This window comes from Vanellus vanellus, assembly GCF_965231255.1.
Source record: "Vanellus vanellus genome assembly, chromosome: 12".
Lineage (NCBI taxonomy): Eukaryota > Metazoa > Chordata > Aves > Charadriiformes > Charadriidae > Vanellus > Vanellus vanellus.
In genome coordinates this window covers 20001658-20114556 of record NC_138917.1, presented here as the reverse complement: position 1 = coordinate 20114556, position 112899 = coordinate 20001658, and the positions used below count along the sequence as shown (strand labels likewise).

The 112899-nt window shown below is 38.4% G+C and overlaps 1 protein-coding gene across 2 annotated transcripts; it reads right to left on the bottom strand.

The window, feature by feature from the left end:
- Positions 1–24211: 24211 nt before the first annotated feature.
- NFATC3 (nuclear factor of activated T cells 3) lies at positions 24212–101688 on the bottom strand. 2 transcript variants are annotated; one of them, XM_082489662.1, is made up of 11 exons: positions 101356–101688; positions 83531–84662; positions 70486–70648; positions 54644–54843; positions 53294–53466; positions 52403–52543; positions 49963–50018; positions 48959–49085; positions 46114–47166; positions 37163–37264; positions 24212–27756 (listed from the first exon to the last, which is right to left on the bottom strand). In XM_082489662.1, the coding sequence occupies exons 1-11, from the start codon at positions 101453–101455 to the stop codon at positions 27632–27634; spliced, it is 3372 nt and encodes a 1123-aa protein (XP_082345788.1). In that variant the 5' UTR covers positions 101456–101688; the 3' UTR covers positions 24212–27631. The 2 variants fall into 2 exon arrangements, with proteins under 2 accessions (XP_082345788.1, XP_082345789.1); XM_082489663.1 differs by lacking the exon at positions 37163–37264.
- Positions 101689–112899: the final 11211 nt, after the last annotated feature.

Below are 112899 nucleotides of genomic sequence, written 5' to 3'. Positions count from 1 at the left end.
TCAAATTAGATGGTTTCTCCTGATACTGTTAGATTTGCTAAGGAGAAGGTAGATTAGAGGCTGCATGGTCTGGGGGTGTACAGAAGAACACCCACTATTATTCTGAGCTTTTCCATATTAGGTGACCTTGGACAGTCTGTTTGGCTCTCTTGTTTTACCCAGATTAACTGGAAAACCAGATCAGCAGTAGGGTTCTACTATGTATGAGATGGAAACAGTCTTTGATGAGAAAATAATTCAAGAAGTAGCTCATCCTGAATTCTAAGCAGTTCAAAGTGGTATCACACAGATACCACTCTTTTTAGAATAAAACACCCAGAAAAAGTTTTGTACGGATTTGAATCTATATTTTAAAAAATGTATGTACCTATAGAAAACCTATTTCTATCTAGAAATCTATATAAATAAGAACCTAAACCTAATGTGTCTTAAAATGAAACTGAAGGGTTTTATTTAACCCTTTTAATTATCTTGCATGCAGAATGTGTAGACTTGTCTGCTAACTTTCTATGCAGCTCTTAGAATGTGAATTTCCAGATCCTTACCTTGGTATTACACCAAGGCTGCAATTTAAACTACTTTTTAAAGCTCTCCTCTGTGCTCAGAGGCCTAACCGTGCTCCATGTGTGTTTTCAGCTGACTCTGAACTTCAATATTGAATTTACATTCAGGACTGATGTGTTAAATGACTTGATCCCATAAGGATTAACAGCAAAGAGCTGGTTTGGAGCCGACCATCTTTTGGCTCAGATTTGCAGCTCAACCCAAACTGTGTGCCACTTTCTCTTTGAGCACAGTGTTATTTTGAAATAAATCAAGATTACTTCCAAACCTGAACTGGGCTTCATATGTGATGTTTTATTTGTCTTTGAATTTCTTTCTGCATGCTATTTCTTGACTAACTTTAGTTCTGTGAAAAGAAATGATATGAAGTTTGTACTGTCTTACATATGCTTTTAGTTTCTAAAGCGTGCTGTTGTTCATATCTTAAGAATACTTTTATTGCATGCTAAGTGTATGGGTGAGTGAAACTCTGGCATGTACTTGCTTTATTTTCATATGTTTGATTGTAAAGCTGATCAGAAACTGCTGCTGGTAATAAGTGAGAAGTCTGATATTTCTTGCAGTATATCAGGCACACACAAATTCTACAAAAAGTGAAACAAATATTGTAACCTTTTATAAACTCATGAGCATGTGTGTCACACGAACTTAACTTGAATTGGGTTAATACTCATAAAACTGGTTGGTTTTCCAGCATAGATGATATGCTTTTTCTGGCACCAATTTCTCCAACAAACTAATCTTGTATGCTGAGCTTTTGATTCTTCAACCTTTTGTTTTGAAACTTCACTGAGATCCATTTCTACCCAACAAATAGGGCTTCTGAACTTAGCTTGGCAGGACTTCCAGCATGTCGTGAGAAATGGTTGAGGTGCCACAGGGCAGACAGAGATGTCTGCTTTAAACTCAGCGTTTTGAAGCTGCCTTTTAAGAATTCACAAGGGCAAATGCACTCCAAAGTAAATCAGCTCCAATGACTAAATAATCTTATTTTCTATCTTGCTTTTTTCTAAGCCTTGTCAAAAAACAATAAGGGTTTGTTGAATTTAGTTGGACTGCACCAAATTTTGCTTCATTTTACTGAACAATCTGTCTTGTGCTGTATACCTGTGTTAAGTTCAGCTCATCCTCCCAACACAGAACTCTCATACAGCTATATAACTTTATCTTTTTTTAAACTTTGTGTGTGAGTATTCACATGCCTTATAGCCTTTGTCACTTGGCCAGTAGTCCACATAGTACAGGAATTATTCACTGAATGCCTGGACTTTCTTGCCTCATTTACCCTTTATTAACATCTAAGTCTTTCTTTTCTTGTCAACCAACCTTTAACCTGAATTACCTCTTTAGCAAAATCTTTGTGTGGAATTATGTCTACTTCATTCTGTTCAACACAACAGCAGAATAAGAGCTGCTGCTGTTCTCCAAGACAAGCTTTTAATCTTTGGTCCCTTCTCCTCCTTCCTGTTCTCGCATCCAGAATCTTTTCGCCAGACACAGGAGGGGAGTGAACCAGATGCACAGCATTAAAAACTGCATTTCCAGGTGTGGTCTCTGGTCTTAACAGGTTTTTTTCTTTTGTCATCTTGTACCATTGCAGCTCCACGCAGATTCCATCCTCGTGCTTTACAACTTTAGTGGCCAGCCCAGTGGAGAGGCATTGGTGACTTTTCCAAGCCTGGATCTAGCTAAGAAAGCAGTGGCTGAGAAAAACGGACAGCTCCTGGGAAGCCGCTACGTAGAACTGTACCTGGTCTAACTAAACACTCTTTGGGGGATGGGGAAAGAATGTTGCACTAAACACCGTGCCTTTTGCAAAATAAGAAGTCTTCCCTTGCCACCCAGGCAGCAGCAAATGTGCCTTTTCAGCGTAGTATGTTGGAATGTAGAGTGGTACGTGTCCTGTACTTAATTTGAAAAATGGCGTATCCTATGCCAAAGATAAAGTGAAACCAAAATTTATGCAGTTAATTTACTTAATTTCTAATGTACTTGTTTAAAAATAAGCAAACCCACTCCTGGCATCTGGCTAATTCTGAAGACAATCTAATAGCACTTCAGCTATCGCAGCCATGGGAGAAACCTGTTCAGTAGCATTTGAAGTGGAAAGTGAAGCTTGAGTCATTCAGATTCTTCTATGTTTAGTTTTTAAGAGTTTACACTTGGCAAAGTGTCTGTTTTTTGTAGAGTTTAAACGTCTTTAGAAAGGTCTTTTGGAATGCATAGCTTTCCCAGTTCAAAGCTTAGATCATATTGATTTTTTTGTTTTGTTCTTGACTGGAAAATACCAGGATGCTGGACCCCAAATGCAATTGTGCTTTCTCATGTTTTCATTATACATTGTTTTGCAAAAGCCATATTTGTCTGTCTTACCAATGTACTGCTGCCAATGTGTAAAGCAAAAAAATAAAAATGATGGTAAAACCAGGAAAATCCTCCCTGCCCACCCATAACTCCCTGTCCCCAGCCCCAAACTTCTAATCTCTACAGGACAAAAATGGCACATAAACCTGAGTACTACTAAGTTATATTTTTTTATTTAAGCATAATAGCTTTCAGATACTGTATTAAAGATTTTGCTCTAGTTTATGTGCATGCAATTTGTTTACATCTTTAAACTACTTTATTTGTATATTATGAAACAACAAGATATGTTGAAATCTAAATCCTCTAGTGCATGCTCTTTTCTTTTTCCCCTGTGTGTATATACATAAGCTAGAAGAAGTACTTTTACGTCATGTAGCATGTGTTTAAAAGAAGACATCTGCTGTAGAAGCACTAAAATGACTTTGTTTTTATTGTGCCTTACTTCAAAACCATTCCAAGTGCAATACCAGCAGAGCAAACCATAATGAATCCTGTTGTGACACGTTCATGGATGTCTGAATTGATCTTTTTCGTTAGTGTACAATTTGAGTTGTACTTAAAAGAACTGAATGATGTATGCTTCTTTATATTACAACAAATAAAAGAGATGCTTACGATGTGTGTTGGCATTTGAAAGTAACATGGGTTTTTTTAATGTATTTTCAGGGGGCATAATTTTCTGATAAATAACCTTTTACTCATTTTTCTCTTTCTCCTAGATTTAGGTAGGCATTTAGGTAAACCTTGTGAGAGTTGTGTGATTTTTTTTTTTTTTTATTATTTTATTTATATGTTTTTCCTTTTTTTTTTTTTCTTTTTGCATGTGCTGGTAAAGCCAGAAATATGTATGATGTATATTTCTGTATATAGCAGAACACCTTTTGGGCAATGGATGTAACTATTTACATGCTTAGTTCCCTCCTCCTGGTCCCAAAGGAAACAAAGTATTGAACTTGAAATTGTATTCATGTTCGCATTTAATTGGCTTAATAGGTGCAAGGCAAAATGCTATGTTTATGTCACGATGGAGCCAGGCAATCTCTCTGCAGGAAAAATGGGGGAGGGGGGAGAGTAAGTTTGTTTCTCTCTAGCCAGAAGCATCCCATACCGGGTGCCATTTCATTGTTAAAACCTCCCGTCTGAAGTTTTATCACAATCAGGTGTGACTGGAGCAAAAGCTTTTGCATTATTTTAAAGCGGGACTGTTAAAATTAATCTGTTTCCAAGATTTGTCTTGGCAAAGTCTACCAAAAACCTTATTTTGAAAGTAATGCTAGAGACGACCGAACCATTATAATTAACATTCTCATTGTGCCTTTGAGGAGAATGCTTCTGCCATTTAAAATCCTGGGGAGTCTCTTCTGAGCAGTACCATACGGCCCATCCGTGCTGCTGCTTCCCGCCAGAGTCCGCCTGGTCACCTCTTTGCAATCACCTGAAACATCTTATTTTTCGCTTAATAGCCTATGGGGAACTTGTGGGTTTCTGTTAGCCAAAACCATGCTTAATCTACTAAAAGCATATACGGTCTTCTAACAGCTCCTTCCCTCGTTTGTACTTGATTTGCACCTTCCTTGGTGGGATGGGGAAGCTGAGCGGGGCTGGGGTGTAACACCTCAGCCATGTTTTAGGTGTACACCCTCCCCGTGCTCTGTATCACCTTTATGGCACCTTATGAAGCTTAAAACCCTTCCGGGTGGCCCCGCGCTGATGCCAACGGGCCGTGCGCGGCGGCTGTCCCTGTTGCAGATGAAGGCTCGGAGCAGCACTGCTGCTGGCCGTGTTTCGGGGTGAGGGGAAGGCAGGTCCTTCTGCACCGCCCGGCTCTCCCCGGGCCCCTCTCGCCCCGCTGCCCGCTCGGCTCGCGCTTCCCGCCGGCCGCTCCCCTCAGCCGCGCCCGGCCCCAGCTTGAGGTGAAAAGCGAAGGAGGCCTTCATCCGCCGCCCGGTGTATTACTCTTCCCCGCGGTAAAAAGGAGACGGGCCCGGGGCAGAGCGATTGCCCGGAGGGGGTCGGCGGGGGCGGAGCAGCCTCCGCAGGTGGCTGCGGCCCTGGAGGGCCCGTCCCCCACCGGCTCAGGGCGCCTCGGCCTCCTGCCGCCATGTCCCAACACCCCACACCTGGTGGTAAACAGCTTTTTTTCCCCCCTTTTTTTCTGGCACAAGCAGACTGTGTTTGCAGCTGGCGGTTGAAGTTTTCTTGCAACAGGCTAGTAAGGAGCAAATCCCGCGTAATTAAGACCTCCTTTCCCGGGCTGGTGGTGTGACCCAGCAGGTGGGCCGCCCCTGAGGGTTTATATGGCTCAGCTGTGAGGGGGGGGAGTCTGCTCTGAGGGCAGGAGGAGGGGGTGTGCCGAGGCAGACATCTTCTAAATGCTGGAAGAGCTCAGGTATGGCACATAGCTGCTAGAAGTTAAGGTGTGCTCATGTTTATTCTTTAGCTGGGCTTCTGGAAGCAGCGTGTACCAGAAATAACGTCTGTTTGGAGCTGCTTACCTGCAGTTTGGCACTAGAGGCTTTATAGCTGATGAGCTACGTTTCAAATCCAAGAGGTCTCCTTTACAAATAGAACAGAAATACTTGCATGACGCATCTTTGAATGATGGCTTACATCACGGGAGAAGGCTGGGAACTTGGGGTAAGGCCTGAATGTTTAGATTTTTTGTTGATGTATGCATTTATTCCTTGCAATTGCATTTTTAGACCATGCTGTGTTGTGGAAGCCTTATTAAAGGGGTTGCTGCCTTTACATGCATGTGGTTTTAGTGGAATAAGAAAAATAGATACAGGAAGTGTTAAGTTTCAACTGTTTCATCAAAGAAGTGAAGTTTGGGAAAGAACTGTGATTTGACTGTTACTGTTGTTAAAGAAAGGGTCCCCATGCTCTGATGATACTCTTAGTCATGTATTTCTGCTGCCATTCTCCTGATACTGATGGTTTTACCTGGAAATTGTTTATATTTTGGTCATCCAATGGTGTGTTCCTCCCCAGTGTAGAAAGAAGATGGCTTTTTCTTATTACTTTTGTTTGAGATGAGGTGGGACTGAAGAGTTTGAAATGGCTGTTCTCTTAATAGTTGCAGCTGTGTTTCCAGATCAGGTGTTTTGTATTGGAATTGCTTCATCTGCAGAGCACACACACACTAGACAGACTTATAAGTTTTGCTTGTTTATGTCAACTTAGTTATTTTCAACAAACTTTTATTAGTGAAACTCAATTTCTGACTTTTTTAAAAGAAAAAAAAAGCCTTTCAACACTTTCATTTTTGAAATAGTATTTGTTTCATTTCAGTAAGTTAAAATTAATCACAAGACTTGCTGTTTAGCCAGTTGCATCCTGTTTTGTATAGATCTGTATTTCACAAATTCCATTAATTTTGGGTTTACTACTTCCAGTATCTTTCAAAAGCTGATTGCATCTGAAGATAGCCTGAAATATTCAAAAGCAGAAAACTCCTGATATGTCCCAAGGTTTACCAGTAGTCAGTTTAAAACTTTGCCTTTTTAGATCTACTTGTTATATGGGTTTTTAAAAAGCAACCCCAAAATAAAACAGAGGCCTGTTGGTTTTTTTTTTTTTTCTTTCTTTCTTTTTATATAATCAGATGAGGGCCACTATTATTTAGCTGGATATGCGGTTGGACAACATAAATATTCAACTAAAGGTGATAGTGTGTTTATCTGGACTTGCCAACTGTTGTTTCTTATATTGGTGTGTTATTATGTTCCTTTTTCATTTTACTTTATATACTTAATGGTTTAAAAAACAAGTCTAGCTATTTGATGTTGGTTTCTGTGTGCTTGCTGATAACAAAAAGTAGAGTTTAAATAAAATGCCTTCCCTTCTGTAAAGGTTACTAAGGTACTGTTAGAATTGTGTCTACTTAATGTTAGCTGTGTGTTTGAGACAATATCTTTTGCTGTGGGTTTGGGGGTTTTATTTTTAGTAATCTTTGTTTAGTGGCACAAGTAAGAGATTTTAGATTTGTCAGGAGCATCAGTGGATTTTTAGTTTGGTATTGTAATTTTATTAAACTGTCGGTTTGGTGTTTACTGCCTACACTAATCTTTGCTACCAGTAGGTGTCCCCTTTTGATCGGAGTTTGCAAGTAGTGTACTTGAAATATAAATGCTTGGGGGCCTGTGGTTTTCCTTGTTTGCAACTGCAGTAGAAGTTCGCGTGTGCAAACGTCAGTAACTAATCTGATGTCCGTTAGTGTTCAAATCGGAGGTCATTATGTTTCCCATGAAACAGCTGACTTTTAAAATAGAAAAACATGAACAAAATAATAATAAAAAAATGTTTTCCATGTAGAGTGGTATGTTCATTCATATTTGATAAGGTTGTTTTGAAATGTACAAATTTATTTCAAATTGTGAAAATTACAGGAGTATCTGACTATTTAGTTGAAAAAATAAACTTTTAAAAATTGCTCTACAGAAAGAAATCATGAAAATATCTAACAGAAATCCAGTGGAAATGGTTGGACAAAAGGGGTGCTTTAAACGTGACTCAAATGTCAGCATATTATTTTAGAGCTTAAGAAACTATGGGACCAAGAAATGAAAGCAAAATGACTCTTTAATCTTCTGGCTTTAAGAAAGAAAAAAATGTATACCAATAGCATAAAGTTGAAGGGTTTACAACCAGTTAAATTTGGTAGCAAAAAACATGATTGCAGCCTAAGTTCAACATGCATTTGATTGTGGTGGCTCTCTACTCCCAACTGGTAGATCTGAGCGTGGTGTTTATGTTTTGCTGATTGATTTACTTACTGTTGGCCTTGTGGTTGGTTCTTGGTTTCCTTGTGCGGTACAATGGCCTCTATTGGCAGGGTTTCTCTTTGAGAGGTGGTGACTTTCTCAAGCTGTTTGTTCAGGAACTCATTGCTGGGGGTTGTAAACTGCTGTTGGCAGAGAGCAATTTTGCTGTTCTTGTTATTTTGGATGCTGTTTCCAGCCTCCTCCAGATCCACAGTTGCTGTATATCCTGGCACGGTGGCCACTGTATACTGGGACGCCATTACTTGCCCGCCTCCTGACACTGCCTTTGCAGAGCAGGCTGTGCATATGGCTCAGAGGGAGCTGGAGCTCAGCATGAGGAGAACCGGACTTGACATTTATTTTGCCCCTCCATCTAAGGCCTGTGTGCGATGTTCTGAATCATCCCGTATGCGTTAATTTCCTCTTGTCAAGAAAAAGCCAAATTGATGATGTAAGCTTGTTTTCATTTTCAGCCTTTTCCCAATCTCTCGGGTCACATCCTTTGGTCATGTTGAGTACCACGAACTGACGGTCTTCAGAAATTCTCTTTGTAGATGATCTCATGCATGTTAATTGCTCGGACTATATTGTGTACATAGTATAGAAAGAGGTATCATAAAAATGGGGAGGGTTTTTTAACATTTAGTATTAGATTTTCTTGTGTTGCTCTAGCACTTGCCATGGTTTTTGACTGCCTCATTTGTTCAAGAGAGAATTCTGTGAAGTTAGGAGTGGCTGGGGGGTAAAGGGGATTTGTGTATCAATAGTTCCGCTATTAAAAAAAAAAAAAAAAAAAAAAAAAAAAAAAAAAAACAAAAACCAACAAACCAACACTCTCTCCCACAACCCTTAACCTTCAAACAAGTGAGTTGTCTTTGTTGATTTTCATTGCTTTTAAGCATTCCCTGTATTGAGTGTCATGGTATTTCCCACACAGTTCAAGTGAGTGAGATACTTTTAACTCATTTAAAATGTGAATGTAGCAAAAGAACTATAAGTCAAAAATCATTAGCTCTTGAAGTGAGCTGTTTACAAGACAAACTTGGGTTTCCTTAAAAAAAAAAAAACAAACCCACACAGTAAGCTCATTTGCAAGGTATGTTTTTAAGTGAAAACATAAACCCTTAATTTTTGACGTTAGAAATTCTAGTTTTAAAATTCTGGTGTGTTTTCTTTTTCTCCCCCCCTCCTGTAAGTGTAATGAGTATTTATTTTACTCAGACTTCTGACCCTGCACTATGAATGTTGAGGCAGCAGAAAGTACAAAGGAATGGTTAGAAACACAGGAGAGTTTAGAGAAAAGTTAGCAAAGATGAGCGAATACCAATAGAATAAAGAATTTAGACTTAGGAGAATGAAATCCACCTTGTGTCAAAAACCTGGGAGTGTTCAGTGCCTTTTACTGCTTTTAGACCTTCAAGGAGTTTCTTCCCTTGTTGAGCAGTAAGTAAAAATGTGAACAACATGTTGCAGTGCTTTTATTTTGGGAGAGCTGCTCTTACAATAGACCTGATGAATGTGCAATTGTTCTGGTTTGTATCAATTTTTTGTACTGGTGCCTACCTTCTAGCTTGGCTGTTACAACATTGTAACTTTAGAAAGTGTTGATGTTGCTGGGTTTTTTGTTTTTAATCACCTGTTATCAGCACTTAATTTTCTGCTTGCTGGGGGTTTGGGGGAAGCTAGTGTGCTACTGCCTTGAGTCACTTGTATATTCCCTTTTAAAATAACTTAGGATAGTTGAAATTCATACAAATGTAGCTTTTAAAAATATGTATTTATGTGCAATAAGCTTCAACATCTTTACTCTTGGTGCTTTTAAAAGAATGATATTAAAAAGTATGCAAGAGCAAAATGAAGGGAACATTGTTATATTTCCATCCACAAGAATGGACCAGAGGTGGAAGGAACCCCCATCAGAATAACTGAGGAGAGGAAGAGTGAAATGTATGATGGTATTTTGGGGAGGGGGGAACTTACAGGAATTTTCTTCCAGAAGCTCTGAAAAACTGTTGATAGGTTTGTTGGAAAAACCTCTCTGAGGTGTGCAAAGGAGTAGCAGCAGAGTTTAGCTGTCTTTGCTGCATTGAAAGCTAGCACTTGTGGGCTTGTCAGGAAGAGTAAGATCTTTTCCTGATGTTTTCTGTACTATTTTGCTGTTAGGGATCTGTCTTCCTAGGTTCAGGTGTTTACTGCCTTCATCATGAACGGCAGATACACAAAGACCTGCGTTGGAAGAAAAGTAGAGGTGTGCTGTAACTGAACAGCAGAAAAGCAGGCAAGGCATAGGTGTTTCCTCGTCTCTAGTCATGGCCTGAGAGATTAAGTGAGGGAAGGACAGTCTGAGTCTCATCTTGAGTGTAGCATTTGTTGCTACACTTTAATCCAATTCTTATTTAAACATCCTCTGAAAACGTGGGTCTTGTTCCCATTGTGTGTGTGTCTTTTGCCGCAATGCAGCCCTTGCGCAATTATGAATTTTACTGTGAAAATCCATGCAAACTACATTGAATGTTAATTGTAGTAATAGCATTAATTTTAAATATCTTTGAAAAGTTAAGGACTACTTTTTTTTGAAAAGCAATGCAGAAACTTAGAAACACAATCAGTTTTGCTTGATCTTTACTGACACTGAAGTAATTTATGCCTGATGAATATAAGTTGTAAGATCGTATTTCGTGTGTGATATTTGCCTCTTAAATCCTTCTAAAATGACATATCAGAAGTCAAGTACATTGTATTCATAGAATCCTAGAATGGTTAGAGTTGGAAGGGACCTTAAAGATCATCTAGTTCCAACCCCCTGCCCTGGGCAGGGACACCTCCCACCAGCCCAGGTTGCTCCAAGCCCCATCCAAACTGGCCTTGAACACCTCCGGGGATGGGGCAGCCACAGCTTCTCTGGGCAACCTGGGCCAGGGGCTCAGCACCGTCACAGGAAAGAATTTCTTCCTAATATCCAATCTAAATCTCCCCTCTTTCAGTTTAAAACCATTACCCCTCATCTTATTGCTATACTCCCTGATCAAGAGTCCTTCCCTATCTTTCCTGTAGCCCCTTTAGGGACTGGAAGGGGCTACAAGGTCTCCCTGGAGCCTTCTTTTCCCCGGGCTGAACAACCCCAACTCTCTCAGTCTGTACTCTTAGGAGGGGTGTTCCAGCCCTCAGACTATCTTTGTGTTCTTCCTCGCTCCAACAGGTCCATGTTATTCTTATGTTGGTGTTCCCAGAGCTGGACACAATACTCCAGGTGGGGTCTCACCAGAGCGAAGTAGAGGGGCACAATCCCCTTCTTAGCCCTGCTGGCCACACTGCTTTTGATGCAGCCCAGGGTGAGGTTGCCTTTCTGGGCTGCGATTGCACATTGGTGGCTCATGTTGAGCTTTTCATCCACCAACACCTCCAAGTCCTTCTCAGGGCTGTTCTCAGTCCATTCTCTGCCCAGCCTGTATTTGTGCTTGGGATTGTCCTGACCTACGTGCAGGACCTTGCATGGGCCTACCTCTCAAGCCTGCCCAGGCCCCTCTGGATGGTATCCCTTCCTTCCAGTATGTTGACCGCACCACACAGCTTGGTGTTGTTGGCAAACTTGGTGAGGGTGCACTCAACCCTACTGTCTGTGTCACCAGCAAAGATGTTAAACAGTGCTGGTCCCAATACTGACCCCTGAGGAACACCACTCATCATTGCCACCTGGACATCGAGCTGTTGACTGCAACTCTCTGAGTGTGGCCATCCAGCCAGGTCCTTGTCCGTCCGTCAAATCCGTGTCTCTCCAATTTAGAGACAAGGATGTCATGCGCAACAGTGTCAAATGCTTCCTGATGGGATCTGGAGCGCAGGTTAGATGATGATCTGCAGGCTGTAAGTGGTTATATCCTAAACAAGCAGTGAAAAGTTGGACTTAAACCTGTTAGTGCTCATGTGAATAATAGACAATTTCTCTTGCTTGTGAGGAGGAAAAGGCTTATAAGGATGGCAGCTTCTGTTTTCAATAAAATATGACTTCTGCTTCTCTCCTCAATTTAGTGGTTTTGCTCAGCCAAAAGATATTGGTGACTGAGAGATGACAGCATGTCAGTGTTTTTACTAAAGTAACCTGATCTTACTCTGTAAAAGTAAGGCCCTAGAAAATAGAAGATTCTGAATTTCAGAAGTCTCAGGTTGCGGGGACAGTTTTGGAGCTGGTTTGGAAAAAAAAAAAAAGTAAATTATAGTGCCATGGGCCTAGATGCTGATGATGGCATCACAGAGAGTCAATGTGCCAACAACGGGGGAAATTGTGAGTGCAGTGAAGGCAATATTGAGGATTTTCTGGTTTGGTGTCTTTTTTTTTTCCCGTTCTGGTCACTGGCACCAGGAGATCATCCAATTGTGCTTTTTTTAAATGTAGCCACTCTGAGGAAATAGCAGGGTGATATTGTAGTGTAGTAACTTGCAAATGAAGTGGGCCTGAAGACCTTCCAACTACAGGGCAAGTTTAATTTTGGATACCATGGCCTTCAGAGAATTTGGAATGACTAGACTTTTCACTAGTGGCATAGAGATTAACACCACTCTTCTAAGGATTTCTTCTAAGGTGGTATGATTTTCTGACCTGTTTTGAACAGGAAAAGCAGGTTGGAAATGCACTCAGGAGGCATTCTGTATTATTAGCCAACACTGGATAGGATGGGATGAGCAGGAGGCAAAGGGCAGACTATTCTTGGGATAGTTCTGGATAGGTCAGAAATGGAGCAGTGAAGGTGAGGCGAAAAATCAGTTAAAGCACTTTGTAGATTTAACTAAACCAGCTGTGAACTGGGTAGCTGCCAGCAACGCAGCCTCAGCTGCACTGAGGGAGCTTACATCAAAAAGCTGGACGAGTTGGGGTGCGGTTAACAGCACAGAGGTCATTCTGCTCACGTTGCTATTCTCGTGAGCTGCAGTCACAACTGATTATACAATGATGGACTAGATTTTTTTGAGACAATTAAGATAAATGAAAGCGCGGAAAAGGTTGCTGGATACAATTGCAGTTTGTTCATTGCATGTCTGTCATTGAGTATAAATGAAGGTTTAGCCTCTAGATAGAGAATAGGAAGTTGGATTTGAAATCAGAAGGAAGAGCCAAGGAACAGCTGTTCTTATGCCAGACCTCAGTTTTCATTCCTGTAAAACAAGGCTTCTTTAGCAAGGGGGAACATGTAATATTTGTATTGATGTCACTGTAAAAAGCACATAACTTTGTGAGATACAATTATGGAGCTGGTGATGAAGCAGCAGCCTTGGATCTTAGAACCCTTGAATTTGTAACTGTGGCATTTCAGTCAGATATTCTTCAGAAAAGCTATTACAGAATTAATGAGTAACTTTTGAATTCTATTTAGCAAGCACAGCATGTCTCTTAAGAAATTCTTCTCATTCCTATGTATTGTTACCGATTTCAGAAACACTCGGTTTCATATAAGCTATATCTATAAAATTTGTGAAGTACACAGGAAAAATATGGTTGCTGTTTAACACACTATGCCACTAAAAATTGAACTCTACAAACTCTTTGTGCAAGAGGACTTGCATTTTTTCCTGAATGCTCAAAACCACTGCCCTCCCTGCCCCCACTTGAATGTTTTTCTCTATTGTTCAGTGTACCCAGGAAAAATAAGACTCTGTGGTTTATAATTCATTTTTATTTTTTACCCACATAAGCCATAGGGTGTTTTTTGAATTTTCTTATTAAAAACACTCCATCCTTAGTCCCCCAGATCAACAGTGGGACAGTGATACCTAAGAGATTAGGTTTTCAGTACCTTTCTTGATGCAAGTAACACACAGTGCTTTGCAGATCTATGTTGTTCAGATAATATTGTGGGTGAATAGCCGTGCTACACAGAATGGTAACTAGTATGACAGTCTACTTCACTGGAAGATACGATGTTGGAGAGACTACCAGTTATCCCCTCTTGTCTCTTACATGGGTTCTGCTGATATGCTTTAGAAGTTATATGAAGTTTCATGCTTGCTGCCCTTCAATAACTCCAAACTTGTTAGATTTGCAACAAGACGTTTTTCATGAGCAACAAAATCTAAGATCTGAAACCTGGCCTTGCTGCTGCTTCACCAATGGTAAGGTTTACAAATAGATGACCATGAATAATATAGAAAACAATCCAAAATACTCCCTGTGACTGTGGTGGCTTTTCTGTGGTAAAAGAGTAAAGCATGGTAGGTTAGGGTTTTGTTTTTTTAAATATGAAAATGGAAGAGGCAATTTATAGCAAGGATGATGTAACAAAATTAGTGTGAAAGGAAAGCTTTTGTCCTGCCTTTTGATGCTCGTGAGTAGCTCCTCAGATTGTGTTTCCAGAATGCCTTTGTGACACAGCCTAGACTGTCTCTCAGATGTAAGGAAGGGTCTTGCATTTTCCTGGCCTGTTCTTTGCATATTCCCTTTTCAAAACATATCCCACTTCTGTGCGGTGGACACTTTCTAACCTCTGCATCGCAATCATTCTATATTGAGTTATCTATCGTGTGATTTTCTTGACCCTTTCTCTGAATGGATTGCGCAAGTAGTGTAGGCCAGCAATCTGCCCAAAGCAACAGCCATCGCTGCCCAGGTGTCCTCTGATATTCCCTAAATCTAGACTTTGTTTGTGAAAGGAGCTCATCTAGTTTTGGCTACATTTGGGTACATTTGAAGCATGAAGTTAGCATTAAGTTTCACACTATCTTTGTTTACATGCTCTATTTTCACGTAGTATCTCAACACTGAAGAAGAGCAGTAAATTGTGATTTATGTTTTTTTAATCCCCTTCTTCCCCGCAGTTGTTCAGATTTTCATTTGGAAGCACAAAGAAATAACTTTTTTAAAATAAAAAAAATATATTTTTTCTAGGTGAATACAGTAAATGCAGTCCATTTCAGACCAATAGTCAAACCGCACATGTAGCCCTTTTGACTGAAATGTATTAAAGTATTGAAGATAATGTTCTCTTGATAATGCTTCATGATGGGAAAGCATTCCTCCCTTTCAAAAAGTGCCTCTGCATTTATCTTACTGTGGTGTTTCCAAAAGATTGCTAATGTGGAGCTTTATAAATAATCCTTTCTGCACTGCTGTAAGAGTAATTTAATGGCCATTTCTGGGAGGACATGGTGATGGGAAGATATTTATAGGAAGTATCGAGGGGTGTCTGACAAACTGAGGTGCATGGTTTGGCTTTTAAGTCAGAGCTGAGAGCGGAGAGGAGGGTGTTGATGTTGGTGAATATAGAGTTTGCTGCTGTGCAGTGTGAGCACACTTTGTGCCTACTGTTCCCAGCCCACCCACCATGTTCTGAGAAGAGCTCAGCCCTCCGACTGTTGTAAACATTGCTCCAGCTGTGTGAAGCCAGTGGACTTGCTACAGTAGTTGCTGGAAGGCCAACCAAGGCCAGCCTTAATTATGCAGACTTTTTAGAGAAAATATTTTACACGTTCCCAACACTGAACAAAGAAAGATTTCCTCTTAACCCTATATAGCAGGAAGCCCTTTTCCCAAGTTTTTTTTTTTCCTTTTGGAATGGTTTCTTTTCCTGAAAGCCCTCACTGAAGCATCAGTCCTCCCTGGCTGTGCCTCAGAATCCAGCCCCTTTTGTCAAGTATCTTGTTTCTTACAAAGGGAGGTTTCTCCATGCAAAATTCTGAAATACTTTTTAGACAAATAAGACTGTAGAGGTTTGGGGTTTTTTTCATTACTTTTTTTTGTTTGTTTTTGAGACATGCACTGTGGTAAATTTTGGGATACCAGGAATCTGTTCTGTAAGATTTAATGCTGTCTTTCATAAATACACCTTCACATGTCCTTTTCTTTAGTTTGCATTTGTTTTGTGGAAACAACCAATTGTGTAATACTGTCTTTCAGGTAGTACCTTTTGTGGCAGGGGGAGACTGAAGACTTTCTGAGCAGTTGTTTAGCATGGCTAGTGTTCAAGGCAATTGGCTCATGTGGTTTGGATGGTTCTGTACTGTTGTAGGAACAAGAGAGGGACACTGAATTAATTGTTTATATGTAAATTATTGATTACTTTTAAAATAATGAAACTGAGAAGAGGAGCACATGTTAAAAATTTCTAGCGTTCATCAACCGCCATCTGTTACTTAAGTGAAATTGATGTTGCGGCATAAATAAGACATTAGGTGAACCTGAGTATCTTTCAGTAACAGCAGAATTTTGGAGCCAAAAAGGGAGAGTGTAAATATGAAATAATGGGAACAGAATGAAGTGAGATAACACAAACAGCTCTAACCAAGAGCTGGTAGGAGGCAATACTGCCATTGCAGATGTATATTGCAGATAATATAAGCACTTGAATAGCACTATCCTCCCCCCTCCCCACACATTTGTTGCTTAGCAGCGTTCTTCTCTCATGAGTACAGTGAGAGCTGGGGACCTGTTGTGAGTGCATCATCTGAACCTGCCTAATGTTGGTTTTTGAATTAGAGTTTCTAACTGGGAGGATCTGTATCACTGGTCCTTCTCTTCTCGCAAGTGGAATCTGATATAGATTGACTAAGTGGCATGGAGGGGGAAAGAAGCAATTATCCTTCTATCAGCACCTTAAATGTTCTCTGGTTAGGGACTGACTTTACATGGTGAATCATCTGGGGGTAGGGAGGGAAGTAATTGATAAAAGTGTGAATGATTGAAAGTTTGAGTTATGAGAAAGATTGGTGGTAGAACAACTCATCATCAATATGTGGTGTGTTGACAAATACTGAGACTAAAAGGTGCCCATCATAACCGATAAAGCTCTAAAATGCTTTGTATATGACCTGAAATGTTAACCAAAACATATATTGAATTCTGGGAACTGGGGATCATGGTACTTAACAGAGATTTTATGTTATCTCTGTGGGCCATAGTGGAAAATAACTTTATGGAATTCAGGTGATGATAGCTTAAGAAAACATTTACCTTAGTGGCCTGCAAAAACTCAGATAATTATGTAATAGCTACTTGAAAGCCATGTGTATTTCAGCTAGCTATGATATTTCTTAATTTCTTGACTTTCTATGATTAATATTAAACACTTTCTGCGTTCCAGCTGAGTGGTGGTTGTCTCCTTGGTGGCTAACATAGGGTTTTTTGCATTTATTTGAAATACCTCATAGTGGAAAGTGGGTTAAAACCAAAATTATAGCACAAATTGTCTATAATACAGTGATACTGAAAAATTAGTACATCCTAAGACATCTTTGTCCATTTTACCAAAACTTATTTGATACTGTGACGTTCTGCCCCCTGTGAGCCTTGGGGTTCAAGTATGTACCCCGAAATTGATTGCCCAGCAGAGAGCCTCCAGTACGGCCAGCAGTTACTGGAAGTTGTTTTTGCCTCTGGCACATGTGCTGTCAGCTCTTCCCTGAGCTGTGCCTTTTGAATTGGGAATCTGCTCTGTTCTATTTCAACTGAGTGGGTGAAGTACTGGGTAGTGGGTCACTTGCTAAAGTGTCCTGAAGTCTCAGTTTATAGATTCATCATGCGTTAGGATAAGGAATGCCTTGCTGTTACCAAAATTACTTTAGCCTGAGTTAGATTGTGATATAGCGTTTAATCATAATGCTCAGAGCAAGCAGGATTTTGTGGGTTTTTTTGTTTGTTTGTTTGTTTGTTTTTTTTTTTAATAAAAGACATAGGTGTAGAAATAAGGAAGGTGTCCCTGCCCAGGAGGTTTGGAGCTAGATGATCTTTAAGGTTTCTTCCAACCTAAACCATTCTATGAAATAAATAAACAACCCACCCCATGTTTAGTCTAGTTGTATTTATACCATGTGAGAAAGCTCTTCTTTTGTGGAGTAAACGGCTTTGTTCTTTCCCCTTCTGATAAGAGCTATTTAAGGGTTCAGCCTTTGTGTCTTCCACCTTTTTGGTGGGGGATTTTTAGCTTTTACAGCCATTATGCCCTTTGAAGTCTTCTAGAGGATTTATACCACTTTAATCTCTCCTGCTGCCCTCCTTCTTCCAGATTCTATCCTTTTCTTGAGCAGGAGACAGTTGGGCCACCCTCTTAGTTAGAATAAAGGCTGTTTCCCTTCCTATGTAAAATGTTTCCATATATTAAACATCAGTTCTTTTACTAAACTTAGTTTTTGCCTTAATGAGGTGTTAAATTCTCTCCTCTCCTCTCCCTTTGATGGATACTGCTCCTTGCTGCAGAGCAGTTTCACTGAGGCCCTGTATTCTGTCAGTGGGTGTGCTGAGAACAGCATGCGGTGGTTATATGGAGCTTATTACTGGCTCTTGATAGAGACCAGACACCACCCACCCTGCAGGGGTAACATATTTCCAATCTTTTCCTCTTTGTAGGCTTCCTAGCATTTTCTCCTTTTAAAAGCAAGTCTCCACTGAACTCTTCTGCTTGTTTCTCCTGAGCCCTATGATTGAGTACGTGTGACTGCCATATTAGCAGTGGTATCAGAAATTCAGACTTCGCTTTCAGTTGGAGGCATTGTGTCTTGGCTAGCTGTCATTCCATTAGCCTTTTCTGGGAAAGGCTATTTTCTATCACTGTTTATGGTCAGAAAAAGGTATAATATAGTCCACTCCTTAGTTAATTAGCAGCAGAAACAGCAGTGGCTTCACCAGAGGTTGGTACAGAGGGACACTGTAGAAGTTGTGAACCTCCTGATTAGCTCTGTGTTGTTCAGTGCATGTAGGCCAAAGCTGTTTTCCTCAGTGACCTTTCTGCATATGAGGTTTCATCTCCTGTTCTTGCTTGCTTGTGTTTATTTTGTGGGAGTCTTACTGATAATAAAGTAACTCAAAAAATACAAATGGGGAGAAATAATTCAAACTGCATGTGATCCTAAACCTCTTTCTCAGTTGCATATAGAAAGCTAAAGCTGATGTGCTATTAACTTCTCACTTTATGCCCAATATCTGTGCTTTTGGGAAGTTCACAAATTATAAGAAGGATCCAGGTTTGTTTTGTGAGCGCTCGCGCCTCACTTGCTTAGACAAAAGAGACTCTAGAGACGTGTCCTGAAAACTCTGAAAAGCTGAGTTGTGTCTAATCGTGTTTTTTTTTCTTACCCCTGACTCTTGGGGTGAATTGGAACAGCAGGCACAAAGATGGGATCTCTAAATTGATTAAATGTTGTAGCAACCCTCCTCTTGTCCCCAAGCTACTGTTTACCGTCTTAAAAAAAAGTAATCCTAAAAGTCAGTATGCTGTTGAGAGTAGAAAACTTGATTGTATCTATCTAACTCAGTAGAGCGCCAGCAATACCAAATGAAGATTAGAAGTGCTTTGCTTGTTTTAAACACATTTGAGAGCTTGAGAAACGCTTCCAGAACAGCTCAAGGAGTGTGCTCACGTACCTCAATAATGTGATTTCTCTTTTTCTTCTTATTTTTAACATTGCCACTGAGCTTTTTTATGCTGTGTGATACCCAGTTCTGATTTTGCTTGCTTGGGCCCATCCACAGCAGATCTCTACTGTCTGCAAAGTGGCCTTTAGTGATGCATAAGCTATCCACGTGTATTTTGGATGAAAGAAACACAGTGTAGCTTTAAAAACTATCTTACAAGCTGAGTGGAAAGATAGAATTTAATTGGCTTTTTCATTTTTGCTACTTTGTTTATGAAAGATTTAGTCACTGTTTGAATATTTAATGTCGCTCAGTATTGTACTGTATTTAGGCTGTGTTTTTCCAACCAAACGGGATTTTTTGTTACAATTGATAGAATTCCTTTTTAGTCAGGTAAGTCCAATGTTTGAACTGTTAAAAGTTCATGTACTGCTGGAAAAAATCTTAAGCATAGTGTAATATGTGTGCAAGTGATATAAAGCAATGAAGGCCCAGTCCCTCTAGGGGGGGATCCAGGAGGAAGGGTGAAAATGGCACAGAAATAAACAATAAACATTAGAACATGCCCTGCTTAGTCAGTGATAAGTTTAACTCTTGCTTATCTAAAAGGGCATTTTATACAGCTTAAGTGCTGTCTAAAAAGTATTGCTAAGAGCTTTGTGAGAGACTTCTGCTGTGAAGTCGGAGTTGAGGTTAACCTTTTGTAGTAGTGGAAGACTGCAATTGGAGAGACCTGCTCAGTAACCAATTTTTTTTTTCTTTTGTATGTTTTTTAATCCTCTTTCTAGCTAAGGAAACCTTATTGGTCTCTAGTGTTGTTTTAGCAGCTGGATTAGTTCCAAAGGGTTTAGGCTCAGACAATCAGCATTTTAGATCCTCAGTGAAACTCTGCTGACAGACACAAAATATATGTCTCTCTCTCTGTCTCTCCAAACCACGATGTCATTCAGCCCAGTACTTGGCCAGTGTTGGATTGCTTGTTTCCCTCATTGTTTGTGCAACTTTTCCATTATAACTTCTGTCAGTGGTGAGGTCAGATGGCAATGATGACATTCTTGGCATAGCTTCTTTTTTTCATATCCTTAGAAAAAATAATCCCATAGTAGCACTTAATTCAGTTTCAGTATTGCCTTATTTGTCCTATTGGCTTGATGACTTGTACTCCTCATCCAGCTACTGTGACTACAGCCAGGCAAATGTCACAGGGTGGTATTTGCTGTTACTTGAATAAAGTTATCCTTGACCTTTGATATTTGCTTTCTTTTAAAGATTTGATAAGCAAATTTTTATTCCCGGTGAGGGAAGAAGTGGTGGGAACATGGAATTGCACAAATGCAGGTATTGGCAAAACAGTAAATGTGCCAATCAGTGCAGCTAGGGACAGGAACAATTACTACAAGAACTTAGAACAGTTGCTTTTCACGTCCGTGCTGTGTGATCATCTAAAGTAGCAGGCAGTTGTAAGGATTAATGTCTTATGAGCAACCAGTACACACGGAGACACTGCCTAAAATGCACATAGTGTATGTGTTGAATTAACAGCAGTTAAGCTGGAAATCTCCACATCTGCTGTTTCTGATTTCTAAATGGTTGCACCTTTATCATGATGCATTTCTTTCAATGCCAGATCTTAAAACTGAAACATAATTCACTAAATCATAGAAAAGCAGTGCTTTGAAGGCACTTGTTTAAATGACCGAAGACTGGAAAAATCTGTTCTTACATCATACTCTCAGAATTTCCTACTTGAAAATAGTGACATACTGACTTCTAAAAGTTTGTCTTGTCCTTTTCCAGCACATTGTGAGAAGGACTTGGCTAGTGGATACACCAGGGAGTTCATGGAATGTTTACAAACAAGTCCTTCTATTGCAATGAGGAAAAATTTATGATGCATGTAAAAGAACTGGGAGAATGCTCAGCGATTTCTGTGTAGTGTATATTTTTTACGGTCTGGCTGCCACCTTGGCGGGCAGAATCCATCACACCTTTTGTACCAAGCTATATTAAACTTAGGAAGGCAACCCTGACCTCTTGTGCCTTGTCCAAAAAAAAAAATTGCTCACTACCAGATTAAATCCCAAAAGCTGATGTTAGTGTTAAAGCTGGCACTATGCTAGCTTTATTCTTGCTACTTGTAGAAGATTTAGGACGTTAAGAAGTTTGGCTTAGGGACTTCTATGTCTGGTACTAGATGCTATAGTTGTTAAGGTGTAGAGATGCTTATTGTATTTTAAAACTGTTTTCTTAGAAACACTCACTTTCCCAACTGATAAGATTTTCAACAGTCTGCTTCCTTGTCTTCTCTGCTTTTTATTAAAAGCAGGACCTTTCCAAGTCATCCGTCATTTCTCATTCCACTGACACAAGAACTTCTAAAAGAAGTTGCTCCCTTTTCTCTCCAACTTATTTCTTGTGATACCACTGATTATCCAACACTGCATTCCCAAGCAATATTTTCATAAATGTCTGAGTCCTCTTTAGGTGCATAACTTTTCTTTGAAAATTATGACACAGAGAACAGACTGACAGTAGCTTTTCTTGTATACTAGAGGTCAGGTGGAGAGGAAGGAGTATGAGTGCATGTGAGGATGAAACTGCATTGATGCTAGAAACGAAAAGTGGAGTCTCATTATTAAGATTGGTGGGGGGAAAAAAAAGCCCAAAAAGCAAATGTCCAACAAACATCATCTGGGGTTCAAATACTCACTGTCAGTTATTTGCAATATAAACTATCAGAGAGTTATCTGTTGGCATTGAACTTCTTGATGCAAGGAGCAGGACCTCTCTGATCAGAACTGCTCTTTATTATTTTTAGACTGTCTGGCTTATACAATTTTCAGGCCCCTTACCCTGTGCTTCCCACCCTCTTAGCTAGAGAATCAGTCTGTCCAACCTTCAGGAATTTTTCTGTGCTGTACATCTTTTGATTTCTTCCAGACCCAACTTTTTATACTTTCATTGGTTCTCTTTTGTCCTTATAGGTAACACAGCTCCTACCTGTACAAGTGTTTATCAATATATTTGTCTTTTTTATTTGCTTTGTCACGGTGAATCTTTCTGTAAGGACAGTTGAATGACAACATTGTCTTTTGTAGGTATTTTTTATGAATAAAGGTGTCAAACGAGAAATATCATAGAATTACTTTTTTTTTTTTTTTTTTTTTGAGGGAGGGAGAGCCCTTGTAATGGGAGCAAGCACAGACTCCAAACTCTTCCAGCTCTTACCAGCAGATGTCACAACGACAGTAAGGAGGAGAATTTTTTCTTTATCGGTCTCCAGACAATATTTAAAGATAATAAACCTAAATAACAATAAACCAACAAAAAAAATCACTCCAAGTTTGCAGAAACAGCTCAGAGAATTTGTATCGCTTGACTTTTCTAGCAGATCAATCTTTTCTAAAACAAAACTCATGGCACATGGAAGCCTTTGCAAAGCGAGTATCCCATTTTTGCTGCTTCTTCATCTTAGTCTGGTTAACTTTTTTCATTCTGTTATCTTGTACGTGTAGCAGATACTACTGGTAACAAAGGTAACAGTAGGTTATGTAAAATAATTAGTTTCCAAGAGAATTTCAGCAAATGTCAATGCTTTTTGTGTGTTAAGAATGACTGATAAATGTTATCCTTCTCAGTAAGCACAATAAAGTTCAGTGTAAACTTACATTAGCAGAGAAGTTTGTATGCATATCTATGCATGAATTTAAATATATTAGAAATCCTTTTTCTTTTCCACGTTGGACTGAGTACACTCTTAATGACCTTTCCCATACCTTAATGCTTTAATCACTACAGCAGTGGCTAGTTCCTGCATATTGTTATAAATTAATTAAAACTAAGGGCTGGGGGGGAAAGGTGGGGGGACCATTTGGAAAAGATCTCAATCGTCCCCTAATTCACTACAGTGGCGTAAGCGTTGGATTCAAAGCATACAGTGGGAGAGATGGCAAGGGAGGGATCAAAGTCTGGAACCAAGAAGAGGGAAGCAGATAGCACAAGTAATGCTGTGGACATGTTGTAAGGAAATCCTAGCTACAATAGGAGAATTAAAAGGCCTTGATTTCTATCAGCACTTCCTTTGGTTTTGGGTCGTAAATGCACAGAAAATTCTGATTACTCTTCTAAAGGAAATGACTTTTAACAAGACATTCCTCCTCTCTTATTACCTGAAATTACAAAACGGTGTTTTGCAAGGTAGAAGTGATGTTTTCACAATACCTGGAATAAAGTCTCCTCTCTGAAATACAACAGATATGGGTGTCAGTATGCGTGCTCAGGGTTAGCCACGCTTAGCTATAAATGCCCTGGCGTGACTGCATATCCTCTCATCTCTCCTATCCCATCAATCTTAGTGAATCAGCCTTTAGCCTATTTGCATCTGAAAGAAGACTTGAATTGACGGTGAAGTATACGCAGTCAATCCATGGGTTATTACTAGTCTTGGTATATGCTAATAATATACTGGGTAATCATACTAGAAAACATGTGGAACAGCTTTCAAACTGCTTGTGCTATTTTTAGTAAAACTCCGATATAATTACTTTGCATTCAGTTACTGGCACTGTAGCTGCCCCTTTCTGCTATATTTATAGATAAAAAACATTGGTGAAGGTAATCAGGCAGGACACGCTCTGAATAAGAGGCTAATCCTAAACTGGCCCATGTTCTCTCTGTGCAATGTGAGTAGGAGATCACTGTGCGATTGCTGCTCCTCTTCTCTCTCGGGCAGGTGTGCATTGCTAACCAAAGGCCACAGCTTTTTCTTCAACGTTGAGTTTGGAACATGTGCATACCTTAATATGTCTAGGGATTCCACAGATAAGTAAAAGACCCTGTAACAAAACTGCAAGGGAGATAAAAATCTTTTCAGTAGCAATAATATCACTGAGATGAGACGTAGGTTTTAAGACCTGAATCTACTGTACCATTCCCAAAGGCATTTCCCTCAGTACTGCTTGATCAGCCAAGAGCTGGCAAATAATTTAGACTGTAGGAATTTTATATCTATTTCTGAAACAGATTCTCTGCATCTTGCCTATGATAATATCCTTTCAGGAATGGAAATCCTTGTTTACGATGCGCTCCCTGAATAATTATTTCTGGAATAATTTCTCAAAATAATCTTGTGATGATTGTCTAATTGAAACAATGATACTTGCACATAGGAAATGACAACGCATTTGCATTATTTTTATTTATTTGAACACTATGATTTAAGAGCCTAAATGCAAGTTTTTCCCTTTATTTCTGCAAGTAGCACTGCAATCATAACTTACAAAAATGTTTAAAATACAAAATGTACATGAAATTACAATACAAGGCTCTGTAAACATCTAGAACTTAATCTTTATTGTCCCACATTTTTAAATATAAAACTTCAATTTGAATGATTTCCAAACCTCAAGGAATGACATCCATTATGAGTATCAAAAATAGAGTTTCAAAGCTTTGTTTGTATCAGAACAAACTCACGTCATTTTCATTCTTTGGTTTAAAAAGGATGGCAGTTCCCCTGATAACATGAAAGTTTTACTACAGAAATTCAGATTGCTAGTTTATGGTAATTTCAGAAATAACAAACCTTTCCCCCCTGGATTAATATACTACCCCTTAATTTTTTGTTTTTAACATTGATCTTTGACCCTCCTAATAGAAAATCTACCTCATCATTAAGGCTTTCCTTCAGGATAATCTAAATTAGTACAGAGTTCTGGAAAAGTACTCGGGGAGAAGAAAAGACTTGGGGGCAAGGAAGTGGATGCCAACAAAATATCAACAGTTGCTGGGTTCTGTTGTTAATTAAATTTGCATAGTCCAATACAGATTGTGTGCTTTTATATCACTAAAATTATACAAGATTAACAGTCTTTACCTACATTATCACACAAGCTAAAATAAAATTAAGACCCTTGTATTGAAGCTTTTACAAGGCAAATACAAAACTGCTTTAGTATCCAAAGCTATATATTTTTTTTTTTAAATTTCATTTTTAAATAGGAAAGCATCTCTATGTCTACAGGCATCAAGGTATTTAAAGGCATCAGAAAATTTAGTGCATAGCAACTCCGGATTGTTTGGGCTCCTATATTTTAGGTACAGTGTGAATTCCAGCTACTTGGAGAACTTGCAAGGAGAGTCTGTACCAGTAGGATAAAGGAGCATAAATCCCATACAGTATGAAAAGCTTTTAAGTTAGAATTCTCCTACAAACAACGGTTAATGCAAAAGACCCAATACATGAATGAAAACTGGAACATGCCTTGCCACCAGCACACAGTCTGAAGACAATTACATAGTTTACAGTGCTGTGTGTGTTTTGTTTGTTTGGTTTGGTTTATAAGGTGTTAAAAACGTAAGTAGATGTATTTCTTAGCATATGAATCCTTTTCTAGGATCTTTAAGGTAAATGAGTAGAGGACAGAGTAAAGCACCATTGCTGAGTGACAATTACAATATCACACATTTCAGATTACAGCCCTGCCAAGTTTTTTTTTTTTTCTGCAAATTTGAAGATTTGCACCATTGAACAATACATTCACAAAAAGGATGCTTAAGATTCCCAGCACGCACATAGAGGCCTTGCATTAAGTTGTTTGAAATAACTATGAAACATGAAGATAGTAGCCTTAGGATGCACTCTTAAAAGGAAGTACATTGATAAAGAGTTATAATTTCACCTGCTTAATATACGGTCTTTTTAAATGTTCATGATTCAGCCATTACAAAGATGCAATTATAGTTACTTTAATAGCATTGCTTGGGCACTGACTTAAATTTAGGTGTAACGTTTTGCCTGTAAAAAGGCTCAATGGAAAGTTTTCCCCCCTGACTGTCTGCCAAAGGGCAACATCAGTAGAATACATGTTTATTCTTACAGGTATTACAATTCAGTAATGGTATCCGCTTTAAGACCATTTTACTGTTAATTTTAAGAGTCTATAGTAATTTTCTACAGAAAGAGGCATGTGCTCCACATGTGTTAAATCACTAAATGTCCACAACTGGCTGAACTAGTTCCAATGCAAATACACTTTCTGTATTTCAAATTTCTTGAGTGTATTCACTCTTAATTTTCGTTAGAGCATCATGGCTCACTCAAATGAGGAACTAAAACTAACATCTTAAATGTTTTGAGGTTCAGTGTAGTTCTGATCTTACTTTGCTGTGATTGTTGTACCCTGTATGTCCCATATCAGAAAGCTTTGTAAACGACAGTGTCTTCTGGGGGAGGGAAATGTTCGTGGCCTAAGCAGGCAGTTTCAGATCCTCTCCTAGATTTCTATTCATAGAGGCCTGAGATTTTTAATAACTATGTAAACTGGTTGTTTCAAATGCATCAGTTTATGTGGGTAAGGGAAACGCATCCTTTGAGCACAGCATAAAGTTTGCTGCTGCTATGAATCTCATATTGCTTTGGTAGCTCTGCTTCGCGTGTTTACAATTAAACATGGGCAAATTATACTACCTAATCACTAATTCACAGTAAATGCCTTTTTAGAAAACTGACATTTATAAACAGGTTAAATTTAAGGAACTGTAATTGTCATCTCCTTAGGACTTCCAAGTGGCATGGTCAGGTGTACAGCACATAAAAGATACGGATGTGATCAAATGATTTATTGCATGGAAAATTTGAATGCCACTGAATTAGAGATTTCAAAACCATATTCTGTAGGGATAACAGGAACACTTAGATCCTCAGCAAATATTAAAATTTCTCCTATTTCTGACATGGCTTTGATGTTGCTGTTCTTTAATCTAAAATCCTACCGCTCAAATTTGATTACAAATGTCGTTTTCTAAGAAAAAGCTATTTCAAGAAGGAGCCTGTGCTAATAAAGGACAGGAAGATTATCCACAAAGTTATAAAAGGTAAATTTTGGAATGTCATTTCTATCCCAACACTTTCATGATGGAATGGTCTTTTTGCAGCCTATTAAGTAACATTTTCAGTTTATAAACAAGTGCAGATCTACATTTGGCTTTGCTTCCTATGAATCTAAGAAAGAAAAAACTACAGTATTTGTATACACAATGGCTTCCATGGCATTGGCTTCAGATGACAGTTATGATTTGCCACTGGAAGATCGTATTAAAAAAAATTTAAACAATAGAAGCTTTTAAAGGCTTTCCAAAATGACCAAAAGGTGTTACAAATCATCAGTTACAAACTATACTATCTCTAAGGGAAAGCAGCACACTGAAGATGTGTATTAAATCTTTTTCCACATTCAGTATTGTGAATATTATAAGAGCAAACTAACATCTCCACACATCTGAAGCACTTACAATATAAAAGTATTCTATTTAAATGCAAAAAGCAAAGCTTGTTTGTAACTTTAAAACAGTTAAAATATCTGGTGTAGATTCTGTGTGTCCGTTTTAAGAAGTCTCTTTACAGCATCTGAGGAACTATAATTAAAATGCTCTGTCTCTACATCAAAAATGTAACCCACTAAAAGGGCTTTGCAAGGATCCACTGTTCCAGTTCATAAAGGCCACAGAGTTGGAAGCACAGTAAGTCTAAAGAGGAAGAGGACGAAGAAATATTCAGAGAAACTGTTAAGTTTTCATGGATGATTAGTTGTAAGCTTATCCTTTACTGGATTCCATCAGATAGTCTTGTCTCCAGAGATCCAGGACATGTACCTGCAGACTGGCTGGCCACTGTTGTTCCATGTGACACTGAGATCTGTGACATATCTCTTCCTATGATCTCATTCACTAAAAAAAAAAAAAAAAAAAAAAAAAATTAAAACATGACTGGTTTTATGCTTTCCAAAAGGAAGAACTCATCAGTGTATCCCTTTAAAAAAGAGATATTTCAGTGCTAAGCCTTGATGCAGTTAAGTAACAGAGGATGAATGAGGAACCTAACTTCAGTAACAGTTAAGCGGGGAAGTAGTGGGGGTGGGGGTCCCAGTTTCTCTTAGTATTACACTTTGTACTTACCATAACCCATATTGAAGAATCCCTAAAACACTTGAATAACTGAAAGGCATAGGTCAGTTTAGTACAGAATTCCCCACAGAACTCTTCCTGTTTAAGAGTGTTACAGGCACAACAAATAACTCTAAACTATTGGCTCTTCCAAGCTACTTACAGAACTTCCTCAGAACTTGGATTTTGGTTAACAATATTCTTTTTAATACTATGTAACTATTTGGCCAGTTTTCTGAATACTTGCATTTCTGAAACTGCAGTAACGAAATCTTCCGTAGTTATCAGTCAACTTTTCTATAGTGAAGATTGACTAAAATGCAACTCACATCAGTTTGCATATTGGGGTGTGTGTCAAATTCAGCAGAGTAGTCAACCATTAATATTTATAAATGTGGGACACCACTGTGAATATGACAAAGTAGGACTTAAGTATCAAGAAATGACAATTTCGGAGTGTTACTCTAAAGCCTAAATAATTGATTGCAATACAATTGAGTTTGGAAGATGACAAAATTTTAATGGATAAGCATAAATGCAGTGATATAAATGTCCATTTTACAAAATGGGCAATGGTAAGTAACTAAGAAAACAGAATAATATTTTAAGTGGAGATGAAAAAAAATCATGTTAAAAAGTAATGACAAATTTAAAATAAATATTAGATGATAACCAAAATATAAATTATTATTTAATAGTTAGAAGAGGCAGTCAATTGTTTTCCATGACTGAGTGGCAGTAGCTATACAGTATCTCTTAGTCAACAAGATTTTGAATACGCTGAATTATAATAATAAAGGAAAAGCATCTGACATGAGTTTGTTTGGACCTTCTATAAATAGGCATTTAATGGGATCTTTTTGTTGAGTAAGGACCATTCTTAGTAAAAATAAGAACTTTTTTTGTTTTGGTAGTAAGCTGCTTCTATTGAAAATCTGAAGATTTGGAACCTAGGCTTTTGCTCTGCTGTTCTCCATTGGTAACTTTACAGAACAATATTGATATCCTTCACCACCCTTCTTAATACTTCCTTAATTTTCCATAGCAGGATTAGCTTCCTACTAACCATTCCTGACTGGCAGAAGCACACCAAAACCTACAGGTCGTTTAAATCGCTCTTTATGTTTATAGAGTGTTCAACAGTCTGAGCATTGCCTTTTACTACAGCGGTAGCATAAGTGGGTCTGAAAGAAAATGTTGTAATATTGTGAATGGTCTGAAGTATGTATAATGTATATAAAATCCAACTATGAAAACAAGTTGTGTCTATATTCTTGTAGTTTACTTAGGAAAGCTTTAAAATCACCATCCGTATACCCACACGTAACCATGGAGGAGGTATTTGTTATCTAAAGGTCAATCAATGGCAATGGTATTCTCTTGCATGAATGCAAGGATAGCTTGTTAAAAATACACATTATTGCAGCCCAAAGGTTAAAACAGTTCAGATGAGCTATGTAATAACCAATTCCCTCGAGCATTACAAGACTTGAAATTTATTGGGCTTAAAAATAAATCTTTCATTCAATGAACTTAACTGGCATTATGACACTGAAAATTGTGTGAATGCAGGTAGGATACTTTTTCAAGTATTATTATGCCAACACAATGCATAAGTAAACAGCTGTTAAAAACCACAACTTTTTTTAAACAAAATGTAGGTGTTTGCTTATAGGAACTATGCTCCACCAGTTTCTGTTGGGGCACTCGCTACAGGACCTCTAACAGTTGCTCTGTGCAAATCAAATATTGCAGCTGTTCCATACTACTGAAACTTTGATGAGCGGTACACTAAAAAGCAACACAGCTAAATACCTCTTATATTTTGAAATTACTAGGCGGTTACTTCCTTTAAGTTTTGACAGCTGATACGTATCTGTACTGGCAGCAACAGAATAAACTGGTCTATACTGTTGCACGGTTTTGTGGTTCCCACAGGCAAAGGTGTTAACCTGAACAGCATGTAGCCATGTAGCATTAATTTTTCCTTAAATCACATTACACTGTGTATACAATAGCTGGTCATGTGATGTTTTATTTGCCGAAGTTCTGCATAATTCATTATGTAGTGTATTAAATTAAAGTTATGGGTTAGTTTGTGTTGGTTTGGGTTTTTTAAATAATCATCAATTTGTTTACAATAAGCTGTTTCATACCTCAGTGCAACAGCTCTGTCATACACTTAATTTTGCTGTTGGAGAACTTTTTTGGCAGTATTTTTAGCATGTGGCCAATACAGATTTATCTGGTTTATATGGATTTACATCTGAGGGAAATGCAGTACCTTGTCTAGTGGAGTAGTTTTACTTGCCACAGTGATTTTGTTAGGATTGCTAATTTTTAAACCCAACTAGTATTCAAGTGCGCTGCTTTTTTTTAAATAAGAAGGATCTAAATTGGTGTTCTGTCAGAGTGCCATGCAGGCCTAAATAAAAGGTCAGAATCCTTTTTCTGCTGTGTCTGGCAAAGGTGGTTGTTCACAGACCGTAGCCTCCTTTCCAACAGGGCCCATTTCAGCTGTCTGGAAATCTGTAAGCAACAAATGAATGGGGGAAGCCTGCAAACTCTGGAATACTGTGTGTTGATTTAGATTATGTATGGATGATGGTAAAAATGCTTCAAAGACAGCATGGTCTGCAGAAGCCAATAGCTGAGATCAAAGTGCTCTAACCTTCTGGCTGCCAGGTTTGAGACAGCCAGGCAGGGCGGTACTGGGAGGGATGTGGGAAGGGGGTAGGAGAGGCATGGGCCTGTTGCCTGGAAGTCCTTGCAACAGCTCACTGAAGAGATGCACAACTCAGCTTTAAGGCAGCAAATAGTGAGATGTCTGCATATATCTAAATTGGGAAGTGTTTGGCTTTATATGAAGGACATCCTGGTGTGTGTTTGTTTTTGGTTTGTTTTTTTTTTTTTTTACCAGCATTATCACAATTAACTTGTTTTTCTGACAGTGGAGTGGTATAAATTAAAGTTTAAAATGTAAATCATGTAGTCAGTAAGAAGAGTTAAAATCCTGCATAGAAATACACAAGACTGAAGGTGAAATACTACAGTGTTTTCCTTTTTGAATTAATTTGAGAGAGAGAAAATTGTGTTAGTTTAAAGACTAAAATAGAAGTCCAAAGGTCAGTATTTGAATGTGTGACACATGACCTTCTTCTAAACAGGGTCAATCACAGAACATTTAGTGGTTGTGATTACAACTGAAAACTTAATTTGTGAGCATAAAGACAGGTTTTCTATAATGTTGTCCAGCAAAATCCAAGTTCTTGGGTGACAAATTGGGACAGAAAGTCCCAAGGACAGAGCTCAGGCTATACTAATGATGCTTTACAAACAAAAGAAAACTTCTCTTCTATACTTCCAGAAGAACACATTACCCCAGCTTTCCTGTTTTCAGCTATGGGGTGCATGGGCTATGCTGTCCTAGAAATGCAGCTAGAAAGATTTCACATGCCCTTTTGCATAACCTTAAAAGCCATCCAGTTAGCAGCTAGATAGCGGGAAGCCAAGATGCATGGTGCTTTTTAATACGTGCACTTATAAAATTTTATAATTTTTATAAAACTTCCTTTATAAAACTTCTAGGGGAAGGTTGCAGAGCTGGTTCAGGATTTAGTAATACAGACCTCAAGTATGTTGGCAAGGTTCCCTGTGGTCTGTTTGCCAGGTTCACTTGTTTGTGTAGTCTGCTGCATCTTTGAGGACAGCCAATCTCATGAGACTTAAGATGGAGGTGAGCAGTTATGTGAGTAGGACCTCAACTCTTTCAGTCTACTACCTTTTTCTTTCCACCCCAAATTAAATCGCTGCCTGTTTGGTATGTTTCGTGCCAGGTGTTCTGACTGCTAATTCCATACCTTGGACCTCTACTGTCAAGAAATAGGAACCAGTAATATTTTACATTCTAAATAAGTACAGAGGTGTTGCTAACATTTAGTACCTACTGATTACCTAAAATTGTTTTGGATGATCAGTGCCAATGGAGTAGATAACATCAAAAGCGTTATCAAATGTTTTATGTGCTAGACTGAAGACTGAAGGTTACTAATGTCGAAATAATGACTGGATCAGATCAAAAGAGAGAGGGGTGGCACAGACTATACTGTATAGAAATGTGGCAGATTCTTCCACTACAAAGTGGTAACTGCATTGGGAAAATTTTTTTGTCAGATATGGCATGGGTCAAAATGCAATGCAGCATTTTTAATTTTTTTTTTTTTTTTTATAATCGAGCTGTGAATTGGAAACTATTTTAACAACTTTCCTATGTCTATTTAATTGACCTCTTTGGCAGTCATCCCAGATTTCAGAATTTCAGCTGTTACTTTATTTGCAGTAGTTTCACCTTTTTCTTCTCTTGTATTTATACACAGTGTAAGCTGGCTGGTAAATTTATACTAATCGTTAAAAATAGATTGTGCAGAACAGAATTTAACGTGGTGGGGAGAAAACCTTCTGCTACAGACAGATTAGATTGGACCTGTCAATACTGGTGATACTGTAGTATTGTATTGCAAAGTTTTTTGTAGTTTGTTTTTGTTTTGTTCTTTCCTCTGTGCTGCTTTGAAAAAGCATGAACATAATGCACTGAAAAAGCACTGAAAGTCATCTGGCACCCCCTATAATGTTTCAAAAATATTAAGCCACATAGTAACATCAATACCAGCAGAACAGAGTAGAAGATAACTGGCTCTGACTTCTGGATCTGCTATCAAGCTTGTAAAACGAGCAACCACATATTCTGTTTTACTGGGTTGTTCCCACTGTTTTGATTTCACATCGTGTTCTGTTTGCTTTTTTAAGTCCCTACTGACTGCACATATGAAAGACACCCGAGCCACTCAGATTGACAGAAAACTGGGCCACAGCTCCTTAGCCTCTTCCCCTCTCCCTCTACCCTTATCTTTTAGGCCAAGGGCTTTGCCTCTTGATCACTGAAGCCTTCCACTGGGACAGCTGATAGACTTACTGCTCCAGCTGTTTGCTGTGTGAACAGCCAAACTGTTCATGAAGATCTCTTAAAACTCTAGCAATTTGCAACCCAGAGTTTTAAGATAAACTAAAATTAGGCTGAACAGCTCAGCCATTTGTGCAGTGAGTGGCACATACAGCTAGGGGTAGTAATCTTATCAGCTGTTCCAACTGAGATCCGTCCTGTGAGCAGCGCTGACCAACCTCTCGAGAAATTCTCACATACAAAAAGTTATCCATGTTAGCTGGTTTGAACAGAACAAAGCTTTTGTGTTATGAAGCATGACAACATCATGAAAGCTGGTGCTATTAATAATAAGTCATCAAGTGTTTTGGATAAATTAAGAACTTGTTACTCTAAATTTGTAATTTTTTTTTTAAAAAAGAGGAACTGGTGCTTTGATACGTTTATATGTTTCCTCCCCTGGTTTGTTTAATCAATTCAACAATGCCTCCTTCATTTATTCTCTCAGTGTGAGACCAATTCATAATTTGTCAGTCAACTCATATACCTGTACCATCATAGTGAATATTTTCTATTAGAATAAAAACATGTTTAGATGTAGCATGATCTCAAAGATAGGTGTTTGAAGTTTGAATGTCAGAAGTAAAGGCATTATTTTTTTTTTAATCAAATGCCAACCAAATACTAGCATGCTTCTAAATTGCTTTGTACTTAATTCCCTGTCTCTGTGAATGCTAAGAGACTTTTGTAGTGGAGCGCAAAGGAAAATATAAGCAATTCCTGGACCTAAAGGCCCTTCTGGGAACTGTCTTAAGTGACCTCTTTTCCCTTGCAGGAAGCTGATAATCTATAATCAGCATCTATACTTTCTACAGGACAAGAGAATCTCCCTAATAAGCAGTTACCAAGCATTTTAGGTTTTTCTATGTCAAAAATACAGCCAGAAAACCTCCATGGAGAACTACAAGCAAACCAGTTCAGATTACAAACCGTTAGGTACGTAATGGGCAATAGTAGAGATTCAGGGAAAAACACATCCATATGCTTCCCCAGGATGTCCCACCAGCCTCCAAAATATTTGTCCTAGGGAATTCCCAAGCCAGAGACAGTATCTTTTGTGCTGAATGGTCCTATTTGGATTTTCCTGCAAATTAGAGGTCTTTAAGGTCTGTGCAAAATTCTATCATCTGCAACATTCTGAGACAGTAAGTTCCAAACCTTAACTACGTATAGCTGTAGCAATGCTTTTTATATGTGTTGAAGTTGCTGCATGATTACTTGGCAGACGCTTTTATTATTTTCTCTCCCAAAAAGTACTTTTCATTACATTTTCTGTGCCATGCATTCTTTGCATTGTACTTAGCATGTTCTCCTCATTCATTTTTCTGGCTGGAGAGTCCTAGCTGACTCAACCTAACTGCTGTTCCAAATCTTTGGTGGTGCTAGTTGTCCTTAACCAAAACAACCTGTATGCATCTAATTCTTTTGTGACATCAGGGACAAGATGTGGGCACGTAACAGATCTATGTAGTAGCATTTGTTCATTCTCTGCTGGTTTCCTAAATAATCCTAGCATTTACTTACCCTTTTACGATGACTGAGCAAGTTTTCATAGAATTGTCCATTTTAAATTCAAGATGGCTTTAAATGAGAATAGTTCATAGACCTTGTCACTGTATGTATAGAACCGTTGTATGGGCAAGTTTTTTCCTTCCCTTACCCTAATTTCCACTTCTTTAACTAACTGATTTTCTTTAATCACAAGGTCTTCCTGTGGAGGTTTCTAGACAGTTCTTGTTTTTTCACTTCTCTGAATAGCTGAGCAGCAGCACTGTCACATTTACCAACTTCCAGTCCCCGGCTCCAAATCGGACTTAAGCAAGAGGTTATACATTACAGTTAATAGTTCAGTTGTTGCTTACTCTTTCAGAGCTGTTGTCTGGCATGTCATCTAGCTGAGGTAAATTGTCACTGTCTATATATCTGTTTGTTCTGGAACCTTTTTACTGATACTTCAACTTGAGACAGGTCCTGCAACATGTCCCTTTTTCAGAGGACTTTGGCACGAGTATCTCTAGTTTCTTAGCTGTGAACATCAATACAAAAACCTTTAGAAGTTAATTTATCTAATTTTAACTGAATTCCTGATTTGTTATCTGTTGGCCAGGTTTCATGTTTTAACCTATAATTTCCATGTTCTTTTCTGTTTTCTGCATTTGCAAGCAGCTTGTAGTCTCTCTCACTGCAAAGTACTTGTACATATGAACCTTCATAAATAGTTCGCAGACCGTTTGCAACTATTTTACCCTTCTGACCACATTTTTTTAAGTAAGTTTTATTGTTTTCCTATAGTTCCCCTTTTGGCGTTTGTCACAGCCTGTAATGCTGGAACTGCTACAAAATGAAAGATTTTTTGATTTTTTTATTTTATTTTTTTTAAGTAGCTCCTGTATGCTTCTTTGGACTAAATAAAGAGATGTTTCCCCTTGTGGGTTCTTTTCATGACTTAGTGCTCCACAAAGCAGTCATCGTAATTACCCATTCTATAAAGGATGACTCAAGTATTCCATTAGTGTATTTCCTGCCTTTGCAGATTGTCTGATCTCTGCAGCAGCTATAGTTACGGTTGCTCTCCTGTTCAGTAGTATAATTTAGAAGCTATACTCTACCTAATTTAAGCCTGAAAGTTAAATCTGTAATAATTCTGTACTACTAGTTGATACAGTTAGCTTGTCTGATTTGACACTAAGCATTCTTCAAGGTACAGAACCATTCTATTAACTTTCCTGTGTAAACATCTCTTGCATTAGTACCACACTGACTATCTTTCTTACACCAAATACTTACAATACCCATTCCTTTAATTTTTACAAATGCCATGTTTTTCAGATGCAAGCATTTGTGTGTAAGCATAGTTCTCTCTGGGTCCGTTTTTCTGTTTGTGTGCCCTTTTAAAAAGGGACCTGTCAGCATACATTTCATAATTCTAAGCTTGGGGTTTGCCAACCTGTGTGTCACTCTTTAGTTGATGATACTGGTATTTGGGGGGTTATTTGAGTTTTCATTTTTCAAGAACTCCTGCTCTTCAACAATTATTCTGTACCTACCAGATTCTGAGTTGCACAGGATATAGTCTAGAACACAGAAATAATCTAAGCCATAACAGGTATTTTACTAATCAATTTGCTGTTTCAAGGTATAGAAATGTGAACTTAGTGTACAGGGTCCTTTCCCTAGTTTTGCCATTCTGAATAGTAGCTACTTACCTTATTAATACCATTTTGATATGTAAGGAAAGCAGAACTAAGTGATTTTTGAAAGATGGTAAAAGACCAACATAGTGATTTATTTTAGTTTCATGGGCAAACTTAATATCAATTTACACACTAACTGTGTGAGAATTTTATTAAGGCTATACACAGAGCTTGGTTACATTACTGTTAACAATCCCAAATCTACCGTACACTTACAGGTATGCCCCTTTAAAAATCTATGGGGAAAGTAAAACGTGTTTGTGTGTGTGTGTGTGTGTGTATATATATATATACACTGGGGGAAAAAAATAGACAGTATAGTTCTTTAATATTTTAGGCGTGTTTGTAATAAAGTGAAAAACACTTAAGAAGAATGAGTATAAAAACAAACCATGCTACCACCACTATACCATGCATCAATTTCTAATACCGTTACTATTTAGAAGAGTCATATTGCATAATTATCTTGTTTATATGTGAAATAAAGCAGCTGAAAGCATCTTAAAATAAATCCAGATAGTCTTTCCCAATTACATTCAACTAGAAATCTATTTATGAATGTGTATTCCTCATACTTAGATTAGTAGTGCACGCCACTGTATTCCATCTATTTAAATTGACATGGCTTCATCTTTTTAAAAAAGTAGAAACGTTCTAAATTTCTCATAGTTAACTGATCTGGCCACTCTACAACCTTGCCTATATTTGGCTTAATATTTTCATATCCTCTTCTGCCATTTTACTAGATCCTACAGCACTCAGGAAGTTCTGTGGCAGCTATATATACTTTCAGTGGAGGTTTTTACTGAAAGAGCGTACACCTGGTTCACAACTTCTGAATTTCCAACTATTTCAGAATACGCAGGTGTCCAGTTATAGCAATACTTAAGTATTACATAGCGCTTTTCACTTGTAGATGTTAAAACTATTAAAACACTTTCCCCTTTCCTTCGTGCTCCAATTTCAAACATTGAAGCATTTCAGTAAGCAGACTCACCCTCTAGATTTTCCACATAGGAGTTGGACATGAGTGCTGAATGTTGAGTCCATTTCTCTGTTGAACCTGATGGCTGGTATTCCAGGTCAGAGATAAAACTGTCTGTGTCAGAGAAGAAGACAGACATAACTACTGACTGGACTAAACCAAGAAGTTACAGTTCACTCAACCAGGAAGTGACTTTCAGTTTTCTTTTAATAGCACTAACTTTAAATACCCAGTTTCATTTACAACTACTACATACGTTGACATAATAACTATTTATAAATTATCAGAGTGCCTATCGGAACCAATGATTGCTTATCTCGTATATTTAGTTACTTTTCAGTTAGCAGCCAGAGCCATAAAGGTAATGGTTAATATTTTTGGATGTCTGCCTAGTTGTATCATCATTAATTTTACACTAAATAAATTTCATTTTAATATTTGTGTTAGTTTAGAACAGTCCTCCAGCAATTTTCTCAATCTGCTTTACTTACTGTGATCAAATTAAAAGTGCTTACGCCCCTTGACAGCACCTCCACTGAACAAGGTAGGAAAGACAGTACTAGTATATAAAACTTTTTATTTTTCCTGTCCTTTAAACAAAGGAAACTGTTGCTGTAAACAGCTGTTAGCTTCCCCTTTACTTGTCAGACTATCTGTACACTTTGCCCAAGTTGCTGATCGCAGTCAGTCAGGCCACACACAGGCTGAAGTGTTGGAAAATTACATATTATCTTGGTGTAGTTGGCTCTATCAGACCAAGGCAATGTGAAAAACCAAGGGGGAAGTGGAGAACCGTATTCCACTGAACTGTCTTTCCTGCAGGAAATATGAATGTAGAATACTGTATTTATTACTTGAACCAACAAGTGTGTGTTTATTCAGTTGTGATTAGTGACTATGCAGAGCTTACTGTGGTATACTAGGTTGGGTTTGGTTTTCTTTTTTCCTGCCCAAGACAGGACAGAGATGCAAGTTTAGTAAATTAGGCTTTAACACGATTAACAAAATCACTCTGGAAAGTGGCTAATTTGTGCCTTCTGGATAGAGCCACACATTTGCTTTACCAGCATGATTTCTAAGTCCTGCTTAGGGATGACTCCTGGGAGAATGGAAGAATATTCTTACTTCCTCCTGAAATTCAAAGCAGTTCAAATTACTTCTTTGGATGACTTCTTATGTTAAGTTGTTTAAGTGTAAAGTTACATGTATTTAAACAGGAAGTGGAAAGCATTATCTGGGTTTCAATGAAAATGTCCACTGCCATTTTGAAACAAAGGAGTAGATGATGGACAAATTCTTGTCAAATAACAGATTAAGAAAATAACATTTTTCCCACCAACTATGGTACAACCAGCAAGAAAGTGATAGTTAAATAAAGATCTAATGAATCCAGGGATATGGGCAGAGAACTACCTTTGGATGAAACAAACTTACTTTTACTGGCAATCCTCTTTAAAGCTCAGGCTTTCAAAGGAGCAGACAACAAACACTGACAAAAAGCCTCCAGAGAGAAGTGGAGTTAATTAGCTCTTTTAAGCAATAGTCTCTGCACTGTAAAGTCTGCATAGCCTATACAGTAAGGATTATCTGTCCCTTTAGCAGAGAAACATGATTCTGAGCAATTTATCTAATTAATTTCATACATAGAGGGATTCTGAAGTTCTTGCATGTCCCAACAAAGCTGCTGACAGTATTGAGCTTTTGCTCTTAGAAATCCCTGACAAAATGTCTAACGTGTAGCACATGTAACGTCTCCAGCACCTTCTGGAATAAAGCATGACTTGTCTCTGGCACACAAAATTTGTTGTTTGTGAAATGTGGTAAATAAAGCAACAGCCTTTTAAAGTGCATAACATAGCATAAAGATTTCGTTCAACACACACTGAAGTTAGACAGAACTCAAGGTGCCACATAAACATAAATTAAAAATACCTTTCTACCTCATAATTTCATAAACATTTGAGAAATGTTTTTACTTCCTTAAGCAATACTAAAATGTGCCTCATACACAAAGAATATAACACTAAAATTAAAATTATTACACTGAAATAGAAATCAAGAAGCATCCCGTAGATCTATTTAACTGATCTAAAATTCCTATTTTTATGAACCACCTCTTTGTCTTTGTTCTTCCCTTAAGTAAAGAAAGGTTAAGAAAAACTTAAAACCCTCCATTATCTGCACCAGATTTGGGTCAAAGCAGTAAGTCAACTTAAAATCAGAGTTCTAGTATGGATACAGGTAGACAAAAAAAAAATATCTACTGGAGTTACATCATTTGGTTGTCAGGATCTCTTCCTACAGGAGTCGAGCAACTTCATTTTTTGTAGTGCTATCTGATTAGAAGTTTAGCCTGTGTATCCTGTACTGTCACTGAACTGAAGTAGGATGTGTGGGCAACAGGACTTAAACTAGAAGATGTACTGGTTTTAGAAAAGTAGATTCCCCAAAATATTCTAGAATGCATGATTGTTTGCAGTGTTGCTAAAGTAGCAGAGTGGTGTTTTTTCAATATGCTTTGCAAAAGGAAGATTGATGTAATTGCATGGGAGATTGTAACAAGTGTTCAGGTTTGGTAGTACTGCTGCATCCACCTAGGAGTTAATGGGTTTTAGAGGACAGATGAGTGAATTGCTGTGTTTACAGAGGTAATGATGATCAGTAAACCTCAGAGAACATTATAGATAGGCTGCAGCATACGCTTCCTTGGATAGAGGCCTTCTTTTGTCAACTCCAGATAGAACTCTATCATCAGCTGCATTTACGTAAAGAATCCCTATGGTATATTTAGCCTGGTTTTGACTCCACATGACCAGCAAGTAGTACAGTGTCAACTTTCCCTCCAAAAAAAAAAAAAAAAAAAAGTTGCTTGGCTATAATTAATGCTCTCCACTGTGGAGCAGCCAGCTGATTCTGTTGGTTTGTGATCAAACCCAGTCATATGGCAGGCTGTGTTTGCAATGGCAAACTATCAAGGACATGGTGGGTTGCCCTGTAAGTTACCATTTCAAGCCATAAGACAGGCTTACTTTTAGCAATTTCCGGTTCAATGCTGATTTTACTAAAAAGTACTTTTGTTTTTAAATAACTGATAAAATAAAGCTGTATGAAATGTTAGGAGGAGTTCAGTTTTCCTGTGCACATCATGTTTATAGCTATGCAGACAGACTGAATGTGCCTGCAGAGTCACAGCCCAAGCTATGCAGCTATTTGGTACGGTAACAAATATCCCTGTTCATGTCATGTCACACTCTGCATTTGTATATCGTAGCAAAACCAACTCATATATTTACCCCTTTCTCTTGTGCAAGAAGATAGATGAGTCTAACATAGTAAGTATTAAGCGTGAACCTTGGAGCTGGAGGATACATGCTGCACAGTGGAAAGCAGAGCAAAAGTGTCTAAGCATATTTTTGCCAGCGTCACAAGGGCACACGCAACTCCTTCCAGTTCTGCTGCTATTGTGAGCATCTGCATCATGATGGAGACATGCCACTTACATTCACAGAGTAAGTTTCTAAACTCTTCTAGTTCTTAAATGGGAATCTTCTTGTGGTGGTGCAACTAGTTGAGCTTACCTTGAACTAGTTACAAGGTGTTCTGTGGCTCAGAGGCAAATAGGAAGTTTCATACATAAGCTGGCAAAAGACACCCAAGGACTTATCTGAGCTATCTGAAGTCCTTTACACATCAGCTGTCTATAACCAGTCTTCTCAATAGATGCCTTGCTGGCACAGATTTTATGAACACAGTGAATGAATCCACTAGAAGATATGGTCATAGCATCCTTTAACTGTTGAGAACCCCGGATGGATAATGTTCTCTTCACCTTTCCTCACTGTTCCAACCTATTCCTTTTAATCTGCTGCTGTCTGGATCTTTCTCTGTTTCATTCATAACACTTACCTATTTCTAAAAGTAGATTCCCATTCTTTTCCAATACTTTTCAGGTTCTGCCTTACCACCTTACTCCACCTCAACATCTCACTGCAGGAGCCCATAAGCTTTATGACAAGAATTAGAATTGTAAACTGCTTTTTACTGCTATCTCCATACTGCTTGACAATATATATTTAATATGCAGAATACTAAGGAAAGGAGGAGTTTGAACACAACCTTACTAAATTTATACTAGTAATGATTTTTGGAATGCCTTTTATCAACAGGAATATTCTGGGAGCTGTGTAGGCTAGAGTTCTTGTCACACAAATCCACGTCAGGCACGCTACAAGATGCAACATTTTGTACTGTGCTTAGGTGACAGTAAAAAAGACTTTTGAGTTTGAGATGAACATCTCAAGTTTCAGTTGTACTGGCAAGAAGACAGGTTTTTGAGCTGCTCTGCTCCACACTAAGCTAGACTCTAGCATTTGGTATTTTTTGCATTTCTGTAGGCCTTCAATGCTCTGTTTGGCAGGATGCTGCCTTAATTCTCCAATACTTTATTAGTCACTACTGTGATTCTCCAGAAATTATGCTGAAGCTACAGTAAAAAGCTACCTGTAAAGACTTACAAATTTTCTAGCAAAGATCACAATAATTTCTGAGCTTCCCAGCAAGAGAATTTATCCACCAGAGAGTTATCGCAGAACTATTAAAATGAATGAATGCAAAATGGCTTAGAATTCTACATGGAATGTGTCTGACAAAGCAGACTTACTGCTTTACGTACACAAAACGGTTAGAGGATTTCTAGTTCTGATTTATTGTAAATGCACATACTGGATTTTCTAATCTCCAGCTTTATGTAATGGATATGCAATGAGTAACAAAATCTAAGAGGATTAGTAGAAGGTCATCCTGATTTGCTTGAATACAGCCTAACATACCTTAAAAATGGTTAAATACATTTGTACATGTTAGAAGTCTCATCACTCTAGAAAGCCATGAAACCCAAGGTAAACTCACTCCCTAAACTGCAAACAGCCAGATTAAATTTTAGATCAACAGTGTTAGAATAGATTTAAATCTATGATTTGACAGTGGGATAGGTAAACCACCACACTAGGAGCACTTTTTAAATTAGAGTGGGGAAAAAAAAAAAAAAACCAAGGCATCATCATGTAACTAGACTGAATCTGACTTTGACAAGCTTTTTTTTTTGTTTTTTTGGTTTTTTTTATTCAAGTGGGGAAGAAATGGGACCTTTATTAGATAAGTATACAACAGAGCATAGTATGGATGATGGATATAGGAAAGCCAGAAATGACCAACTGCCTGTTTCTTGTCATTTCAGCTGCCTTGTTTACACCGATTTGCAGCCCTAAATATTCCGCTGTCTATAGAGGGAAATGTCAGCCTGGGGAGTTGAGCAGAGGGCAGACTTGCTGAAAGATGTGAAGGGAAAAAGAAGGCCCAACATAGCAGGGCAGGGGAGGAAAAGCAGAGGGGACAAAGAAAGAGCAAGAAGCTGCCTTTTGTGTAGGTCCAGTCCAAAAGTTTACCAGCTTGTGCAAATGTGACTATTGCAACGGCCTAAGCAGAAGAGAGTACTGTTTTTCAGAACACCTTTTAAGTAGTAGCATACAGGACAAGTTGATTAGAAATTGCATTACGTTTGAAATGTTTTCTGTAATATTTGAATTTCCCATTTCTGTGTCCTCATGCATTTTCATTCCTTGTTTCAAGTGAATTAGAAAGATTTTCCTGTAGGAAGCCAGGATGGGAAGAGAGGAAGGCAAAAAATGAACAAATTCAAGGTGGATATTAGAAAAGCCTGACCACATCAATCGGATCCTGTTGAAAAACAAGAAAACAAAGAGCCACATAAACTTCAGCAGGAAAAAAAAGAAAAGGGTGGGTGGGGCAGGGGAAGAAGTGTACTTTAAGAAGACACTTCTTCACTCATAGTCTGAACAGAGCCCAGCTTGCTCAAACTGGTAAGGGACAAAGGAATACAGCGACATTTAAAAAGATACTCCATTCTGGTCATTCAGAGAAGCTATGAATGGTGAATCCAGATGCGTTACGCCTTCCAGGAGGTGCTGGATCAAGACCATCCAGATGCTCTTGGTTGAGCACCCATGGATGAAGCAGCTTTGTAGTTCTGTATTAAGGAGTGGATTTGGGGGTTTTCTGTGTGTGTTGAAGAAAAGCCTGAATGTTGACTGAAGAGGCAGTAACATTTGCTTTTAGGAGTCTTGCTTAAAGGAATTTATGTAACTACTATCCAGACTGCCACTCCTGTAGGTGGGGTGGGGTTTTTTGGTTGTTTTTTGTTTGCTTGCTTTTTAAAGACTTTTAAATCATATTCTGTCAAACTGAACAGCTTAGTAATTCCGGGAGTAATTTTATCATGAGGTAGCACTTCCATATTACACTCAATTTTTGTTAAAATTACTTAAAATATTTTATTTTCCTGGCAAAGAACATATCTACTATGCTAATTTTGAAATAGTGCACATTACTTAAAAGAAATGATTATGCTGTCAGGTTGGTTTTGCTTTTTTTTGTTTAGTGTTTTTTTTTAAGACTACTGACTTAAATATTTAAGGTCAGTAATCCAAACATGATTAATAAAATTTTCAATTGGCTTTACCTTAGTGTTTTATTTTGAGAGGTTTATTTGCCTTAATTGGCAACCCTTAAAAACCTATTTTCCAACTAAATATAGCTTTCAGGTTTGATATATTAGCTGGGAGTACATACTGTATCAACATTCATTTATGTCTGCAATTATGTTTGGATTTTTTCCTTAATTGTTATAACATTAATGTAGAGGAACTGATTTGCTATTTGAATCTAGCTTTATTTGTATGGAAAATAAAATTCAAATGTAGATTAAAGAAACTTTTTAAAGCACAGTAATATGTTAGATACATTATAAAAAAAACAGTGTTCCTGTCTAAACATGTTTTTTTATTTAAAGCTGATTAAGCAGAGGAAGTATTTACTCATGTTGAGAGAATTGAGCAGCTTGTTTCTTGTCACTATGCCCTTCAAGATTTTTGGAACAGCAGGTTTCAGGCCAGACATCTGATTTGTATTTGCAGACTGGAAATGAAAAAACAAAAACCAACCCAAACCCACCCCTCAAGCAATCACCGAATGGCGGTAATATGAAACTGAAATGAAGGTAATCTCTATATGTTTGCAAACGTATTGTTACTGCCAAGTGCTAGTTTGGCATTTAAAAACATGTTCAATTTTCTATATAGGAAGTGTATAGTTTTATCACCATTTATCAGACTTTTTTTAAACTTCTATAGCAAGCTTTATTTAAAAAAAGAAATTAATAAAGCTGTGCCCATTTGATTCATATGTATATTGATACATATATGTGTGTATGTATATATAGATATACATATACTTCTCTATTAGCAAGTGGCTACTCCAAGTGTGGCTTTTGCAGCTTTTTTTGTGGTTCGATGTCTTTGTCAGCACAGAAACAACTCAGTAATTTCAATGTCTTAAACAACTTTCTAAAAGCAGCTAATTAATTTGTGACATAGGGGGAAAAACTGGCTTTCTTTTTACTGTGTGTTCATTGTAATTTCTGGACAAGTATAAACAAACTGCCAAGATGCTCCTAAATGTTAAACACTTCTGCTTATGAAAGATTAACTATAGTATTTAGCTGTATTTTATTCATTTCTACATCTTTTTTGTGGGTGTGGAGGGAAGAAGGATGAGAAAAACGTAGGTTCTAACATGACACTTCTTGAAATATTAGATTTGTTTCTCACTCCTCTAGTACCAAAGTAGAAAATGCCTTTTTTTTTTTTGTTGCATTGTTTCATAAAGCCTTGTTCTTCTCCCCTCAGCCAGTCCTTGATAGAATCAGTCTCTTCCTTCCTTTCTAAATAGCTTTAAGTTGATTGATAAACAGTGTTTCTAAAAAGAGAGCTTTGTTTAATTAGGGTGGCCATTTAACCAAAAGCCTGCTTTATAGCCTCAGTTTCTCTCATTTTCTTCTTAGTATACTGTGTCTTTAAAGGCATTTCTTACTAAATTTTCTTACTACTGACTGGAGGTAACAAAGCTCCATTTATGCAAGGAACTGGGACTTACTTGTATTTAACAGATGGCCTAAACTTAAATCTTTACATTGCTGCTGATATGAATAAGTAATTACTAGGGATGATTAAAAAAAACTCCCCAAAAACCACAACAGTAGAAAAGCGATACTAGTAAGATTCCCATCATCAATATCAAACACCTTTACACACCTTTTCAGGCCAGGCCTTCTGTTCTTCCAGTCTTATTAACATGACATTCTTTAAATTGCTTTGCATCTATGCCTCCAATAGTTGTTTAGGATCTTTCTTTTCACTTCCTTGGACCAGCTTTGTGAATTAACACTGTCCAGGTATTTAAAGTAGAGGACTTTATAGCCTGGCCTTTAGCAGGAGAATGTCCTTGTTCTGTTTATGTTAAACAAGCGAATTTCTCAAACAGGTAGCCAGAGTGATAAGAGGAGAGCAAACAGCTACTGTGAGCAGAGGTGCTGAATGATGACAGCATATCTACAGAATGTCTGTGAAGAGACTAAGACAGTGCTAAAATGCATGTGATATATCTTCAGAAAACTAGCCTGCCCTTCAAAACTGGGACAACTCCAAAAAACAAGACTCCAAACTACATTTATGCAACTTAGATATATTATTATGACTTTCAGTGAAACATAAAAACAAGACAATCAGAAAAGGCTTCAAATTAATTCCTTGTATATAAGGTGTCAGTGTGTAGGAGTTAATCCTCAAGCCCTGTTTTAGGACAAAAGCAAAGTCTATGGGCAAATTAGACTAAGGTAGCTGAACTGTGGAACTACAAATTTACCGCTGATATCATTAGTGTTAAATAAGTCGTTGCTTTGGACACAAAAATATGAGTCCATTTTGATGATGCAAGTTTACTTTTGTGAAGAGAAGAGTGTTCTAAACAAAACAACATAACCCTCCCACACCCACACTGTAGTTTAATGTAGATTATATCCTAGTATTAAAAATATTATATCCACTTACCGTCATCTAGTGTGATGTCTTGTAGTCCTATTGTTTGAAAATTCAATTCTCGGTCTTCAGGTTCTGGTTTAATGTTAATAGCTGCCCCATCTGGTGAAAATGGAGATGAATCGCATACAGGATGGTGTACTAGGGATGACGCCGCATTAAGACCTCCCAATGCTGGACTATGTGCTTGAGGGGAGTGCTGTCCCGAGTGACTTGCAGTGGTTGGTGGAGGAGATGAGGCAGGTCCTGAGCTAGGAGATTGATAAGGCATAGATTGGAGCTGGGGGGAAGAAGGTCCAGACAGCGGTGAATGGACCAAAGCGTGGGAAGCTGTTGGGGATGGGGATGAAGCGGATGCTGGATTTGTAGAATGGTATGGGACTTGCTGCAGCTGAGAAGACGACTGCCCAAGGGACCGACCCATTGCAGAAGGGATGGAGCCCTGCCCAGCACTTGGGCAGTGGTATCCCATCGACGGTAGGTGAGAAGACGACTGTCCTGAATGAGCTGGGTGTGCTAGCGGGTGCCCTGCTGTACTCGGTGTTGACACAGAACCTGGATTTGAAGAATGAAACTGCATTGGTGGTAGAGCTTGGCAGCTAAGATTTATCATATGAGGTACAGCCGTGTCTTGCTGAAATGAAATAGTATCAAATCCTTGGCTGGAGGCAGAGTTCATAGGAAGACCAGACTGTCCGTTGTATACATCATTAGACTGCATAGGCTGGTAAGAAGGTCTCACAGGAGGTGCTGATGTTACCTGAAAAGACTGAACCACAGCAGGAGGCAAAACATGACACTCTTCGCTTGGACTAAGGTTTCTACCTTGCATATGTGGCAGGTGGGATACCGCTGAGGTCACCATTGCTGTGTATGGAGGTTGAACTGGACACACAAGGCTCCTGGGTGATGTAGACAGTAAGTTGTCATGTGGATGCCCTTGCTCTGGTGAAGGCAATTGAGTTCGGATGGAATGCAGGCCCTGGATGCTGCCTGTGTGAGGCAGGGCCAAAGATGGAACAGCAGACAAATCCACCTCATCTCTGTGCTCTTGCTTCATTATAACTAGAAGAAGTAAAACACTATTACAATTCCAACGCATTTGTAGACTGTGATAAATACACACTAACCGCTGTTTAACAGCCACAACTGTACTGTTGATGTCCTTGCTCTAATATCCCTCCTTTTGCTCTGCTTTCATTTTTTAATATACTTTATGCCTGCTATATTAACCCTTAAAAGCCAGAAGAACTCTCCTGGCATTTATTCAAAGCCAGGTATCTTCCCTTCTAAAATACTCTCCTATGCAATGTATGTTTTTAAAGGCATTTGCAGCCCCGCCAGAGGGAAGTGCAGTACAGCTCATCACAGGCCTGGGGGAGAAGGGCTGCTGAGGGGCTCTGTGGAAAACAGGCAGACAAGAGTTCAGTATCGGGCACTGGGAAAAGGGGAATTAAATTTTTTAGTTGGCTTCAAACTTGCCTTAGCCTGTGACCAAGATGACAGCTGAACTTTGGCAAAACTGTTAAAACAGGCACTACTCAAACTAGTTTAATTAGAGAAACTCTTTCAGCATATCCCCCAATTTCAATGACGGCAACAATTGTTCTTATAATCCCAAGAGTCACAAATTGATACCCTTTCAGTTACAGGTTTTTTGGGTTTTTTTTGGTTGGGTTTTTTTTTGTTAAGCTACTGGTAAAGTCCTAAAAAGAATACTGATTTTAGGTACAAACAGTACACTTTTAATCGCTCAACTACTACTTTATACAATACACTTAAGTAAACTGTTATAAATTTTTACAGATAAAATTGATTTTTAAATGTTTGTGCAATAACAGCTGCAGTTATAATTAAATTTGCTTCTTATTTAAGCCATAAGTTTCATTACTTCATATCACCATTTAAAGAATTTAAATGTATCTTAGGAGCTGATATTCTTCGGAATGGTTGAAAAATACCACAGAAATCTGATAACACAATTAATACGTACTTAGTGTACCAAATAGGTAACATGGGTTAAATTGCGCATGAAATAGGTCGTTTTAGATCACAAGTGAACAAAACTTACTGTAAATAGTATAAAATGGTATCAGCACACACAGTGTTGAAAAGCTTGTATTAATATCCATATCTGACTTGAAAGACTGTTTCAGATACCTGATTTCAAGTCCTCCAACCAGTACTAAAGGGTCTAGTGCCACCGCTGGTACTTTGGGAATTCTGACTGCTCTAAATGGGTAAGACTTTTTTAAAAGAAAAGAAGGTAAGTGGCAGGCAAAGGAGTAGGTATTGCATATCTATTAGTAACCACTTCCTCCTACCAAATGGAAGGGATTAAGTAGTTTTAACTACATGTACAGTTTTTGTTTCTGGCTAAATTACAAACTGTTTTCTTTCAACAAGCTGCAACGTGTCCAGAGGAGCAGGGGGAAGTGTATATGAAGTATATATATTTTTTTTTTAAAATCTATCTCCTATCTAAGCCTGGGGTTTTTTGACATTTGAGGCGGGGGGAAATGCGTAAAACCTGTTCTATGATCTCACTATCCTCTGTGTCATCACTAGGGTTACTTAGAAGATCAGCTTCTGAGAATCACTATCATTTGCAAAGAAAAGTAGAATGCAAATTATTCTGTAAAAAGCATAACAAAGAAATACCTAGCTGTAATCATAGCTTATTACTCTAAGCTTCAGCTTTTTAATTAGACAAGCTTAAGTGAGTTTTTTTTACAAACAATTCAAAGCTACTCTTATCTACCTGTCAAAGGTACAAGACTGTCTGATTTACTTTCAAATGTCTACTTTAAAAACCAAAATAAAATGCAACTTTTAGATTTATTTATTTATTTAATACCTGGTGTATAAGTAAAGCGCTGAGACTGGCTTTTTTTCCTCTTGCCATTGCAGAGATAAAACTGGACCTGAACTGCAGCTGTAATGGTTTTGTTATGGTATGGAGGAACTTCAAGTATGATGTTTGCCTGCATGAAAGTTGAAACAAAAAGTTTTATGTGTCAAATGCAAATAAAACTACCCTCAATTACAGAAAAACAAAATGACTTATTGCAAAACTAAAGCAAACTGCTATTTTGAAATTGGTAAACTTCAAGTATTTGTATATTACATAGTAAAACAGTACTATAAGTGAACTTTTATTTGGAGACGTTTTTCTTCTTTTAAACACAAGTGTTATGAGGTAATGCTTTTAATTAGACAGACATATCAGCTAAAGGATGCTTGGTTTATCTGCCAAAGCATAAAAACGTCCTCTAGCAGTCAAAGAATTGCATTTTGGATCATTTATGGGTTCAAGTTATGTAAGACGAGGTTTAGGTTGGATATTTGGAAACACTTTTTCACTGAAAGGGTTATTAAACATTGGAATAGGCTGCCCAGGGAGGGGGTGGATTTGCCATCCCCAGAGGTGTTTAAAAAAAATGTGGTACTTGGGGACATGGCTTAGAAGTGGTTTTGTCAGGGTGGGTTAATGGTTGGACTTGATGATCTTAAAGGTCCCTCCCAACCTCAGCGATTCTATGATTAAGCTTTTAAGAAAAAAATTTAACGTACTGGAAATTACTTCTCAGCTTATCAAAATTATCTTCAGTTTTCTTTTTTCAATTTTCAGTTTCTTTTTTCATTGCTTTCACAAGCGTACTATTTCCAGTTCCTTCAAAGCAGCATCTTAATGGCTACTTTATAGTATTACGCTAATTTAGAAGTCTCCAGTTGTCTGCCTGAATCAGCCAATGATCTACTTACTTTACTAAATGAAGTCTAAATTTCAGAACAAAGATGATGTCTAGTTCCTCATTTTAAAATGGTAAGCTTTAGAAAGTAAGAAAAATTGTTTCTCACCCCTTGACACTTTTCCCTAATTATCTTCCCTTCTACCTCCCACTGAGGTCGTCCATCTGTTGAAAGACATTTACAAATAATTCAAGCAAAAAGCATTTTCTAAGTCGGTTAAATACTTAATCTTAAAAAACCATAAATGCTTAGTATAAAACTGCATTTATTTTCAGTCATAAAGAGGCCATTCAACTGACAGATATATTGTAAACAAGGTGTAAAGTATAGAGATGCTTTAGCAGTTTCAAGACTAGGTAAGCTGAGTGTTGTGCAGGACTCGGCAGTCTAACAGAGCCTGCTGATCACGTATAGTCAGATTTAATTCCAAAGGAGGCAGTGTGTACTGGAAGTGTACAGAGGGATTTCTTCCTCCATTTTTCTAAAAACATTTTTGAAAGGTAGTTAAATTACTACTAACACTTGTGATTATTCAGACAAACACGCTAATGACTTAACCTTTAAGTCACCATGTGAGAGATAACATAGGCCGTATCTTCATGCACATACCCACAGGTTACACATTTAAAACAAACACCCTCTCCTGAACTGAAAGACCCGATGGTTCAAATACCGGGAAGTCATCTGTGCTGGGAGGGGAGTCTGTCACCTCGGCAAACCTCTCTGCTCTGACCTAACACAACCCTTTATCCTTAATCTAACACTCGCTTCTCTCTGTTATTGGGTTTTGTACAATTATCAGGGAACCTATTGTCTAGCAGCAGTACTTCTTTGAAATGGGTTCAAGTTGTGTGTCAAAATACATATTATGTATTATATTTATTACATAACACCCCCCCTTCTGTTGTATTTGCTAATAAAAAAAAAAAACAAACAAATCCTTTACCTAAATATTTAAGGAAATAATAAGGTGTACAAGAATTGGACTTAGTTGCAAACTTTTATTTTTAATGATTGGCTTTTGCTATTGTTTTCCCAAAAGTTGAAATCAGATATTCACATCACAGCAATGATAATTTAAGTTGTTCAAATGTTATGCTCTCTGTATTAAAGGGACAAATAGGGAAGAAAAGGAACTCTATGTATTTAGACAGCTAGTCCTCAATTTTCAACTATTTTCCATGCATTTTAGTCTAAGTAAGAAATATTAAGATAAGGATGTATACCCAGAAGAGCTACAGAACCAGGAAAGAATGCTGAGTAACTGAACATCTTTGAGTAAAGTGTGTGTACCTGCCTGAGTGTGTATAATACAAAAAAGCAAAGAAAACTTGTAAAACATTAATTATATCTGGTTGTAGTAAACTACAAATGAAAAGTATCTGATAGGGGTTTTTTGGTGTTAAATTCTCTACTTTATAGAGTTGCATCATTATGAAGAGAAGAAGAATGAGAGTTTAGGGGAAAAAAAAAAGCTTTCTAATCTGTACTTACATTTAAAGAAAGATGTTTTAGAAATATTCATCCAAAATCTGCAAGTTTCTTGCTTTGAGATGCTATTTGCTATGTATTAGACTGAAAAATTTAATCTACTACCCTCCCAAAGAATAATTTGTTTTGTTTCCTGAGATCAGTAGGAAGCAGTTAAATTTTGTTACAGATTTCACTGCATGAAGGAAACGCTATGTCTTTAGCGTACCTTAACTGAAATGCATACCTGCAATATAACTTTTAACTCTCATTTGCTAACGTACAAGAGTAGGCCTGCTGCAGTTCTGACCCATGACTAACTATTGCCTAGAAGACTGAACTTGGATTCTAGAGAATGAGGATCATGTAATACAACTGACTATAACATTTCTGATTTCTGGGCAATTGAATACTTGACTGGCTTGTCAAGCACACAAAGGTTTAATACATGCACAAAAGGTCGCTGCTCTTCGTTTCACTGCTTCTTGCCAGTATTTTCCCTACATGCCCCCTTGCCTATTTACAGATGCAAATCAGGCATAGACACAGCTGAAGCATACACTGCACACCAAATCTGAGCCAAATCTTGATACTTTTAAAAAAATGCATCCATGAGAGTAACTTCTATAGAAAATCTTATGCAAATACATGGGAAAGAGTCAGTGTAGTGTTTCCTAAGTAATATTTATTTCATTAGCTTAGGAGTAAGTCAGTTCCTATGCAATGATTAAATCAGATGTAACATGACGTGTCAAGTAGTACACTTCCATTAGTTCTCACTTTTTAAAATTTTTTTTTTTATAAGGAGGAGATAATACATGGTACAGTCTGTCAACAGCACCTTTCAAATGTACGCAATTCAAAGTTAGTTAGCCTGTAACTGCCTTCCTGAATCAGAAGTACTATTTCAGTAATGATTCCCAACCAGCATACAGATCAGTGCTCAACCTGAAGTTTCACATTACTACTTGTGACTTAATTATTTTTTTTTCATTTAAAGCATCCTTACTTCCTAAAAATCAAGCTCAGGGTAGTGTTTTTGATTTTGTTTTCAAGAAAAAAGTAAGATAGTCCTTACCTTGTCCTTTTTCAAAAAATATAATTTTTGATTCTGGAAGAAAATTGGATCCTGTCACCACCATTTCATGGCCTCCATTTACTGAGCAACTATTGATGCTGTACTTCTCAATCTGAGGAAGTTCTTGAGCAGATCGCTGAGCTTTTAAAAAAAAAAAAGGGGGGAAAAAGTATTATTCACAATTTTAATCATAGTGACATTTCTTCTATAATCCTAACTTGAAGAATCAGGCATGAAACTAAAATGACTGTCTATTTACATATATAATTCATATCTGTGTGTGATTTATCTTTGGTTTTGAAGATTAAAATTAGGTTGAAATTACAGAATTATAGAGAAGAAACACCAAGAAGCTCTACTGTTACAGCAAATTAAATTTTTAGTTTAAGAATATTGGTTTAAAAATTAGTATTTTAAAGACAAAATGAATTTTAGGAGAAATTCAGATTGTTTAAGGTCATGTTTTGACTCCTTATTGCCCGCATTTAACCAATGAACTCTCTAGAAGTTCAGCTGTTCATTAGATAATACTATATAAAGACAAGTAATGGTATAGGTTCTTCTAAATGAAATGGTATCAGTTCTTCCCAAAACGAGTATTTATTTTCACTGAGGTGTATCAGCTCTCTGTGCCCATACACAGGAACTACTGAAGCTGCTAGCTGTGGGACTGTAGGATTAGGTTTAAAAGCTAAAACATTGTTTTTCCTCAAAGCCTTCAGGCTGCCACGTGGCAAGCACCATCTTAAAATAAAGATATATTAATTTTTGGTAATTTAGCTCTTTGCACACAATGCTTTTTACACGCTCTTGTTATATACAATTCTGACAATACTACTGACACATACAGAAAACATGAGTATAAGTTATGTATAGTTAAAGCAATCTTACAGCATTCAACGGGTATGGAAGCAGTCTGCAGAGATAAGACTTTTCCACTAGGTTGTGGGATGTGAACACGAAACACCAGTCGCACTCTGGTATTCTTCCTTCCAATATCTGTCTCTCCTTTACGAAGCTCTATATCTGAATTGCGAAGTTTCAAAATACCAGCACAATCGATACTGCAGATAGGTGAGGACAGACGGATCAGAAGAGAAATGAAAGAAAATGAATCAAACTATTGCCAAAGCATACCCTGTAAGCTTTTCTTTTGTTAAAGAACAAAGAGCATTCTATTTTTTCCCCGTGTTACACTATTTTAAATGTCTGAGATTAAAAGATCTGTTAGTGTCACAAATGGCAGCAAGTACCGTTGAAACAATTTGTCTTATAAACGTCTAGCTGCATCTTTTTTGAACCTTTAAAAAAATTACGTGTTATTGTACATTGTTTAACCTTCGAAGTAAGTTATTTAACATAGTAAGTATCCTTTACAAGGAGCAAGAGACCTATATTTAGTTCTGCCTTAGGAGGGACTAGAGAATGACAAAAGTGTAGCCATCAAACCCCAGCTACCGTTCCACATAGTTATCAATTATTCATATGAGACACATACTCGAATCAAGTAACACATACACATAAACTTGTGAGGAGTGATATCTTGCACATCATCGCAGGATCATAGCGTTCAATGGAGCTAGAATGAAGTCTGCAACTAGGAAAAGTTAAGCTGACTTCAGAAGTCTACATAAGAAATAACTGTGATACATAAACAAGTAATTATCCTTTACTGTGTTTACTGACAGTCCAGCTAGAACAGAGCAGTTTAATTGTTGCTATTATACTATTATTTAGCACATTCTATCTGGCAAGACCCGAAAAGCCAGAATAATGCAACTGCTAAAAATAAAAATAATAATCAAAACAAGGAAAAGGCCTACCAAGATACGAGAAGTGAAATCACCACATTCAATCAAGAAACAAACAACTAAACTATATGACTGTATTTTCATAGAAAAAGAGTCTTATGTCTTGTAAAATCAAACAAAAACTCTACCAGTCAGTAAACCACATGCAATTCTACAAACGTGGAGTCATACTTATGTGTGGATTGTACGGGGAAGTATAACCACAGAAGCACTCATCTATCTTCCCTGTCTCTCTACTCCTTTGCCTCTGACTACCAAAGCATTGGCACGTTTAAAGAGATGTGCCTGCCTCAATCATGAGCCATATTTTTGGAAAATATGCTATTCTACAAGATTTTCCTTTCACCTTTACACAAATTTTAAGAAAAAAAAACAACCAAAGACAAAAAACCACACAGCAACTAAACAGCCAATTTATGCTGTGATGTACCTGGCCGACATGTTATTTTCAGGAAGAAGTGGTATTTCCAAAACTTTTGTGCTGGCGATTATTATCTCTTGACTAGCTGTTGCAACTGTTTTTCCAGTGATTCGGTGCACCTGGTAGAACGCATGAGGTCTTAAGTAGCGATCATCCGCTGTTCCGATGAACATTTGTAGGTTTACTGGCTTTTCGTTGTAGCCCAGGAGCTGATGAAAAAGTAGATGGAACATTAAAATATTAGTTGAATTTTTCTGCGTTTGTGTGTGCACAATATAAATACACACTAGTACAGAGACTTAAGAGTCAAAGAATAGTATTTAATTACAAACTTCTTCAATCTCTTCAGAAAACTAAGTACGGGTATCTGTCCCCCAATACAAGTATCAGCAACAGCATTTACCAGAACAAATGGATATCGAAATATCTTTATTACTTTTGAATTTCTCAAAGAGAAAAGGATCGTTTTATCTACAGAATTTCTACAGTAAAGCTATGCTATGTTATAGGTGCATTTCTGATACTGTTTTTAATCAAAGCAAAATGACCAGTTTTACTAAGAGACACCTAGTTTCTAGAAACACTAAAAATATTTTCAAGTTTAGTTTTTCCTCTATGGAATGCAATAGAGAGTTTTATTAAACTTCAGGGGTTTTGTGAATGCAAATGTATTATGTCAGGACAAAAAAAATTTAATTCATAGCTAGAAAAAACAAGTATCATTTTGGAGGGGGACACAAAGAAAATGTTTTACAAACCCAAATTTGGTAAATGTTAATTCATGCATCTTTCCTTTTCTCATATAAGACTAACCACAAATGCACTCACTTGTCATAAAACCACCTGCGGCTTGAACTAACAGTAGTAATTCTAGGCACAAAACACATTTGAAACATCAGAAAAAAAAAAAACCCAAACTCTAAAAGAAAAAGCTAGTTTTACAATAGTACATTGGTAATGTATTATCCAGAAGATTTAAGGAAACAAGTTTAACCAATAGTAACATGCAAGTTTCTTTTAGCCACTGCAGTTTTAAATCTGAAGCCTATAAAATACGTCTTATAAATACATGAAGTTTACTTCACCTTCCTGCAATTGGCAGATTGATGCACACGGCAAGTTACATAATTTCTAAAAGCAATGCAGCAAATTTACATTTCAGCTTTGACATCGACTTATGTTCAGACTGGAGAGAGGGGCCAGACAGTCCTTCTTTAAAGGTGGTTTTGTCATGTCAATATTTTTGTCTCTAGCGAGAGTTATTTGGTCACACAATATTGTCCAAGCTCTTTACAGAGCTAACACTTAAAAAACAAACAAACCCATGTCAGTTTAACCTGCGTACAAGAGTAATTTAACACCAGTAGTCCGCAGTGCGAAAAACCAGAGCACACTCCCACCCAGAAATCAGAAGCACCCCTGTAGATCCCTCGTACCTTGAAGCACTACTATTGGCAGTAAGTTTTATGTACACCAAATCATTGCCCGTTTTCTATATTCAAGTTACAGCTGTGACAGCACCGACCAGTCCTGTCATTTTTATAAGAGCTTTCTCAATCAAGAATGGAAATCTGGTTTCCAACAGAAGTCTGGAACTTTAAAGAGCCATTTTCAAAATGGCCTTATATAAATGCTTTTGTCCAAGATGTAATACTCATTAATTAATCCATCTAGATATCATAGCATCATGTCATGGTTTGGGCAGGACACATGCCATATTTCCTTTTCATTAATTTTAGTTTGTGTTCTTCCCATTCGCCCAATGATCTTAAATGTGAGCGAGAAGCAGAACAGCCAAAATCTAGACCACCTTAGACAAAAAGCTGAGCTTACTCCAATAAACCCAAACCAACTGAGGCTTGTTCTTCACCTCTTCATATCCAGCACACACGCAAAACCTAAAATAACTCTTGAGACATATAGCAGATAAAAATCTACAGACAAGCTACAGCATGTAACTGTTACTGAGCAACAACATACATATCTTGAGCAGCTGACACAAAAGCTTGATAGATCAAATACATTATTCGTTACAATGACAGCATGATGAGAGTGCTCTCAGAGAAAACGCTCATCCCATTTATTTATTTATTTTAAGTGAATGGAGAGGGAAGAAAGGAAACCGTTCAGAATTACTGCTTCTGGGCTGGGAGATCTCTAGATGATTACTGCAGTAAGGAGACTGTGCTGCTTGTCAACAAAGAAGTCTGAATTCTGTTGTGCTCAAATCGCCTTGTACCTTTCTTGGGAGATACACAACACCTCCCAGCTGTCATGCCTTTAAGAGGCCAGTCCAATTCAACTTTTACCATAAAACATCATAAACTACGTTAGTACTACATTGTACTTAGACTACAAGTGAGGTTGGGCTAAAGCAGATTGGTGTCTGTCCTTAAACTCAATGAATTCTCAGCTGTCTCCCCACCTGATTCCAGCTACCATGGAGAATTCACATGTGCACAGGCAAGCAGAACAAACCCACTTAATAACCAACTTAATCAAAAAGTCACATCTCATGGGTTTAACAATCCTTACTGCTTCAGATCCTCATTATAATGAGGGAAAAATATCTGCCAGAAAAAGCCAAGTAATCTTTAAAAGTCATGGCAGCTTTTACCAAATACAGTGTCCTATAATTTACATATTTCCAACTAATTTCTTACATGATCTCATTTAGTTGCATTTACATATGTATGTCTCTTATTTGCAGGCTTTTGTCCTATCAAATATGTAAAACCTTTTTGTTCTCCCTGAAGTTCTCAGTACAGACAGTGCTAAATCCAGGAAAAAAAAAACAACAACAACAAAAAAAACAACAAACCAAACCAGAAAACCCCCAGCCACGGAGTGGAAACAGACTACATTATCAGAGTTGCTTCCTGTGTAAATAAATGGCATATTCAAGCATTTACAAGTGCTACAGTGGAGACAAAGAACCTCCTGTGACCATCAGTGTGCCGACAGGTTTCTCTCCCTTCATCTGTCAGAAGTCATCTGTAAACTACAGGAACCCAACGGGACCACAACAAACTTTACTCTTGGTTATTGTCATGTTGATAGTGGAGTATGGGGACTCTTACATCAATTAAATACATAAACACATACCTTCCTTTTTCACTTGATGAAGGACTCCACAGCTTTCCAAAAGACTTTTGTTTAAATAACAAATGAATATTTGCATATTCTCTATGAGATTGAATTATTCTAGCAGTTAAGAAAGTTTAAGGACATGTATTAGTTTAGCATTTACAGCAGCCATCTTGTCCCAAGTTCTCAACACTGTGTCTCCACCATCCATTTTCCTCCGAGTTAAAATTAAATTGTAACACAATGGAATACAGCCTAAATGTGACGTCTGTTAAATGTGTTCACTTTAATACTGGGAATTAAATAAATAACAAGCCAGACTTATTCAAAAATTTGAGTAACTTCCAAATGGGGTCACCGTGACAAAGCTAATTTCCAGTTAAAGCTATCTTCCCTTTCCTTAACAATGGACATGTACACAACAGTTCTAGCAATACTAGTGATAGGAGCGAGAGAAAGGGGGGTAGGGGGGAAGGGATAGGCATAAAATTAAGCTGGTCTGTCTACAGGCAGTGGAGAAACTGCCCTCTACAGAAGCCTACTCAGAGCAGGAGCTTAATTTAGTGAAGCAAAATATACTCCACACCAGCAGCTGCAATGGTATCGCCTATGAGCCTCTATGGCCATATACTACATTTGAATTGCTCAAAGTCATGCCTGGCACCAGTATTGCTTCCATTATTCTTCAGCAAAGTTCACCTTCTGCTCTCGCCCAGGTATGCTATTATGGAAGACATACAGGGCCTGGTTTCTGCAAAGCATGTTGTGGGAGGGAAAGTGGTGGGAAAGTCTGACAAAAAGTGCCCACCCCCCCAACAGAGTGGTTCTATATCAATAGGTTATCAAACACGTTTTCTGTACGATGCTCTCCTGATACAAGCTTGTGTGTTTGTCGACTGGCTCACATCACTACAGTACGTGGAGCTGTACCAAGGTAGAAATCTGAAACAATGTTACTACAGCTTCAGAAGAAATAATGAAAACACCACAACAAGAGCCCACACAGTAGTACCACCTTTAGTCACTTTCCTCCTGATGCCTATAGCAAATGAAATGGAAACAAACAACAAATCCCATGCCCCAAGGAAACGACAAGGAAAAATATTACAATGCAACAGAATACACTTCTATAGTCATTTAAGAGAATGCTGTAATACAGAAACATATAAATAAGGCATTTCATAATTAAAAATTATCTGTAATAACATCAGGACAACCCTCTGACAATTTCATACATAGTTAAAAGCCATGCTAGTGTAAACCAGTCTCAAAACAAACAAACAAGCCAACAAAGTCTCCCCCGCACAATTATGTCAATCAGATGCTTACATGCTTACACTATAGCTTTGTCTCAAATGAATTGCTGTAAAGGATCTGCAGTGAAGTCCCGTTAAAGGTACTGGAATACATATATGGTTAAGGCAGAGTAGTAATGGATTGGCAAGGTAGCAGAGGCTTCATAAATTTATACTTTGCATTACAGATGATTTCTTGCATTTATTCAAGGTTTAAATTAAAAAGACAATGGCATAAAAGAACAATATAAAGTCATAAATAAATGTATGCAAGTCAGTGTGGCAATTAAGCAAGCTGGGTGTGGGGAAGAAAAGAATAACCCCATCTCCCACATCACAGAGTATAATTCAGAGCCCGACCACAGTCACTGGGGCTGCATAAAAAGGAAACAGATCATAGTCCTAAGCGAGCATTGACCAGGTTGCACAGTGTCCTCGTGTTTCCAACAGCAAAAGACACCATGAGCTTAATAGGCTATGGATGCTAATGAGACAGCCTTATGCACTAGCTAAAACTTTGAGGCAGTTGGAGAGAGTGCCAAAAACATATTGCTAAAACAAAACACACCAAAAACCAACAACCCCCCCAAACCTTTATTATACAAATTCGTGCTTTAGAATTAACATTTCCCCCTTAAATCTTGTCTAATACGTGAGCTGACAATTCCGGGCATGACGTGGATTCGGCAAGCGTAAAATTGAACCTGTAGAGTGTCTGTAATCAAAGAGAAGAGTCTGTGGGGGCCAGTGAGCCAAGGGGTGGGTAGAAAATGATCCGCCAGCTTGTGGAGAAGATGCCTGTACACCCTGTGTAATTCCTATTCCATAGTCATTCAGAGCCTTCAGTGGAACCAACAGGCTGTGCATAGCACCACATCATTAAAGACAGCCCATGTCACACCACTCCTGAGAGCAGAAGGCAATGCCGGCTTACTTTGTTAATTCACCTGAAAGTACTCCTACCTTCTTTAACTGCAGGTTCATTCAGCAGTTTGCTGAAGAGTATGAAAATACTCTGAATCCATTATACGAATAATCCTGGTCAGAATAACCCTTGGATGTCTCTCCCTGCACAAAACCATTACGGAGTAAGCAAAGCAGAACCTTCTGCCCCCACACTTGGTCCCCACCTGAGACTGAATTATCACAGAATCTGAACTACCTTCCGTTTCCTAGGAATGGTGTCATCTCTCCCCCAAAAGAAAGGTGATATTTGGAGCCTGAATTGCCATTATTGATGCAATACCTGTCTTGTGAATAATGAAGGAGGCTTACTACCCCAAATCAACTTCAAACCAGGAAAAAAGAGACATATTTTGGAGTTTAAAATGTGTTCCCCTTTTAAATATAGTTTTGTTCTCATTCAAAAAGTGTTGACTGTTCCTAGTTTCACTGGCAGCAGGGTGACACTTTCTTGTTACCTCATGTACTTTATGCACAATTCTGTATGTTGAACAGCCTAAACATTTAGGTCAGTAAAAAAATTGTTGATTGTTCTTCAATGAAAATACCTACATAATTAACCTGAAAGAACAGATACTACATTTTTTTTTTTCAAATACCTAATGGAGCCACAGTATCTGTACCTTTAGTTCATCTTAGCAAAGAATATGCAATATATACAAATAAGAACATAGTGTCTCTATACAGACCATAGGTATTTACATTAACAGAATTTTACAACCTCCTGGTAAGAGCTGCAGAATCTCCCCGATGACAATGCAATACAATAAATGGCTACAATATCAGCCTGCCCAAGATTCAGTCATGGGTCACTCGCAGAAAGACAGTAACTTAAACTAAAGGTTGAGTACTAGGTATGTTTGCAAGTATACCTTCCAGCATTGACTCTACTAACGCGCAACTGCACACTACAAAAAAAGGTTACTAATTTTACTTTAACAAAAGATATACTACTTTCCCAGGAGTAGCAAACAGTGTGCTGCAGACAACTAGTAAGTTACTGCACACTGTCACTACTGACCTCTAGAAACCCTCCCCTGTAATAGAATACTGATACACCACCCACTGCTTTGCCGAGGAAACTCAGCCAAGTTGTTTTTGTGTTTCTATATCGTTTCCATAGCAAAGGTCAGTGCATGCGTAAGTTAAACTAAAGCTGGAAGGCTAAAGACTGAAGGTCACTACAGGATAAGCCAGAAGGGCTTCATGCCAAAGCAGTTCCAGCCCTATTACTACACTGCATACAGTAAACTCATGCATGCATGTCAATACTTAGTTTACAATTTTTTTTTTTACCAAGTAACTGCAAAGACAGTAAGTTAGTGAGAGAATTTTTTTGGATCATCAAGAAGTTGTATTTTATATTACAAAAACATTCATACATTCTTAATGCACATATGGAAAATCCTTAAAAAAAAAAAAGTGTAACACTAGAGACCATATAGATTAATTCAGTCGCTGAAGACAGCAGCATTTAAACTTGAAATTTTGTAGCTGTGGTGAGAACCTTTTCCTTGCTGAAGAAAGTACATAGGTCACATGAAATAAGAAGCATCAACCTGGCACATAGAAGTTAGCATTTTTCCAGATTAAATGCAGATTACATCAGAGCCATATCTGGCTCACGTGTCATCAATTCTATGCTCTGATATAAAGGAAAGCTTGCAACACTCGACAAGCTTATAAGAAGACATTTTTTAGTCTCCAATAGTTAGATGTTTTACCTCCCCATCCTCACCATTTTTATAAATTAAGAAGGTTCTACATTTTCCATTTATTGTTGCAGACCAATCTCTATTCAAATGTAAATGTTATTTATCCACAAGATGTGATTTCTTAAGACCTGTAACAAGACTTGAAAAAAATAGCTAAGAGAAAACATACACTTCACAGTAAACAGGTACTTATCAGACAATACTAGTATACTTTGAAATAGTCTGTTTTTTTGAACCAACACCCCCTTTGTTTCTTTACAAAAACCCCAATACCTAATAGTGTCACTGAATCCAGAAGTGATGTCAGGGTTTCACATGCTTACTCTTTCAGATTAAAACTAAAAGGGAAAAAACCAACCAAACAAAACTAAAACTTGGGGGGGAGGTAGAAAAATCATTTCATTAGCTAAATTTTATGGTCAGCCATCAAGCAATACTACAACACTAATGACATTCAGACAGTGCCAAACTCATTTGATTGTATTTTCAAAGCAATTTTCCTGCAAAACTTTCCAGCATTTATTAGGAAATTGCCATGTTTAACCAAACTTTCACTGGGAATTAATACTCATGTTTTATCTTCTATGTGCCTTTGCCTGATAATTGAAGAGGAAGAAGATTCTATCAACACTTTAGTACTCCTTCCCCTATGCACAATTAATTCACTGCTTACGGCATTACTGGACTGGTAAAGTAGGCTGAAGAGAAAAAAAAGCTTTTACATACAAATAGGCCTCTAAAAATAGGGCATAGTCTTGAAATACAAGACACATTGGGGAAAAATCTGGGATAATTTCAGTGAATGAAAGAGTCGATTAACAACTCTAGCTTCACCAAATACACCAGTATCCATATAAAAATCCTCCATTCAAACATGAAGAACACAGAAGGAAATACACAGCTGCTTACAAAGCATTTACTTCAGATGGAGATTTCCTAGGCTTTTCAACACCTTGATATGAAAAGCACGTTGTAACTAGTTATTTCCTCCTTGATAGTCTCACAGCAGCTGGATGCTTTTCCGTGACTTCTGTATTCCTGAGAACACCCCCACATAGTTAAGGGTGTAAGGTAAGGAGGGCAAAAGAGGAGAATGAAGGCCCCATTATATAGAGATGAAAGGAAAGATAAAGCTGTTCTCTTGAATTAGGTATTCTTACTTTAACTTTGGAAGACTGTATGAGTAAAGTTATGGTATAGTTCACCATGAAACCTAAACAATCCTAAAGGAAAAGAACTTTCACTGATTAAATTTTAGTCCACTTGTAAAGTAAAATAACATTTTTTTAAAAAATTTCATTTAAAGAAAAAAAGCAAACCATGCCTTTGAAGTGTTTTGCCCTGTGAGACAACAGAGATGTGACCCACGAGCTTGGAATCTTTTGGACAACAATATCAAAGAGGCACCGATGCATGGCTTTGAAGAGCCAACCTTTTTTCTTCAGACATTTCTGTACAAGAATTTCACTTTTGAGTGCTGTGCAGCTACTTTCCTAAAGAACTGTGAAGAATGCTGGTTTAAAAGCTGAAGGGCTACTCTGCAAACTGAACAGCACACCTATTAACAATGACCTGGAAATAAAAGTGAGGGATGACAAAGATCCAGAGACCTGAAGACGAACATAATTTGAAACAAAGCCCACACAATGACTAACACCAGTGGTACAATTGGTCATGAATTTATCAACAGTTGCATTTTGAAAAGCCCAAAACAAACCATACATATAAAACTGAGAAATTAAGAGTTCAGGGAAGTTATTGAGTCAGACTGACCACAGTCACCCCTTGTGCCCTTGCAGAGGTGCAATGAGCGCTGACCTGTAATCTTCAATGGACTGTTTAAAAGAAACCGGAGAAATTCATGGAAGAAAACTCCATTCAGATCTATTTGGCAATACCCCAACAACTGGCTCAGAACGTCTTAACAGCACACGGGAATTTTTTTATTATTGCATTCTGATTCCGCAAAGGTTATACTGTTACAAAAAGTGAAAGGTCTGATTTTAAAATGAAACATGTTAAACCAAAACAACATCTACTTCCCCTTCCTGAACTGCAGTGCTATTTTCTATCATTTGATTATTTGATGTACCTTTCCATCAACTGAGAAGGAAAAGTATGCATATCAAAAGAGCATCCGCCTTCCTCTTTTGCTAAATAAACTTATCAGGTAGACTGACTTGAAGACTTTAAAATAGTACAGACCTTTGCAATTCTGACAAAAATAGTGAGACATAAAAAGAACAAACTTCTACAAACTATTAGATAGTGCCACAAGTTCAATTTTAAAAACATTTTAAAGGTCATCAGAAAGACAAACGGGTCCTGCCAAGGACTAAAGCAAACAAGTAATTGCAAATATCCATGCATTATTGGTCACGATACCATATGTTTACACAATGTACAGAACATCCTTCAAGGTTTAAAAACTTGGATTTCTATTTCTGAAATCTCACACTTTTGCATACTCATTCACTGCTTGCCGACAGGATTGAAAATGTTTTAAAAACCAATTTCAGGCATATTTCGAAGAGTGTTTTAGCTCGGAGTCCTGTCTCACTCTAAGCTGCCCAAGAAAGGTGATCAATTCATGGCAAAAATAGTGTTAAACTAATAGTACAACTTCACACACAGTGCAGAATTGCCAGGCACACCTAACCAGCCATCACAATACACTATCCATCTGCAGTTTGCTCTACACTCTTGAAAATACTGTGCTATTCCTGAAATATCAACTCCCAATGCCAAATTATGCTATGAACAGTTTTTGGACAAGCATTTCTGGGACAGAAATAGGTTATTCCCACATAACCTATAGAAAAAAACACTCATAAATTGTTTTTACTTTGGAAAAAAATACTATTTTTCCACATTTTAGTAAACATATGATACAAAACACAGATGACTATCGTCCAGTGTGCCATTTTTAATGCTTTTCACATTAGTTACTATATTTTCTAGATTGAATATTCAAACATATATTAGATGCATCAATATGGCTTTTAATATCTATGCCTAAATAGTCAAACTGTTCTTGAAAGATACGTAATTTTAGAATCTCATCCAAAGGTTGATGTTTCTCCCAATACAGCCCACTACATGTTTCACACAGGCTGAGACTTACCTTCTGCCTTCTGGCCTTATTTGCGGGTTGTTGTCACCAAACAACAGTAGGCAATTAGAGCTGGGATACAGCCTGCCTTCTGGTGATATACAAAAGAGGGAAGAATTCAAGACAAAAATAAAAATTGAAAAGTGAAAGGCAGGAAGAATGGGAAGGGTCATGAAACGGAAAATCTGTGCTATTTATTGGGCTTAGAGAATGGGAAAAATTCTGGTATTATACCTGCTACTCAAGTAGTTACATGAATTGGCCATGCAGAACACCTTGGAAAAGGTGACAGCCACAGAATAACAGACCAGGAAACATACACTCCTTCATTAATTTCTTTTTATCAGATCATGTCTGACATTGCTTGGTTAGATCCTCTCTTGTAGGTTATAGTTTCTTTCACCAGAACTCAGGCAGAGCTTGACAGGCTTTTTGAGGACAGAATTCCTGTTTCAGAATTTTCAAAGTAGTTCAAAATTAGTTTACCTGAGCTTGGTAAGTTTACGTTTTCTTCTACTACAGCTCTTCAGTCATGACTTCAAGCTCTGCAATCACTTCAAACAGAGCTGACATTCAGTCCCTCTTTCACAGGTCTCTGTTAAACCTCATACAGGAGGTTACTGTTTGCTTGTCAGTGATTAGAGTTGTATAACCATTTAAATAAACGAGTTTTTATTTAATATCTAATTTTTGATCTTACACCTTTCTTCAGCTGTAATACTGCTGAGTTGTCCATATGGATTACACGATACTTCCCCTCCTCTGTTACTGCAGAATCAATACAGTAAGAATTTTGCTTATGGCAGAGGAATTGATGAATAATTCTATCCTTAAACCCTTCGTTGTATGGCAAAAAGACACTTCTGGTACAGGCAAATTCTTAATAGCTACCACTGCCCCAAATTTGCGTGCATGGGGCACAAGTGGATCTGCAAGTCCATCAATTTTAGAAAAAATTACCCTTATCATAGTTCACGTCTAGAACCGATTCCGACTATGGTAAATAGCCATAGGACAGGCACTCCTTCCTGCATACAGAATGGTGCTAACAGGTAGCTATTAGCTCAACAGTCCCTTAGTACATCACATTGTACGGTTATCAAGAAGAGTATCATGTAGATCGCGTTCTTTAACAGTAACAGGACAAAAAGATAAAAGGAAATACTTCTTGTCATGCACAACACAGCTTATGGAATTTACTACCAAAAAGGTATCATTAAATTTAAAATACTTAAGTAGACTCAGAAAATTGCAGAAGTCAACATGAATAGCAGGAACACAGTGTACAAAACAAGTTGGTTTTAAAAAGAAAAAAGTAATTTTAGATCAGAAAGCTAAAATACAGGAGTGAAAAAACCCAACCTATCCCTGAGAGATCCTTATCTTGTGCCCACCTGCTCCAAAACGCTTACATGTTTTTGATCGTAAGCATTAGCCAAGTGAAGTCTCATGAACTAACCATTTTACAGAACAGTGAAGTCTCATTCTTGCAAATTGTAAGTGTAAACATATTTTATTATGTAAAATTTGACCTGTGGGAAGGGTGGGGAAATTCAAGCAATTACGATCATTCATTTAAGACTCAGATGAAATGCAGCAGCTATTTGTTTAAAAGGCTTTGCAGATGGGTACAGTAAGTACTCTCACCTATTGAATTAGAAAGGTAAAGGTAGACAGTGCTCAGAGTATGGTACCATATGTATTATTTCTACATAATTTCAACGACAAAAGTTCAACCCGCCACCTTTCTCCTTGCTAACCGTTCTGCCAAGTTACTTATTCCTTCCCTGTGAAAACTGACAGTGTTATCTTGCAGATTCTCTACCAGGGTAAAATAAATTATTCCGGATGACACGGATTAGCTGGAAGACACTCCCAAGAAAGCAGAGATTAAAATGACAGGTATCTGCTATTTAGAACATTTTGCCTCAAGAAAGCTGAAAACAAGATCATGTCATTACAGAATTTGCTTCCTTAAAGTCAATGGACTTACAAAGCAAAGCATGATGTTCCACTCAGTTCATTTCGTCACATTTGGAAATAAGCTGATTAAACATACTCACAACAGATGATGCCAAATTTGTCAGAAGCTTAGTCTCCTAGCAACAGGTATGGTACAGTATTAGTAATAGATTAATGACATGCACCAATAGATTAATGGCTTGAAGCTATGTACTATCTTAAAATCTTTATTTTAAATTATACGTCAGATACACATGCAGAATTAGAGAGGTTTCACAGATCAGAAATTAGTCTAGTTTTCTATAAAATAATGTTCTAGAGCAAAACAAATTGCGTAGCATGCAAAAGTAAACAGGTCTTCAGGCACCCAGCTGTGGCAGTTGGACTTAATGATCGTTGTAGGTCCCTTCCAACTGAAATATTCTATTCTATATTATTCTATTCACCCACATCCCTTCTCATCTCTGACACTGGTTAACACACAGTTGTTTCACACTAGAAAATGTGGAGTACTTTACTGCAGTGATCGCAAGATAGAAGTGAGTGGTGTAAAGCTAAGAGCACCAAAAAGAAAAGTTAAGTCAGAAACAAGCAGCAATGCATATCGTGAACTGGATTTGTGTAATAAGCTTCTGTTAGTGCTGGAAAAGTTTGCACTTTTGTATTTAAATAAATACATAAATAGTTTGCATCTGGTTACAGCTATTTAGTATTTATCTTTCACCAAACTTGGCCCTTAGTATACTGATTTTCCCAGCAGTGAGTAAAAAGTTAATACAAATCGATGTTTTGTTTCATAACAACTTCCTCTCTCCCATCAAGCACAACAATTAATTTCTAATCCAGCTGGAGGAAACCAAATTGCAAAATAGAATATTGATTTGCATTTGTATTCATTTTAATTTAGAGAGGCATAGTACAGTCCATGTGTTTAAGCATGAGACTGTCAGACATAAATACTATCCCCATTTTTAAAACAGCATTCTTGTCATCACAAGGTACTTCCCAATTGTAATGCAAATAAATGGCTTTTAAAATCATTGGTGTAAGACAGATTACACATCTGGTTTTTTTTTAACTTGCATCCAGTACTGCAGCTTAGAAGCATCTAGGTCTGTAAGCAAAAGAAAGCCTATGTATTTGTCACATCTTATAAACATCAGCAAAACAAGCTCCCTTAATGCAAATGTTCGTGCAAGACACAAACACCCAGGAGAAAAAAAAAAAAAAAGTTGAATGCAGTCCCCAAAAGCTCAGCAGAGACTTGTTTTTGTCAGCTAAAATCGCTCAAGTTTCTGTTGTCATTAATGATGTGTTTAAAACCAGTGCCAGCACCTTGGCATGTGAAAGTTGTGTCTACTTGTTCTCCACCACTAAAACAATACAAAGCTCTACATGAAGCATGCCCGGCTGATTTTCAGATTCTGGGCATCTTCAATTTTCTCTAGTTTGCAGCATAGGCTTCCCTGATAAGCACTTGACCCTGGCCTCTACTGTGCTGAGAAATCTAGTAGGTCTGGCAACGGGAGAAAGTTGGAGCTGGTTAGGCCATGGTAGTGTGATGAGGAGGAAAACACTGAGCAAATTTGTAGGGAACATGAAAGTTGGATGAAGAGCTCAGATTAAGAACAAAAACAGAAGGACAAGAAAAGACATTCAAGAAAGATGACAGGATGCAGAAAACCAACCCTTTTTTGGAGGGAGAGAAAGAAAAGATACAAAGTCTTAAGAGGAAGAAAGAAGGAATGAAAAAGTTCAGGGTAAGCTATCAAGAGAAGAAACAGAGTTTGGTAAATAGCCCAAAGAATATGACTAGGGCCGGGCTGACAGAAGAAATTCATCAGATGAAGAGCTTGGAAGAAGATTGCTTAGGCAGGGAAAAATGAGGAGGATAGTCCAAGACGTTTAAATTATCCTGGTACATCTTCATATAGGTATAACATTAGAGCTCTTCCAAAACCGATGTAATTACAAAGCATGACAGAATTTGCTTGCCCGAGAGGAGAAATAAACTATAAGGAGAAAAAGCGATAACATGTCTACACTACAGGAGAAAGAGAACAGGGACTGATTATGCCAATCCTATTAGCACTTTTCTTCTGGTCTCAAGTTGTAATGAGCTACTTCCAACTATTGGGATAGGATAAATATATCAAATACATTTTTAGTGTATAGACTGATATAGTGAAAGACTAAGGACTGAAACCCTGACTGCTATTTTGCTGGAAAAGAACAGGAAGGATCCTGGATTTGGAGGAAAATACAAACCCTTCTGTAACCTTAATGTAATCAGATAAAATCTTTATAAAACAAATAGGAAAAAAAATTAATAATTGTTGTCTGATTTGACTTATAAATGAACAGGTAAACTTTATCTTAACCTGTCTTGGGATTAAGGTAAAGACCATTAAGCAAGACTGAGGTAAGTAAAGAGACATTGCTTTCAGCCAAGGATGTGGCAAACTGATAAATGAAAGCATCTTAAGAAGTCCCACAGTTCCTCAGCACAATCTTCCCCGTGCCCAGTGAACAAGAGGGTGGATTCCCTTTCAAGCTGTATAAGGCCGCTGGTGCTGTAGATACTAAAGGAGACATCAGTGACAACCCTTAATAACCCAGAAGTCTTCCCAGCATAGAGTTAGATATTTGTGTACACATTTGTACCCTGAGAGTCAGGGAGGAGCACAGCACAGCTTGTGCAGTTACACCCACAGTACCAAACCCACACACTTTGCCTTCAAAGAGGCTATGATGGCAAAGCTTTCTTAGGAAAGCCAAGCCTAGTTTACCAAGACTTACAACTAATTCTGAGCTCAACAATAATTGGATGGTGTTTGCCAAGTATTTCAATAATACGCTTTAGATGCCATTAGCATTTGGAATATTTAGCACTAGCTAAAAAAAACAGCCAAAGCAACTGTTAATGGCAGGTACCAGTTACCAAAACAGTCAGGACATCACCACCCTGTTAGCCACACTACTGCATTTTCTTGAAACTGATCAAAACTGTTCTAAGAGACAATAAAGCTTGCATGATTCTGCTAAGACAATGGAAATGTCAGAAAAGAAAGCAAGAAACAAGTCTTACTTACCCTTACAGATAACCAGTCCAAATCTAATGAGACTAGGTGATGTCTTACTTTTTAAGGAGATAGCTGCCATTAAACTTATTAATAACTTGTGCTTCATGCTGAGGAAAAGAGTCGTTTAATTTACTCCACACATAAGTGAAAGTTAACAGAATTCATGGGTACCATTTCACAGAAATAACCTAATAGAAACATGGCCAAGAGGCATTTCTAGTGTTCAGAAGCTGTCTCAACACCAAAAGAAATACGATTTCCGATTCAAACGAAGCTATATCATATTCTAGTATAGCGGTAACTAATCTATTATCATGACTTTTCCTACCTGACCCCATGCACACTTCTTCCTCCTTAAAGTCATGTTGAATACATTAAGCAATACACTATTGCACTGTGAATCCATTCACAAACAAAGCTGCATACAGGGTAAAATTGTGACACACACTGTAACCATAGCAGACTGTAAAATTTTAAATATCTAAAACTTAGGTATTGAACAAGTTATATTTAAGGAAGAAAATCTTACCCAGGAAAGACTAAGTTTCACACAAGGTAACAATTCACAGCATTGTAAATGCCAATAAATGTAGTTAAAAAATTATCTTCTATTCAAGAAAGCCAGACCTCCTACCTTCACTACAGGGTGTCCTCCAGTAGATGCTTTTACTGCTCCTCTGCTTCCTTCTGTTTCATAGTGAGCTCTGTGATGAGTTTTAGGCTGGACTTCTATTTTCAGTTCACACTGCCCGTAATGACTTGGTAACGGCCAGTCAAGAGGTGGCAATGAAGATGTGCTGCAATCAAGACGAGCACACTATGGTTAAATGAACTATGCCATTTGGGCACAGTACAAAGTAACTTCACTGTAAAATAGACGATGATGACATTTTCCTAACAAATGATGACCAAATAAGAATAGCTTTTAGCCTAAAACTGTTACTTGAAAATGCCAAACTTTTGCTACTGCATTAGAATCTTCAATTAAGTATTTCTTTCGAGGTTGTTGAGTGGAATTTCTTCCTTCCAGTACCTGGTTAAAAGAAAGACACTGCATAAGCCCCTGCCCCACGTTACCAGTGCTATTCTATAATGCCTTTATATTAATTTTTATCCTCGAGGATATCAGCAGGCAAGTTCCAATGTCATTTGGAAGTAACAGTCTAAGTTCAACCTGTAAATCATTAAGTTTTAACTCTTTGTATTATTATCTTCCAGCTTGCTGGTTTTGTTTTTCTAAGATTGCTAAGCACTGCGCTTTGTTAACTATCATTAAAATGAACACTATATGATGATTCGAAATTTAAAAGCTAGTAGTCCTATTTAAATGTAAAAACTTACTGCAACAGACAACAGAGACACCTGAAGTACATGCTTAGCTTATCCACAGATTATATATACACCCTTACATACAGTAGCAAAGTCACTCCAGGGAAGGAGAACAATATGCAGTAATAGAAGTAACATGGAAGAACTTCAAAGGGAAATAAGCCATATGGTATCACCGATGTTTTCATACCTACCCTTTTACTTGCATAGGTTTATGGACTTATGATTCTAATAAGATGAACAGTCAGATTGAAGTCAGTAATTACCTGATAGAGCAAATTACTTTATGAGCATTTAAAAGTGAACATTTATAGCATTGTGTACCAAACAAGAACATTTAAAAAAAAAAAAAAAAGAGCTTCTATTAAAATAGTTTTGTACTACTTTACTCTGACCAACAGGGAAAGCAAAATGCATTTTAAAGAGGTGGACAAATATTGGTTTGTATCATCATCTGAGAAAGCTCAATTCCACTTCTTTCCACTTTACAGGAACTCAGGAAAAAACCCATCACCAATCCATGCAAATTTCCACAAACGTGAATAGCCACAGGCCCAAGAAAGATAAATTATACCTTCTGGAGAATTTAGCCAAGACCTCTAAAACATATCCACAGTTGAGAAACAAGATAATGTCGGGACTGAACAAAAAAAGAAAAGAAAGCTCTGTGCTTAGCAAGTATCTGGATGGACTTGGGCTCAGCCTGCAGCACCATACATCTACCTTTTAGTACAAAAATCACTGTCATCTAGCATGGAAAAGAAGGAGAAGAAACGGCACCACTTGCTGGCCTCCTCCTACAGGAGAACAACCTACAAGACTGTTGACCTGCTGTTTCATGGAGTACCTCTACTGTGCACTTCAGGAGAGCACTAACATTATAATACAAGCCTTATCTCCCGCAGCACCTTTCCGAGAGCAATGGGAGGAATGGGTATTTCCCTTTCTTCTTGCTGAAAGGAAGAAATGCGAGCAATAAATCATCTCTTACAAGCATTCAGTGTACAGCAAAGACTCTTCTTCCCCCGGTAAGGAGGTCTGATGACCAGTCCTTCCACAGCAATAGTATTTACTGGGCAGGAGAGGACTGGTGATGTCAGCAATAAGAGAGGAAAGTGGCAGGAATGCAGTATAAGCCCAATCCTTCCAGATACTTACCACAGGCCAAGATGTACTGCCTAAATGCTACTATTGGCTATCAACTAGACCTTGCCATTCATTTTTATAGCTACTGAAGGAGAAGAGGACTCAAGTCTTCAGTCTGAAAAAGGAAAGAAAACGTCAGGATTAGAAGATACTAAAAAGAGTTTACAAAGAAGTGTACTATGCGAGAAATTTTTCTTTAATATTTCTGGAAACCTTTTTCCCCCCATGTAACCAAAAATTCTATGTCAAAAAAGCTGGTATTCACAGTGAATGGTCTCTAAGAGAACTTGGTATAACGCGCACACCACAGACCAGTTACTGGGAGGTATTACTGAAAGTTTAATAATAAATTCAGTCAAGAAAAATTATTTTTGTTGCTTGTGACCACTCTCCATACAGCTCTCAGACAGGTCTACTTCTTCTGCAATTAACTAATAAAAACCATGGCAGAAGCTGTATCAGACTCCCATTATCTCCTGAAAAAATATTTGGAATATTAGAACAAACACAGAGACAGAAAAATAACCAAGTCTCAAGATTTTGTCATTCTTTGAAACAAATAGAAAATATCAGCATGAAAGAGCAAGTAAGCACACAACACATGCCTAAAACATTAAAAGAAAAAAATAATCAGAAAGCTCTCAAAACACAGTTCTCCAAATACATTACATAGCCTTTGAGGCTGTGCTGCATCAAACTGATGTTTTCTAGATGTAGTAGCTAGAGTTACAGCTGCTTCCCTTTGGAGTTTGATGTTGGATACACAAACTGTTGTTTCTCTCTGAATATTTTTCTTGCTGCCTCCATCACCCTCAACTTCTCAGCAGCAGTAGAATCTTAAAAAGTTTTAGGGTATGCTGTTCATGTACCTTTCCACTCTGTGAGGATATCTGTTTAATGGATTTCTACTTCCACATCACCCTTTCACTTTTTTTGAGACAAATGCTGTAGAGATACACATTGAACTGCATCAGCGATCTAGATATATTTAATTTTGAAAGGTACATACTTGAATCCTATTAATTTACCAGAGCCCCGGTTGTCTATACAGCTTCTTCCAACAGAACTAGCGGGAGGGAGGCAGAGTGGCAACTTTCTAGCCAGCACTGTCACCTTCTGAGTCACAAGGTTGGGGACTAAATTAATTTTAAAAAATATCAGAATATAGTCTACAAACTCTTGGGGTTTTTTTATACTATGTAGAAATCATATCAAACAAGAAGAATCATGTCAGAGTTTGGGGGGCAAGAAGTAACAAGTTTGCTTATATTTTGAACACTTTTCAACATGAAGCAACACTACTTCTGTAGCAGATGATGGATATGAGAAAGTAAGTCTGAAACTGCTAGTTCTACTGCATTTAATCATAGAATCATTGAGGCTGGAAAAGACCTTTAAGATCATCGAGTCCAACCATTAACCAAGCACTGCCAAGTCCACCACTAAACCACGTCCCTAAGTGCCACATCTACCCGTCTTCTAAATGCCTCCAGGAACAGTGACTCAACCACTTCCCTGGGCAGCCTGTTCTAATGCTTAACAACCCTTTCAGTGAAGAATTTTTTCCTAATATACAACCTAAACCTCCTCTGGCACAACTCGAGGCCGTTTCTTCTTGTCCTATCACTTGTTATTTGGGGAGAAGAGACTGACCCCGACCTGGCTACCCCCTCCTTTCAGGTAGGTGTAGAGAGCGATAAGGTCTCCCCTGAGGCTCCTTTTCTCCAGGCTGAACAACCCCAGTTCCCTCAGCCACTCCTCATCAGACTTGTGCTCCAGACACCTCACCAGCTCCGTTCCCCTTCTCTGGACATGCTCCAGCACCTCAAGGTCCCTCCTGTAGCAAGAGGCCCAAAACCAAACACAGCACTTGAGGTGGAGCCTCACCAGTGCTGAGTACAGGGGAACGATCACTGCCCCAGTCCTGCTCACCACACTATTCCTGACACAGGCCAGGATGTTATTGGCCGCCTTGGCCACCTGGGCACACTGCTGGCTCATATTCAGCTGGCTGTCCACCAATACCCCCAGGTCCTTTTCCAGCCACTCCTTCCCCAAGCCTGTAGTGCTGCGTGGGGTTGGTATAACCCAAGTGCAGGACCTGGTACTTGGCCTTGTTGAGCCTCATACCATTGGCATCAGCCCATTGATCTTTTCTCAAGAAAATAATGCTCAGTCTACACTATTAGGTGAGGATCAGCAGTACAACTGCTAGACTTTTAAGTCAGCACAGTTATTTTATCAGCTGTAAAACGTGCATTGAACTTACATAAATTCAAAATGTAGTGCTGTATTACTCTTGAAATACATGGAACATGTTGAAGAATGAGAAGCTCGGCTGCTTCAGAAAGGAGCAAAAATTTGGTGTTACAAAAAGATTCCTGTCTCCCCCAGCTTACACACAGCACAATAGCATTTGCATTATCGATAAAGCCATCTAACTTCACATTCAGAACCCAGAATCCAGATCAACTGCTGACTGTTGTTTTTTTTTTTTCCAAGTCACTTTAGATCAAAATATTAAAGGAAATAACAACCTTTGTTATTTAAAAGCCCCCACTGTTCAGACTTGGTGGGGAAGGAACACATTTGCAGACACTTCCATGTTTCATTGCAAAATTCTACCCATTCCATTGCCAAGTTACTGTTACAATAGCTTCTGACTTAAGTCTTTTACAGAAGTTTCTCTAATTTTTTTTTGTTTTCTTTAAATGAGTAAAAGCCTTATTAACAATGCAGTAACCTACTAGTAAAGCACCAAATCACGTCAGGAGACAGAAATAGTGAGTGACAGTCATTTGAAAACTTTTCATTAAATCAAATCTGAGCATATTGTTGAAACAGTACCAATAAGTAAACCTTCTTCGAGTAATACCAAGAGTTTTATAATCTGATTAATGCAAGCCTCCAAAAGCTCATACTCCTATTGCATCAAGATTAAAGGCTTCAGAGAACAGCAGCTATTAAAGGAAACTCAGAAGTAAAGAAGGAACCCCTGAGTAGCATCCTGAGCAGAAGCTATTGATTTTAAAATTATCACTTCAGTGAATTTAACAGATACCTTCTTCCTCTGCAACCATTGTCTCTAAACCAGACCTGATTCAGGCTGCACAAACTGACGAGGAAACATCTAGTGTTCAGCATAAGGACAGCCAAATCCGCCCATATGGACTTCAGTATTCAGCTCATGGGCTGACTATGCCTTTCGCACAGGAAGAAACAAACTCCAGAAACAAGATTGCTTCTTTGCATTTGACTGTGGCCCCCACAGCAGTACACATGGGACAGAAGGAAGAACAAAGCCTATGACAGCCACTAAAAATAATCCAGTTAAAAACTTAAAACAGTTACCTTCCATTTGTAGCAGTCTTCCTGCATAAGTCACAGGACAAATAGCTGGGGCTCTGTGCAGACAAACAGCTAATGCTGGTACCTCAGCTGAAGCACATCTGCAATTAGCTCAGTTTAGTCACATGCTCTCCTGGATTCCTTGCTTAGAAAGTTTTTGAACACAGGTGAAACTGATATAAGAACTCATTTTAGCCACTCTGTATGAACATGTTCCTGCTTCTTCATAGTCACTAACTCTAGCAATAACCTTTTGAAGATATCAACTAGGATCACAGAATCACAGAATAGTCAGGGTTGGAAGGGACCTCTGGAGATCACCTAGTCCAACCCCCCTGCCAGAGTAGGGTCACCTACAACAGGTTGCACAGGACAGCGTCCAGGCGGGTTTTGAACGTCTCCAGAGTGGGAGACTCCACAACGTCTCTGGGCAGCCTGTTCCAGTGCTCCACTACCCTCAAAGTGAAGAAGTTCCTCCTCATGTTAAGATGGAACTTCCTATGTTCAAGCTTGTGCCCGTTACCCCTCGTCCTATCAATGGGCACCACTGAAAAAAGACTCCTCTCATCCCTCTGGCATCCTCCCTTTAAGTATTTGAAAGGATCTCAAGATACTTTTGAAAGTTCTTATTTCCTTCATTGGTTGAGATTCACAGATCTTCTAGAGTGATTCTTTTACTATTTCTTAGTTGCAGCAAAAATAACATTTTCCACTTACAGCTCCTCCCAACACATCAAATTTGTCACTGTGGGAAAAAGCTCACTGAACATACAATGGATATTCCACATCTTTTCCTCATTCCCAAGTTTTCAGAGATTAACCAACAGCGTATCCTATGACAAGTCAATGTTGCAACACAGCTAAACTGCCGAGAATCTCAAATTGTAACTACAATCCAACACTACAGTCCTTTTCAGAATGCTTCTAGAGCCAAAAAAATACTGCTGTGGTTGCTCTTCACTAGCTAACAAAGCAACATTCTCCCCAGTGGAGTAATTTCAGGGCCATTCCAGTTGCCACAGTGGCTTATCAATAGACTTTTAAAATACTGTTTACATTCAAAATATCACTGTTCTACTACTAGCAGACAGTAACTATGCTTTCAGAGTACTGATACAGTACACTGCCAAGTAAAATCTATACTCTATCTAATTTCAGAACAAAGTAGAGAGCTGATTCACATGTACAGCACAAAGGTCCCATATCAAACACTACCCAAATTTCTCTGGGTTCATTAGTGGTGTGCAAGCATTACAGCAATAGCCTAGCTTATTACAAATCTAAGAGGTTCAAAGTTCTGTCGCTTGTCTCACTTAAGTGGGTCCTTATCTTCAAAGTCAGCAATTTGCAAATATTTTCACTTTAAAGTTTTGCTAATATAGCATAGCTGGTGTTATTTCTATTTATCAAAAAAAGATGAAAACCACTTAACAAACTATGTTTTCCTATAGTCCACTCACATGGAAAGATTTACGCTTAAAATTAAGACCAAAGTCCCAATAGTTATGTTAAAAATCAAACATAATTTTGTTCCTGTCTACTCCCCAGACTTCCAAGAGAATCGCTCAGACAAGAGAAGCAACTTTTCCAAGTATTCGGCCATCTACCACTTTATTTAAACTATTTTTTTTCTGAGAGAGTAAGCAACATTGTCAGCAATCCCAGTTTCCAGTGGTAACTGCCAGATAATTGCAGGTAAAATACTCTCAAGTTGCCACTAAGCATCCATCACTAAAAAGATTCCTGAACTGTAAATACATCTATCAAAGCCTGTTTGTTCATCACCACTGGAACAAAGGAACTACTCGATGCCCTGTCACTTCTCAGTGCTCTAGATTAAATTTGTGACACAGCAGTCTGAAGACAGTAGTTTATATAACAGGTTTTAAATCGATGTGTAAGTCTAAGAATTCCATGAGAGAAGACATAATAAAAGAAACTAGGTTGTATCTCAAGATTTTTGCCCATTAATGAATATTGTCTGGTTATCTACCAGACACAAAAGCACCACTTCTTCCCATCAAATATTTCAGGGGTCAAAGAAATAATGAATGACTCCTTAACTTTACTACCCTACTAAGTACCTACTTGCTTGAGACACAAACTAGATTCTCAAGATGTACTGTTCCACCAACCATTCATGTAAAAGTTTAAAGCAAAAGAAAACAAAACAACAAACCTAAAAGCAGAAACAACAGAATCCCCACCATTTTCAATTGCATCATCATTGACCAGTCTTCTAACAAAATGCCCCAATGCTACCAACATGAGTGCTGGCCATGTCTGCAAAGTTTGTTAACTCCAGAACACTGTAACCATGATTGTCAACACCATAAATGTCGCTGATCTCTTATGAATTGTACTTTTAGTGATAAGTCCTCACCAAAAAGTATTATATTACAGTAATTGCTCAGTAGAGGTTTCTGGGTCATCCCTATACTCTCTTTAGTCACCTCAATCAAGTTTAAAAAATGTATTATAAACCAGACTTCCCAATACTTGGGGGTTTTTTGCACTTTCTGGGAATCCTACAACTGTGAACCTGTTCCAGGGGAGATGGATCAGACAGAGAAGAGCTATAATACAAGGTAGCCAAGACCATTAACTTCTGTAAAAGAAGTATACATATCACTTCAAAATACTATGCGCTACTTATCTTTCTAATACAGCAGCTTTGTACTCAAGGAGGCTGACTGGAATCTAAACAAGGAAATTTTAATAAAAGGGATCAGTCTTGAAAAAGCTTCCCACTATTACATGCTTTCATAAATACTTACTAAATATCTACTAAATAGAAATTTCACAAAATTTCAAAGGCTTAAGGACACACTTAAGATAATTCACATAAGTATACTAACCCCTTTCAGATGGTGCCGTAGCGTGAGCAAGTTGATCAAATTTAGATATTTGAATATGAATACGCTAGGAAAAAATACTTTTCTGGTATTCTTCTAGACCATTTACAACCTATACTGACACAGACCAACTACATAAGGTAGTGAATTTGAAACATCTATGTTTCCCTTCCAACAGCCGATAAGGTATTTGGGAAAGGAGTGAAAGAAAAAGATAATGCGATTAATAAAAGAATCTGAAATAACTTTATGCAAAAGCCTAGAAACAGGTCTTTTAAAAAGCTTAAGGTTTTTTTCATTAAATCTCTTTCTGTGAGTAAAACTCAAGCTCTTCTTGCACATCTACTGATAGAAGTCTTAAAAACAGCATCTTCATGAAATGTTAAGGTAATAAGCAAATGGGGAGGTCAGTTCTACTATCACTACATTAAGATCCCCAAAAGAAAGGGATTTTACAAGTAGAGGGGAGGGAAACATGAGGCACATAGATAAAGCGATTTCTTATCCATCATCATCAGGGAGAGGCTAGGAAGTGGAAGAAAGAGGCACCGTAAATAACAGTGTAATAAATAAAATTATCAAACGACTTCATTGATTAATATTCTGTAAAATGACCAATTTAACCTACCATCAAAAGAGCGCTCATCTGCCAAGGTACTTGGTTAATGACATCATCGACAGATACCTTCACTATTCCTAGATACGGAAGACACTACCTAGTTCCTTTTTACCTCTTTGAAAGGAATTGTTGCACTGGTTCCGTCCATTGTTTGTCACTTGTCTAGGGTCCTCTTTGACAAGGAACCAGAAATGTGACTGCACATAATACACATACATTTTTCACATGCTACACACTGGCAGATTATGGGTTTCTGCGACCAAATAACATGGTGTCATCTAAGAAAATCGTTTAGATGGCATCTGAAACATGACTAAAATGCTCAAAAGCATGTTACACATTTTAAAATTTTGTTAAGCACTGCACACTTACTGAACATAGAAGAAAGAAGGAAAACATGGCCAGGACATACTAAACTAGATTACAGATTTACAAAACTTTAGATAGCATTCAGAGAGGAAGGTGCTATCTGCACATTTCACACCGTGTCACACGTGAGGCTAATTATCACCACTTCTACCAGGTGTCAGTTTATTGCAGCTGAGCGCGCACACTGGTCAGAGTCACTTCATTTCCTGGAATCTATACTCCAGTTCACTCCATGCACTACTTTGTACTTAATGATACAATCAAGACATTAAAAAAAAGCATATTAATTGTAATAGTGTCCTGCTTTCAGCTCAGACAGAGTTAATGTTCTTTCTAGCGACTGCTGTGTTTCAGATTTGGTACGAAAGGAATGTCAATAATGCATATTGTTTTAATTGTTGCCAGGTGATGTTTATATTTTTCAAGGACTTTTTTCAGTTGAGAAGAATAGAAGCTGAGAAGGAGCCTAGACAGAACAATGGAATGGCTGATTGAATATTCAGCACGATATGCAACATGCTGGGTATATAAATGGGATTAGCTAGGGGGCGGGTACTTGCGATCACTGCTTGGGAAGGTACTGATGCACTGGGTGGTGAGAGTGACTCGTGTCGTTATTATTAGTGTTGTTGTTGTTGTTATTTTCCTTTTCTGTTACTGTTCTATTAAACTGCCTTTATCTCAACCCATGAGGTTGGGTTTTTTTCCCCTTTCCCCCCCCCTTCTGGGGACGTGTTCCTAGCTGCCATCTGCAGTTAAATTGCAATTAATATATCACTATATATAATATGTCCTAAAGATATAAATTACAATTTATATCTAACTCTTTATGACAAGGGAGGTGCTCGCTTTTGGTCACTATCATAAACTATTTAAGAAACAGTGGATCTTCTTGCATTTCATTTTTATTCATAAAATATGAGTCAACTTAGCACCCCTAGTTTATAAGCATCAAGATTATAAAATATGACAAAATGAGATGTTTTAACATACTGAAGATGCATACTCTCATAGCACCTGTGGAACAGGCTACAGCTGCTAAGTAATTCAACATTTCACTGAGGATACAGCTGCCAATGCAGCCATTTCCACTAATTCAATAGTTGTGACTACATTTTTGGCACCAAATGTATATAGCTTAGTACTTTTATTTAGTTCACATTTAATAGGTGTAGTCTTTATTGTCTTCAGCCTGTTTGCTCATTTTATATTTAGAGAAGTTCTTCAGTGCCAGCTTCTGAACAAATTCTGACATTTAAAAAAAATATTCTTATTTCTTAATGAAAACAGCAAAATTGACTTTTATTTAGTTCTGCTCAGTTCTCCCTATATGAGGAAGCAGGTTTAACTGAATATCTATTTTTGTAACTATTTTGTAACCATAGATCCACACCCCATCTTGCCACATGCTTATACATCCATGTGCTTTTACCGTTCAGTAGTGCTCACCTTTTACGAACTTAGCTTGCAAGCTAACAAAAATGCCAAGTTAGGACTGCAGTGTCCTACATAAATATAATACAATTCCAAAATACACAATTAAGGAAAATAGTTATCATTGTTTTAGTTAGAATGAAAAGATTACAGTAACGGACTGAACAGAGGTGCAGACTGGAACAGAATTAAGAAAAAAAAAAACAAACCAAAACAAAAAAACAACTTCAAGACCGTTAACGTATCTGTCAACACAGTAGTTTCAGATCTGGTAAAATAGAGTTTTCCAGCTAGCAGCTTTGCATCTCTACTGTTAAACTTCACATTCATAAGCAGTTACGTGGAAGAACTTTAAAGAAAAAAAAAAAAAAAAAAGAAAAAAATCCCTTCTACTCACTAAAATCAATACAGTTCTGAGAAAAGGAAAAATTAATCTGGTTATACAATTATGCAAAAATGACAAAATGGCTGAATAAGCATTATTTAAATATTAACAATCTAAGATAGTTGACAACTGAAGAATTTATACAAAACTCAGTTTTAAAACTAACAGTTTTGTATTAATAAAAATGAGCCTTCTATGTGACATTGACATATCAACACATAGGAATATGTTCAGCAGTAAAACCAAAAAGTTCATTGTTAGAACTCAGATTAAGACTGAAGTCTATTTGATAGTACCCATTAGAATTTACGCTTCAGGAAGCTCTTAAAGCTAAGATTCACTTATCTTCCATTTGTTTTAAAGATGTTTGAATGTACCCTGAAAGCATTTGTTTATATTGCACCCGTTTGTGTTCCTAAGTTCCTTAAGTACTTAATAGTAAAATTTACAGCTGAATTTTGTCCATAAGTTCTCTGCCCAAAACATGCATCGGAAGAGTCAGCTACAGCAATCTTTAAAAAGATGACTGAATGTTTCCATGTTCCACAAGATGGACACCCCTGAGAACATTCATGTACCCAACAGAGAATGAGAATAGGTATTCTAAAACATTTTTTCAACAGACTTGTTCATCTGACAGGTCATCAGAAAATAACACATCAAGACATTAAAGTGATACAAGAATTGTACCTTAATTTGGAAAGAGCCACTGGAAAGGAGGATTACAAAAAAACTGGCCATGAAAGCCGGCATCCACTTTTCAACACACTGTGGTTTTGAGAGAGGACCTCTTCAGTAAGCCTGGCTTACTAGGCAATAGCTAATTCTAGTTTTCTGCTAAGAATTTAAAACTCAGAGACAGGAAAAAAGCTCCTCCTATAGGGCATCTCCGAAAATATTAAAACCATGAATATTTTCTAAGTCATTCTTTCTAAAATTAAAAATACAGAGTGTGAAAACAAGTGCTTTGCAAAGATGACTTTGCAATAAGAAGAACACTCTATTTTGTCATTAACTTGTAGGATTTAAGCTTTGCCTTTTTCAAAAAAAAAAACATATACCTGGAGAATCCTACCCTATCTTCCCCCCCAATAAAGATGAATTGCTTTATCCACTACATCCTTGAAGATCAAATCTTAAGCATTGCCTGTGGACAGGATGGTACTATTTTAATCAAAATTACTTTCAAATCAATACAGACTAGCATGGAAGCACTGACATTTAAACCCATAATATGGCTTTTATATGGATAATTGTTCTTTACAGATAATCTAATGTACCTTTTTTACAAAAGCTTCCTCCTCCCAGTACCTCCCTACCCCCTTGTTTTTAAAACCTAGTAGAGCACGAAAAAAGGTCAGGAATCAAATGGGTGACTTGAGCTGAGTAATCACAGTATCAGTCCATCCAGCAGCAATGCTGCTTAAGGAGTTCTCATGTCTACTCCACCCACTGCAACATACTGGCAAAATGATTCCAGAAGCTATATGGTTGGAAAGATCACAGAACTGCTCCATCTAAAGAGTAACAGAATGGGAAGGAGTATGAACTTTTCCCCCAGCTGAACTAGTTCCCTCTTCTGAACCTCCACAAATCATCCTGCTAGCACAAAGGACTACAAAAGGAAAAGAGCTAGTTAACTCAGCACTACAATGGTGGAAATACCCTTGGAACTACAGCCCAGAAATCAATTCTTTCTGGACGATTTTCAGTATGGCATGCAATTTTTTTTTCTCTATTCTATTTCTAGAATTCTATCAGCCCAAAGAAGCAAGTAAAACCAAAAGCAAATAAACTCCCCACCTCTGTTCCAATCTCACAGTTTTATAAAACCATGTAAATCAGGTTTCTTTAGCTATATTCAAATGCTAACTGCTCAGATTAGATGAAACCGCAAAGCATGCACAAAATCTGCAGACATTTGATTTGGGTGGATTCTGCGCATGTATGCAAACAAACTTTATTTAGATAAAGCTAATCCTATGTTACAATGCATCTATTGTATTTTTAAAAGAAGAAAAAGATGAGCATTTGGTGTCTCAACTTGTTTTTTCCTAATTATATCATCTACCTACCTACAAGAAGTTTTCTTTCAGAAGTCTTAACGCATCACTGAAATATAAGTACATTTATATGTCTATTTAAGACGCACAGGAAAGGAAAAATGGGAGGGAAGGACTTTCTAATCACTTACCGAAATATAGGAGTATGACCAGGCTTTGGTTTGTTCCAAGTAAAGTGCGAAGGAACAGAAAGAAATTGGTCTCCAGGCAAATCTTTTTTCAAGGTGTGCTGAGATCCCGAGCACTCATCTACTGCAGTTTCAAGGGATGAAGATACGTTACCCTGTTCTTCAGGACAGATATCTATTTTTCCAGATAAAGTGGCAGTCTGATCCTCTGAGGTCTTTCTTGTTTTTAGAGGAATATCAGTCTCTGTACAACACTGAAATGGTGAAAGGCCAGAATTAAGGCCTTGTACATTATGGATGGAAGTGTTTAGCCATGTGTCTTCTGTTATGCTTCCTCTGGGAGAATGGCCAGGTGATGGAGTTGGAGAATGGTGAGGAGAGAGAGAACCAGCATAGCAAATTTCAGCACTGGAGTGTCGCCGTTTCCCACAGGGGGATGTAGGTCTTGATGAGGGCCTTGATGTTGGTCTAGGGCTTAGCCAATTTTCATCTGTAATACTAGTTCTAGGAGAATGACAGGGAGACTGTCTAGGTGACAAGGCATGGCCAAATCCGTAAGGCTGCTGCCAAGACTCATCACTGGGACCTCTCGGAGAACCACCAGGAGATGCCAAAGGAGAGCCAAGGGTAAATCGAGCAGCTGCTTCATTTAGCTCTGAGTCTACATCATCATAAACATGGGAAATGGATTCACAAGAGGAAGCATCTGAAAACCAACTTCTGGACGAAATGCTGCTGGCAGGGCTTGGACTAAGGGATGATTCCCTATATGATGGCTCAAGAGGAAGATAGAGATGGTCCCGTGAAGGCCTTTCCATGTACTCATTTTCTGTGCCATTTGTGTGCAATTCATCTTCATTGGCTTCAATCCCTTGATGACAGTTAGGTGAAATAGACGTAATTTGAATACTAGGGCACTCAAAGGGTTTGGGTCCACCTAGTGGACTATATTTGGATTCCGGTACCTCACAAGTTCCTTCATAGTTCTTATGACTCTGAAGTCTTGTAGGCGGTGACAGAGGAGAGGAGTGAGACTGCAATCCATGGCGAGGAATACAAATTGGCTGATTTACAGAGGATGATGGTTGGTCTACATTAAAGATGTATATGGACGCACAGTCATCTGATTCAAGATCTAAAAACAAAATTAGAAAAAAAAAAAAAAAAGGAACACAGTCAGAATGCAATACTTGAAAAGTGCCATAAACAATATCCTTTGTTACCCAGGTATGGCTTGTTTTCAACATGCTAGACATTCCCCATTACACTAGCCACACAAAATAAAGCTAATTCTTAGTTTTAACTTTTCCCCAGCCATATTTACAGTTAAATATGACTACAGCATAGTTTTCTGTTATAAATCTTGTTTTCAAGCGGATTCCACAGTTTATACACATCTTCAGCACTTGAAAATATAATACGCATAGAAAATGGGTTTAAAATCTAGAAAGGAGCTAAGCTAGAACACTCAACTCAAACTTTATCTTCCATAACTACATTCCACTCATAATTAAACATTTTTAATCATAATCCATTAAAATTAATCTTTTTGGCATGAATAGGACTATGATACTCTATGCAAGCCCACTAGTCAATACATACAAGCACTGGAATACTGCATACATAATATTTATCTCCTTTAACACTAGAAACCATCGTACAGTGACTCAAACTTCAATGAAGATCATAAACAACTAAAAACATTCAATCCAAAGAGGCCTAATAAAGAATATTATTAAAGATATTACAAAGAATCTTACACCAAAGATCTCTTTTTGGTTGCTCAGAAAACTTTCAAGTCCCTGTCCCACAGAATAGCATTTTTCAAGTGCAGTCTCATGAAGTTTGAGCACAAGTTGTTCAACATAAAAAAAGACAAAACAAAATATTCTCAGATCTCACTAACTTATCCAAAACACAGGAAATATTCCAAAGAAAAACAAGCAATCGAGAGAGAGTGCAAGTCCAGTGAACAAAAACAGCAACTTTGTCTCACAGAACTGAAGCAGATTGTTTTGCCCCACTTTTCAATATTGAATTAATTGACAGTACAAGACATTTGTCTGAAACAAGAGTAGAAAAACCAGCTTTTTTCTTATTTTGTAACCACTATGCTTCCATTCTTGTTTCTTTCCCCTTGTAAAATAGAGCCTTCCCTCTAATAATTACAGCAAGTAAGTATGCAGTAGACCTCAGGTAGTTCACTAGTCTAACATTTCCCAGCAGATGAAATTAAATGTACTTGGACCATCCCCACTAGACACCAAAAGTAGTCTCAAGAACTGTAAAAATATTGTCTCTACAGCCCGAGTAACTTATTTTAGTGCTGAACCACTTTGAGAGCTTTTGACCCATCACTAACATTTAACATCATCATTAAAATTATACAGTTTCTAGTGCTTTGTGTGCAGGTTTTTTTTTTTTTTTTTTAATGTATTTTTTCAGTAGTAGGGGAATATTATACAGAAGCATAAATGTTTCAGCAAACTTAAGTGGCCCTGTGTCAAATGTATGAACATGATGTCTCATTGTCACAATTATTTCATTATTTTCCATAAATCTGGACTGGATGACGTTTATTGCATCTCTGGGTATTGGCTCTTTTTTTTTTTAAAAAATGTTTTTTATCCTGAGTATCAGTAGACTATTAATACTTGTTTTAAAATAAGTCTAGTCTCTCTCACAATCAGATAAAATATCCAGACAGGAAGCCATGTATTTTAGGCCTTACCATGATGAAGAAATTCAGTATGTTAATGAAGTCATTCTATTATCAGTTTCACTAATAGCAATCAGCTTAAAATTAACTGAAACCAAAACAAACCAAACCAGCATCTCCTCAGAGATAACAAGGAAGCATCTTCAAATAGAAAGCATCCTGTTACCAAGGAACGGACTATATTCCTCAAACTTTAAAAAAAAAAACAAAAACAAAACAAAAAACCAAACGGCTGAAGGTTCATGAGCAGGGAGCAGCTCTATTAGTAACCTATCTAGTTAATAAAAAGAGGCACTAAATTGACTAGCACTAGTAAGACTACTACTAAGTAGTTTTATCAGCACTGTGTGATTTCATATGTATTACACAGTAACATTTCATATATATTACACATATAACAACTATCCATATTATATAATTATATCATTAACTACTATTATATGTGCTAAGAGCACAAAAAATTGTTATAGGTTAATTTCTAAATGTGCATACACTAAAAGGTTCAGGATACTCAGGAAGGACTATGTTGTATACCATACAAATAACACAAGTCATGACGTGGCACACTCAAAACTGCATTTCCCCATTCTTTCACTAGGATAACAAACATTTTTTAAAACTTTAATTGGAAGTCTTTCTTTTTGCAGTTTCCCATCACAAAACATGAAATGCAGACAGTAGTTAATTACAGGTTTTCCACATCTAATCTATATTCATGTACAAGGTCACAGATGTCCTTGTTTCCTAACACATTATTAGTATTAAAAGCATAGGTCAAGGGAGGAAAAATGCAATACTAGTAAAAGCAATTATCCAGCTACTCAAAACTTAGAAATAAAAGTTACGGATACAGAAATTTTGAAATAAATGTTACAGGAAAGCAACAGTTGGAAGTCTCCAAGTCCTATGCATAACCAGTTACTGTCCTTAATGGCTTTAGAAACAGTAGCAGCCCAACAATAATCAAGAAATCTTAAAATATTTAAGACAGTTTCTCCATTTTCAGTGTCACTGGGATTTACAAAAAAGCAGATGTACATTCAAAATTTAAGTTTCATGGAGCTGAGGTGGAGAGATCAGACTAGCACAGAAATTATCAACACCAGCTGGGAAGAACTGAGGAAGACATGGAGAAAGCAGGAGAGCACTCTTCTCACTCAGGCTTCTTTGCTCCTGCTCCACAACAAACAGCTTCTAATGAGTTTGGCCCCATGCTCTCCCATTACCCCTCCCCAGCAGCATACATGCACACACTCAAAAAAACGGGAAATTAGAAACCTAAAGTAAGAACTATGCATCTAAGGAACACCAAATCCAAAAAGCATGCTTAAGACTATGGAAACAATATATTTTGAAGTCTAAATCACCCAAACCATTTTCAGACACAATCAATAAACAGGTAGACTTATTTTAGTTTGCACACACAAGCTCTCCCCCTTACAGTCATGTGTTAAAATAACATGTTAGTTGCTCATCGAAATGACAACGCTAGACCTTTACAAATCATGTCATTAATGCTACTAGACTATCTACCAATAATTATTTATGTACTATGAAAGATGTAGAGAGAATACAATCTGAAAGAGCCCTCTAACCAATTTGAAGGAACTAGTAAACATACAAAGATGAATATAACTTGGGTGAAAGAAATGGGGGGTGGGGGGGGGGAAGAAACAGCTGGCAATCCTTAAGATGGAAAGGATTGAGAATAGCTCAAAAAATAAAAATCTAACACAGGACATCAAGAAAGCAGAGGGTAAACAAACTCAGGCAAGTCTCACAATAGGTAAGTGCAAGACAAAAAAGAGTTACGGAGAAGCCCACGGCAAAAAATGGAGTTACGGAAATCTGTTTACTTAATAGCAGAGCTATTACATCCAAACAATCCTACTGGGGAGGAAAGACAGTAAAGAAGTGTAGCAGGCCAAGTCATGAGGCCTTCACTGACCATAAAAAATAAGAAAGAAGCATTCAAGAAACAGAAACTAGGTCAGATTACTAAGGTAGAGCATAAAAACTACCACAAACACATGGGGGCAAGATGCTAGATAGGATAGACAGCAAAACACAAAACCCAAGAGAAGCAGTGCCATTTCACATCAAAAGCCTGCCATGAACAAAGGCGGCAGGTGTGTTAAATTCTTCTTCTTTACTAAAGTCAACTGAGTAAATTGCTAACAAAGTTAATAGCAATGCAGAGTAAAGAAAACTGGACTAAGTAAAAGGTTAAGAAGTACTGAAGAATTAACTTCAGTTTTAGAAGTCATATTAATAGTTTATTTGTTCCAGTAAGTATTTAAAAGGAGACAGGGAAACAAAACAAGAAGTCAATGTTAGCTAAGAACAAAACTGCGTCAAACAGATTTTGTTTTATGGTCAAAGGAGGTCTTTGGATAGCTAGCATAGAAAGAAACTCAGGTTTGTTTTACCTTATTAAGACTTTTAACACCACCACGCACGGTGAAGCCACTGAGGTTTCAGAAATTTAGTGAAGCCTTCTCCCCCACTGTGCTGAGATCGGGTTTACTACTGAGGCATCACAAAAGTTAGTAGATGCTCTATATTCACATAGTGCGTATAAGCTATATAAAGCTGCAGACTTCCATTGCAGTCTTACATCAGGCGTCTTTTTCATGCTCTGTCAATGAGAGCCAGAAGGTCTGTCATTTTGAATGTACATTTGCTGCTGTTTGGAAACAGACTAGTTTACAGAAGCTCCTGTTCAGAATTGAAACAACGCTGGCTCATCCCTTACTAAGCTGCTAACTAAGCTTCAACATAAGCTGTCTAACTGGAGAATATAATTAAATAATATCCAGAACAACCGCTCCTAAAGTACATTTTGCTTGCTGTTTGCCATATCAGACTGCACATTCAGGACTAGCAATGCTTGCCCACCAGTTGTTCGCTCCTCAGCTATGTACTGGCACATGCATATGCGCAGCTGTGCAGTGAGCCAGATTTCTTCACAGAAGGAAGGTCAATTACTATCAAATGTCTGAACACAAGCCCTGTGCCAAAATTATCCAAACCACTTTATTATTCTAGGTTTGTAAGCTCATAAACAAACAGGTTCAGACAATAGGACTTGTTACAAGGTACTATGAAAGTGCAACGTGACCTAGGTCTTATAAAAATACTCCCGCAAAAACAGGATCAGTAATCAAGTCCTTTAAATAGCATAAGGGAAGACTTGAGCATTGCCACAGACATCATGTGTGTTCTCAGGCAAGTCACATAATCTGTCTTCACTCCCAAACTTTAAAAAGAACGGCGACCTCTTCTTTTTTCAGTTCTGTCATGATAGTTACCATTATCTCTTTCTGAACACGATACTATTATAAAGAACCCCACAGAAATATCTGTAAATAAGAATAAAAAGCACATGCAGCTCCATTTTTAAAATTTCATTATCCTACTGATTTGCAGCAGTTCATTTATTTCTTGGGATGAAAGAAGGGTCTCAGTCTTCACAAAGAACCAAAAATACCCAATTGTCATAGTTTTCCTTTTGTGCATTTAAAAAGACAATTGATCAGAGTTTTTGACAGTACACTACCACACTAAAGCTATATAATTGGATATTTAAGTTCAGTTTTCTATTGCAAGCTATAAGTTCTCCAGAGACACTTCCTACAAGCTTAAACATCAACTTAAAAAAGACAACTGAAAAAAAAACTAAAACCCACAGCAATGCATCAGTTTATAAGGGGTATAACTGACTTGTAAGCCACCAAATACAGTACTAAAAAAAAAAAAAAAGTATAAACTGTGAAAACAATTGAGGTATCATGGTGGAGCAGGGGCAAGGCACATCCTTATAGACCAAGTCTGGCAACACACAAAACAGTAGCGCAAGTTCAAGCTTTCAGAAAAGGATGATTTACAACAACTGTCATTTTATGAAGCAGTTCACCCTCTTCAATGATTTTGTGCTGTTTCATGGTCATATCAGATTACTCAAAAAGGATAAAAATAAATTTTACTTCTGTCAATCACGTACGCTAGAGGCAGCTCTGTCATGCCTATCAGAATTTCACTTGTTTTCTTGTGTTAAGCAAGAATACTGGAAATGTACAAGAAAAACAATTTTCTCAACAGTGGAAGCTCCTCAATGAGTCTTTTCCAAATTCTAGTCTGGATGAGAATTCCTTATCCTTGGTAGAAATGCAGAAAAATAATGAAGCTGCACTGGTTTAGGCAGTTTAAGCAAGAGAATAATAGGGCACATGGAATGTTTACAACTGACATCGAATAAAATAAGAACATACTGGCTCTCAGGGTTTAACTACACGTTATGTTTTTTTCAGCAGTAACTACCCTCCCACACACACTCGCACACCAAGGGGGAGAGGAAATGAGAAAAGAGGTATTTTTAATGCAGATGATTTTGGCAATCAGATTTGCAGTGCACTAACGTAAACACCTGTATGTATACAACTGACAGGATGACAAGCTTTAGGACACGGGGAGAAATGAGCAACCAGGACAGGAACTGCAGGTGTTTTCTCTATCAAATAAGAACGCAACATGCAACTAAACCCTTATGCCACAGCCTGGTATGCATTTAAACTAGAATGGCTGTCTTTAAGTTCCAAATAGGGAAATAAGTCATGAAATTTTATTTGGCACGTAAGAAAAACAGACTAAATAAACATTAAAATGAAATGCATCTGCTTAAGCCATAAGGTTGCAGAAATTTTTTTCAGGTTTTCCTTTTTTTAAAAAAAACATAAGTTCTCATAATTTTTCATAGCAGAGTGCTTTAACATGCATTGTTAAAAAGTGATGTACAAAGCAGGTGAAGAATACAGCTTGTAACTGTAAGGTTCAACAGGAATTAGTCATTCTAAGTTCAGTTACAAGAACAGAAAATAGCAACCGAAGTGCTAGGCAGTGTTTATACCTATGCCTTCTCCAGCTCTCCTGGTATTTCTGGTTGATTATGAAGCACGTCTCTAAATGAAAACTTTACAGAGCTTGTGGTTCAGTATTTAAGGATTATTCATTAATACTCATAACAGGTTAAAACAGAAAAGTATTTAGTTTTTGCTTTAAAAATCTGTAAGTTCTATGGGCTCCTCTTTGCTTCCTTTTTTTCTCTCTGGGTACATCATTCAAGAGGGCACAGTATTTTACTGCATAATACCCCTGTAGACAAAGCGGAAGCTGTCACCCTCCAGTTTGATGAAGCCTCATTTGTCATTCAGTGTTAGATAGAAAGTCATCTTAACATGACCCAGCAGTTCAGAGATATTAAGAAATACACTATGGCCTTCAGGAAGATTCTTAAAATGACACAATACATCCATGCAGCATTTACTAACACACAGTATTAACAGCCTATTTGTCACTGCCATTTTGAAGATGAAGTACATTATTCTATATGATCAGTTGTTAGAATTCGCGAAAGGACTGCAGCCCTGCTGTCCCAAAGCATCTGGTATGCGTAGACATGGGAACTGAGAGAAGACTGAGCACTCTAAAACTGGTGTGTTGTGCCTGACCCACAGGAAGACAACTGATCGCAAAGATAAGTAAGGACATTAGGCAAATACTGATTGAAGAGAATAAGGGAATTATGTGCTGCAGCTGCCAGAAGGATTGTCTAGATTCTTGGTATTACAGGCCAATTTATCATCCACAACCTAACTCTTCCTTTGTGGGGGCAAAACTAACAGACTCCATAAAAGGCTCTCCTTTCTGGATTTATTTTATGCTGTACCTATAAACTGACATCCTCACCAACCTACATGGATGCCTTTACCACTGATCAACTTCTAAAACCAATGAGCTGGTTGACAGCAACTGCTGCTCTATACGGAGACACCTCCAGGTTTACAGCCTGCTCCAGTCCTAAACCAAGCACTGAGCAGGACCCAAGTTTCCAAGATCAGAATGTGTAAGTAGGGCCATAGCAACCAAAACAAGACAGGAGTGTGCAAGAAAATGGGTATTTTAGTTTATAGGAGAGTATCGTGACACAGGCTAAGGTCTTTGCGAAAATCAGTAGAAAAGGAATGCAATAAGCCAAGGCAAGAAGTTTGAGTGGGGAGAGGTTACACAGTAAGAGGAGGGGAGATTGAAATGGGGGCATGCCTCTTTCTGTTTATCAAACAGAGCATGACACAGAGGCTGAGAACTCGTATTGATAGTATCTGAAGAAACTAGTTTGGGAACTCTTCACACCTCAGCAAAATTACACTGTACTTCTGCAGCTGTCCTACAACATGAGAGAGGGCAAACCATTCCACAGCAGGCAATCCTACCATATAGTTAACTCAGTATTTCGAATCATTAATATTACAGCTTTTCACCAATATATTTTATAATACAGCTTTAACGTAGGCTTCAGGTGCTTGAAACTCAAAGGTTCTGTACATCAAAGGACTGAAATGAGCCAGAATGATAATCTGAAACTCTCCTGTTTTCCCAGCTGCTCACGAGTGTAAATCAGAAACACCCTGAATTCACTTTGCTAAGACTGACACAGTAAGCGTAACGGACAGAAACAGGAATCAAACTGCCAAATGAGAAAGGGTAGGCCGAAGCTTAGTACGAATGCCATTTTTTCAGCAACTTTCAGAATGATCCCCCAAAATACAAGGGAGACCATATTAGCACACCTCACGGCTGTGCTACATGCAAGCCCTGAAACTTTGCATCCCTTCACAGACCTAAACAGCTTGTGTTTATTCCATCAGGAGTGGAGGTTTCACCACAGACAGCACCTAACCAGCTTAACCTCCAGCCCCCAACCAAAAAAGCAAGGCAATTTGAAAGACAGTAGCATTTGCTCTCAAAAGCCTAAGTTTGACAAACTACACTGATGAAATACAGAGACTGACCTAATTTAAATAGCTATGCAAAATACAAAATGTTGACAGATTTTCTTAGCGGTTCTTTGGATTAAAACACACATTCTCTTGTGGCCTTGTCACTTGAGCACAGTTATCCCAAATGACACCATGAAAGCCTTTTGTAATCAAACAGTTACTCCATCTCCTCACCTCCTTTGTGTTCTTGATTTAGGGAACAACTACTAGAAAGCATTTAAGATACACATGAGTAACTATAAATCCCTGTAGACATTATTACACCCTACTATGCAGCCACCCAACGCAGGGAATCACTGTCACTAATAAATGCACTGTGATTGTGTTACCGGCTTGTCATTCTCTTTTTGGAGTATGCTTTCATTTTGGGAATGAACATACAAAGCGTTACTCTGTAAAACACCTTTAGTTAGAAGGTAACAGTTTGTGCCCTGTCCCAACTACAATCAGTCACGATTCTATTCCCTCTCCAGCATAGTACAAATGCTGCTTGTCGCTGAATTTATGTTTAAGTGGTCTTTCCATTTTTTCTATTTACTAAAACCATTAAAAAATTTTAAAATCTGGGATTAAAAATATACCATTTCTCCCCGCATTTGTTCCTAAAAAGCAAAGTTAGCATCCACTAAAACATGAAGACTCTCATTAAGCAGTGAATTTGAAGTTATTTGCCTCCTGCAATCTTGAATAACCTCATACATAAGAAAATGGGAAGATGTCTGTTTGAAAGGACCTAAGAATAAGTCCAAAGAGGAATATTTACAAGATTGCAAAAATAATTCTCTCCATCAACTGGTTAGAAAGCAAACAGAAAAACCTAACTTCATCCAGCAATTTTGCTGTATTAAAAATCTTTCTCATTTTTAGAAGTGATGACTAATCTTCAAAAAGCAGTCTGAGAAGCCATTTTTTCAACAAGCAATTGCTATTAATCTAAATATTAATATGAATAATAAGATTATATGTTTCTGGGAGTAATAAATTAGCTGTAAGTACCTGCTTGTGTTTATACCTACAAATGTCTTTTATGCAGCCTCAAATGAAGCTTTTCTTTGTTTTTTTAAGAAAAAAAAACACCAAACAAAAATGCAACATGGCACAAACCCAAACCAAATGCAGAGTTATATTTTCATTAATTTATTGCTGAAAGATCACGGGTTTGTATTCAGATCCCCCAAAAGTTGATTCTTCTCTCCTTCCCCCAGCTACGTAAAGAGGAGGACTGGGCCTCCCAAAGAAAACTGACGGAAGTATCTTCTCTCCTATCACACCTATCGCCCTTTGTCTGAAAAGTAACCATAAGCATTCAATGCCACTGAGACATTTAATCAGAAGAGCCATGTAAATGATTAAGTTCAGCTGTTCAGTTAACTCATGGGATGTGCAGGCCACAAGGCAGCCTGAAAGCCTGCTTATTAACCAGTTCTGCAGTTCTTCAGATTCAAACTGATCTTCCCTGAATGACTTTGAAAAGTCACACAATTTTTTTTTTTTAACGTTCTCTTTCACAAGAATACTCACAGATGGGCGTACTAAAGGTAGAAGAGCATGCTGGCTTTTTAATAAGCTTGCTCCTGCCTTGCAATTTTACTTAGCCTTACCGATCATTTCACTCATCTTAAATTCCACTGTCATTCGAACCCCACATGGCACGCCTGGACAAATGCAAGGACTTGGATGTTGTTTTACAGGCTGGGCTTACTGCCAAGTCTGCTCCACATACTTCCCTGGCCTACTAGGGCAGCTTTAGGCAACAACTCCCGTATTTACGTTATTGCTGTGAACAGCCAAACTGCTGCTTACTATTGACCCAGGCCCAATCTACTCTCATTTCTCACTCATTCACAGCAACATTACTTGTTTGGCTATTGTTCAGGTGGGATATGATAAACTGCTTGTAGTTGTATACAACAAAGAAAAGGAAAAAGACCATCACATTTTAAGCAAAGGGCTACTTTTTACTTTGAAGAAAGAAAGAGCTTATTTCTAATTTTCAGAAATACACAAGATAAAAGCATTAACACAAGCACTTTTGTACTGTGCCCATCTCCCAACTGCCCAACTCTCAGGATTTGTTTTCATTTGCACTGTGCCCATAATTCAGAGGGGGGTGGGGGAAGGGACAGAGGGTGAGGTGAGACTACAAATTCACACACAAAATAAGTGACATTTTGTCAAACTAGCGATCTTTTCAAATCCCTGCACTACATAGTGACTCACTACACAGTGATTCTCGATACACTATGTAGTGATCCAAGAAACATAGGCCAAACCATAAAAGTTATGAAACTAGATCAGGTGTAACTACAACTGCCTCACAACAGCACACAAGACAGTTTGACTAGATGATCTCCATAGTCCCTTCAACCCTGACTATTTTGTGATTCTGTATTTTTCCAAATGGTCTCATCCTGGTCCAGCTTTATCCAAATAGGTAAGACTGCATTTAGCCAGCACACTGTGAAAAAACACAATGTATTCAAACATGTCAGCTTCCCAGGATTACCAACTTAATCTGTTACTCTTAATGGCCAGGCAACTCTGGCTCCATTGATACCAAATTTGAATTTAACACACATCTTCCTTCGGTGCTTCCTCAGTGTCTCTCTAAGTTATCTTGAAGTCACAAGGTTCTTGTCACGGACCCTCTATTTTTGGTCAGATGCAGCTGTTTGGTTTTTCCCTCCTCCCCTCCATCAGCAGATTATATAACCACAGCCTATGGCTGATTTGCATTGTGTCCCTGCCTGTCAATCTTTTACGTGCACAGATACCAGCATCCACTAGCTTGTAAAAGGACAGTAACTAAATTTCCCTCCAGTGGTGGTTCCTATCACAATACATTTAATGCTTAATATCTAATAAATAAACAAACATTTCTGTCAAAAAAAGTATTCTTTATATCTAAGGGTGAAAAAAAGAACAGACTGAAGCAACTCGTCCATTCATTCCTTCCTTAAAGTTGCACCATTTGATCCTAGTCTTAATCCACACGAGCACTCTTTCGTATAGCAAATGCTTACAGACCAGCACAGACAGCTGTATTTATATGGATGGCTCAAATTATACGTATCAACCACAGAGTTACCATCTTGTGCAAAGACCTTCTGTCCCACCTATTTATATAGGCAACCAAATCTAAACAGAATAAAAAGACTTTAAAAAGGAATAAAACTTCAGGTGAACTGTACAGATGTGCAAGACGGTCTGTCAAAAAGACTTCAGAATTTCATGTCTCACGAGTTTCTCTTACTAGCTAAGGAAAGCAAACTCTGTAGCAGTTCTGGATCAGAAGTACGTGATCACAAAAATGAATTTCACCACAAGCAACCCTCAGTCAGCTCACAGCTCAAGTTCACTATTACTGCCAGCATCCAGCCCTCAATTTTCCACTCAGTCTGATTATGAGACTTCTCTCTTTCCTACCACAACTTGACTTTCTTAGTATTGCTTACCTTACTCACCATTTTAGGGTAAAGAACAAAGTAAAGTTCAAGCACGCTCCAAGCTTATGTAAACTGCTTAGGCTGTTTTCTACTCTCTACCCACAGTCCGTGACAGCAATACCAGTCATGAATATGCATTTGAGAAGTGAAGAAGAATACATATTAATGATCGAGGCAAAGCTATAAAGACTAGTATTGTGGTGGTATTTCAGTACAAATAATTGGTTTTAAGACTTTTACTACATATCTAAATTAAATGACACATATACAGTGCCAGTTTTTGCTACAGAGAACTCTGCCTAGCTACTGAGGAAAAATTCAGTGTCCTCATCGCTTCAGAGTGCTCTACACATGGGCAGGAGATAACTGCTGAGCAGCCCAAGCAGCTCGCAGATGCTCATAGAGCAAGAAGGTCAGACACGGAAAACTTCAAAAGAAAGGATCAGGTATTACTTTGACAGTCACAACAGCAAAAATGTGTCTTTCAATCTTGATATTCAGTAATGGCCTCAAACCAATAAGCTAATAGCTCTAAGCTACAGGAAAAAAACTCAAAGGAGAACAAGATTATAGAAGTCTTCAAATAAACTAAAGATCCAAATCCATATATACTGTCCTTATCCCGAGCGAGGCTCCAGCTCACAAAGATGTTTTGAATCGTCACTAAATTCATTACAGAACTGGAATATTTTTCATACTTTCCATACCATAGTTTTCAGGAGAAAAATAAGAGAGATTGTGAGAGTCATCTGTAACAAGATTACTAAATAGTATTACTTAACCAAATATTAAGTCACAGGAAATATGGAGAACGTCTTTTCAGCTTGTTTCATAGTCCCCAAGAAAATAAAACAGGTATTACAAACAAGAAGTCCAAGTAGGGTACTTTTATCATTACTTTTAAAGCACTCATATTTAGGGAAAATAAATAAACAAAATCAACCAAGAACGATTACTTATATTGAATTTCTCTAACATGAACTTCTCCTCCTCTGCTTCATTACACAAGAACACAAGGTGGGTTAGGACGAAATTCTACATATTAGTCTGTTTTACCAGGTAACAAAACCTTAGTCCAACTTTGGCTCCTAGAAGACTTCATCAGAAATAATAGGAACAATTTAGAGAGGATTCTGAACAGCAGTATCAAGAACTCATCTGTCAGAATTTCCTAAGTAATTAAATAATTCATTTTCTGGACATCGAACATTTTGCAGCCTCTTATGAGAAGTCTCATAATCAACATTTTGCAGTCAGTCCCCATTTCACATACCAACAAGAAATAATTTTGGATGTTACAGAACCTTACAAGATCCTGAATACCCAGCTTAGTACTACATACCCCAAGTTCTCTAAAGGCCCTTACCTTGTAAAAATTCATTCTTTAAAACAGAACATGGACCCTTAAAATAAAAATTCAGCTAAAGAAACAATCATAGCAAATTGTATTTGCTCCCCTTCTGTAGAGTTTGCCTTTAAACAGTATACAGCACGCTCAGCAGAGTTTTTAATGGTAGTATGAAGACCTTAATGCAGTTTCTTTGCTTAATGTTTAAATTCTAGACAAACTTTACAAAATTATACTGAACAGTATTGCAAAACTAGGAGGAGGGGGTGGGGGTGGGTGGGTGAAGGGGATAGGGACATCATTAGAAAAGTATTCAAGTTAAAAATCAAATATTCAAGTGTCACATATTACATCTCAAAAACTTCTTCATTAAAAAGACCAAACATGGTGTCACCTCAAATACATTAATTGACAAAGTTATTTACATGACAATCTATTTTAGTAGACTGCACAGGACCTGAATGATACTGTAACTCAAATGCCTACTTAGGCATTTCAAATGCAACTGATACACAGTGTCAAGATGCAAATCAGATGCTACTGCAACTAACCAAACAGTTTCGCAAGAAAGAGTATACCAAAGAGATTTGGTTCACTTCAGAGTGCTCCATAGCATTACCTTTCACCACTAGAGGCCTGAATTATTTTGTCAGAAAAAGGTGAAGCTCATTAGTATCTAGAATTGTACCACCTGTTTTGAGTGCTGAACACTACAAAATCAAAATGATAATTTCTTTCTTCTTTGGGACAAGGACAGTGAACTATCAGAAGAAAAAAGCAAGATTTTGCAGAAGGTGCTCAGTACCCACTTAAAAGTAGCTGAAGAGCTCTTATTTAGCAACCACCTGAGCAAATTTTTACTGCAGTTCACAAGCTATACGAAATGGGTTATCCCTTTGATTTCAAGTGAAGTATGCTGCAAAGATTGCAGTATTAGACTACAGACTTTCAAGCACCTTTAAACTATCTTTCATGCATTCCCCTCTGCAGCAGAAACTACAACTTTCAGATCAAACACACAAGCACTACTGCAAAACATTAGTCTCAATTCCAGCCACTCAGCAGAAAACCATATATGTTAGTTCTGCTATCCTGCAAGCCACTGAAATTGTTCTGTGTAACAACTCAGAATCCCAGCTGATTTTACATTTTTATGACATTAAAGGGACAAAAAGAGAAATAATCTACTGCCTGGGACTAGCGTTTTCTTAGTGGTTCAGAAATCAAAAGTATATGAAATTAAATAATAGCTCATTTTTTCTTGCTTTTGATTAAAAATACAGTTAAAGATAAAAAATATACATATATACTTACATATGTACATATATAAAAGAATAAAATCCTAACAACACTACAGTAGTCTCAGCATAAAAGAAAGCATTAACACAGATTTCCATGTTATTTACAAGTGTTCTGCATAATCATGGAAGACTTGGTAATTTGAATATTATTTATTTCAAATCAAGTAACTTTCCCTGTGACCTACATGTTTTATTATTAGCATACATTAGGAAAAAAAAATACCCTTATACTTACTTTGCTGCACAACAGACAACATCATTGAAGCAAGTGATATGGGATTATGAAATATATGCTTTAGGGAGATCTAAGAACTAACTAATGTAACTAATATACTTGGAAGAGGGGGAAGGGAAAAATGTAAGATTTCCAATACGAGTTATCTCTTACATGAAAACCAGTTATTCATATGTAAAACACATGGGCAGGATTAACAGTTAGACTCTGGCAATCCTTTTAATAGAATACTTGAAGGCAGAGACCTGTTCTAACCCTTTCCCTGGAAGGCCACATCTGTGCACAGCAGGCGAGATCATCCCCAGTATTCCACAAAACAGTGAAATTACTAAATTAGAGATGCAGACGCATCTACAGCAAACAAATAGGTTCATGGTCTGAATATCACATTTTCAAATTTGTCTTAAAAATAGTTTTAACTTATCAAGCATGGAAAATTCCCTATATTTAGAGTAATATTTGAACTGCTTGTTAAGGAATGCTACCAAAATACAAATATTGTAAAAGTGAATTGAGTACCACCAGTATTTCCAGTTTTCTGAGCAACTTATTTTCTCATTCTCATCTATCATCGATGGAGGAGCATAGTTTAGACTACTAGCTTTACGCGAGAAGAATAGAAATAGGGGTGTCAAAATTATTTTTCTCGTAATTTGTTAACATTCCCCGTTGTTTTCATATGTTACTGTACTGCATTTATTTGGCTAGCAGAACTCATGCTCCCTTCCCAAAAGCACCATCTGCTATTCCACCAAGTTGAAAAATAGGCAAAGAAAATCTCCCTTTATCTGAAGGAATCTGTAAACTAAATCTTAGCATCAAGAAAGTTAGAGATTTTGTAAGAAATGAATCCCGAGTGTTCACACTCGATTATATACAGAGTGTATCAAACAATTTTTTTTTTCTAACCAATTTACACAGAAAACCGAGTCAGAGACCACCACAACATGGCTGCGTCGTTTAGCCTGGATACAATCCTGTTTCAGGGCTATCTTATCATCTAACCAGTCAGACTCTAAGACAGTGCATTACCAATTAATACTTATTTCAAGTAGGTCAGGAAAAAAAAAAAGGCACGCAGCCATCGAACTCCGGTACAGCTACACGCCGCACAGCTGGCTCTTCATGATGCCCCACATCATAATTTGCAGGGAACAGTGTATTTTCTGCTGTTTAAAAAAACACTTTTTTTTTTTTTTTTTTTTAAGCGGGATTTTCAGGCTCCAATACCACAAAACAGAATAAAGCGGGAGCACCCCGACCCGTGTGCCTATGGACCCAGACAGCCACCGCGCCCTCACACGCAGCGTTCTGCCCATCCACAGGCAGGCACACGGAGTTCCTGAGTTTACAGCTGCGATGCTTTCACACGGGCCACAGCCGGGCTGAAACTTTTCACGGCGAGAGCCCCCAGAAAGCCTCTACCTCATCCCCGTTAACATTTGCTGCCTCGCCGCCCTGCGCCGGATTTACTCCCACCGGGACCACCCGCCGATGGCCGCGGGGACCGCAGGCGGCTGTCGTGTCCCCCACCAGATCCAAACCTTCCCCCCGCGCCGAGCCGGGGCCTCCCCCCGCAAAGCCCCCGGGAGAGGCTCCTCCCGCGCCACGCCACTTCTCGGGCTTCTTTTTTCCCCAGAGAAAGTTTGTAACGGCGGCGGAAGGCCCGGGCAGAACCGGCCCGGCCCCGCCGGCGGCATCGCCCCCACCCGCCCCTCCCTCAGCCCCTGGGGCGCCTTCGCGGCCCCCGCGGCCGGGGCGGGGAGCGGCGCTGTCCCTCCTCCCTCAGCCTGCGGCCGCTTCACGGCGCCGCTCCCCCCCAACCCCCGCCGCGCTCTCCCGCCTCCCGCGGCGGCAGCCCCCCCTCCGCGCCCTCGCCTGAGGAAAACAGGAAGCCGAACACCCCCCACGCACCCCGCCGCCCCGGCCGCGGAGGAGCGCACCTGCAGGCCCCAGCGGCGGCCCAGGGCCGGGCTGCCCGTCCTCCCCGAAGATCAGCCTGAAGTCGAACTCGTCGGTGGCGCCGCAGTTTGCCGTAGTCATGGGTTTGGCCGGAGAGGCGAAGCCAGACCCCGTCGCCCTACCGGGCCGCGCCGGGCTCCTGCCGGGCTGCGCTCCCCGCCGCCGCCCCTCAGGGCCGCCTCATAACACCGGATGGCGCCGCGGCCGGAGCGAGGAGAGGGAGGGGGCGGGGGAGGGAGGAGAGCGTGCGGGGAGGAGGAGGCGGCGGCAGCGCGAGCGGCGGCTTCGGCCCCGGCGCGAGCTCCTGTGCCCGGGCGCCTTCTGTCACTCAGAGAGGAGGGGGGGGGAGGGGGGGGGAAGGGCGCCTACTACGGGCCGCGGCTGGCCCCGCCCCCGCGCCGTGCCCCCGCCCCGCCCCAGCGTTTCCCACAGTTGGTCTCTCTCTCTTTCTCTCTCTCACGCGGTGACGCCAGCGCTACCGACAGCGCCTCGTGACCGGCTGAGAGAAGAGGGAGCCCTCGCGGCAGGTCACGTGGGGCGGAGAGGGCTGCCGGGGGTTGTAGTTGGTTGATCGGCCTGCAGCGAACGGCCAATCCGCTGGAGCCAGCTGAGCACAAAGGGGCGGGGCGGCCGCGCGGGGCGCGGGTGCCACGTGTCGCTCCGCCGGGCTTGTCCGCGGCGGGGCGATGGCCGGGGGGGGCCTTTGTGTGAGCCCGGGCGACCGCCCGCGAGCCCGCGTGTGAGCCCTCCGGCGAGGCGCGGATTGCCGCAGGCGAGAGCGAAGGCGCTAAAGCCTTTGGGGGATGCGGTGTTTCACGTTAGAGTCTTCTGAAAAACGGCATGTAAACAGGTGGTGTTCTCGGCACCAATTAACAACTCGGGTAATTAGGTAAGTTGGCGTGAGCACCTTGGATAACAGATGCTGGCTGGAGGACTCCAAGCTGCTAGCCACTTAGCTCCCGGGGTCCTTGGAAACAGTGACGATGAAGCAACTGTAAGAAGGCTAATTAAAATACTTATCAGCAATGTATGCTGTTAATAAAGGGAGACAGGTGCTCATTAGGAAGAGTGCAGAAGTTTGAGAATACTCTGCCTGCACAATAGCATACCACCTCCCATTGTTGTGCCACACACTAAGGTTGGAAGACAAATAAAAAGCGCAAAGGGAAAAGCAGAATCTAAGTTGTTCTTGCAGCAGCAGTGCCCGTTCCCAGCGGTGGATGGCAAGTGCAGAAACCACAACTGGCCTCACGCGCCCGGAATTTGCAACCTAAGAAACCCTAGAGCAGCTTAATGAAACCATCACTGGGTGCTGCGGGATCTAGGAAGATTTTAAGTTTGTGCTGAAACTTGGGCACTGATGGGAACTGAACTCCTACTCACAGCCGGTCACGTTTGCTTATAGATAGTTACATGATATTTACAGCTTTATTTGTGTTATGGACTGTGAAACTCATATTAACCAGAAATATCATTGCTCTATCTTTTAAAGGACCAGGTGTCATTACTTAGTTAACAAATTAACTGAACTAGAGTTAGTGTGCCATGACTCTATGGCCACATGGAAACTACAGGTTTATCTGTTAATACGTTATTAATTATTGTTTGATTCATAAATAACTAATTCAATTTGTTTCTATGTCCAGGGTCTTTTTGTGTTTGTTGCTGTTTAGACTGATGCAAACAGGCGCAACATAGCCCCATAACCCACGTGTGCGTTTGTGTCTAGATATTCTCTTTACAGGCTGTGAACAAAAGCGAGAAAAGGCGGCTAATGTGAGGAGAAATTGGCTACAGTACAAAACTCCCAGTCCAGCAGGCTTTTAAAAGCCTTTGGTTCAGTCCATCTATCTCCTCACTCATGTAATGTGTGCTGAAGAAAGCAAGCCTTAATGAAAAACTACTTTGTGACCTTGCAACCTCGTGGAATCAGAAAGCATCGTATCAAAAAATACTATGTAGAACTTGGGACAGGAGCAGTTTGCCCACGTGAAAACGGGAAGCTGCTTCTCGTGCCCAGAATTCAAAGCAGCCACGTGTTTATCTTTTACTTAATCTTCTAATGTACCGTCCTTTTTATTGTCACTTCCCACACACCACTAGCTATTTCTTTACCTAAAATATATGAGCAATTACAGCTACTGCTGCTACAATACTTAAACCAAAGGTTGCTTCGGTAACCAGCTCCTTCTCCTGAAGGAAGCCCGAACCTTTATAAGAAGCTCACACCCAGTTGGCCTGTAGCCTCTTTTTACCTCTAAATCCAAGGTCACGTAGCAAGACAAGCTGTAAAAGAATGTGTAATTGGATTAGCCATGGTTAAGAAAAACCCTCATGCATTCTTGAATGAAAACAGGTCTATGATGAATACTTCAGTAAAATATACTATATACAAAATGGCTCTTAGCAGCTAATTTTTGTCTGAGAACTTTCAGTAATTTTTCACGTTTTCAAAGCAGATATATTAGAATGTCTTATTGTTAAATAATTGTTGTGTCGGATTACAGCACATGGAGTAACCATAGCAGTTTCCTGTTCTGCTATACCAGCAGATTATCCATTATGCATGTCCCTGGAGAAAAATACAACCAAACTTGTTCTTTCCATAAGGGGAAATTTAAACACAAACAAGTATTTGATCTATGTTCTTTGATAAGAGTACGTTCCTTATGAGTATGTTAAATTAAAAATATAAATATTATTGTCTTATTCCTTTCCCTTAACTGTAAAACAAATCTTTTTCCCCTGTTTGAGGCAGTATTCATTCAGAAAACTATGAGACATGCAGGTCGTTAGGCAGTGCTTTTAGCCCTACCTGTAGCTGTCAATTAAAAAGAAAAAGGACTATATACCCTAAAATAAAATAATCTGTTATGTCATGACCATCTAGGTAGCAAGATAAGAATTTACAGAATATGTATAAAGTAAGGTGGCATTGTAAGCAATTAATAGTTATTCACAGTAATCTTTATAAAGCTTTTTACATCAAAATCGGATATAACTGTCTTGGAGTTCAGAAATTCAATTTCTTGCCAGCAATATCCTTTCTTTTTGTCATCTTCACTGTATTTTTCATTTTGATGTCTCTGTCCTGCTGCACCAAAATGTGCATCCTTTCTGCGCTTGAATTTGTAAAAACAAAACCACCTTCAAACCCTTTCTGTGCAGCTAAAGAGTAATCGGGGCGTGACCGGGAGTGAGTTGGCAGAAGCCCTGAAAAGACTGACGTGGGCTTACATCAATTTCCAGGGACTTATGTCAACCTCTGCGCTTGAGGTCCAGTGCACGGATGGCTGACTTGGCTTTTGCTTGCTATTGAGAGATGAAAGGGTGGCAGTAATGAGGGCAACTTTATTTCACTTGTGGTTTTGTTAGGAGGGGGTACTTGTATTTATTCATTTACTTAATATGCATAGGTGGTTTCTGTCCGTGCTGCTTTTAGGCTGTGTTATTGCATCCAGATGGGGATACACCTTGATCTGGTCAGAAGCTGGAGTTATTGCATGAGCCTTGAGAAGGAAGGAACGCGCTTCCTGTGGTATTTGAGTCCTTTCCAAACTGGGGCTATTTTCTAGGCATGTTGTGACTTTCAGCTCCAAAAACCTGAGGGCTACATTGCGCTGTGTTTTATTTTCCACACATCATCCTATGCTGGATAGCTAGGAATTCTGGATCTGCAGCCACATCCCAGATCTCTATTTGTCTTGGAGTAACAGGGATTCCTCCCCCCTTCCTATGGGCAGCAAATCAAACCCAGCTGTGCAGTCGCAGCCAGAATAGGCTTTGGAAGAAGCGTGGTCAGGCATTCGTTCTGCATGATTCAATAAACCAAACAGCCTCGAATTAAGAATATAACGCATAAGGTTGTATTTCATGTGCTTGATCTCGTTCCCATTTGTGGTTGAATCTGGACCTGTTTAGAAGCCACACACAGCAGCGTGGCATAGAAAGGGCAGATGAGAAAGCACAGAGAAAGACTCCTGGAATCAGCAGATAGTGTTCCTTGGCTGCATCTCTGGTTATGCCTTTTACAGCTGCTATTGCAAAAAGCATGAGTACAACTAAGAGAAATTTTTTGACCAGTATGAACGTATACTTACACACTTAATCTCATTTGCAAATGGCATACAAACAAAATTCTCACAGCCTTTACATCTCTTACAGCTAACAAGGCACATCCATTTTTTAAGCGTGCAAAACGGTGTTATGTAGGAGAAAGATACTATTTCAGTATAGAAGCTATGTTCAAGAAAGTTAAATTCAGCAGTCATATAGGAAAGGGGCTTGCATTCTGCACACAAGGTCATAGGTTATTTATATTTAATATGTGACATCTGGCATTTTAAATAATTTCCTTGGCCAATTACCAGTGCCTGGGTGAAATGTGAAACTTCTGCCATTGGGGAATTAAAAGGAAAACAAAAACAAAAGTAGATTGCATAGCACTGGAAAGTTTTGTAGGAAAATTAGGAGTTGTCCTAATTCAGGCATTAGAATACACGGTAACAGAAGATACAGTAATTTGACTGAACTTGGATAAATTTTAAATTTTCAGTGAAAATCTGCAGTCATCCTTCTAAGACACCCTATGCCATTACTGTTTATTACAACACTCCTATCTAGATCTCGTGTTCAGCATTTGATCAATGGGGCATTTGTAAGCAAGATTACAAAGTTAAAAAAAAATTGCCTACAAGGTGTGTGTTGACAAAAACATACCTACATAAAAACTTAATGAGGTCACAGTCTCATTTAACCATTTTACAGTTTTCCCCAAGAAGTTTCATCACTCTCCTAAGCTTACTGCAGTCATATTAGTACACTGTAATATATTTTTACGTTAAACAATCATTGCTTTGCTTTATTGTTTGTTTAACATTCTGCCATATAAAGCAGACATTACTTCATAAAGTTTGCTGCTGCTTTACATTTCTATAGTTTTACGGAGCAGGTTGGAATCCTCCCATTTGGAAGTTACCATCACACACATTAAAAAGACTAGAGGGTCTAGAAATCGGGCACTTAACTGTGTGGCTGTCATCATAGACTTTATATTCATGGTATTTTGCTCTCAGATCATCAAGTGAAAGCAAAGTAAAATTATCAGCTGCATTATTACTGATATCAATATATAAGGACACTCCAGGCACAAGTATTTGCTTCTGAAATGATTGCTTTTACAGATACCTTAGAGTCTTATTACAAAGCCTAAAGTGGTTTGTGAGTGAAATCAGATGACAACTGAGATTGCAACTGGAACAAGAACAAACTCCTTTAATGCACAGTGATGTTTGCGTAAGATAAATATTTGTGGAAACTCAAATGAGGTTTCATAAAAGCTCTTAGGCTTGATACAAAGACTAAGGTGGCATTTTACTTACTTTTCCACATTTTAATTTTCATTTTCGACTGTTCATTAGCCAGCAGACAGTCCTCTTGTACAGGACTGGGATATTGAAAATGCAGGTTCTGTTCCAAGCTTCTCATTTCTTGTAGCTTAATTTTCAGACTTTCTCAAAGCAGCACATGTAACTTGCTTTTTATATAGACACTTAAAACACTGCCTAGATTCCCTCTAAGGTAAGGATAATACAACTTCTGTTGTTCCTATTTTCACTTAGATGGCAAATGCCTCTGAGTAAGGACTCTCAATTCTGGAATGCTTCTTATACACTGTGTTTGAAGAGTCAAGCAGCCTGGCTAGATGATTTGGGCTAATATTTCTCTTTGTACTGGAAAAGGAGAAGCATCACACAACAGTTATAGCAAAATGGAACCCCTGTCTCAGCCTTTAGTTATTCCATTCTAGGATCCGTACATACTGTGATGCTCCTGTGATACAGTTCTGTTTTGTTTGAGTGTAATGCATGTGCATTTTAAGGTGCACCAGTTTTTCTGTATTCCATATATATATTCGACATCCTTTGATTAGCTTAGATATAACCACAATCTCACATGCTTAAGTCATTCCTCCTTATATATTGTAATTTAGTAAGTGATACATAGCCTTTGTTTATCTGCAAATTAAGGTTTCTTTATATTAATTGTCTTCAGGGGTAGCAAAAGAATATTTCCCCTCATTACAGCTTTTCACTGTAATTCGTAATAAGCAACCAGAAAAAAATGTATTACTAATCTTTTCTTAATACGCATATTCCCAGGTTTCTGTATGAAGCCTGATGGGCTCATTCTTCAGTAAGAAGGTCTGTCAGCCTTGCACAAATCACTTTTTTGTCCTTGACTCAGGTCAGACTATGCCAATGTAAAACAATAGGTTCTAATGCTGCGGAAAACTTTAAAGGCTCCCTGATAGTTTGGATCTTGGACTTTTACCTTTCCTCTGTGAAACTGGGTCCACTTTGTAGTTGTTAGATCACATATGCTCACGTTGCTTGCTTACTCTGTGCCTAGTGAGCTTTCTGACCCAACATCTTAATTTGGATGCAACAGGTTTCAGCTGAGAGGCAGCAGGTGTTGAACACCATTGTCATATCCCAGCTGTGGCAGGTGCTTGTGTGTCTTTTTTGCTGTGATCCATTCCAATATAAAGTCAAACAGGCCGGCCAGGTGGTGTGCATTTATTTTTTCCTTTGCACTGGACTAGAGGCAGTAGTTTTCATTAGCAGCTCTTGCCTCTCAGTTCTTTTAGTTGATTCAGTTTCCGCCTGGCTTGCTCTTCAGATTGCATGCAAGAGGGTTGATTCTTCTTTGACAGAGCAAGGGCTGGGAGCTTTAACTATTTGATTCGGTCACAGAATCAATGCTCGCTACGGTCAGTCATCTGATATTATGCTGCTGGTCTCAGTCCTCATCTTTCTACCCTAACCCCTTCCCAGGAATAGACTTACCTGCGTCCTCTGGCTCCGTACATGCCACACTGGATTAGGATAAAGATACTGCTGTATATTAAAATTTTATGGATAGCAGAAAAGACAAAACACAGAAAGGAATGACTGATTAAATACTAGCTCAGTAGTCTTCCAAGCTGGAGAATGAGCTATTCAATCAATGGAGTGAACCCAGTCAGCTCAGGAAGAATACTACTCAGTAAAGGGTCTCCCATTTAAAATGAATTTACTTGTGCTGTATTTTCACATCCTATATATTAATTCATCAGGTATGTATAAAGAATGGTTAGCTGTTAATTTATATTGAACAAAACAACAGAGTTTCAATGAATGCTCACATAAAACGGACTTTTAACATGTATTCCAACTAGAAATCTTATCCCAAGGATTCATGTCATCTAGTCGGCGAGCAAAACCAAATCATATGATCAGCCCTTTTGCTTTCATTATCAAAAAGGCCACAGATGTCTGAATATGCACAAATCACCTGTCTACCAATGCAAAATTAAATGTTTGACCTGCTGCTTACTCCTTTGGAGACCAGGGCCTGACTGCTCCCATAGGTTAAGAAGAAATAATACCAATGAGCCACAAGGAGGTAACTAATGATAAGCTACAGAACAAGTATTTTCAGAGAAAGAAAACCAGTGAGAGAAAAGGCTAAACTTGTTAAATTCAACATTATGATATTATTTGATCAGTAAATAATTCTTTGAGGTCCTTACCAAACTTAAATAGATTATCTTCCCATTAAAAAATGAAATTTGTCTGAAACACTTGTATAAACCATGACATTAACAGTGATTCATGTTACAATAAAGAATACATGCATTCTAAACCATGACACAGACTTTTGAGTGGTAAAAAATCTTTTTTCTAATGTACTTCATTGCATAATGAACTTTTGAGGCATTAAAATTGCTTGGGTTTGACAGACTGAAGATACAATTATGTGTACAACATGTTATGCACCTTTACCACTTACAATGTTATCTAGTTTACATTTAAAGTGTTCAAGACTGCACTGGTTACTGGTGAAAAATTTAACACTATTCATTTTTATTCTTACTCAGTTTGATTTTTTAATAAAGGATTTGCTGATACCAAGGTTCACAATCTGTTGATTGATCAGAATTGCAAAACGTATCATTAGAAAATTGCTCAGCGTGCAGGCTATTCTCTAACCTTGTAAATTACATCTAGTTTCTGTCATTGTTCGGCAAAAATGTCATAGTAGTTACATCCAGAATGATATTAACAATTGGGAGGCAACGAACATAAGGTAATGGAAACTGGTCATCTTCACGATAAAGGAAAGTGATTAAACAAGGAGTTTAATATCCCTAAATGAAAGGCACTGTATCAAAGGTAAAAGCTATTTAGGGAGAAAGAAGAATGGAAGACAAAAAATATGTTAGAAAACCTCTATACTATATATGTAACATCCACGAGGTAGCAGGAACACAGCAAAATGACGTTTTGTCTTGGAAAAATTAAGTTCCTTAAACAAAACCAAGAGGGAGATAAGGTTTGTGAAAGATATTGGGTTGACAACACCAAAGAGAAGTAATTAGCACAAACCCCACAGTTTAGACAACAAATTACAAATGAACCTGTGCCCTGTGCTGTGAACTCCAGTGAGTACACTTCAGCAATCTTCACTCCACAGTAGGAAGACTGACATTTGCCATGTCAGAGATGGAGGTGTCTTTGTTGGATTGACACCTGCAGACTAACACTGCTAAACTATTGGTTGGAAACAGATTCTAGTCAGAACTGATTTGGTATGGCTTCAACCAATATCCTGAAAATTAAAAGATGCCGTATATTTCTGCAAACCATCTTCAAGGCCTTTTCCACAGATGGAAGACTAAAACAAACCAGAGTTTTAGCAATCACTGCTATGAAACAAATATCTGGATGAAAAAGAATGCAAACCCCCTGCAGTTCTAAAAAAAGTCAGAACTATTGCATGGCACAGAGTAAAGTGTTCTGTCATAGCGACATAGTGGGGTTTTACCAATAGATTTTTGATAAAGATGATACAATGGGGGCAAATTCAGAAAAAGAGAGAGTTTGATGACCATTTGAGAAAGAAAAAAAAGATAAATCAAGAAAACAGCCAAGAAAGATATTCCAACTAGGAATTCATCTAATTACAACTATTGTTTTGCCTATTCTGTCTCCCTTTACTCTTTCTATTTTTATAGACTAAGCAAAACATTATCAAAAAGATGGATAATCTTTCCAGGTAAAATATGTACTGCTGATATGGCACTTAACTTTTATCCTATTATAAACAAAAAAAATAGGCAAGCAGTAGACATAAGAGTTTTAATGTAAACATTTAGAAGAGAAAGATGTTATAAGAGGAGAGTAACAAAAGGAAATGAGTAAATACACTTGCGTGTAGGCACCACTGACAGTGCCCCGCACAGAACCACAGCAAATAAACTACTAGAAATAGGTGCCATATATACAGACTCTTACCTGGTCAGCCATTGAGACAGCAGGAATAGAGGGTACCAGACTGAAATCCAAGGTGGGACAACAAAGGACACATTTTCAGAAGATGACAGTAGTATGACTGCAGCATAGTCACTGTAAGCAGATGCTCACGGCACACTAACTGGTGATAACAGATATCAGGGTGATATCAGCCTACTTCCTATTTAAATAAAACCAAACATGCCTCTTTTCCAAGTCTTGTTCAGTCTGCAGCTGAACAGTCCGAAATGTTTTCTGAAACATGTAAGAGAAAAAGACTTTAATCAAGGGGAGGATCCTGAGGAATAACGTGTTTTCACAGTAGTCTGCATAGTAGTAATATACATCCAGTTAAGTTCTTAGAGCAGGAGGTTATGGGTCGAAGCAGTTAACATGAAAATACCTCATAAACACAGTTGAAAAAAGGAACAAATTAACCCCTAACAAATGGACCACTCGGTGGATAAAGAACTGGCTGGACGGTCGCACTCAAAGAGTTGTGGTCAATGGCTCAACGTCCAGGTGGACAGCAGTGACAGGTGGCGTTCCTCAGGGGTTGGTACTGGGACCTGTACTGTTCAACGTCTTTGTCAGAGACATGGACAGTGGGGTTGAGTGCACCCTCAGAAAGTTTGCTGATGATACCAAGCTCTTTGGCGAGGTAGACACGCTGGAGAGGAGGAATGCCATCCAGAGGGACCTGGAGAGGTGGGCCCAAGCCAACCTTATGAAGTTCAACAGGGCCAAGTGCAAGGTCCTACATCTGGGTCGGGGCAATGCCAAGCACAAACACAGGCTCGGCAGGGAATGCCTGCAGAGCAGCCCTGAGGAGAAGGACCTGGGGGTGCTGATTGACGAGAAACTCAACATGAGCCAGCAGTGTGCAATTGCAGCCCAGAAGGCCAACCGTATCCTGGGCTGCATCAAAAGAAGCGTGGCCAGCAGGTCAAAGGAAGTGATTCTGCCCCTCTACCCCACTCTCGTGAGACCCCACCTGGAGTACTGCATCCAGCTCTGGAGTCCCCAACATAAGGAGGATATGGACCTGCTGGAGCGTGTCCAGAGGAGAGCCATGAGGATGATCCGAGGGCTGGAGCACCTCTCCTACAAGGAGAGGCTGAAAGAGTTGGGGCTGTTCAGCCAGGAGAAGAGAAGGCTCCGGGGAGATCTCATTGCAGCCTTCCAGTACCTAAAGGGGGCCTACAGGAGAGCTGGGGAAGGACTTTTTACTAGAGCATGTAGTGATAGGACGAGGGGGAATGGCTTTAAATTGGGAGAGGGCAGGTTCAGATTAAACATTAGGAAGAAGTTTTTCACTTTGAGGGTGGTAAGGCACTGTCCCAGGTTGCCCAGAGAGGTTGTTGAGGCCCCATCCCTGGAGGTGTTCAAGGCCAGGCTGGAAGTGGCCTTAGGCAACCTGGTCTAGTGGGAGGTGTCCCTGCCTATGGCAGGGGGGTTGGAACTTGATGATCTTTGAGGTCCCTTCCAACCTAAACCATTCTATGATTCTATAAAACCACCAAAGTGACAGGTTTCCAAACACAAGGTTGGAAATAAGTTGGTTTTTTTTGAAAAAATATTTTCATATTTATAAACTAACATAAAGCTATAAAATACAGGGAGGTGTTAGTACTTTCAAAAAAATTCTTCATTAACTTAATAAACCCTTTTGCTGAGCTAAATGTGCCCACAGACAATAAAAGGCGAAGTCTCTGGAATCTGCTACTTAGTTTCCATTTGAATTAAAACATATACATCTTCTTCAGTTTTCCTCAATTAAAAAAGAAGAAACAATCAATCAGCCATGAAGTGGTTTCTGCTGGGCAGGGATTTGGCAGGAAGTAGTCAGCAGGACTATGTGTACCCACAATCACTATAATGCATGACTTTTTTAGCATGTAGTAGCATTAAGCTGTCCTGATGGCTTTGACATGCAAAAAAAATGCTGAAGAGAACAACAGCTGCCCTTCTTGGTGCTCTCCTGCAGGCAGACTCTAATCCTCTGGGTTTATACAGTTGTTCAAGAAACATTAAAAGCAAAAGCCTTCTAAAGCACCAGAGGCACCAAACGGGAAACTGCTTGCTCAAAGTTTTACCTATATTATGAAAAAGTGTGGTTTATCCTTTTAAAATTTTTACAGTAGCACCTTCCAAAAACTATATATTGTCAATATATTAAAGCTCCATATC

What these genes read in the sequence shown, in the direction of transcription:
- NFATC3 (XM_082489662.1), bottom strand. Translation starts at nt 101,455, where the DNA reads ATGACTACGGCAAACTGCGGCGCCACCGACGAGTTCGACTTCAGGCTG. An exon ending in GGTCATACTCCTATATTTCG is followed by an intron (nt 70,649 to 83,530) that starts GTAAGTGATTAG and finishes TCTTGATTGCAG; the next exon opens with CACATCTTCATTGCCACCTC. An exon ending in GAAAATAACATGTCGGCCAG is followed by an intron (nt 53,467 to 54,643) that starts GTACATCACAGC and finishes ACCTATCTGCAG; the next exon opens with TATCGATTGTGCTGGTATTT.